The 144179-nt window shown below is 45.1% G+C and overlaps 2 protein-coding genes and 1 pseudogene across 4 annotated transcripts; 2 read left to right on the top strand and 1 right to left on the bottom strand.

Annotated features, from left to right (window-relative positions):
* Positions 1–25891: 25891 nt before the first annotated feature.
* On the bottom strand, positions 25892–78067 carry STK11IP (serine/threonine kinase 11 interacting protein). Its single transcript, XM_056851029.1, has 24 exons — positions 78004–78067; positions 76236–76438; positions 62736–62810; positions 62203–62298; positions 59458–59565; positions 59115–59186; positions 52259–52388; positions 51995–52098; positions 51644–51733; positions 49510–49551; positions 49050–49220; positions 48433–48514; positions 47998–48333; positions 42696–42886; positions 39574–39684; positions 39215–39389; positions 31927–32364; positions 28658–28770; positions 28302–28399; positions 27731–27909; positions 27148–27232; positions 26693–26784; positions 26352–26581; positions 25892–26036 (listed from the first exon to the last, which is right to left on the bottom strand). Exons 1-24 carry the CDS (start codon positions 78065–78067, stop codon positions 25896–25898), a joined length of 3426 nt encoding a protein of 1141 aa, XP_056707007.1. The 3' UTR covers positions 25892–25895.
* LOC130479827 (U1 spliceosomal RNA) lies at positions 31166–31312 on the top strand (annotated as a pseudogene).
* A 7783-nt stretch (positions 78068–85850) lies between the features above and the next one.
* On the top strand, positions 85851–143565 carry SLC4A3 (solute carrier family 4 member 3). 3 transcript variants are annotated; one of them, XM_056850770.1, is made up of 23 exons: positions 85851–86125; positions 102612–102764; positions 109545–109701; positions 113935–114254; positions 114567–114730; positions 115899–116107; positions 124840–124991; positions 125912–126092; positions 127232–127367; positions 127633–127813; positions 128788–128887; positions 129696–129880; positions 133237–133453; positions 133733–133957; positions 136242–136390; positions 137954–138148; positions 138331–138534; positions 139464–139553; positions 141484–141650; positions 141962–142215; positions 142575–142744; positions 143005–143178; positions 143488–143565. In XM_056850770.1, the coding sequence occupies exons 2-23, from the start codon at positions 102711–102713 to the stop codon at positions 143563–143565; spliced, it is 3762 nt and encodes a 1253-aa protein (XP_056706748.1). In that variant the 5' UTR covers positions 85851–86125; positions 102612–102710. The 3 variants fall into 3 exon arrangements, with proteins under 3 accessions (XP_056706748.1, XP_056706746.1, XP_056706747.1); XM_056850768.1 differs by lacking the exons at positions 85851–86125; positions 102612–102764; positions 109545–109701; ... (1 more) ...; positions 114567–114730; positions 115899–116107 and adding an exon at positions 120757–121003; XM_056850769.1 differs by lacking the exons at positions 85851–86125; positions 102612–102764; positions 109545–109701; ... (2 more) ...; positions 115899–116107; positions 138331–138534 and adding an exon at positions 120757–121003.
* Positions 143566–144179: the final 614 nt, after the last annotated feature.

Raw genomic sequence — 144179 nt, 5'->3', positions numbered from 1 at the left:
GGGCCGTTGACCACTCTTCCCTCCTTCGACCCGCCGTTCGCCCGTCCAGGAAAGGAGGAGGCCTCGTGCTGATCTCGGGGGCAGGAAGCAACACGGCAAAAGCAGGGAAGAGTTAAGCCGTCTCTGGACTCCGCGGCCAGGCTGGAAAGCCCCAGCTGCCCGCCCCGCGGGTCACCCCGATTGCAAAACCAAGCCAGGGAAAGTGGACGTGAGTCAGTGGAAGAAACGACGCATCTCTTGGCTGCAGCCATGCGTCGGAGACAGGACGCTTCCCTGCGTGGTCGCCAACAACTGGCTTCAACAGCGAGCCACATGAATCCTCTCTGCTGGACTGTCCTCCCCGCCTGCAGACCTTCCCGATGCGCGCGTGCGAGGGGAAGCGGAGGCGCCGCGCTTGCTCCAGGGGAGGGGGCCCCTAGACCCCAGCGACAAGGAGGGAAGAAGTCGACAATGGGGCCAACGCCAGGAGCTGGTGACTCAGTTTAAAGTCCTGGGCGTGTACGGAATGCATTTCTGTTACGCTGGTGGGTTGCAGGAGTTGTGCACATCAGGGAAACGATTGGAAGAAGGCACCTGGTCCCAGGGAAATGTACTGCAGGCTCCCACAAGGGGTTTCAAATGATGCGCTCCAAACAAAACAGCAGTTAAAGTGATCTTTTATTAAAAGCACGAGCTGAGAAGTTCACCTAGTAGCTACCTGAACACAAGGGAACTTCTGCTAAGTTCGTTATACATAGAACTTTTATAGTTTTAATGACATCACAGTGTTACTAGGGTAGAAAAAAATACATATCCATAAGAAAGCATTTACATATACATGCAGCTCAGAAATTCTTCTTGAAGCTATATGGGGGGGGGTTAGCCAAATTTCTACTCTGCACCCCCCCCTTATCAGCACTCAAGGAGGGATGCCTTGTCGTCTTCAGTAATTCAACTTTTTAGAAAAGCAAAGCCTGCAGAAACACTGTGGAGTACAAACTTACATTCTTAGCCAGGCAGGAACCCTGCAGCAAGTAAAGATGGCTTCTCTTATGCTAACTTAAAATTCACTCACACTGGGCACCTCTCTCTCTCTTAAGAAATTAGCAAGTGGCTGTTTTGCAAATCTCCCAGGTTCACCAGGAAAATTTCTTTCTCAAATTTCTGCAGAGAAGAAGGGGACACAGAAGGGTGAGCAGGCAAACAGAAAGGTAGTCTTCCAGGACTGGTCTTTGGTCCACAAGTAGCAGTGAGCTGCTCAACGCTAAACTCAAGTAGCAGTGAGCACTCAACCCCAAACAGTCAGGAAGTCACAATTCTGGGGTTTAAAAGAAACAGCGTGTGATTAGAGAGAAGAGCCCCAGAATCCCTTGCAGTGTAGCAGGTAACCCAAGAGTTGCAAAGAATGCAGGGGTGCTCCTTTCAGATTCAGTACGGTAGCGGCAGCCCTGTCAATGAGCCCTTATACATTCTGGGTGTGAGGTCCTCAAGGCCACGGCACTATCAAGCGATTGCCACAGGAAGGATAGTGAAATCCTTCTGCAATATTCTTTCAATGGAAGACCAACACAGAAAAGACATACTCGCATTGTGTGTGCAGTACAATCCTAAATATAGTTACTCAGAAGCAAGCCCTGTGGGTTTGCCGTTGAGTAACTCTAGAGTTCATTCTCCCAGCCCCCACAGTAGACCCATAAGAAACGGTGTTCTTTGCAACCTAGAAAGCTAAATGGTGCATTTATTTTCATTATGTTTTAACCCTCTTATTCTGAAGTCTAGGTTACTCTTGCTCACAGAAGGCATATTTCAAGTTCAAACCTTCCTGTGTACTGTCTGGCAGTTTGTAAACGTGCAAGCATTTGGCCTTGAAAAAGCAAATTGGAGAACTGCATTTTGGCATGTGGAGAAGAACCCCTTCCCTAAATCTAGCCATCAACATAGTAATGTTTAGGGTTGCTATTGCTTAGACAGGAGCAGTAGAAGCACTTGCTTATTTAATGGAGCTATAAAGCAAAAGATAGCTCCTGATTTTCTGGAATGTCTAGATCACTGGTTCCCAACCAGGGGCCCATGGACCCCCAGGGGTCCGCAAGAACTAAATTAAGGTCCGTGAAACAAAGTTATAAACCCATAATAAATTAATATTTTCAATTAAAAGCTCTCTATTATAAAATATATATTCAAATATTATTCTAAGTTTAATGTTTAACTAACAGTTATGATTAAAGTTTATTTTCAAATTCTCTGAATTTTTATTTTGAACCTTGGGGTCCCTGCACCGAACAAAAAAGTCCTAGTGATCCCTGGTCAAAAAAAGGTTGGGAACCACTGGTCTAGATTAATACACAGGGGCTACATAATCATGGGATAAGAGGACAAGTCCTCTTATGGATTGAGAGCTGGCTGAAAAATAGGAAGCAGAGAGTAGGAATCAATGGTCAGTTCTCACAATGGCGGGATGTGAGCAGTGGGGTGCCTCAGGGATCTGTGTTTGGACCGGTGCTTTTCAACCGGTTCATGGAGTTGGGGTTAAACAGTGAAGTAGCCAAGTTTGCAGATGACACCAAATTATTTAGGGTGGTTAAAACAAAATCGGACTGTGAAGAGCTCCAGAAGGATCTCTGCATACTGGAAAAATGGGCATTAAAATGGCAAATGAGATTCAATGTGAGTAAGTATAAAGTGATGCATATTGGGGCAAAAAATCCCAACTTCACATATACACTGATGGGATCTGTGATGGCAGCAACAGACCAAGAAAGGGATCTTAGGGTGGTAGTGGATAGCTCAATGAAGATGTGTGGCTGCTGTAAAAAAGGCAAATTCCATACTGGCCATAATTAGACGAGGAATAGAGAATAAAACTGCTAATATCATACTGCCCTTGTACAAATCTAGGTGAGACCACACTTGGAATACTGTGTACAGTTCTGGTCACCACACCTAAAAAAGGATATTACAGAGCTTGAGAAGGTGCAGAAAAGAGCAACGAAAATGATTAGGGGACTAGAGCAACTGTCCTATGGGGAGCGGTTAAGACGCTTAGGGCTGTTTAGCTTGGAAAGAAGGCGGCTGAGGGGAGACATCATAGAGGTCTATAAAATTATGCATGGTTTGGAGAGAGTGGACGGAGAAGTTTTTCTCCCTCTCCCATAATACTAGAACATGGGGTCATCTGCTAAAGCTGGAGGGTGAGGGATTGAAAACAGATAAAAGGAAGTATTTTTTTCACACAACGCATAGTTAAATTGTGGAACTCCCTGCCCCAGGATGTGGTGATGGCTGCCAGCTTGGAGGGCTTTAAGAGGGGAGTGGACATATTCATGGAGGAGAGGGGTATTCATGGCTATTAGTTAGAATGGATACTAGTCATGCTGCATACCTATTCTCTCTAGTATCAGAGGAGCAGGCCTATTATTTTGGGTGCGGTGAAACACAGGCAGGATGGTGCTGCTGCAGTTGTTTGTGGCTTCCTAGAGGCACCTGGTTGGCCACTGTGTGAACAGACTGCTGGACTTGATGGGCCTTGGTCTGATCCAGCAGGGCCTTTCTTATGTTCTTATGTACTGTCCCTGCAACAATCCTAAACTAGTTTACAAGGGAGTAAATCCCATTGAATTTAACAGTATTGGGTTGCCTGTGCAGAGAAGAACATTGATTTCTGTGCTTGTTTTTTCACATCAGATCTTTTCTAGAAATAGAATTTGACACCCCCAGCTACATTTCAGTGGGAGTTTCAGTTTGGCCTGGGGGTTTTATGCAAGCTTTCTAATACAACTCCAAATATATTCCTGCCATAAAAAAAAAGAGCAAGAATCCAGTAGCACCTTAAAGACTAACAAAATTTCTGGCAAGGTATGAGCTTTCATGAGTCACAGCTCACTTCTTCAGATACAGCTGGAATGTGAGTCCCTCTGTCCTTAAGTAGAGAACAGTAAATTCAGACACCAAATCGCAATAGCAGGTAAATGACAACAGCAGGCGTGGCTGGATTAGGTGCGATAAGCAGAAGTTTTACTGCCCAAAAAAACAAATCAGTGGGTTACAGATCAAATCAAGCCGGAACTGACCCTAGAAGCTAAAATGACTAAACTGAGGCTATCATACTTTGGTCATATTATGAGAAGACAGGAGTCACTGGACAAAACAATCATGCTAGGAAAAGTTGAAGGCAGAAGGAAAAAGAGAAAGACCCAACGAGAGATGGATTGACTATAAAGGAAGCCACAGCTTTCAATTTGCAAGACCTGAGCAAGACTGTTAAAGAGAGGTCATTTTGGAAGACATTCATACAGTCGCCATGAGTCGGAAGCGACTTGACAGCACAACACACAGAAACAAGCAGAGGGGTAGTAGGAGTGGAGAAATCGGCATTGTTTTCAAAGGGAGATTAGAAAGAGAGACTGCTGAATTACAGCTAATAATGAAGCTCAAGACTATGCATTCTCCATGCCTACTACCCCTCTGCTTATCACACCTAATCCAATCACGCATGCTAATTCATTTACTTGCTTTTGATATTTACATGCTATTGCCATTGGGTGTCTGAATTCTCTCTTCTCTACTTAAGGATAGATTCTAGCTGTATCTGAAGAAGTGAGCTGTGACTCATGAAAGCTCAAACCTTACCAGAAAGTTTGTTAGTCTTTAAGGTGCTACCGGACTGTTGCTCTTTTCTACTGCTACAGACAGAAAGTAGATTCCTTTGAAACGTGGTGTTGGAGGAGAGTGTTACAGATACCGTGGACTGCGAAAAAACCAAAGCAGTGGGTTATAGTCCAAATCAGGCCTGACGCTAAAATGACTAAACTGAGGCTATCGTATTTTGGTCACATTATGAGAAGACAAGAGTCACTAGAAAAGACAGTCATGCTAGGAAAAGTTGAGGGCAGCTGGAAAAGAGGAAGACCCAACAAGAGATGGGTTGACTACGGTAAATAAAGGAAGCCACAGCCCTCAATTTGCAAGACCTGAGCAGGGCTGTCAAAGATCAGACATTTTGAAGGACGTTGATTCAGAGGGTCGCCATGAGTCAGAAGCTACTTTATGATACTTAACACACACACAGAGAGAGAGAGAGACTAACAATGCTACCCATCATGATCTATTCATGCCATAGACATTTTGGTCCCTTTCACTTGAACTTGATTTCTTGTTTGTAATAATTGCTGGAATCCTCTCCTACATTTCCTTCACCTTCCCATTTTGTTTCTTGTTATTTAGATGTGAACGTTGAATATTTGCAATTATGTTTTCCCTACTGAGAGAAACTTGCAGTAAACTGATTTTTGATCTTTTAACATTTGCTGGAGTTTGTCATGGGCCTTCCTGACTAGGATCTTTAAAACCTGATTGTCCATCCTCTGTGAGATACTCTGAGCTCAACCAAGTATTTTGTAGGCGGAACAAAACAAACCTGTTGTCCCTAGAGTATTTGTAAAATCTCATTACCCATCTAAAGCATTTAGAACTGTTTTGCATTTGCTTTGTCACAGTAAGGAGGGGTGTTTTCTCACATATTGTTGAAAAATCTTGTTGCATTTCTTGCAACTATAATGCAAATGAAAACTTATCAGGTGCTAGACTGTGCAATCAATTTTAAAATGGCTCTGTTGGCATTGTGTACCTCATTTACGTGTGCATGTGCCAATCACATAGCTCAAGAAAACACTGATAACAAAGCTACATTCCTGCCCAGTAGCACCTTAGAGACAACAAGGGTGTTTTTTTGGGGGGGGGGGAGGTATAAGCTTTCTGCAGTCAGACCTGTTGCTTCAATCAGCCTAACAATTTACAGGATTGCTGTGAGAATACAGCAATCCTGTAAATTGAAAATCAAAAACTTCTATAGCAATGGTATCCATGTCAGCCAGTGGGGCATAGCGATTATGCACATTTGTATCAAAGAAATCTGTGATAACTAGTTAAACTCAGACCTGTTGCTTCAATCAGCCTAACAATTTACAGGATTGCTGTGAGAATACAGTGGGGGGAGGGGGTGGACTACATTGCCCTTAAGTACTTTGGCAAGAGGACAAGATATAAATGTGATAAATATTGTTCTGGACACCATACTGCAAAAAAGGAGACAACAGCAGTAAGGGTACAGCAGAGCTGACTGCAGTCAGAACCGGGTTGCTGGGCTGGAGAGATCACTTTTCTCACCCAGTTTAAGTCTGTCTGTCTTAATGAAGCTTTTAAAAGCCTTCCATGTTAGCATTTTAGGAACTTACCCAGATGATCAAAGACAGTATGCATTTTATGTTGTGAGGGATGTTTGCAAGGAGCTATAGCTAACACAATGAACGGTGGGAGGGAGTATCAACATGTAAGGTGGATTGATCTGCCAAGGTGTGGGAATTTTGTCTGCAATATAAAAAATTAACAATGAAAACAGGACTGAAGGGGGAGAGCACACAGCCTGCAAACAGCAATGAAAGGGTGTTCCTGAAATGGCAGAATATTGTAGTGTAATCTTATTAGAAGGCTAAATTGGTGCTCCTGATATAACAGCACGAAAACCACTAAGTTCCAAATGTGATCTGTTGCACACACAGGAAAGAAGGACTTGCATTGACTCTGTCACCCAGTGGGCCCCTCACTGCACAGTGTGACACCCATTCTACCAATTTCTAGATGACATAAAAGTGCAACTTTCTCCTTGAGAGAGAAAAATGCAGCTTTTCCTCATTGAAAGGACATGCTGGCAGCCTAGGTGTGATGGAGATAGGATGCTTGTGTCCTGCTACACACCAGATGCTCAACCTGAAGATTGACCATTGTTTCTGAAAAAGCTGTATTGGCGCTTCAAATACTGAAAACAAATATAGTTCCCACCAATATCAGACCAGCATTCCAGCAACAGGCCAGTTTCCCATTCTATTCTGTAGAAATACTCAGATTTGTACCCTCCTGAAATATTAAAGGATGTTGCACATTCATCACTGTTCATTCATTCCTGGTAGCTGTAGCATGGCACCCCCTCACTGTTGCTTGCAGCAAAAGCTAATTTCTCTAGACTGGTCATCAGCTGTTTCCAGCTGTTTCAGCTGGGAAGGAGACACTAGCCATGACCTGACTTAGTTAACAGTTTTATCTGCAAAATGCCCCAACCCAGGCTTGAAGATTTTTGGTACAAGTCTAACATGGGCTCATCTGGACGATTTCAGCAATTTAGAAATGAGATTAGACTTGAAGAGTCATAACAAGGATCCTTGCATTGCATTCTCACAAGCCCCCTGGGTATTCAGGGAACCCCTGCCTTCTTTAGCAGCATAACACAGGACAGACACAAAATAGTCCCACCGGCCACTTCATAAGCCTAGGAAAGCGTTCCCTCTCAGCTAGGGTTACCAGGTCCCTCTTCGCTATTGGTGGGAGATTTCTGGGGGCGGAGCCTAAGGAAGGTGGGGTTTGAGAGGGGAGGGACTCAATGCCATAGAGTCCAATTGCCAAAGCAACCATTTTCTCCAGGTGAACTGAGCTCTATCAGCTGGAGATCAGTTGTAATAGCAGGAGATCGTCTGCTGTTACCTGGAGGTTGGCAACCCTACTCTCAGCCTGCTCTGCTTCTGGAGAAGTGAGTGTGTTTCCCAATTGCTGTATGCAGTGCTGCGCATGGAAGAGATGGGTAAATATCTGCAACTTTGGGACTGCCTTTTCAGAATGGGGGCAAGCCCCCAGGGTCTGCAACATGATAAATTTGGTAACAGCTGTGGTCACATCCAAAGGCTGTGCGATGCTGTGACTCAATATCCTAAGGCACGTTTGTGCTGCTGACAGCTGTGCAGGCAAATTTTGAGGAAGGCAACCGTCCCGGCCCCACTGAAGAGATTGGGGGAGGAGAAGCTAGTTTTTCTGTTAGGGATGGGGGAAGGAAAACAGGAACAGAAAGCATGATAGGCCTGTCCTGACAGGAGTTTGTGCAATAAACGGTAGAAACTTGAAGTGTGTGTGTGTGTGGGGGGGGACTCCCTAAGCAGGAGGAGGTAGCAGATTCCTTACTGCCTGCAGTTCAGGAAGACAAGACCAGAAGGGCTTGCTCTCGCACGCACACACACACAGGTACTCACGCTCTATGTTAGCATGATAGTGGCTGACCTTGTATTATGTCTTTTCAGTATGGGGGCAGAGTCCGCTATTGAGGAGAGGATACCTTCCTTTCCTTTCCTTTTATCCCTTAGAAGCTCCTTGATCCATTGATCTTGAGCAGCATATATCTAGTGTTGGAGGGATATAAGGACTGAAACAAATCTTGCCACTGACAATGTAGCCTTGGGGTCCCTGTCGCTTAGTAAAAAAGGCATTATGTCAGTCACAGAGGCATTGGATTTGTATATTAAAAGGGGGGAAATATAGTGCGATCGAAGTTCCTCGTAAAAGCGGCATTCCCAAAGGGCATGGGCTAATGAGTCAATAGAGCCAGAAGAGCAAGGGCAGATCCTGTCTGAGTATGGTATATTCAGAATTCTGCCCTGCATTACCATAGAAGGGTTAGCATTCAATCTAGCCAAGCAAAAAGCTCTACAGAGACGAGGAGTTGTCAGATAATATGTATAGGCAGGCAGACCACGTGGAGGGGGTATTCCGAAGAACTGGGATGAACAGACGTGACGAGCACGAAAAGTAGTGCTGTTATAATCGAGCTCTTTAATGCGCTTTTTAATTTTGGCAAAAGCTTCAGTTTTCCCAAGATCTGATAACATATCCTGCGAGAAGCCCAGCAACGCCAGTTTCTCATCTAAGATTTTTTGCCATGAGGATTTGAAAGGGTCGTGCTTCAGAGAAGCTAGGAACCCCTCAGTGCTAAAGCACAGTTTAAGGTGGAGTTTAAAGGCGGCCAACCACGCCCTAGCTTCAAGTGACATTTGGCCAAACTCGGAACGAAAAGTAACGCCAGCAACACATCGAGGGGCATTTAGGAGTTTTCGTAAGAACTGAAGCAGTGGACGATCTATAGATTCATTGATGACTGTAATCCAGATGGCAACACCAAAGAGGATAATTGGGGTAATTTTCAGGTTAAAAACCTGAATAGCCCCTGGAATATATTTGCCACCTTTGGTGTGAAAAAAATTGACAATAGCACCAACCCCAGGTTTAATTTTGTTGGACACTGCTTTTTGATGGGGAGGAGAGGATACGGGTTATAAACAAACAAACCGAGATAGTTTTGCACAGCCGTAGGGGGTGCATGGATTTAACGCAGGAAGTGGCAGGTGGAAGACGGAGGTGATTGCTCAACCTCCTGGCCTCCTCCAAGCCCCCCCAACAGCCATGACTTCCCTGGCTGAGCGGGCTCTGAGGCTGGAAGTAGGCCCAAATAGACAGAATGCCATGGGGCAAAAGGGCTGGGGGGGGGGGACATTTTTCTCCCGCCCAGAGCTCTTCTACTTCAGCTTGGCTAATATCGTCTTCTTGACATTTTGGCAGAACTCGTGCTGTCAACCCTGTAGGGTTGCCAACTAAACCCGCCAAGTCCCCGCTGGGGTGGGACATCTCCCACAATCAGCTCCTGTTTCCCACGGCTGCTCTGGGCGGCAGCGGAAGAAATGTTTTTTTTAAATGGCCTTCAGGCATGACGTCACTTTTGGGGAAAACCATCTAAGGCTTCCTTCTCTAGGAAGCATCATTTTGCAGTATTCCAGGTTGTCCCCAGAAGTGATGTTATGCCATTGCCGATGGTACCCCCCATGTCCCTGCCCTCCTCCCCCAGCAGCTCTGTTGCCAACCCTAGCTGCCACCCTGGTAGGAGAATTTGGCATCATGCTGACATGCCCCATCATTTCCAGTGATGTCATCATGTCAGGGCAACACTCTAGGATTCACCAAGAACTCTATGGGGGAATCCCTTCCCCAGCAGCCCCCATAGCCCCTCCCCTTTTCCTATTTCCTTCTCTCCTTACCCATCCTACCTTTATCTCCATCCCTTCTTCAGTTTTTCCTCTTTCCCTTCTGCTGACAGCCTCTTGCAGCAAAACTCTGGCCAAGTTGTGTGGAGGCTGCCACTGTGGGTCCACATTAGTTGTGTGGTCATGAATTTCCAGCAAATCCTCCTTCATCAGGGTCATCACAAGGAGAGGGGTATAGGGTGTTTTGGCTTCCCAGTCCACACTTGCTCCCCTCCCAACTTTGCTTTACCAAGGCTTGGAAGGCTGGACAATGTGGTTTTCTAGCCACCCCCGATATGGCCACTAAGATGTAAAAGCATACTCTTAGTGGGCATTCTTTTCTGAAAGCTACAGGTGTTTAATGATTTTGTGGAGTTTTAATCCCCCATTTTTTGTGTATGTTTAGATTTCAGATTTGTCTGCAAACCTGAGGCTTCCTTTGGTATGTAAAGAAATCCCACCCCCAGTCTTTCCCAGGCTCCATTTTATGGATTTTTTAAATCCACATTCTATGGCCTGGTTCATAATTAGATATATGATGTTTGCAGAATGCATCCTTCAGCTACTAGAACAAAGATGCTTAGTACTGATTCGGTGTAATACAGTATTTTGAGCACCAAACAGACTCTGATCAGGACAGTCATGTTCAAATTCCCACTCGGCCCTGAAGCTTACTAGGTGACCTTGGGGCAGGTCACTTTCTCCCAGTATAACCAACCTCACAGGCTACATGTAGGGGATAACATTGTAGCTTTGTAAGATGTTTATGCTACCATTAACTCCTTTGTAGGAATGGTGGAATAAAAATCAAATCAATATAGAATTCACTCATCCTAAATGTTTTTGAAGGCTCTAGCACCATTTGGCTCCACAGAGACAGACCCCAAAGGTCCAGAATGTGCTATTTGCTAGTCACAGGAAAAGAGGGACATGTCACTGTAGTCATAACAGTTTCCCCATACATCTCACACTTGTCTGTATGAGTCTCTTCTACACTGAATCATCCAGTTACCTTTGTGGAATTTTCAGTTGTTTTCTTTGTTGGAGTTGTGTTTTCTTTGTTGGCGCTGTTCTTGAAATGGATATGGGCTTGCAAAGCTAATGCAGTAGCTCAGAGACACGTTCAGCTGAATGAAGAAGAGCAATACTATTACTTTTTATCTCTTTTGTGTTGCATAAGACAGGGCAGAGGCCCGGCAAAATGGCAGCCACTGCCTTTGTATCATCGTCATGCTACAGACTCGTGTGCAGCATCATCATCTTTGACCCCGTTCTACTCCTTGATGACTTCAACAGTAATTTGTGAATGGCAAGCAGCTCGTGAGCCCCCCACCCCCCCTAACAATTATCTTCTTTAAGTGAGTTATGAAGGGGGCTGAGCTAAGATCATTTCCATTTTGTGAACCACTGCAATTCAAGCTAGCATGAGCTGTTCAAAAGCCACACACAATTAACATTACGATTGTGGTTTATGAATCATTCCTACACTAATTTACATTTATCTTTTTTATTGCACTCCATCTGTTTTGTGTGGCTGTCTCCCAGTTTTTTTAAGCAACATGAAGGTTTTAGTCTTTAAAGGTACACACAAAAATGTATCCTCACCCCACCCCAATGAATTTGGGTTTCTTCCCCCCCCCCCAGCCTTGTCATGAAAACTTCATAGTCATCCAGGCATTTGAATTACTTAGTAATTTATTATGTACTTATATGCTCATGTACATTTCTGCATGGCCAAGTATGTTATGTTTGCCAAGGTTATGCTCCAGCTATCCTATTGACTGTTCTTTTGTTTAATGAAGTAAACTTTGCCAAACAGATGGTGGAAGCAATGGCAGCTTCAGCTCTCATTGTCCTTCCAAAATTCATCAATAATTACATTTAATATATGCAGAGAGGGGGTTGGAGACCAAAAGCAGAGGCAGGATTCCGGACTAGGTAAATTGTAGCTTTTTGCTGGGTGAAGAAGTGTTTTAGTTACCCATTTTAATGTTACACAGGTTTCTCAAGAACAAGTCATGTCAGACTAATCTTATCTCCTATTTTGAGAAAGTTTACTACCTTGCTGAATCAGGGGAATGCAGTAGACATAGTTTATCTAGATTTCAGTAAGGCTCCCCATAATATTCTTGTTGACAAATTGGGAAAATGTGGTTTAGGTCCTGTTACTGTTAGGTGGATCTGAAATTGGTTGACAGATCGCACCTAAAGAGTTCTTGTTAATGGTTCCACTTAGAGAGGAGTGACTAGTGGAGTGCCTCAGGGATCTGTCCTGGGCCCTGTGTTGTTCAGCATCTTTATAAATGATTTGGATGAAGGAATAGAGGGGAGGCTTATTAAATCTGCAGATGATACTAATTGGGAGGGGTAGCAAATATGGTAAAAGACAGAGCCAGGATATAGGATGATCTTGACAGGCTGGAGAATTGGGCTAAAACCAATAAAATGCATTCAACAGAGATAAATGTAAAGTTCTGTATTTAGGTAGGAAAAACCAAATGCATAATTATAGGATGGGGGAGACTTGTCTGAGCAGTAGTGTGTGTGAAAAGGATCTTGAGGTCTTAGTAGACCAAACACTGAATATGAGTCAGCAGTATGATGTGGTAGCTAAAAAGGCAAATGGCTGCTTCAACATAAGTATAGTGTCCAGATCATGTGAAGTGATGGTATCGCTTTACTCTGCTCTGGTTAGACCTCATCTAGAGTATTGTGTTCAGTTTGGGACACGGCAATTTAAGAAGGATGTAGACAAACTGGAACGTTTCCAGAGGAGGGCAACAAAGATGGTGAGGGGTCTGGAGACCAAGTCCTATGAGGAAAGGTTGAAAGAGCTGGGTAAGTTTAGTCTGAAGAGGAGAAGACTGAGAGGGGATATGATAACCATCTTCAAGTACTTGAAGGGCTGTCATATAGAGGATGGTGCTGAGTTGTTTTCTGTTGCCCCAGAAGGTCGGACCAGAACCAACGGGTTGAAATTAAATCAGAAGAGTCTAGACATTAGGAAGAATTTTCTAACGGTTAGAGCGGTTCCTCAGTGGAACAGGCTTCCTCGGGAGGTGGTATGCTCTCCTTCCCTGGAGGTTTTTAAGCAGAGGGTAGATGGCCATTTGTCAGCAGTGCTGATTCTATGACCTTAGGCAGATAATGAGAGGGAGGGCATCTTGGCCATCTTCTGGGGATGGAGTGTGTGGGGGGGAGGTAGTTGTGAATTTCCTGCATTGTGCAGGAGGTTGGACTAGATGACCCTGGTGGTCCCTTCCAACTCTATGATTCTATGATGGCTCAGGTGCTCAGCCTAGAGTCAGTGGAAAGTTGTTTGTGAAATGGGTTGTCTGTGGGCAGGCTCATCCCAATAATCTGTACCTCATGCCACTATGTAGGCTTAATATCAAGAGGGGTATTCTTTATTCATAGGGATGTAGTCATCAAGATAACCCTTGGTAGTGCCACCATGTCTTCAATTTCCCACATTAACTAAAGAAGGTGCAATCAAATTTGCCTTTGTCTTTTATTACAAAACTATGGAGACCTCCAATTTTTCCTCATGTTGAGGAGTCTGCTAAGTGTGCACAAAAGTTATACAGCTAAAATACAACACAAAAAAACTCCCATTCTTCTCAAACAATTCATCTGGGAATAAGGAGAGGTTATAAGCAGGCTCTAGAATAGGGTTGCTAACCTCCAGGTGGCACCAGGAGGTCTCCTGATATTACAATTGATCTCCAGATGCTCAAGATCTGTCCCCCTGGAGAAAATGACTGTTTTGGAGGGTGGTCTCCGAGATTACACCATGCTGAGTTCCCTCTCCTTCCCTCCACAGGCTCCAACCCCAAAATCTCCAGGCATTTCTCAACCCAGAGCTGGCAACCCTACTCTAGAAGTTAAAAGGAACTTGGAGTGGTTGCTGCTTAGTCTAGAACCAGGTGAAAAGTGTTAAACTTTTGTATCCCCCCAACACAGAATATTAATGATGGAGAAAGAAAAGGCACGGAGACAGTGCAATGGCAAGAAGCAACTCCAGGACTTCATGAGGCCAAAGTTATGAAACCAGCAGAGAGCCTGTGAGTTTGGTTTTTCTAAAGTTCCACATTACTACTGAATACTAATATATGTGCATTTTCATTTTTCCCCGTGAAGCCAAAACAACAACAAAGTTTCCAACATTTTCTTTCAAACAGAAGACTATGGTTATTTGTTTTTCATTTTCTATAAAAAACACTTTCTATCTAAAAATTATTTTAAAACATTTGAGGCTGTTTGCTGCTGCTTTTGTGTAACTTCTAGGAGTATCTCTGGTTTTGAAGAGAACACTATCCAGCTAGAGGCATGAAGCTAACTGGATTACTATGGGCCAGACACTTCCTCTCAGCCCAAAATGCCATACAGGTAGGGTTGCCAGGTCCCTCTTTGCCATCGGTGGGAGGTTTTTGGGGTGGAGCCTGAGGAGTGCGGAGTTTCGGGAGGGGAGGGACTTCAATGCCCTAGAGTCTAATTGCCAAAGTGGCCATTTTCTTCAGGTGAACTGATCTCTATCGGCTGGAGACTAGTTGTAACAGCAGGAGATCTCCAGCAGGAGATCTCCATCTGGAGGTTGGCAACCCTACATACAGGGTTGTGGTGCAGATAAAATGGAGCCAAGGAGGGCCATATATGCTACCCTGAGGTCCTTGGAGGAAGGATGTGATAGGGATGATGTAAATGTAATGTGGAATTACAGGAGGGTGACAAAAAGCTATTTATTTTAAAACATCCTATAATATTAAACAATGTAAACTGTACTCCAAGAATAAAAAAGAACAGCCTGTAAACAAAATAGGCAAAGCAACAGTTGTAACATTTATTCTCCAAAAAACATCTGATACTATTCATCCTTTGTGTGTAGACAGTCATGGTTATATATGGAAGATATGCAAGTGGCCCTGTTCATACAATATAGTGACCATATATAGTGGAAGCACTGCAGGTAGTGTGCTCTCCTGTTACACAAAGTTGCAGTGCAAAAACAGAGCTTGGGAAGAATCTCTGAAGATTATTTCAGCATCCAGGTAGGCTCATAAAAGCAGCGTAATCCTGCCCTAGACTGATGCTAGCTGGACTGGGGCCCCTTTGACACCAATGTCCATTAATTCTGCTGAGGAATTGCTTTTCTGCCACCGGCTGGATGTCAGAGGAGTAATTTCAAACCATATTTTAAAAGTGAAAAGGGAATGCAGTGGTTTGGCAAATAGGTTGTCTGAATTCTCCAGAACATTAAGTGCATGAACATGTCAATTCTCGTTCTGATTCCCACCCATTGCTCAAAGAGGCAGGACTAAACTCTCACTTCCTGTCTCCCTGTGTGGGGATCTCTGAGATCAGTTTACTTCCTGCCTCAGAAAGCGGAGCAGCTGGGAAAATTCTCTCTACCATTTTCCCATCTGAATATCTATTGGGCAAGGGGTTGGTCAACAACTAAAGTAATCTACCCTACAGCGCCAGGTGGCAGCCATAGCTGCTATTCTACCCCAGATAGCAGGTTTCTCTACCACCAAACACCCTCACACATCATATGCTCTCTTTTTTATTTATAATATTTTTATTCATTTTTTAATAAGGGGTACAGAAAAGAAAAAGGGAAGACAAATAGGGGAAATTTTACCATTCATAGTTTTGCCCATGCCCAAGTTAACACAAGTCTTTGCCATAACCCCCTTGTATCCACTTCTATAATAATTCCAAAATTAACTGGTTTAACTGGTATTCCAAAAGCTGTTAATAATTGCTATTTTATCTACCTGAATGAAACTTGATTAGTCAAATATTTTGAATATGAACCTTGGTTAGTTGCTAGACCTATATTTTCATTATATAGTTATATCAATTACACACCAACTACAATTCACACTGATCCACCTATATTTTTAAAGTTTTAATCATATCTGCTATCCCACATTGCATCAGTAACCCTATTCATAAACATTGTTAAATCACCCATATCTATCAAAAAATGGTTGCCACTTCTGCTTATATTCATCAATCGACTTTCTTCTGACCAGGTTTGTTAGTTTTGACATGGTAGCAAGTTCATGAAGTTTTGTAATCCATTCTTCTAATTCCAGTACTTTCTCTGCTTTCCAGTAAGTCGCGTACAAAATTATTGTGGCCGTTGTTGCATACTGAAAGAGTTCCTTGTGAATAGCTTTTATTTGAGGCGGGGTTACCCACAGCCGCATATGTTTGGGGTTTAAGTCAAAACTTGTTTGTAACATGTGTTGAATTTCTTTGTGTATTAACTTCCAAAATTTCTGAGCCTTCTTACATGTCCACCATTCATGAAAAAAGGTCCCTTCTGTGTCTGAACATTTCCAACAGTTTGCTTGGTTGGATTTGTACATTTTTTGCAGATCTTTTGGCGCAAGATATCATCTGTAGAACATCTTGTACCAGTTTTCTCTAATAGCTTGCGGTGAGGAGAATTTTATGTCGATTTCCCACAATCTTTCCCATATTTGCATGGGAATCATCTCACCGAGATTCTGCATCCATTTTATCATGCATACTTTAACTTGTTCTGGAGCAGTTTCAAGAGACAATAACAGTTGATACAATTTAGATAACAAGTGATCTTGAGATTTTGTGATAATCTTCTTGTTGGTAGTCACTTCTTAATCCGTGCACTACTTGATGGCAATTCTTACAAAGTCTTAATTTGCCCGTCTTTCTTAATTAGATCTTGATAAATTATGTAGTTGTTGTTGATCCTGGTCTGATAATCCATGTATGCTTCCGTTGGTGACATTAAACAAGGTGGGGAGGGGCTAAGTGTCCTTTTTAATTGACCCCATACCCTTAGCAAGTGAACCGCAATGTTTTCACTATTTCCTGTTTCCAGTGTTATCGGATTTTTCTTCCATAGTTGATAATGGAAGCCTCAATTCAACCCAGCCTTTTCTAATCTGATCTTTCTGCCTTCAGGATGTAATATCCAGTCTGTTAGAGCTACTAAAGATGCAGCCTGGTGGTACAGTTTCAAGTTTGGTAACACCAAACCACCTCTCTTTTTGTCATCTTGCAGGACCGTAAATCTTATTCTTGGTTTCCTCCCTTTCCAAACAAATTTGTTAATATGTTGTTGCCATTTTTTCATTGTAGCTGGACTTATATTTATTGGCAATGTCTGAAACAGAACATTCAATCTCGGTAAGACATTCATCTTAATAGTCGCGATTTGGCCCAGCCATGAAATTTGAAGTCTGTTCCATCTTTCCAAATCTTTTTCAATCTTAACCCATAGGGTTTTGTAGTTTAGGTCATAAAGTGAATCTCCTCTGGCAGGAATTTTTATTCCCAAATATTTAACGCTCTTTTTGGCAATAGAACATTGTAGAATATTTTGTATTTCTTTCATTTCTTCCTTAGATATGTTGTAAAGAATCATGTTGGTTTTTTGTTTATTCAATTTGTATCCAGAATAATAACTAAATAAGTCAATCTGTTGTTTAATCTTTTGCATTGATTTCTTCGGATTTCAGCAAATTAATACAACATCATCAGCATAGCTCCTTATTTTATATTCTTGATCTTCATATATCAATCCCTTGATACTTGAATTTACTCTTATTCTATTGGCTAACACTTCCATGGCTAAGTTGAACAATGAAGGAGAGAGAGGGCAGCCTTGTCCTGTATCTTTTTCAGTATAGAAACTGTCTGTCAGTGTTCCATTGACCAACAACCTCGCTCTTTGTGTTAACTATATGGCTTTGACAGTGGTTGCCACAGTCTGTCTGTTGCAAGATCTTATATGCTTTCTCAGAGGGATAGCGCAGACCAGTCCTCCAGTGTTCCACGTGTTTCCTTTTTGGAGACTACACGTGGTACTTTCAGCCCTCACCAAAACACCTTTTGAACCAATGAGAGAGGTTCCCCACAAATGGCTTCGCATAAAGACCATTTTCCTCAGGCCTATGACCTCGGCCAGGAGAGTTTCAGAACTAGAAGCTTTATTGGCCAGGAAAAGACTTTGTATCTTTCATAAAGACAAGGTAGTGCGGCACCTGGACCCCACCTTTATTCCTAAGGTGAACTCTCCATTTCATAGAACTCAAGAAATTCACCTTCCTTCTTTCTGTCCACAACCTAGCCATCCCCAGGAAATAGGAATGGCACACATTAGATCTTAGGAAGGCCCTCAGAATTTACCTCCATCATACAGAATTACTCAAACCCATATTTTTCTCTTCTTCCTCCTCCATCTTGATAACCATGAAACACTGAGAATGATCCCTAATTTTAATCTCATAGACAGTTTACTGAGATAAATTATAAAAAATATATATATTTATTTCAGACCTAAGGGGCAGCCATGCATTATTAACAACCAGCAGCTCATAGTAGGCTAAAGAGGCACCTTAACCCACATGCAGCCGAATCATACATTAGGCGAGAGGTTGCGTCAGTTGGGGGGGGGGGTATTGTACTGCTGAGACTTAAAGGAACTGTGTAGAATGATGCAATCTCCATCCCAAATGTCCTGCCTCCTTGTTCCTTTTTCTCACACATCCTTACAAACCTCCCACCCACCCCCCAAAAACAACAACAACCCACTATAGCTTCTTTCCTGGTTCAGTTGGGGAAGGCTGTGTCAAGTGTGATTTGTTCCTCTACTACAGTGCCCTGAAGCAGAGATCACTGCAGAATGCTGCATGACCAGTTAGCTGACCTCTCTGCACGCTATAGAACAAAGCATGCCTTGATCTACACACTAACAAGGGCTCAACGCAGATACAGTAATACTGCGAATATAGAGTTTGTGACTTCTGTGAAGGCACTGCGAGAGGACAGTTGCTGGGCATCCAGAAGTAGGTCTGCTAGAGAAACAGCCAGGAGGACAGAAGACAGAAACTCCCCCCTCCCCCGCCTTGGACACTTTCACAACAAAAACTCTGGATTTCCCAGCTCCCACTGTTAAGTAGGGACTGGGTTTTGAAACATTTAGTCCTGCAAAGAATACTGCCCCCCACTTCACACACAGTTTTATGCTGAGTCCTATCATTCCTACCATGATCTGGTTGGCAGTTCACTATGGGCAAATGGCATTCAACAACAAAAGATCATCTTCTGGATGAGTGAAGAGCAGCCTGGGCCACCTCCTCTGAAGGACCTCAGCACTTTTTGACCTCATAAGAATCCTACAGATCAAGCTTGGTTGAGAACGGCTTCCCTTAGGCTGGTTGAGTAGAGTTTAGTTGAGTTAAGATTTGAAGCTATTTCCTATCTGAACACTAATCGCTGAACTATACCAGCTGCTGCTTTCCTTATAGAAATCACTCTACATAATGCTGCTAAATTTACTTTTAACTCTTCATTTGAAAAAAAATGAACCCTTTATGCTGCTACTAACACATCACCAGTGAACTGTTTCAAAAGATGAATAGGCAGGTATCCTAGCCCACAGTCCAGCACCAGCAGCCTGATGCTGCATGCCAGGACCTGTGAATAAGGTAGTAACCCTAAATTGGCTTTAGAAGAGGTGAGCAGGATATCTCCACTTTAAAGTCAAGCATAACAGTAATGGTACAAACCCAGCCGGGGCGGGGGGGCACTAAGAAGCCACCACCAGGGGCTATTCAATTTGGCCGGGTCTTTTCTGATGGAGCAGAAAAGCATTACATACCTCAAGATCCTGCCCTTTCCAGGAAATGTAGCAGTTTCCCCAAATGTCCCATTTCCCCCATCCCTAGGATGCCCACCCCACAGTTGGAGAACCACAGCCATCATCTCATACAAGTCTTTGCCTTGTAGGTTTTTATTTTTTTGCTGCTGGGAGGTTTGCTGATGGGTAGAGTAGTGGAATACAGAGACTGTACCCAAACCTGTGAAATGTACATTAACTTGCTATGTAAGCACTTCCTACCTTGAGATACTGAGGAACCTGACAAATGACCAAGCTGGTCTTACATGCCTTGAAGTAGTAAAGGATAGAAAAGCCAGATAAGATGTGTTTGACACAAAGGAACAAATAGGGCTGATTCACATGCTATGAAGTCCATGAGGCCTTTTGATCAGACATGTTCTGGGGGCACCATGCTTCCCAGGCATATGTGGATCCAATTCAAATTAAGGCCATGGAGACAGGGGGCTTAACTTTCCCTGCACCATTTTCCCCAGCTAAAATGGATCTAAGAGTCCTTATTGCCCATGCAACCACTAGTATTTACTTCATTTACACCCCGCCTTTCTCCCCAGTGGAGACACAAAGAGGTTTTCATTGTTTTCCAATAAACAACACAGTAAGACAGATTACAGAACTGGAAAATAAAGCAAACAAAAAACCTGTTTAAGTTAAACACTGTCTAAGGCTGCTTCTTCAGCAATAAAGTTGGATCCAGAACACCCAGGCTCTTAAGAGCCAGCAGCGTCAGCTGGACCCCAGTGAAAGTGGGAAGCACAATGTCCTTCAAGACCTCATCCGCCTTGCCTAACATTACCTCTGTTTTGTCAGAATTCAGTTTCAACTTATTCAGCCTTAGTCATTTAACCCCAGCAATCAGTCAGTGGCACAGGATCTCTACAGCATCACCAAGCAATTTAGATAAAGAGATACAGAGCTGGGTGTCATCTTCATATTGAAGACAGCCTGAAGGCTTTACACGGTGATTTAATAGCATGGGGGCTAAGACCATTTTCCTCGTTTTCCCCCCCTTCTTTGTGTGGGAGGAGGGATTAAAGGAGATAATCATTCTACCAATATGTAGGAATAGACAATGCTAAGCCTCTTTTAGAAGACAAGAAAGATTTTTCCCATATAAAAACTGGGGCCTACTCTACAAAGGAGGCATGGGGTTCATCAAGGACAGGAAGTTTCCACAAATTTGACCTCTGCTCAAAGTGGTTAGCGGAACATCAGCCACAATATACTAGCCATAATTTCAGCCAAGTAATCATTTCAGTTCTCTCCGGAAGTACAAAACAGGAACATGACCTATCAGAACAGACTTTATCAAGTGTAGCAGCAAAGATGGTTTATAGCTGGAATCAATGAGGGAAATGGAGCCAAAGATGCCCAAATCAGCTCTTACAAATAGATCAGACTTGCAGTTCACAGACTGCCTATTTCCTTATGGTCTTAATTTGGGTACATTAAGAGATGCCCTGAAGTGGATGACCAGCAACTAGAAATGCTTGAACAGCAAGAATGGAAGAGGAGATAAAGCCAATGTAACACAGGAAAACATTACAATTTGTAGGGAAAGAGAAATTTCCCCCTTACAATATTAGAACTCAGATTCACCTAAAAAATTGGTAAGCAACAGATTCTAGATGTACAAAAAAATTACTGCTTCAAACAATGAAAACGTATGGGAATCCGCTGCCCCAAAATGTGGAGATATCAACAACCTTAGACAGCTTTAAAAGGAGGGCTGCGGAGCACCCCACACCGACCCACAAGCGTTGCTCAGCTTTCAGCCCACGGAGAGGTTGAGACGCTTAGCGGCTGTGCTGGGTCTCTGTCTGTTGGCGCACTGTTCTCCCTAGCTCACCTTACTCCCAGAGGGTTCCTCTAGGGTTGCCAACCTCCAGGTACTAGCTGGAGATCTCCTGCTATTACAACTGATCTCCAGCCGATAAGAGAAAATGGCCTGGAGAAAATGGCCGCTTTGGCAGTTGAACTCTATGGCATTGAAGTCCCTCTCCTCCCCAAACCCTGCCCTCCTCAGGCTCCACCCCAAAAACCTCCCATGGTGGCAAAGAGGGACCTGGCAACCCTAGGTTCCTCACTTCTCTCTGGGTATCTACACTACCCATTTCACAATTTGCTTAATCAGGGGATCTTCTGTAGAAATTTCTCAGTTCTCATCTTGAAATGAGAAATTTCTATAGACGATCCCCTTATGAAGCAAATTGCACAATGCATATGGAACTAGAAGAGCTAAATAAACTCTCACCGGTGCTCCTTGCTCCTCTTTGTCTTCTCCTGCCCAGTGGTGCAGGCTTATTTTTCTCCTATCAACACTGCCCCCCAGCTGGTAATTTAAGGGTATACCCTGCTTAGAGGGCCAGCATGCTGTCGGTCTTGCTGCTTACAGGCTCCACCTACTGCCTGCATCTCCTGTTTTCACTCCAACTCGCCTTCACAGGGAAGGTTTACCATGCTTGTGCACTCCCAGGGATCTAGTGATCTATTAACAAACCACACTCTTTCCCCAAGTCCTTTTTAGTAACAGGTTTAAGTAGGGCTTATTGTGGTTACAGAGAACAAGCTTACAGCATTCAAAAAAGGTAAAGGTGCAAGCACCAGGTCATTACTGAGCCATGGGGTGACCATCACGTTTACTATGCAGACTAGATTTATGGGGTGGTTTGCCATTGCCTTCCCCAGTCAAATTCACTTTACCCCCAGCAAGCTGGGTACTCATTTTACCGACCTCAGAAGGATGGAAGGCTGAGTCAACCTTGTACCGGCTACCTGAAATCGACTTTCATCGGGACTGAATTCAGGTCATAAGCAGAGCTTTGACTGCAGTACTGCAGCTTTCCACTCTGTGCCACAGGACAAAATAAGAACTTATTAAGAAAGTGTACTCACACATCCTCTATGAAGCAATGGATTGTGCAAAGTTACAAAGTAAAAGGTACATACACACAATCCTCTGTTTCTTGCTAAGCATGCCTAATCATTCTAGGGTAGGCTCTTCAGTCTTAAAGTTACAGCTTTCTATCATTCATCCATTACCTTGAGTCTTTGTCCAGTCTGCCTGCCCTTCTTAGCTCCACACGGTAATAGCAGCCATCAAGATAGAGCCCAGGTGTAAGAGCTCCTTCCATGTTATCCCCTGAATCCACCTTCCAAAACTGACCCTGTTCCTTTTGTCCAAAGAATGTATTAAATTGGCAGTTGAAGATTTAAATTTTATGTTTAGAGTTTTGTTGAATGCATTGATTTTATATGATATTTTGACGGATGTGAACCGCTCTGAGTCCGACCTAGGCCAGGATAAGAGTGGGGTAGAAACCTAATTAATAACAATAATCTCTCTGTCCCCCCCTTCAGCCAATTCTTCTCTTCCTGTCCTTCCCAGGAAGCGATACTATCCATCATTTGGCATCCCTGTGTGTGTGTTAAGTGCTGTCAAGTCGCTTCCGACTCATGTCGACCCTATGAATGAAAGTCCTCCAAAATGTGGTTCATTTTGGATTGTCTCATCATAGGGTTTTCAAGGTAAAGGTTGGTCAGAAGTGGTTTACCAGTGCCTTCTTCTGCGCAGTACTAACCAGGGTTAGCCGTAGTGGCACTGCTGTTGACTACGAAAGATCCTTGGTGTGGAGATCTCTTGGATGTTTTGCATTTCAAAGCGTTTACGTGTAAACACTCTAGTGTGTGCATCTTATAAAAAGGACTTCCACATGTATTGTCTCATGCTAACCTTAAGTTCCTTTAGACTTCTGTACGCGTTATCTTTGGGAATAAAGCCTTTTAAAACTCTCTGCAAACGTCTGGAGTGAAGTTGATAATTCCTGAGAGGCAACGAAGTTACCGAGTCTAACACTCTGCCAGTGTCCCCTTCCACTACTGCTGCTGCCCAGTAGCTAACCTTCAGGATTCCTCTGCCCCCATCCCCATTGGAACTGCCTGTCCCCTCCTAGGTGTCACATTCTTGCCAGAGTGTGAGAAGGCCATTTGACTGTTCTTTCCTGGTTAGAACCATTGCACAAATCAAGCCTTAAGTACCAAGGGCTTGTGAGATCCATCAACAGGCTGAGGAATGCTTTAGAGCAATTAATTTGTCTTTTCTCCTGTTTCCTGTCCTTGTACTAACAAAAACTTCTTGGAATGAATGTGGGGATTTTGTAAACCCAGAACTCTCAATAGTGTGATGGGGCCCAAAGTGAAGTACATTTCTCCATAAGGGGATTAGATAATAATATTATCCTCCGTTCATTTAAGCATGATAGCTAGGCAGGACATACAGGCACAATATCTCTGATTGTTAGTTTCTGGGGGAGAAGCAACGGATGTCTGTGAATACTGCCTTGATTCCATGTCTGAGGCTTTACTGGCAGTATCTGCCTGATCATCATGGGAAAGCAAATGCAGGGCCAGATGGACTCTGGATCTCATCTGGATAAACTTATGTTCTTTTCTGTAAAAAAATAATAATGTGTACCCCAAAATTGCTTGACCAAGACTGTAATCCTAAACACACTTAACTAGGCAGTAAATCCCACTGAAATCAACGCAACCTACTTGGAATATAAAAAGGTAAAGGTCCCCTGTGCAAGCACCGGGTCATTCCTGACCCATGGGGTGACGTCACAGCCCGACATTTACTAGGCAGACTTTGTTTACGGGGTGGTTTGCCAGTGCCTTCCCCAGTCATCTTCCCTTTACCCCCAGCAAGCTGGGTACTCATTTTACCGAACTCGGAAGGATGGAAGGCTGAGTCAACCTTGAGCCAGCTACCTGAAACCAACTTCCGTTGGGATCGAACTCAGGTCATGAGCAGAGCTTTGACTGCAGTACTGCAGCTTACCACTCTGTGCCACGAGGCTCCTATTGGAATATACAAGGCATTAAATGTCAGTTTCTAAGAAAACAATTAACCAGAGATATATTATTATTATTATTATTATTATTCAAAGCTGGGTATAGGTGGCTTAAATTAGCGAATGACTCAGTAGAACAGGCCTCCTTGAAAGACTAGGAAGCCTTCTAAACTAGTTTTTGAAAAGAATGATGAACAGACTTAAGATACAGTTCCCTATTCCAGATACCTGTAAGAGTTGAACAAAACATAACGACATGCCCGAGGTAGGAGCTTTGTAATTAAGTCCACAAACAATTAACCAGTGTTCCTATATGAAGAACATTAAGCAATGAGTTGCGGCAGACTAAATTCAGAAAGACATTTCTGATTACAAAACTGGACAAGATAAATTGAAGAAAGTGTACTTCCTTTGGAAATAAAGAGATAACCCTCATTCTATCAGGAGTGCTGGTTACTATCTAGGGAATCATAGTGCGCTGGGGGTGGGGCGGTCTGGGATTAAGTACTCAAAGGGGGAAAATGAGGATCAGCATTGGAGCCCCCCCCCCCCACTGAACCGCACTGCTTCACTTGGTTCTACACTGACTGCAAAAGACCAGCCTTTCACTCCACCCACTTCTGGCTACCTACTACTGCAACTTGTTAAGACTACCATGTTCAGACTTCTGTAGGAAATGCTTAGTGTCAGACAAGAGAAGCATCAACATCTTGCAAAATCTTAACCATACATCACACCCAAGGCAGTAGAAATTAATAAATAAAACCGTTTTTATTGAAAATAAAAAAGTCTCAGTTAAAACTTGTGTGGCTGAGGAAGATTATGGCTTCCAGTGACCCCTACACAAGTATTTTTGCACCCAGAAGCTCTTGAACACCTTGCTCCAGTAGCTAAAGGCAACACTTTAATGGTTCTGCTGATATGTGCAGTTCCTGACCAGTCTAGACAATGAGTTCTCTGTATTAAGTAGGGATGTTCGGAAACCGTTCTGAGCATCCGCCTTGAGAACACCAAGCATGCATGATCCCCCTTTAGCCAAGCCAGCACATTCAGTTCTGTGCACCATCCAGAAGTGGTCTAGCTAGTTGGCACGCCCTGTTCTAGGATCCCCAGCAACCGCTACCCAACAGAAAGTGACAAGTGCACACTACCTTGCTGTGGACAACTTAGAAAGTGACCCAAGGGTGGCACTTGGGTCTTTTAGTGCAAGAGGAAGTAGTTTGTGGGCAGACTGGTTAGCTCACCTCCTGCCAAACAGGAAGTAACCTACAAAGTCTCTTAACAGGTCTTACAGCACAAATATGAAACTTGCCAAGACTGCTGCCAAAATAATGAGATTGGTTGCAAGCTGGCCACTGGCAGTTGTCAGACGCTGTTGCTGTCTGAATTCCAGCAAAGTTTAAAATAGCTGATCACAGCAGAGATCAGGAGGCAGCCTGAGAAGTGTCCTTCCAATTCAACTGAGATAGATAACAGCAGTCAGAGTCTCTCCCTCATTCACTCCAGCACCTCAAGCACTGTCTTGTTGAGAGCAATTGAAAACATTTCTTCCCAGGGGACACGAAGCCACTCCACCAGCTCAGCCAGCAGATCTGGACACTCTGTGCGCAGGTGCCAGGCACTCTCCTCTTTTAGGACCTGCAGAGGTAGACAGCAGAGCTGAAATCAGGGAGTTGGCACACAATGTGAGCCCCCTGGCATTCTACTCATAGTGCAGTTCTCAGCATTGGGGATGTGACATCACTGGGTGTCAGACTCCGGAAGGTTCCCCAATATGTGCTCCCTGCCCAACTGGAACGGCTCTCATCCAGGGACAGCTCTTTCTGTAGCCAAGAGTGTACAGGGCACAAAGAGAGAAGCAACCCTGAAGTTGTCCCTCAAAGTGCTTGCCCAGCACCCTCCCACATAAGGGTTCAAAATTCTAAGCTGGCAGCCTTTTACACCACTCCTTACTTCATCATAAAGCTGCAGCTTCATATCACAAGGGGAGAAGCGGTAAAGTATAACACCACTGATGCTGCTGATTGGATGACTCTCCTTCAGCTGGAAGCTATTCTTTGGAAGCTTCTCAGTACCACCCTCTGCACCAGAGGAGGGTGGGACTTTCTGCCTCTGATGATCTTCTTCCACCAAGAAGAGATTGCTACGAGTGCTGAGCAATGTCACAGGAAAGGCAGCCACTCCTGGGAAGAGAATTACACAGGCTACTGGTGAACTGAGCTAGACCAAGCCACACAGTCCATTTGCAGTGAAGACAGACAACTACAGGAAAAGCAAGCCCACAGGTCCCATACCTTGGATGAGATAGGCCAAGAGGTAGAAGAAGGGCTTGGCTGAGCCACCTCCAGCTCCAGCTTCTTTTGCTAGGTCTTTGTCAAGCAATACCCTAAGATACAAGCACAATTATGTCTGAATACATAATAGTCTGAATACATAATACACAATTAGGTATTCAGACTATTTAGGACTGAGTTCCCAGAAGGATTATGTTGTAACAGCATATAGTATGTATATGAGTATATTTGCCCATTGAACTAACCATATGTATTTTTCTGGCAAGGCCGTAATAAAGTGTTTGTTTTGTTTGGGTGAGAATGCAGGACAATTCTTCTTCAGCTGCCCCCACCCAGTTCACTTTGCTCCTGCACCGCTGAACTTACCACTTAATAACTCAATCATGGCACAGCAACTGTAAGTTATACCCTGCTGGCACCTCTCATACTCACTATAAGAGCAACAGGCTTCTTACCACAGTGGATGATGCAGAGTCATTTCTGCCACAGTAACCTCTGGGATTTCTCTCCGGCTCTTGGCTGGCAATTCCTGCATGAGATCTGGATGGGGGGTTGGGGGACAACATTATATAACTGATACACATCTGCCAGGTAATTGCCAGTGTAGGGACTGTGGGTAAGCAGAAGCTATTAAGAGCAGCACTCTACGGTTCAAATAGGAAACTTCCTTCACAAAAGCCCCAGAGCAGCCTGAGGCACGCAAGAACACATTGGCTATTCAGTAGAATGTCATTCCTAAGGTTATCTGAACAAAGGCTGAAAGCCCTTGAAGGAAATTAAAACAGGAGGAATCCCATGCCTAAGCAAGACTATGTTGTGATGCTTACCTTCTGGTAAACACACCTGAGGCCAAACTAACAGCAGAGCCACCCACTAGCTCTTGGATCAATTATTTTTTCTTGCCACTCATCTCAGGGGAGCCAGACTAAAACTTCAAACCTTCTGCTCCCAACAGCTGTTAGGACATGCATCCCCACCACTACCGTCCCTGCTTAGGGAAGGACTCACACATCTTGATACGCTAATATCCCTTCTTACATGTTAAGCATTGCAGGAATCTTCTGCAGCGGCTCTGGTTGCGAAGCAGGAGAGTGTAGGAGGTGCATGGATGCTCAAACACAATGTGCAAGCTCTGGTGGAACAGCCCCACCTCCCAGGCACAGAGGTCAGCAAGATTGTGGCAGTCTCTCTTCTTCAGCCAATCTGACGGCTGCCCCCTAGGCACAGATGAGCCAAATGCGAGTCAATGGACAGAAGAGTAACACTCACAATACTCAACAGGGTAGGAAGGGAGATCAGAATACACAAAGCCCTGCCTGGCAGAGACTAGCACTGAGACAGGGGTAAGAGCATTCTTGGATCAAGAGCAGAGGTTGGGAGAAGCCACAACTCCATTGGGGAACACATACTTTGCCAACAGAAGGTAACACGTGCTGGGGAAAATCTCTGCTTAAGCCCATGGAAAGTCACTACTAGTAAATAGTAGGCAAAGTGGACAAATAGTGTGACTTGGTATGTTTAAGACCCTTAACAACTATAAGCACATCAAGGGAATGTCAAGTCAGGAAACTGAGCACAAGTAACACCACACTGGAAGACCGCTTTTCACCTGATCTCTCCCTTAACCTCCAAGAAATAGAGATGGACATCTGAAGCCACCACGAGTGCAAGGAACTCCCCAGGCTTGCCATCCTTCACCACACTGACCTAGGAAGAGCAGAGGAGAACATAAACAATTGTCCAATATTGAAACTCAAAAAGCACCACCTATTTCAGGCAAGACCTGAGCAAGGCGGTCAAAGATAGGACATTTTGGAGGACGCTGATTCATAGGGTCGCCATGAGACGGAAGCGACTTGACGGCACTTAACACACACACACACTTTTCAGGCCACAATAAGTAAAAAAAGATGGTCTCATCCAGTACAGCAGTTTGTGAATTGTGCTAAGAGCTGTTTTTCATACCTTTAGGAAACACTTGAACTCTTCTGACTTACTGAAGACTTCCATGTCCAAATAAAGCTTGAGACGATGGTCCACAGAACAGAAGTCCCGCATGGTCAACATAGTGTTTGACGCTGCAAGGCGACAAGCAACAGTCAATGAATGGCTACAGCAATAAGAACAATAAATGTAATCCTGTAACTTTATTGTCTGTATCCATATCACCTACACAGTCAATGCAGTTGCCCTGGGTCTGTTGCAGTCACACCTGAAACTTAGAGCAGGGCTTAGAATCCCTCCCAACAGAGATCCTTTGAGCCACTGGTGAGTTAGCTCAAAACCCTTCCAGCTTGCATGCCTGCCTTCCAACTTTGTGCATGTAGGAAGGAATAATGCAGCCATGAGCCTTCGTTATTCAGCAGGATGTCAAAGTGCTGCTGCCCAATCAGCTCACACAGACAACCCCCCTCCAAGAAGTTCCTTAGTATGCCAATCTGGTCATCCACTCATGCATCCTGTGATTCAGTAAGTACCATAAGATGTCTCAAAAATCTTAGATGGTATCAGGTTATAACAAGCCTCATGATAAATTAACGCTTCCACAACTGATGGGGGGGGGGGAAGGTTTTTAAAAATCTAGTATAGATGAATACTTGCTTCCATTAAACCAAGGTGCAGAACTCCAGTCACTCTGAGAACCACATATGTAGACATTCCCTCATTCGAGGGGGCTGAACTGCTATATAAGCCACAGAAAGCATTTGTCACATTTTAACAGTCTTTTCTTTTTAGACCATGCTTTTTAGACCCTTTTTCCTGCACTACATAGCAGCCATCTTCAGCCCATGAATGAAGGCTCTCTGGTGGGTTGCAGGGTCCCAGCAGCTCTTCTCCAGAGCCACCACTTGGAAGGACCACAGTTCCTGTTGTCAGGAGCGGGCCTGTTCGGCTCCTCTGCTCCTCTGAGGTGTTATGACTTTCTCGCGGCTTCTCGCAGCTGCCTCGCTTTGTTGTTTTAACAGACACTTTATCTCGTGCATTCCTCTCCCGTGGGAAACTGAGTTACTATGCCAACCTGCCATATCAGCTATGCTAATATATATTACTGATCTGCGCCAGCCAGCCATTCTTGGCTTAGTTAGTTTGCAAGCACTGTTAACCCGTTTGATTTTTCCAATAAAGTCAACTTGCCTTAGGACTACCTGTCTGGGTTGTTGCTTTTGGGGATTCTTCGGGCCAAGGGCTTACACCTGTTTCAGTTTACACACAAACCAAGAGGAATAGCAGGATAGTACAGCATGGTCACTCAATACTGGAGAAGACTCCTCCATAGTTTTGCCTCTCGGCTTGCTCCTCACTACGGTATACTTCCTGGTCTCTGCTGCCAACAGTCTTGGCCTTGTCACTGAGGACACAACTCTGGCTGTCACATGATTCTGATATCATGTGCTTGCAGCTCATTGGACCCTGGATCTGGCAAGGGCGCAGACCACAGCTCTCTAGTACCCTCCACCCAATTTTCCTACTCAATGTGCCTTTACTCCCCCCTTTTAGATAATTTATCTCTCTATATCCCATAGCACTCTTCTCTTCGACCTACTACTATCTGTACCACTGTTATTTCACAGTCCTCTTTACAATGCCATCTGTGGCCCTCTTCTTCCTTCAGTCTCTATGCTTCATTTCTCCTCCCATCGTCTGATCTCTTGTCCTCCTGGATTAGACATCAGGTGACAAAAATGTAATCCATTTATTCTTCCAGCAGTTCATAAACTGAAGGCTTTTCCATGTATGTGGCAGCAAACTGCATTTCCAATAGCAATCAATAGGGAACAGCTACGAAGCCTGACATTTGGGCGTCAGTACGATACACGTATCTGTCCCATTACATTTTTAGGTGTGCAGAGAAAAGTGTACCAGCTGGTCCTGAGGGAGTCTGAAATACCCTGCTGTGCAGCATAGCTACCTGTAAACAACAGGCAGTGGGGAGGTAGTTATCTTAGAGGGGGCCTGGGACAGCAGCACCTAGGCCACAGTGGCACAATGGTTTCAGAGGCAGAGCAAAACAAAGAAGACCCAGGTTCCAAAATACTGCCACTTCGTTTATTTCTTGAGTTAGAACTGGCCATATCTCTGAGCCCCACCTGCCTCAGAATAGCTGTGAAGAAAAAATGGAGGACAGGAGAACCATGTATGCCAATCTTAGCTCATTGAAGGACAGGTGGGATATGTAATAATGCTATGTTTTCCAGCCTAGAACGCGAGCAGATGGCGGACACCGAACATAAAGAAGACAAAAATAAGGCCAATGGTGCCAAATAGGGTAAAAAAATATTTTTTAACTTAGAATAGTATTTCCCTACGCATTTCTCCCAAGAGGCTTCTTCAGAGGAATTTGTAGTTATTACAGTAGTCCTTCAAACGAGCATAAATTCTGTACACACTACAGATTCCCCTGAAGAAGCCTATTGGGAGAAACACGTAGGCAAATTCTATTCATGGTAATAATTTTTTAAAACCTATTTTGTACCATTGGCCTTGGCAGGGGAGACATCTTGATCATGAAGGAGGTTTTCCTAGGGTGAGGCTCATCCATTGCACTTTGGGGGGGGGGGGTGCTGACCCCCAGTGATTTTCCCCAAATGCGGGAAAACTCGATTGCATACTTTTTATCTCCTGCTACTGGTGTGGCCCTTTTATTTCTCTTTGGGACACCAAACCATAATGGATGGTTTTGATGGGCTAGTGCAGGCCACAGATATTTCTACAGAGGTAGAAATGTGAGAAATGTGCCATAAACAGGTGTTGTGGAATTCTTCTGAGGGGCTGCAAGTCATCAGGGAGGGAGCCTCGTAACCTGCCTGCAGGTCTTTTTTTACACAGGCGTGAGTTAAATCAATATTCTTTTGGCTGCTGTTACCTCCCTTTGAAACATGCTGCTGCCACACAAACTCCTTTAGCAGACTTTTACACATCACCAGGAAAGTCCTTTGCCATCTTAGAAAATGGCAGTTGAAATCCCCTTTAAAAAGTGGTCAGCAGCAATAATCATTCAATGCTCTTAACCACCAGTTGCTGGTGGTCTTGCTTTACAACTCACAAAATAATATTCTTTTCATAGGAACCATAGCCTCGGCAGCCAGAAGCAGGAATGAACAGGTGTGTTCTGCGGCCCTGGGCAGAGGATGTTATTTCTCTAATGTTTCCCCATCGTGTTATGAAAGAGGCCATTTTAGCTCTCCCCACTGCCTTACAGAACACTCCAGCTATAGTTGCAAGCAGCTACTCACGGGGGCTGAGGTTCCAGTGCTCTTCATGCTCTGAGCTCAGGGAGAGCTGAGAAGGGGTGGTCCCCCGGGAAGCGCTGTAGCCATAACTCCCCATTAGGCTCCCAGCATTGGTGTCCGTGTGGCTGAGGGAAGAATAGCAGCCCTGGAAGCTCAAATTCCTCCTGGTCCCACTGTCCCCTTCAGAGCTGCGGGAACTGGACTGCACAGCACTGCCGTGGTCACTGCTCAGCTCTTGAGTCCGGGTACTGGAGCTGGTCCCAGTCTCAGAGTTCTCGTCTCCAATATAGAATTTCCCTGACACTCCTTCCTGCTGGCTTTCATCAAGACATTCCTGAGGGATCGGAGGTGTGCTGAGGCACCTCTCACAGGGCAGGATGACCACATGGTCGCTGGAGCATCTGGGACAGATCATGGGCTCACTGAAAGCAGCAGCAGCAGCTAAAGGGGGGGCAAACAAAAAAGGATCATCACAACCACAGTGGCCAAAGAAACTCAGGCACCCTGGCAGGACCTGCAGTTTAATGGAACGCTCAAATCCCATGAGTCATTTATCCATCTTCATTCAGACAATTTCTGTGCTCATATGCATGCTCTGGTCTTGAGCATTCTCATGAACAGACAACATTCAAAGTGTCTTACGAAAACCCTTATCAGCAGGTCAGCTCAGTGTTAAATTTTCAAAAAAAGAAAAGAAATGGGAAGCCACACAAATAAGCAAGACAATGACTAATGGGTGTATGGGGCTCTGGGTCATCAGCATGCTGATGAGGCAAAGCTCTATTTGTTTTTATTGTATTGGGGGGCATTTGATTGCAGATCTTGGATTAGGGATGGACTGGATGAGGATGATTTAACCTGAACTCAGCCCAAATAACAATGCTGGCGAAAGTGGGGGGCCTCAGTGGACCAGTAAGGAAAATGCCTGTTGCAGATGGGGTCAGTCTTGGGTTGTAGCTTTGGGGCATTCTCACACTGTTGCTAACCTTAGGGGTGTGCATATCAATATCCTGAAATTTTAAAAAATCCTGACAAATACCTTTGCAGTATTTTTTTGGGTTTTTTTTACCAGTATGAAAAAAGGCGGCAATAAAGAGAGCTGAAAAAGAATCTCAAATAATGCCGAATTTTGTGGGCATTATTTGGGCCGCTTCGGTCCTCTCTGCCATTCCCCCCACCCACTTACCTGTCTCTGAAAGAAATCTACACCGCCAACCTTCTCCAGACCCCGGAGAAGGGGGCAGCACAGATCTGAAAGATCCCGTTTTTCGGGTACGGTATTTTTCGTGAGAAATCTAGATTTTCAAAAAATTCTGGGTTTGATAAGCCCAAACCCAAATCCAAAAAATACCAAAAAAAATTGGTACACATCTCTAGCTGACATCTCGGTTAGTAGCTGTGGCTTGGAGTGCTTTATCAGCTTCAGTAATACACCAGATATGCCCTCTACTGGAAGACTGAGAGCTGACCAGTCATTCACGCTTTGGTGACTTCCAGATTAGGTTACTGTAATGCACTCTATACCCTGACCAGGCTAGCCCAGTCTCATCAGATCTTTGCAGTTAAGCAGGGTTGGCCATGATTAATACTTGGATGGGAGACCACCATGACAATAGCCTAGCAGCTGCATTTAGGATGAATGGGAGTTTCCAGACCATTTCCAAAGGCAGTCGCACATAACGCACATTACAGTACTCTAACCTGGATGTAATCAGAGAACGCATTCCTGCGGCCTCATCACATTTTTCAAGGAACAGCCGTAGCTGGCGTGTCAGCCAAAACCGATAGAAGGCACTCTGTGCCACAGAGGAGTTCTGAGCCTCCAGCTGTAGGTCAGGATTCAGCAGCACCCCCAAGCTACAAACCTGTTCCTCCAGGGGGAGGGCAATGCCCCCCCCAGGAAAGGTAGTCTCATGAGTATTCAGAATTCCAAAAAAACATGCAAATGCATCTTTAACGCACCCCATGAAGAAAAGGTAACTGGAAAATTCAATTAGCCTCATATTTAAAGGTTCCGAAGCCCTTGCTGTTTCAGAAAATGTTGTGATAAGTGTTGGAATTAGCAATGTCTAGTGTGAAAAGGAATGAGAAGAAGACCCTGCAGGGGACAGGCAAGTGGTCAGCTAGACAGGTCAGTAAGGTTAGGGACCTTTCCATCCTTTTAAGCATTACCTTTTGTCTGTCCTCAGAGTGATACTCTTAGGGCAATTTCCTCCCCTTCAGAAACACTTCCCTCTCCTCAAAATTAAGACCTTGATTAATCTTCAAGAAAAATTTCAAAAACTCAACTGGCTGACTTACCTACAACGGAGGTCTAACTTAAAAAAAGATTGTTTCTATCCTCAGCCATTTCGTGAACTAACAGAATTTGAGCAGATAATATCTAAAAATGATTCACATTTATTAGGAAAAATTTACAAGCTTCTTTTAAAATACGATACAGAAGAAGAACAAGTGAAAACCAATATGATAAAATGGATGCAAAATTTTGGACAAATGATTAATATGGATTTATGGGAAAAACTTTGTTCTTCCGAATTGAAATATACCGTTTCTCAAGAAGTTAAAGAAAATTGGTATAAAACTTTTTACAGATGGTACTTGACTCCTAATATGCTCTCCCAGATGACTACTCCCGGAAAAAGAGGCGCTTGTTGGAAATGTCAAGACACGGACGGTTCCTACTTTCATGTCTGGTGGACATGTCCAAAGTTACAAATATATTGGAAGAAAATTCATCAAGAACTTCAGTTGATGTTAAATACCAAGTTTACATTTGATCCTAAATTCTATCTACTCAGTATAGTGCCACCAAACTTCTCCTCGAATTCTCACGATGTTTTTAAATATGCTACTACTGCAGCCAGGACGGTTCTTGCTAGAACCTGGAAACAAACTTACATACCTGAAATAGAAGACTGGAAAGAAAAGCTACTGGAATACGCCAGTATGGCTAAGATGACTTTCGAGTTAAACCTAAAGTCTAGTGAATCTACAGAGCAATTTGCCGTTAAGTGGAAGTCATTCTATACTTATATGAACTCTAGTTAATTGAATGCAATAGGTTGGTTATGTATTATTTAATTAGCATTAAACAATTGCTGAGTAAATTTTAGACTTTTACAAAATAGAACATCAATATAAGCAGAATAACTGACTGAATGACACTTTGTATTAAATTTTTTTTAATTTTATTTTTATTGCTGTATAATGTCTTTTAATATACAATTGAGCTTATTTCATAACACTGTATTGTTTTTATATTTACAACGATTTATCCCTCCCCTTTTTTCCTGTACCCTTTCACTTATACAAATAAAATCTTATATATATATATAAAAAAAAGAAACACTTCCCTCTCCTCTTAGCCAGTTAGGTAGCTAGAGGCTGTCTCTGTGCTTTACTATCTATTAGGTAGTTCCTTTACTTTTATCTTTCATCAGGGTGAGGAACTTTGCTGCGTGACTTGCACTCTGCCATCAATAAGGAAACCCAACAACGATCAAGTCTAGCAACACATTCTGAACATCCTTCCCTGGAGGTTTTTAAAGAAGAGGTTAGATGGACATCTGTCAGCAATGCGATGACCTTAAGCAGATGATGAGGGCATCTTGGGCATCTTCTGGGCATGGAGTAGGGGTCACTGGGGGTGTGGGGGGGAGGTAGTTGTGAATTTCCTGCATCGTGCAGGGGGTTGGACTAGAATACTCTGGCGGTCCCTTCCAACTCTATGATTCTATTTGCTGGAAAAGGGAATTCAAGTGGTCAGAAACTGAAATCTTTGACAGGGGCTCTTGCACACATTCCTATCTTCCTTTCTAAAGCCATAGAGCAGGGGTGTCAAAGACATGGCCCGCAGGCTGAATCCAGTCCTTTGAACACTGTGATCCGGCCCACCAAGCCAGCCCCACTCCCCCCTTTGGGCTGCAGAGTTTTTTTCCTCTGCAGAGGAAGAAGCCTCCAGAATAATTACACGCAGTCTTTTTCCACCAGAGTTGAGATTGTGTTTTTGTGAAAGGGGACGAACTGTGCCTATGGGGCAGAGGGAGAGAGTCACATTTAGTAAAAGAAGCCTGTCCTGAAAGCCGGGAGGAGAAAAAAGGTAAGCGCCTGGGCTGCCCTCCTTCCTTCCCTGCCGGAAAGCCTTCCCACCCATCAGCTGTTTGGCAGGTTGGCTGCTGGGCAGGGTATCGGGGCTGAGCCACTTGCAAGCTCTCAAGTCCACATGGGTAAGGTGCCTGCACTGCAGCTTGCTAGACTAGAGGAAGTTTGTGCTGCTTCCCTCACCCCCTACTGTTTGGGAGAGTGATCTGAGCACCATTTGCACGCTCCTAAGCCAGGGGTCAGCAAACTCATTAGTCAAAAGGAGCCAAATATCAACAGTACAACGATTGAGATTTCTTTTGAGCCAAATTTCTTAAACTTAAACTATATAGGTAGGTACACTGTTTATTAACTTAACTTTAATTAAAGTTTTAAGTCTTAATTAAACTATAGGTACACTGAATAAAACTTGATATCATACTTAATAACGATCTTATTTATTGATAAAAATTAAATTGTAAGTAAGGTATCCATAAAATTAAATCATTTTTTAACAAATCACAGTTTAACAAATTGTTGCTGTTAGCACTATTTTAGTTTTCTGCTTTAACCCCTCATCTGCTTTGGGGGAATCAAAACTGTTTTGTGGCTGTGTTATTTGTATGGAATTCTGGTTCCCTTTTCCCCACCCCCCACGTCAAGTAGATAATGTTTTAGTAAGGGAAGAGTTCTAGTCATGTATATATGGGCATATTGTTTCAAGTCTTGAAGGGATTTGACCTGGAATGGCTGGCTTTGTGTGAATTTTCATTGGGAATGTGTCCCGAGGCCGATGCCCGGCATCGAACCTCGGGACTAAACCCCACCCCCTCCGCTGAAGCAGAACCCCACTTACCGGAATCCCCCGGAGAACGCCGAGGGGGGGGGCAGAGCGACGAGTCCGGGCGGGAGGCGCAGCGGCCGCGCCCGGCAGGTACGGGTGGAACTTGGCCGGGAGATGGGCGGGCTCGGCGCGAAGGTGACGGAGGCACGCCAGGAGCGTTCGGAGGGGGCTGACTCCAAGCCCAAGGCGGAGACGCCCCAGGCCAGTGGCCTCCCGGGGGGGGGGCTGGCATGGCCGGAACCCGCTGTTCCCCTGAAGGCGCGACTGCCCGCCACAGCGACGGGAACGGAGCAGGGCCCGGCGGGCGCCACAGTGAGCACGCGGGCGGAGGGAAACCGCCCCGCCCAACAGTTGATCGGCGGGCGGGCCCGGAGCCGGAACTGCCGCGCTCCATGCTCATCAACCTGGGCTGAGCCAAAGGCGGAGGCTTTCGCCTCCCAAAGACTTGGGGGGAACTTCCGGGAAGGGAGTTGGGGCGGGACCTCACAGCCTGGGAGGATAAGAGGGGGAGAGAGGGAAAACGCCGGGGAGGATTCGACTCTCTCTCTCTCTCTCTCTCAGGTGCGCCGGCTCCGTCGCTAAGGGAGCAAGCACAACCCGGCTGCCGGCACAAGCGAGCGCGAGAGCAGGGGCTCCAAACCAAGTGGCAGAGCCGCACTCAAGGGTCCAAAGAGCCGCATACAGCTCACGAGCCGCGGTTTGCCGACCTAAGCCCATGTGGGTAGGTTACTTGTAATGGAGAACAGCTTGTTTGTTCACTGGAATTTGTAATCCAGAGTTTCTCAGATCAAACAGAGAACAATGAAATTGTAAACCTGACCCAATTTGTCAGTAATTGTTTCTGTTCTGCAGACGTAGTGCAATCAACAAAAAACAAGAGGAAAAATCAACAAAATTGCCTCTTTATAATTTTTTTTAGACTTGTAGGTTATTATATAGTATGATGCTTTTGAAAAAACTGAAAAGAGGATTGTGGGTATCAATTGTTCAGGAATATAAAGAATAATAATGAATTGTAATATATGTTTGCAAATTTTCATTTTATCATACTGAGACAAACTCTTCCCTATGATTAATAAAGGATGCAAGCTAAATGCTTTTTAGATATTCCTATTCTTGAGCAAAATGATAGTACCTGGCATTACACTATGGTATTTATTTGTTTGTTTGATTTGGTACACATGGCCCAGCCCAACCAAGAGACATTTATGTCACATTTGGCTAGGGTTGCCAGGTCTCTCATCGCCACTGGCAGGAGGTTTTTGTGGCAGAGCCTGAGGAGGGCAGGGTTTGGGGAGGGGAGGGACTTCAAGGCCAAAGACGCCATTTTCTCCAGGTGAACTGATCTCTATCGACTGGAGATCATTTGTAATAGCAGGAGATCTCCAGCTATTACCTGGAGGTTGGCAACCCTAAATCCAGCCCTCCTAACAAATTAGTTTGATTATCCCTGCCCTAGAGCATTGAAGTAGCCGTAACTAACTAGGCCAGGATTCTCACTTTACAGTCAGGAAGCAGAGGCTAACAAGTGGAAAGGTGATGCAAAGCTTGCAATAGTTAAAAAATGAGTTTGGGTAAATAACCTGACTAGAAAAGTACCTCAGATACACCCCACCCCAAACTCAATTCCGATATCACAGAGAATATAGTATATTCCTATATCACAGAGTATATAGTATATTTCAAGCTCAACTAGAGTACTGTGTTCAGTTTTGGGCACCACAATTTAAGAAAGATGTAGACAAGCTGGAACGTGTCCAGAGAAGGGCAACAAAGATGGTGAGGGGTCTGGAGACCAAGTCCTGTGAGGAAAGGTTGAAGGAGCTGGGTATGTTTAGCCTGAAGAAGAGAAGACTGAGAGGTGATATGATAGCCATCTTCAAGTACTTGAAGGGCTGTCATATAGAGGAAGGTGCCAAGTTGTTTTCTGTTGCTCAAGACGGTCGGACCAGAACCAACGGGTTGAAATTAAATCAAAAGAGTTTCCATCTAGACATTAGGAAGAATTTTCTAACAGTTAGAGTGGTTCCTCAGTGGAATAAGCTTCCTCGGGAGGTGGTAAGCTCTCCTTCCCTGGAGGTTTTTAAGAAGAGGTTAGATGGCCATCTGTCAGCAATGCTGATTCTGTGACCTTAGGCAGATGATGAGAGGGAGGGCATCTTGGCCATCTCTGGTCACTAGGGGTGTGGAGGGGGAAGGTAGTTGTGAATTTCCTGCATTGTGCAGGGGGTTGGACTTGATGGCCCTGGTGGTCCCTTCCTACTCTATGATTCTATGAGTACCTTGCCCCAACTCTTACAAGTCACACTTTGAGTAAAAATGAAGGTACATCAGATGCAAGGTCTTTGCTGACACCATACATACCTTGATCCGAGAATGCTGGCATCTCTGTAGCAGGGCCTGGATTCTGCAGACAGAGCAAGCCTGCAGCAAACTCCCGTTTACATTTCAGGCACTGGAGCTTTGGACCCTCCTCTACCTGCTCTCTGCCCTTCTTCCCATTTTCTTCTACGGTGGGTTTCAACACTCTCAACAATTCCTGTGAAGAGCGGCAAAGAACATGCACAATGGAATTGGGGTGTGTGTGAGAGAATGCAACAGATCCAGATCTGCAGGGATTAGACTGCCAAGTAACAGCATGGTACTCCAAATAATCTTGGACAGATAAGACCCTGTATGAACACCTTCCTTGACAACGTACCCATGGGGCAAACATCCCTCACCTGGACACAAATCTCAGGATGATCATCCAGCACTACATATTGACGCTTCTGACGGTCCTTGAAGATGTAGTTGAAATGCAGCGTGAGAACAGGAAACACACGCTCCAGGTCCTGTGAAGAAAGACCTATACATTTTATGAAGATTCAGGAGTTAATGCAATTCTTTTCCTGTTAGTCACACAGAAAAGTAGCTGAAAGGGGGTATTGGAAGTTTTGTACCAAGCACTGGAAGGTGCTGCTTATCTGCTTTTCCTTTGGAGAGTATGTTCACCATTCACTGCAAACACAATTTCTAGCCCATCTTCACATTATAACGACTGGCAATTTCTTCCCACCACCAAAACCCTCTCAAGATACGGAATGTTGTGTGCCCATCTCAAGGCTCCCCCGCCTTGGTCTGAGGGATTTACTCCCGTCTTTGACCTGACCTGAGACCCTGGAATAAGCCTCTCTATGATAACATAGCCAAGTTTAGCCTGAGTTTGGCCCAGTAACTCCCAGCAACACACCTTTAAGGTAAAAGAGAATTTTATTAAGGAAGTCGAAGACAATGATTTCAAAAGCAATATAGTCCCAGTGACAGTTCCAAGTAACAGAAAACAAACTCTCTAGACAGATTTACAGGTCTTTGCAGTGTAGATGTCAACTTCTTATAGCTTTAGTAAGTCCAGTTTAACATGAGGCAAAGCAGGTAACAGGAAAAGGGTAAAGGGATTAGGATGAGGCCTAATAGCATAGACTACACATTATAGATACGAGGGCCACTTGGCCCTTGTCAACCGATCAGTGGGCTGTCTGAGGAAGATCTGAGTGAGCAGTGACCTGGATAGACCCAGGCTAGCCTGATCTCATCAGACCTCAGAAGCTAAGCCGGGTCAGCCCTGGTTAGTATTTGGATGGGCAACCTCCAAGAAACACCAGAGTGTGACGTGGAGACAGGCAATGGCAAACCACCTCCGAATGTCTCTTGCCTTGAAAACCCTAAGGGGTCGCCATAAGTCAACTGTGACTTGACAGCACACACAAAAAATGATCAAGGCCTGAGAAATGACCTTGGCTAGTAACTGTCTATCTGGAGGTGGCTGACACCTATAATTAATGAACCAGAGAAAGGAAAAACAGTGTTCAGTAGATCTCTCCTCTGAAGATGGCTTCTCTCTCGATGTGACACTTCCATGGCAGAACCCAGTCAGAGAATGCAAACTGTCTTTCTGCAGGGACACTGAGACCACAGGCAACTCACCATCATGCCCCAAAGTGTCACTATGGTATAGAGACTTTGATGGAACAGCCTCCTAGTACAGAGAACGTCAGCCAAATTATCACACGGTATAATTCCCCATAGAGAAGTAATTCATCCTGGTGCAATACTGCTGCAAAACAGTTCCCTCTTCAGTAGATTAACAGCAAATACTAGACAGAGCTAAGAATTTTATTTTCTATGTAGTGCTACTAGCATATGTCCTGAACCAAGGGCTAAGAGAAGCCATGGGTTCATTCTAGTTTCGCCCAGTTTTGCCAGGGTTTCTGGTCTCTGTACCGTCTTAGATTCTTGAAGCTTATTTTGTACTTAAACTCCTTATTAGGGACCATGTACTTAATGCAGAATTTCCCTTTATCAGGAGGAAGGACTAGTCCTTTTCTTCTAGACGAGAGTTCCCAGGGGAAATTCAGGACTCAAGGTTGGCCCTTGCCTATTCTGGAGGGGAAATTATAACTAGTCCTAAAGAAGGAGGCAGGAATCTGGGAAAACGTATAAAGTCTTCTTCTCTAACAGCTCAGTGTGCATTTTGTGGGGTTGCTCATCCAGGTAGCTGTAGAGGATGGGTTTGTTGATTAGACCTAGATTTTGCACCAAGAAAATAACAGGTGAACGAGGGATTCATTCAAGGTAGCCATGGTAAGGACCTTTTTGGTCTGGTTTCCCTTTACTTTGTTAACCAAAAGGAATAGTTTCTGGAACAAAACTTTTGTTCAATTGTTCACTTTTGAAAACTGCAAGTTCTTAACTATTTTGCACTGCTTTTCTGTTCAGTATACTCCTTTAATAGATTTTTCAAAACTCTGCCAGGTTTTTCATACCTCAGACTTGGCTGCTTATCTAGGTAGCATCCCTCTTGTACAAGGAAGTGTGGCCAAAGGAATGAGAAAGGAGAAGTAACTTGGGCCCTCACCAAGTTGCAGGAAAATCCCAAAACCAGGTTGGTGGCAACAAGTACCTCGTCTGTTCCAAGGGTTAACGTGTAGGTAAAAGGGATGAGTGAGAAAGGGGAGGTGCAGCTTTGCCTGCTACCCAAGAAAGGGGGACTCAATCAGGTCTCCTCCCCATCCAAAAGTTCCCCACTTCCCTGACAGCATGTTGGTCAGTTAGTGGTGTCCATGCTTCAGAATGAAGAATGAAAAATTACTAAGACCTAAGAGCTTTAAAAAAAAAACCTAATGCCAATGGTCATGATTTGCTGGGGAGACATAAGTAAGCTGCGCTATGTGGCAGCAGCACTTGGTAGAACCTTTCTCCCAAGCGAATTACACATTGAGAGAAGGTCTGGATTCCCAGAGACTTTGGCTGGGCCTTCCTGGAATCAAGAGTTTCAGAAGATGAGTGACAGTTTCATCTCCAGCTTCATCTCTGAACACACCAGCTGTCAAATGCTGGCTTCTGCTCAATAATCACTGAAGCAGCAGTAGTTTTGGAAAAGCCGGTGTGAGCAGCTGCTGGAGACAAACAAGCTGTGCTGTCTTTTGCTTCATCCTCACATCCGTGAAGAAGAGAAGGGCAGGAACAAGAAAGGTTACTCAGGCAAGAGACTTTAACAAGGAGCACTGTTTACTTGGCTGCTGTGGCTGGAAGAACCTATGAAAACAGTAAGAGCATGCAGATGTATGACAGCAAGTGGAGGTTAACACCTTCATTTACAGCAATGCCGCCCTACCATCTAGTGCTCTGTACTGTACATCACTCTACAGAATCAAGCGCACACACACACAACTACATGCACCAAAACCCTTTCAGGAGGACCAGGCTTAACTGGCTGAGCCAAGACCATGCTCATGGGACACTGAGCTACATGGTGGTCAGATAACCAGAAATTTTCTCCTCCCTGAGAGCCCCTTTAGCTCACCAGTCTTCTCCACAGCATCTCTGACGTCTCTATTTTCTGCAGATTTTGCACTTCTAGCCTGTGCACAATTTTGCCTGCTTTCAGTTCCACCTCCATCACATGTCGAGCAGTAACACGCAAGAAGATCCAGTCTGAATCTGGGTCACCATCACCTTCTATCTGGCTTACCAACACTGGCTGGCAGAGGTCCACTGCAAGGATAAAGATAATTAGCCATTCGCTGCAGCATTCAGAATCTAGTAACTCAAAGGAGAGGAAATGTTCCCTTTGGAATCTACCTACAGTGCTTTCAAGGCTGAAAACCCATGCTGGGATAGAAATAGTGAACGGTAAAGCACACATGAAACTACCATGTGACAGATGCAAAAAAAGAAGAAGAAGAAGCTAGGTACATCTTGCCAGAACATGAAGTTAATTCTGCCTGCACTAATGTTGAGATTAGGACATTGAGCTTTCAAGCTGACCGTTCAGGTTTGAATCCAGGTGTGTGGCTCTGCACAAGACCTTCATTTTCATCTTAAGTTAATTCTCAGGGTGGTCGTGAAGACAACGCTAAGAAGGATAAAAGGAGAACACAAGGAAGTCTTGACTCCAAGTCACTGCTTACTAAAACAGAGTTTCACATACCTGTAACTGTTGTTCATCTGGTGGATCTTCTATGCAGTAACACATTGGGACTGCGCAGGCCAGCCACGGATAAGATTTGTCAGCTTCTAGCAAAATCGAAAGTGAGAGTGCTCCCCCTCCCCTCGGGGCATGCAGCCTTCCCGCCCAGCGGTCATGACCCAGGGGGAGGGAGCACTCTCCCCTCCAGTTCTCCAACCTGCTGCCACGGAACCAATAACCACATGATTGCGGACAGGTCCCACAGCAGGGAAGAAGGGAGGGATGTGTTACTGCATAGAAGATCCACCAGATGAACAACAGTTACAGGTAAGTGAAACTCTGTTTTCATCTGCGTGGATTCTATGCAGTCCCACATTGGGAGAGTAGTGAGCTCGGTTACCCGGATGGCAGGTGTGGGACAGACACCGAAACAATGACCGCAAGACGGCACGTCCCACTGCTGCCTCTCTAGATGAATCCACGTCGGCCGCATAGTGCTTAATGAAAGTAGAAGGGGTCGACGACGACGACGCTGAGCAGATGTCTCAGAGGTCAATTTAAGAGGAAAAAACGGCGGCGGCAGAGTAAGCTCTTGCGGAGTGTGCCAAGATCATGTCCAGGCCATCCACACATGCTCTCTCATAAGACAGTTTAATGGTTGAGGTAATTCACATGAGCCTACTGGGAGGCTCGGTGACCCTTACGGTGGTCATTACAGCAATAACATATTAATGTTTTCCCTGCAAACAAGGTTCTTTGTGATAAGAAGGGAGGGCCCTCCATACATTTAAAAGTATAGAGCCCTCTCCGCATTGGAAGAAGGGGTCGGCAATAACATGGTTAAAATGATACCTTGTGTAGAAGAAAGCTCGGGTTTCAACACCACTTATCAGCGTGAAACTTAGTAAACGGTGAGGAACGACAAAGAGCACCTAAATCTCTGACATGACTGGCCGAGGTGATTGCGACCAGACAGACAGTCTCATAGGTATAGAAAAGAGAGGCCCCAGGTGGCCAAAGGCTCAAACGGTGTTTCATGAGTCGGGACAACATGAAGGGAAAGCTCCACTGAGGAACAGGTGGAGATACCCTGGGATAGAGGTTGATATGTCCCCGTAAAAAAAGTTGGCTTAGTCCGATTAGAAACGACGACCTCCAAATGCTTGTAACCATTGGAAGGGCCACCGTACCTGTCTGAGGAATGCAATGTACCCATGATGGTCGTTGTCCGAGACGTCGGAGAGGGAATGTATATTAGAACCTTAGCCAGACGGATCAATTCTACATATAATCTCACATCCCCCGAAGGGGATGAGATTTAGAATTTCCTGCAACGTCCACAGGTGAGGGTTGCGAGGTGCGGAATTCCGGGTCAGAGACCTGAGTAGCCGTTGCATCGGACTCAGAATGGACCATATCCTTTATATGTAGAAGGAGACCTTGGTTGGAAGAGTTTCCAGGGGGAGTCTTTGTCTCAGCAACGTACGGTTCCAAGAAGGCTCTCGGCGCCGAGGGTCATCGCGCTGTCGTTGGCAATGCCAAAGCCAAGGGTGATGGCGAGAGTCATCGCAGTGCCTATGTCAGAGGCAGCAAGGCGGCCGACTCTGACGATTGCGGGACCGTGTAGAGGACGAGCTGCTACGACTGGTCCCTCTACGCCGCCTGGACCCAGAGTAAGAGGTCGATGAGTGACGAACTGGATTGGTGAGAATGTCAACGCCGAGAACGTAGGCTCCGCGAGCGTAGGCTCCGATTAGGCGTGGGCACTGAGAAGGTCGCCGAGAGGCTGTGGGCGCCGGTGGGCAGTGGGCTCTGAGGGGCCGAGGGCACCGAGAAGGCGCCGAGGGGCCGTGGGCGCCGAGAAGGTCGCCGAGAGGCCGTAGGCGCCGAGAAGGTCGCCGAGAGGCCGTAGGCGCCGAGAAGGTCGCCGAGAGGCCGTAGGCGCCGAGAAGGTCGCCGAGAGGCCGTAGGCGCCGAGAGGCCGTGGGCACTGAAAGCGTAGGCTCCGGGAACGTAGGCGCCGAGACCATAGGTGTTGAGATGACGTGGACGTCTGAATCAGCGCCGACACCTCCGCCTGCAGGCTGGGAGGGTTTGGCATAATGACGCCGACAGCGACCTTCAGGCTCGGCGACAGCAAAGGCGCATCGCTGTACAGTTGCATCAGGAACTGCGTGCAGAACCGCCGGCCATCCTGGGATCCCGCCATGAATTATAACAGAAGGATATACCAGGGAATCATGAGGAGGCGAGTCCTCATGAACAATGGTTGGAGTCAGTTGTCTCAAGGAGACGTCGACGACCACCAACGAACGGCGCCGAGGTGATGACGACCCCGATCGGCACCAAGGAGACCTCGAGGAAGACCGATGCCGAGGCACTCTGCGCCGAGGGAAGTTCGACGTCCAAAGGCATCGAGGCCCTCACTGATGGAGTTTGATGGCGCTCTGCGCTGAGGGAAGTTTGACGCCCAAGGGCATCGAGGCCCTCACTGCCGAGGAGATCGAAGGCTCTCTGTGCCGAGGGAAGTTCGGCGCCCGAAGGCATCGAGGCCCTCACTGCCAAGGAGGTCGAAGGAGCTCTGCGCCGAGGGAAGTTCGATGTCGAATGACGCCGAGGCCCTCGCTGTTGAGGAGAGTTCGATTAATGGCGTCGAGGCGACTTTTACAAAGATAGACGACGGTCTGAAGGAGCCGGGGCAAGGGACTTGGCCAGTAGAATGATCGACTTGGACGTCTTGATGACCGAAGGGAGGATTTAGCACGCTTAGACGTACCTCCAGCGTTCAGCCGAGCGTCCTGAGGAGAGGTTTCTTCTCGGGCTCCGCAGAAGTCTGTCCTGCAGGGCCAAGCCTTTTTAGAAGTGCCTTCTCCGACTTCCAGATGAAGAGTTTCAGACGATCAGTACGAGCCTTCAGTGCTCTGAGGGTGGAATGAATGTGCCGTTCCCTCAGGCAAAGGAGGCAAACCTTGTGGCAATAAGTCTTCGCATTTTGATGCCACAAGAATAACATTGATTGAAAAGCGGAGCCTTCTTAGACTCCACTCAGTAATAACAACAGAAGAGAAGCTATAGACACGTTCTCTCTCCGTGGCGGCAGAAAGAGAACTGGAGGGGAGAGTGCTCCCTCCCCCTGGGTCATGTGACCGCTGGGCGGGAAGGCTGCATGCCCCGAGGGGAGGGGGAGCACTCTCACTTTCGATTTTGCTAGAAGCTGACAAATCTTATCCGTGGCTGGCCTGCGCAGTCCCAATGTGGGACTGCATAGAAGCCACACAGATGAAAATAGGGCTTATCAACATTAGCAGGATCAGTGCAAGATCAAGAGGCCTTGACAGCCATTCAATACTCAAGGCAGCATTCAGTGGAAGAAGGGGGGGGCTAGAAACTATCAATATGCCAAATAAACCCCCCAATACCTTTTCAGTATTTTCAGGGGGGGGGGTTACCAGCAAAAAAAATAAATAGGGGGGGAAGCGGACCCTGAATAATGCCGAATCTATGGCCCCACTGCTATTATTCGGGGCAGATCTGAAAAATCTGGGGATTTGGGGGGGGTTAGGTTTTTAAACCCATTAAAAAAAAATCCGGGTTTGATGAACCTGAACCCAAAAAATACTGATTTTTTTTTTTACACAACCCTACTAGAAAGTCAAACTGGTGAATTTCCAGAAACCTATTTAGTAAAAACAGAACCAGCCATAAGAGGGTGCATTCTCAAGACGAGAAGGTAAGACAGTATACACACATAACCCTTCCCCCTTAAACCATGGTTTACTGCTCTCTGAACAAGCCTGATGGACACCTGAACCAAGCCAAACTGTTTGTTCTGTAGGAGTCATTCAAGAGGCAACCAAGATCAGACAAGCAATCAGACCTCTTTCTCGACAAGTAATATAATTCTTTTTGAAGAACCTTTTGCATTCACTGTTCCAGTAAGAAGAATTCCGCTTTATGTAATCTTGTTTAAATAGTGCATCGGCCATTCAAAGAATATTATAAAGGTAAATTGAGTCCTGTACCATGATAGCCACATTTTCATGCAAGACATGTGTACAATTTGACTAAGTTCCATGTTTTGTGTAACTGATGTTATTTTAATATTTTGTATTTTAATGTAGATTGTGATGGCCTTTGGCCACAAACAGTACACTTTATCAACTGTGTAACTGGATTTGCAACATTTGTTTTGTCAGCACCAATTAAGAAAGCTGGGACTAAGGATACTTAAGTGCTCAGGAAGTATATACAGACAGGTAAACTGGACAAGAAAGGGACAGACTGCACTGCACGAAGGAGTCCAAGACAGGAATCCCCTTCCAGACTACTGTGTAAAAACTAGTAAATTTCCATTTAGGCACTGCAATTGGAGCAAATATGCTTAAATCTGTGCCAAATGATACTGGAGGTAGTAACTGCAAAGTTCTTAGGTCTGTCTACGACTGTAGTTTAGCCCTATAACAGAACTGTCTACAAGTTCAGATTATGATTTCCTCCAGCCATCAGGCCTCAACACTCACTAGCCTTTATGTGAAAATGTTATGGGTATAACTTCATGGCAGTCCCCAGTTTAGCATTAATGTCTGACAGTGCTCCAGTCACAACCAAGCAGAACCCTAGGGTTGCTGGGTAATATGTTGGTGAACTGCCTACTCTTGAAAGCACTGGTTCTAGACCTAGGAGTTGCATAGTTCACCTTCTGGTCTCTCCTCCTCATCTCTCTCTTCGGTAGATGCGGAACAATCTGTTTCCACTACCGCCGTGACACCTTCCACCACAACTTCAGCATTCGGCAGCTCCAGTTCCTTTCCTTCTGCAGCATCAGCAATCTTCTGCTCTAGCACTGTGCTCTTGATTTGTTCAGAAGCCTCAGTTGAACAGCCTAGAGAGTCTGTTGTTGGGCTGTCAGACGGTGTGCTGGGCCTTCCCTGTCCAGCTTCTAGGTGCCATCTGTACTGCAGCCAGTGCGCACCGAAACGATCCCGGAAACTGTCCATGCGCTCCATTTCTGCCTGGTGCTGTCGAACTACACCTGGGGGCAGGGGACAGACTTAGAAATTTGCAAGCAGCCTGCAGAGCCCTACATACATTCCAAACCCACACAACAGTCCCACAGTGATTCAGTTTTCACCTGCTGAGAGGGGTAGCGTTGAATGTTCATGGTCTGTATCACTGGGCTCCGAGATGCTGGCCCTGCGCACTTTGACTTTCCCCTGAAGCAGAAGATAGGTTGTAAGTAAAAGCTACAGGGGGCTCCTTTCGTGACAGTGTTAAGTTACCATATTACAATCAATTTCTTCACACCTTTTCAAGAAAAAGCCTTTTAGGAGCATTCGGCATTTTAGCCCAAGTTAATTTTCCCCACAGGAAACAGGTACACATTTATGCAATGAGGTCTGTAAAGTATATTTCTTCCGTTTAAACAGTGACAGCAGTTTTCAGGAGAAGCACAAGCTTCTTTACTATTAAAGACTCAACCCTACACCACATACATTTCATACAACCCTACACCAACCACATACACCTGGTTGGCCACTGTGTGAACATACTGCTGGACTTGATGGGCCTTGGTTTGATCCAGCAGGGCTTTTCTTATGTTCTTATGGAACCCTTTTCCTTACACAGTATTGTCAAAGTCTCACCCTACTTGCCTAGCACAAGAACACAATGCCACAGAAGCCACCACCAAGAGACAGCTTCCCTACCCCACCCCCTCCTGCCATCACAAACCCTGACCAGCAAGACCACCTTTGTTTTCTCCCGAGGTGGCGGCCCTGCAGTTCGGCTCTCTCCAGCAGATTGGCTGTCACTTTGATCTGCTGCACAAGAACTTTCCAGGGCACTGCGGTCCATCAGGGCTTTCTCTGAAGCAGGTGTGTACAGCGGATGAACAACTACCGGATCCAGTTTTGACAGATGCTGAAAGACAGAAGGAACCCAGGAGAAGTAAGATTGCCCATTCAAGGTCTCTTTCTTGCTTCCGCAAACCTCTTCTAAAGAGGAGGCTATTAAAGCAATTCTATGTACACACAGCCATCCCCTCAAGGAGGCATCAAGCATTTTCATGAGTGATCACTGGCCAGCCATTGCTCTGGAGGAGCCATCGTACACCAGGGAATACTCAGCATGAGAAGGCTCCACCAAGAGAAGGCTCTACACCCACCTCCCTGCCCATCCCCTGAAATGTTGATGTAACTCCTCCACTCACCCGCAGGTCAGAGGCAGACAGCAACTCTCCATCAAGGAGGAACTGAAACGAGAGAACCAAGTACAGTCAGGGCACCTTAACTCTTTGTCACCACTCTCAAGTAACAGCCTCATCAGAAAGTCTGCTCTCTGAGGCTAGACAATTCTCATTCTTCCAGCAACCCGACAATGGGTGAATGGGAAACCAGGTGTTTGGATGTTGAGGTCTGTCATTACAGTCCTTGGTTTATTCTTATCCTTGTGTTGGAGGCTGTAAAGGGCATATTCTGCTATAGCCTTTGACTCAGAGTGTCTGCTGAGCCCTAAAAGCTTCTATGTACCCTGCCTCACTGCTTTATTACGATAGGTAGTCATGTTAGTCTGTCAATAGCAGTAGAAAAGAGCAAGAGTCCAGTAGCACCTTAAAAAGTAACAACATTTTTTTGGCAGGGTATGAGCTTTCATGAGCCACAGCTCACTTCTTCAGATACTGCTAGAATGTGACTTCATCTATCCTTAAATAGGAAGAGTAAATTAGACACACAATGTCAACGTAAATGTCAAAAGCAAGTAAATGACATTAGCAGGAGTGATTGGATTAGGTATGATTTGCAGAGGGGTAGTAGATGTGGAGAAATTAGCACTGGTAATGATAAAGGAATCTCAGATCTTTATTCAATCCAGGAGAATGCATTGTCCTGAGCTTCATTATTAGTTGTAATCCAGCAGTCTCTCTTTCTAATCTCCCTTTGAAATCCCTTTGTTGTTCTTTGAACAGGAAACTCCAGTGGATCAAAATGCTTTTTAAAGAATCCTTATGCCTAAGAACCCTTGGGCATGTAGAATTTAGTTTCAAAGGTTTTTTTTTTTTTTTTTAAATCTCCTTTCCTGACCAACCATGTAGGCATAAAAAACCTGAATTCTGTCAGCGCTGCCCGGCAATGTCAAAGCAAGTAGTCCCTCTTAGCCAACTATTATGAATGACTCAGAAACATGCACAGATTAATCATTTGGGAAGGAGATAGTTGTTCCATATGTAGCTCTTATTTATTCTGGAGTTTTAAAATTTATTTATTGGCATGAATTATGTTGCTTCTACATGTTGGAACTGTACAGTCCTGCATTCTGAGGCCATAACAAAAAAAAAGGGTAAACTATGGAGACTGACAGGGTTTCTGGACAACACAATCATGGAACACAGCAGCTGGAGGGGAAGCTGGATGTAATGCCAGGTGACACCCAGAAATTAGTACAAGATAAACCCTGTTTGATTGATTGGAAACAGATGACAGGCTACTCAGTTTAGCATGCATACGAAAGTTGCCCCAAATGTCCTCGCACAATATATTTCAAAAGGAATTCCAAAATAGGAAGGAATTGTTCTAGAACGATGCTTGGGATCCATTTATTTGAAGCCTATATGTGTGTGTTTATCTCACAGATGAGGTCAAGAAGCTGTTAGCATGATTATCCAACATTGTCAACAAGGCAGAAAGCTTCCTTTAAAAAGTCAAAGTCTTGTCTCAATGAGGAGGAGCCTAAAAAAAAGGCAAGCAAAGAATTTGAGGAGCTTATTGTCAAAACCATTTAAGAAAAACATCAAAAGTAGGAAACCAGGCAGACAGGTGGCTGTTCAACAACAACGGTGTGAAAACACTTTGTAATTACAGAGAAAATGAATGAATTATTTGTACTGGTATCCACAGCAAAGTACACTGGGCAAATGCTCACAGAACTGTAACTTTTAGGAAGGGATGGGGGACAACTGAATCTGATAGTGGTGACAAGAATGAAAGTCGAGAGCTAATCGATAAGCTAAAACTAAAGACATCATCCAATGGGTTTTAAAATAACACAAATATGACATTGCTCATCTTCTAACAGTAATATGCAAAGTCACAAAAAATCTGCATCCTTACCAGAAGACTGAAAAGTAGGAAATCTAACAGCAAGCTTTAAAAAAAAAAAAACAAGGCAAAGAGGGAGAACAGAGGGAGCCAGCGACTGTAAATAAGCAATGAAATGCCCAGGGGGCTGGGGGGGGGGGGAGATAGCATTCCATGTTGAATATATTTAACTGGAGTTGAACGAAGTTGGGGGGGATATGCTACCTATTGTCCAACCTGTGAAACTGCAGCATAGGCATATATACTCACATCACAGGAGATGACCCTGGAAGATAAATGCAACATGGTAGCTGGCCGATGATTTTGATCAAACCATAATGGATTCCCTTCCAAGTGCAGCTGGAGGAAAAAGAAATTCGTTAACTGTATTTGAACAACAGCACAACAATACAAACTATGAAAATTTGGCCTATTTCAACTACATTTTTATAGTGCTGACCACAGTACCACGTTGCTGGGGAAATGCAAATTCATCATATTTCTAATGCCACATGTACTGCTCCATTGTGGACCACACAGACACCTACTAATGTGTGCCCAGAGGTCACCGCTACCAGGATGCCTTTCCCTGGCCTCCCCATAATCCAATCAAATGCTCACTCTTTTCAGGTTGTGCAACGAGGACAGTGGTGCCAACAAAGCATGTTGCAACAGCAAGTTATAGGCAACATCCAGGTGCTGTAGACTAGATAGCTGTTCCACACCTGTGGAAAAGGAAAACAGACTAAGGTCAGAGGAACCAGAGGCACCTTCTCCACAAACTGTCTCACTGTGGCCTCGGTTTCCAATCCTCACCCAATTTCGATACCACACAGCCTAGCTTACAGACCACCCTCATAGTCTAAAATCCCATTGGAGTCTCACCATTAATACTGTCAAGCTGGTTGTACCGCAGGATCAGGGCCACCAATTTAGCCCTGCTAAGCAGCCCAAGAGCAGGCATTTTGGGCAGGAAGTTGTAGGCAACATTTAAATATTCCAGCTCTGTCAGCACCTGTATTGAGAAGGAGGCAGATCTCAGCACTGCTAATTTATGTGCCCCAGTCTTGTATTTATATACACTCACCCTCTACTGCTATAAATGGCTGTCACCAAAAGAAGTCTCATGAGCTACCAGATAAGCTGCAGGTGGCCAATCAAAACTGCAAAATCCAGAGAATCCAGAGATTTTACCCAGGGTATTGTCAGATCATAATGTTGTTTCAATAAGAGTTAAAATAGGAGATAGGTGAAACAAGCCTTGGGTATTAAATGAATTTTTATTAAAAAATAAAAAGATAGTGGACAGACTAAAGCTAGATATACAGAATTATTTTGCTGAAAACACAGACAAGGGTACTCGGGAAGATGTAGTATGGGATGCCGGTGAAGCAGTAATTAGAGGATTGTTAATACAACAAAATACAAGACAGTTTAAAGAGAGAGAGGTACAGAAGAAAAATATTTTAGAGGAAATTAGACAAGGAGAAAGACAGCTTAGAAAATTACAAGATAAAGCATTGAAACAGGAACAGCTTAACAATTTGAAAAAATGGCAATATCAATATAAATTTTTAATATCTGAGGAAATTGAAAAGAAAATTATTTTTTTATAGACAAAGATTTTTTGAACACGCCAATAAACTGGGTAAAATGTTAGCATGGCAGCTCAAACATGAGAAAAAATTACCAATATTAAAAATTAAAAGGGAGGGTAAGATAACAAATGATAAACAAAAAATTATGGAAACATTTGTAGATTATACAAATTTATACAGGAAGAATTTAGTATCAGAGAAAGAAATGGATGTATATCTTAACCAATTTGACTGGGAAAAATTATCACAAGAAAATAGGGAATCATTTGATTCTCTAATAACTAGGGAAGAACTAAACGAGGCAATAGGGAAAAATAAATTGAACAAATCACCTGGGGCGGATGGGTTTACAGCATTTTATTATAAAACATTCCAAGAACAATTAGCTGTAACAATTAGCGGCCGCCATTTTAGAGCGCAGGGATGATCTCGCCCCTGCCCCAGGCCGCCCTCCCGCCGCCCTCCCGACCCACCCCGACCCCAGTGCCATCCAAGGGGGGGATGGGGAAGAGCCCCTGAAACACCTACTCACCGGGAGAGGCGGCGAATCGGCGGCGGAGGCCCCTTCAGGCTGCTGCCGGCCGGAGAAGCCGTGTGGTGACGGCCTGGCCTGCAGGGGCCTCCTGCCGGCCCAGGAAGGCCGCTGTCGACCGGAGGAAGGTGCGCGGGCACGGCGACAGCCTGGCCTGCAGGGGCCTCCTGCCGGCCAGGGAAAGGTGTGTTGATAAATGGAATATTATCATCACAATTTGAAATTCAAAAGGGAACGAGACAAGGTTGTCCTCTTTCCACTTTGTTGTTCATTTTAGTATTAGAAGTCCTATTACAAAAGATTAGAAAATCTACTGAATTAATTGGATTCCGAATTGGGAGAAATCACTACAAAATTAAAGCATATGCAGATGACCTTGTATGTTTTTTGACGGATCCTACTGAGCAAATTGATAATTGGAATAGAATTTTGGAGGTTTATGGAAAGCTTGCAGGTTTTAAAATAAATAAAAATAAAAATAAGCTATTAGTTAAAAATATGACTCTCTCACAACAACAAGTATTAACCAAAAAGACAGGGTTTAATATTGAACACAAAGTAAAATATTTGGGCAAATGGTTATCACCGAATAATCTTAATTTATTTCAGAATAATTATATTAAACAATGGCAACAGATAGTAACAGATCTTAAAAACTGTGGGGTTGAATTTCAGTTATTAAAACGATGGTATTGCCTAAGATGCTTTTTTAATTTCAAAACCTACCGTATATACTCGTGTATAAGCCGAGTTTTTCAGCCCCAATAAAGGGCTGAAAAAGCCGAACTCGGCTTATACGCGGGTCAATACGGTAGGGGAGGGGGGAGGGAGGAGGAGGGAACTTACTGCCGCCGCCGGGCCCACGCCGCTTCCTTCTGCCAAGAGCGGCCTGGGGCGGCCTCCTGCAGCTGCAGGGAGGCTGCCCCGGCCCTCGCCCGGCCGCGCCGCCGCTCCTCGCGGCCGAGAGCGGCCTGGGGCGGCTGCCCCGGCCCTCGCCCGGCCGCGCCGCCATTCCTCGCGGCCGAGAGCGGCCTGGGGCGGCTACCCCGGCCCTCGCCCGGCTGCCCCGGCCCTCGCCGCCGCTCCTCGCGGCAGAGGGGGGCCTGGGGAGGCTGCCCCGGCCCTCGCCCGGCCACCCCGGCCCTCGCCCGGCCGCGCCGCCGTTCCTCGCGGCCGAGAGCGGCCTGGGGCGGCTGCCCCGGCCCTCGCCCGGCCGTGCCGCCGCTCCTCGCGGCCGAGAGCGGCCTGGGGCGGCTGCCCCGGCCCTCACCCGGCCGCCCCGGCCCTCGCCCGGCCGCGACGCCGCTCCTCGCGGCCGAGGGCGGCCTGGGGCGGCTGCCCCGGCCCTCGCCCTGGCGCCCCGGCCCTCGCCCGGCCGCACCGCCGCTCCTCGCGGCCTGGGGCGGCCTTCTGCAGCTGCAGGGAGGATGCCCCGGCCCTCGCCCGGTCGTGATGCCGCCGCTGCCAGGCCCGCGCTGCTTGCTGCCGGGAGCCCAGGTAAGCCTGTGGGGGGGGGGGAGGGGTTATAAGCCGACCCTCGGCTTATACACGGGTGCCTAATTTTTCCCCATTTTGGGGGAGAAATTAGGCACCTCGGCTTATACGCAGGTATATAAGGTACCAATTTTGAAAGGAACACAGATATTCAAAAGTTGGAAGAAAGATATTTTAAATTTTTTATGGGGTACGGAAAGACATAGGATAGCATATAATAATGTAGTTGAGCTAAAAGAAACAGGAGGCCTGGGTTATTAGATTTGAGGATGTACTATCAAGCAGCTTGCTTCACCTGGCTAAAAAACTGGATCCTATTAGAGAATCCTAAAATATTAGAATTAGAGGGGTTTAATTTACGCATTGGGTGGCACGCATATGAAAAGGAGAAGGTAAACAAAGAATTTAATTCCCATATTATTAGAAGTGGCTTACTTCAAACTTGGAAGAAATACAAAGGATTTTTGGAATGTAAAACCCCTGGCTGGATTAACCCTGTAGAAGCTTTTATGAAGAGAGGTGTACAACTAAATCTGGATATCGATATTTACAGAGAAATTATGGAATATAAAGAAGGGGTCTGGATATTGAAGAGTAGAGAGCTAAAAATTAATGACTGGTTTATGTATTATAAATTAAGGGATATATTTAATAAAGATAATCTGAGGGGATTTAATCAAAATAAATCTAAACTAGAAATTATATTAACTAAGGGAAATAAAGGACTGATAGGAACAATTTATAAGTTATTAATTGAAGTGAATTTAGAACAAGAAAGGATAAAACCAGTGATGGTGAAATGGATGAAGGAGTTAGGTTATAATATTGATTTGGAAATACGGGAAAACTTGTGGAAGAGGGAATACAAATTTACAATTACTAATGAAATAAGAAAAAACTTATATAAGATGTTTTATAGATGGTATATAACCCCGCCTGTGCTTTCTTAATCTTCACAATAAACTACTGCAATGATCCCTAAGAACAGTTGCCCTCAAAATCATTTGGAAGGTGCAGCTAGAGAAGAATGCAGCTTCTCTTCTTCGGACAGGAAGATCACATTCAGACAACTCTGAAAAAACTGTACTGGCTGCCTAGTAGCCAAGATCTATTTAGACCTAAATAGATCATCACCACAGTTGACAACTTCCCAAGGAATATGTTTGCCCATTTTTGAGGGTAGCTTGTATGGTGCCAAATAAGATCTCAACCTTTCAAATTAACAACACTGCCTCCAGAAAGCAGACCCAGGATCTCTACTAACCTTCAGCATAAGGTGTAAAATGTTATTTGGGCAGAAATTCTACATTTTAAAAATCTGCTTTATAATTGCATTTTTATTTTTTTGTGTCTTTGGTTAGTCAAATTTTGTTTATTTCAGCCTCCTAAAGTTTAAGTAATCTGTAGGGGTTTTTTGAATAAATGGAAAACACTACTCTAATTGTAACGGAAGTGTGAGGTTATACAAACACATCAGAAGATCAGACAATCAGGATGTATTTTTTAAAGGCACAACTACCTCCCTGACTGGTTTCAGGTATAAAGTTAAAAGGTCTGCAAATAGTTCAAACCTCTGCCCAATTTTCCTGTACACATTCTGGATGCTGTAAGCTTTAAAACAAATTTTCTTTCCCCTTCAGTTCTATCATTCCTTCTAGGCAGAGTTTATTTCTACCAGTAACATTTACAAACCTAAATGCAGTTTGTTTAATTTTGTTGTAAAGTCACAGCCAACTTAGAATCATAGAGTTGGGACCACCAGGGTCATCTAGTCCAACCCCATGCACAATGCAGGAAATTAACAACTACCTCCCCCACACATCCCCAGTGACCCCAACCCTCGCCCCGCAATGCAGGATCCCACAATCAAAGCACTCCCGACAGATGGCCATCCAACCTCTGCTTAAAGACCTCCAAAGACGGGGACTCCACCTCCCTCTGAGGCAGTGCATTCCACCATCGAACAGCCCTCACCGTCAGAAAGTTCTTCCTAATGTTTAGGTGGAATCGCTTTTCTATTACTTTAAATCCATTACTCCATGTCCTAGTCTCTGGAGCAAAAGAGAACAAGCTAGTTCCCTCATCAACATGACATCCCTTCAAATATTTAAACATGGATATCATGTCTCCCCTCAACCTTCTCTTCTCCAAACTAAACAAACCCAACTCCCTAAGTCTCTCCTCATAGGGCATGGATTCCAGACCTTTGACCATTCTGGTCGCCCTCCTCTGGACACACTCCAACTTGTCAACATCCTTCTTAAATTGTGGAGCCCAAAACTGGACACAGTATTCCAAGTGACGTCTGACCAATGCAGAATACAGTGGTAGTATTACTTCCCTTGATCTAGATACTCCTTTTGATGCAGCCCAGAATTGCATTGGCCTTCTTAGCCGCCATATCACACTGTTGACTCATGTTCAGTTTGTGGTCCACTAAGATTCCCAGATCTCTTTCATATGTACTGTTGTCAAGCCAACTCTCTCCCATCCTGTACCTGTGCCTTATGTTGTTTCTGCCTAGGTGAAGTACCTTACACTTCTCCCTATTGAAATCCATTTTATTACTTATGGCCAAGCTCTCCAGTCTATCAAGGTCATTCTGAACTCTGACCCTATCCTCCGGGGTATTAACTACCCCTCCTAACTTGGTGTCATCTGCAAATTTGATTAGCATGTTTTCTATTCCATCATCCAAGTCATTTATAAAAATATAAAATAGTACCAGTCCCAGGACAGACCCCTGTGGTACCCCACTAGTCACTCCTCTCCAGGATGAAGTTGTGCCATTAATGAGCACCCTTTGGGTTCAGTTGGTCAACCAATTACCAATCCACCTAACAGTAGCAGTGTCCAGCCCACATTTTACTAGCTTTGTTTCAAGAAGATCATGGGGGACTTTATCAAAGGCTTTACTGAAATCAAGGTACACTACATCTACAGCATTCCCTTCATCTACCATACTTGTCACTCTTTCAAAAAAAGATATGAGATTAGTTTGGCATGACCTGTTTTTGAGAAACCCATGTTGACTGTCATGACCTGTTTTTGAGAAACCCGTGTTGACTGTCAACTTATAGCAACCCAGTAGGGTTTTCAAGGCAAGAGACATTCAGAGGTGGTTTTGCTACTGCCTGCCTCTGCCTAGTACCCTGGGCTCCGTTGATCGTCTCCCATCCAAATGCTAACCAAGGCTGACCCTGCTTAGCTTCTGAGACCTGGATAGACCAGGCTAGCCCAATCAGGGCAAAATTCAATGCTGAACCTTATTTTGGAACACAGACCTACACATAACTGAACTATGATTCAGCAAGAGAGAGAGAAAGACCTGAAATATTTATAGTGGCTTATTTGGGGGGTGGATCCAGGAATTGTACTTGAACATTTTGTTTTTCACTTTAAAAGAAAAGAGGCAGGTCTGAAGTAAGTTTAAACGGCAGAAGGCTTAAGTTATTTGGGTACCTCCTGGAGAAATGCTAACCTTGTTTCCAATTTCCCAGCAAAGAATTACCTTTAATACATGCTTGTTTTTTCATACCACTGACGTACATTTTAACTGAAACTGACAGGGGAAGGAACAGAAGAAAAAAATGAGATCAGATTCTCCAAAGAGAGAATACAGAGCAGAGCAAACAAGGAATAGAGTGCTAAATGGGTGCAAGATACCTACGGCTGAGTTGGAAAGGGTGTTCAGTTTTGGTAAAAACTGCAAGGATGTAAAAGATGAGCTGCATTTTATTACTTGGCCTAGGATAGAAACTGCAGATTACCACTCCACGCTAGGCGCCTCCCAGAAGGAGAATGCCCATAACTCAAGCCAGGAACCGCCTTCATCAAGCTCTTTCTCAACCTTCCTGAACTGTACTGATTCCATAGAACTGAGCGCACAGTGAAAACAAAAATAAAGTATACTCCAGTGAAAGCAATTCTCATGCAATCACTATCCTATGGGATAGGTGGGAAATGCTATATGCTACAAAGCTGATACAAGGACAAGGAGCTGGGTCAGTCACAGCAGAGGAGGAAGGCCAATATTTCTACAGACCATTAAGTGTCCTTTGTAAGCAACAACAAAAGGGTAGACTTACTGGATTTGAGTTTCCTGCCGAATACTTACTGTCAAGTAGTGCTCACAGTCCTTTAGGAGATTGTGACTAAGATCCAAAGCCTTCAGGGCATTCAATAATTGCTTGGATGGGAAAAAGAAGTTGCTGATTATCACTGGAACCAACCCATGGAAAAAGTAGTCCCACAGCTAAAATGTTAATTATGGCACACAAGTCACCCAAAGCCCTATGCCACCTGCTCAAAATCACAGATGCAACAAGTGGGCTGTCAAATACCAACATAACCCAAGGTTGCAGGAAAACAGGGTTATAGATAACCTATGCCAGTCGCCAATTAAAGAATTCTCACCACTTACTACACCCCACCCACCACCCCAGCTGCCCCAAACACACCAGTGAGTCATCCAAGTTAGCGATGGAGTTATAGCTGAAGTTGACCGTCTGCAGTTCCAGCCAAGGCAGGGCAGAACTAAGGTCTCCTCCACATGCTGAAATTATCTCCTGCAGGAGGAAAAGCAAAGTGAAGGAGGGGAGAGAGAGAAGAAACATTATCTAGACTTACCTCCTTAGTCTCTCAGCAACCCTGGTTTGATGGCTGGCCAGCTTTTCAACTGGCTCGGCAGCTGGACCTTTAATAGCCATCTTAGCTAAAGCAGCTAGCTTGATAAGCTTCTGGTACAAACACAGGACAGTTAACAACCCTATTTCAAAATATTTTGGAAAACTTACAACTATGGCTGTTACCGCACTAGGTATTCCCAGCGATGTATTAAGAGTTTGAAAATGTTATAAAAAACATCGCTTTAAAAGGGTTTTGGGATGCCACGGCTAAAAAATGGTTGGAAGATGTTTTCACAGCTAAAGGGGCCAAACAAAGTGCGAACAGTATTTTTTATAACAGTTTCAAACTCTTAATACATCGCTGGGAATACCTAGTGCAGTAACAGCCATATGTTAGGTAAACCACTCTTAGTTTGAGACTGCAAACAACTTGTGCTTGCTCCCAGGCATTCTTTGAAGAAAAAAGACAGGCTGATCCACCTCTAGCTTATGCCTCAGGACAGACACACTTTAATTCAGACAGCCTCTCAAACTGTCTTCCTTGCAGGATCTTATATCTGGCTTGCCTCCACGCTGTGAAGTCAGTGAAATACCCTATTTTCATGATTAACACATATCATAGAATCATAGAGTTAGAAGGGACCACCAGGGTCATCTAGTCCAACCCCCTGCACAATGTAGGAAATTCCAAACTACCTCCCCCACACACACACACAGACACACCAGTGACCCATACTCCATGCCCAGAAGATGGCCAAGATGCCCTCCCTCCCATGAACTGCCTAAGGTCATAAAATCAGCATTGCTGACAGATGGCCAGCTAACCACTGCTTAAAAATCTCCAGAGAAGGAGAGCTTACCACCTCCCGAGGAAGCCTGTTCCACGGAGGAACCGCTCGAACTGTTAGAAAATTCTTCCTAATGTCTAGACAGAAACTCTTTCGATTCAATTTTAACCCGCTGGTTCTGGTCTGACCTTCTGGAGCAACAGAAAACAACTCGGCACCTTCCTCTATATGACAGCCCTTCAAGTATTTGAAGATGATTATCATATCACCTCTCAGTCTTCTCTTCTTCAGGCTGAACATACCCAACTCCTTCAACCTTTCCTCATAGGACTTGGTTTCCAGACCCCTCGCCATCTTTGTTGCCCTCCTCTGGACATCTTCCAGCTTGTCTACATCTTTCTTAAATTGCGGTGCCCAAAACGGAACACAATATTCTAGGTGAGGTCTAACCTGAGCAGAGTAAAGCGATACCATCACTTCACATGATCTGGACACTATACTTCTATTGATACAGCCCAAGATCCCATTTGCCTTTTTAGCTACTGCATCACACTGCTGACTCATGTTCAGTATTTGGTCTACTAAGACCCCAAGATTCTTTTCAACCCACTACTGCTCAGACTCCCCCATCCTATAATTGGGCATTTGTTTTTTCCTACCTAAATGCAGAACTTTACATATATCTTTGTTGAAGTGCATTTTCAATCAATCAGTCTTTATTAAAAACAGTCACAGACCAGCACAATTTACCGAAGTGCATTTTATTAGTTTTAGCTAAATTCTCCAGCCTGTCAAGATCATCATGTATCCTGGCTCTGTCTTCTATCATTTTTGCTACCTCTCCCAATTTACTATCTGCAAATGTAATAAGCATCCCCTCTATTCCTTCATCCAAATTATTTATAAAGATGTTGAACAACACAGGGCCCAGGACTGATCCCTGAGTCACTCCTCTCCAAGTGGATGAGGAACCATTAACAAGCACTCTTTGGGTGCAATTTATCAACCAGTTACAGATCCACCTAACAGAAATAGGATCTAAACCACATTTTCCCAATTTGTGAACAAGAATATTATATTTGTAGTGTTGCACATTACAGTTGCATTTTATGATATGTTTAGATAGAAATGTTAAGCTCCTAAGGAAGAATCCTACAGGATCTCGGAATAGGTTCACCACGCTTCCACGCTGGTCAATTCCACTCAAGCCTGGACGTGACTGATGAAGATTTATATGAAAAGGGACTTTATGTACCAGACTCCCTTTTCACATTCCAGTGCTGAGGATTTATGACACTGTCAGTTAAGGAGTAAGATCACTCCTTATGTCAAAGTAATTAGGTGATATTGCTATTTTTTGGTACTTACCTTTATGTTATATCGCTGGGATTTGCAGACTGTGCATATATTTGTTATCTGTGCACACATGTATTATTATAGTTTCTTGTTACAGTAGTACTATTGGCCATCGTGCTTTTGTTCTTTATTTGCATAACTCCTAGTGATGGCAGATACTGCTCTGATGAGAAAATAAGCTGGCAGAAGGGGGTTTATAAAGATTCTATAGCATCCAAATCGTTTAGCAAGGGGGGGAAAAACACTCTTCAATCAAAACAACAACTCTAAATAGTTTGGAATGCAAAACTGTCAAACAGCAGACACTATCTCATTGAACGTAACAGCAGTTTCTCCAGAATGGAGACAATGGCAGTTTCTCCAGATTACAACTCTAGAACCCATCATTCCTTCTCTGAAGGAAAAAGATCTAATAATTTCTGCCCCAACTCACCTGCAATGAGTTCACACACTTGGAACAGGTCAGAGCCTCCAGCTGGGAATAGATAAGTCGTAGACCCCTCAAACAGTGCAGAGGGATACACTTCAGCTAAGCCAAGGAAGGAAAAGAAAGAAAGGACAACTTAGAATATTCACACAAGGAGTTCTAGAGCTCTTCTACAGACAAGGATTCACACTCTAGGATTTTGCACCATCCAACAGAAGCTACCCCTCTACATTTCTTCTTTTACTTCCCCTTACCTTCCTCCTGCTACCTTTCAGCAGTGTGGTTAAGATTCCTATGAGATTCCCCAGAATCCTCCTTGGAATTAGAAAAATCACTGCTCCCCTCCCCCAATTTATGCTAAAATAAAAAGTTTCATTTTAGACTGCAGGAAAATAAAATTGATTAGCTATCATGAGAAATCCTTCACTACAGAATTTTTACTGCAGCCTTATCCACCATTCTCTGCGTGCTATGAAAGGCACAACTTTTCACACCACAAGCACTACTAAGAATGGGCCAGCCACCTTCAGATGACTCACCTCTAAACGACGCAAAGATTTGAAGGGGGAGATCTTCACAACAGCTGGCAGAGGACAATCAGGAACATGAATAAGCTATAAGGAACAAGAGAAGGATATTGCTCGTGAGCAACAGACTTCAGTGCAAAAAATCCATTCCACCTCAAATATATCCCACCCACCACCAGCCATAAAGCTTGTTCTACCAGCTGTAAATACTACACACCTAAAATTAAGCTAGCTACTATACAAAAGCTCTACATACAGCACAAAACTGTCTAGTACCAGAGGTTTAGCATGTTCTGTTATAGTTTTGCCTCCAAAAACACGGCTGAGAGCATGGTGCAGTGGTTAAGAGCGCCGGACTCTTTATCTAGAGAACCAGGTTTGATTCCCTGCTCCTCCACATGAAGCCTGCTGGGTGACCTTGGGCTAGTTACAGTTCTCTCAGAACTCTCCCAGTCCCACCTACCTCACAAGCTACCTGTTGTGGGGGTGGCAATTGTTGGCTGCTTTGAGACTCCTTATGGTAGAGAAAAGTGGGGTATGAAAACCAACTCTTCTCCTATTGAAGTTCTGATATTAAGTGACCTAACCACATTACAATGTACCTGCAGACTACTGACTACATTTGACATGGGGATTAAGCTATGAACTGATGCTATCTTAGGGTTGCCAGGTGGGTGGTTTGGGTGGGCAATTGCCTGCCAATCCACCAAGCAGCTCAAGAGCGGGGATTGCACACGTGCGCAGCCACATGTGACACAATCACATCACTTTCAGGTTTCCCCCCAGAAGCGCCGCATCACTGCGGCCACTTTGGCACTCAACCCCAAAGTGGCCACGGCAATGCAGTGCTTCCAGGGGTAAACCTGGAAGTGATGTGATGGCGTCACACACACACGCAATCGTCCGAGCCCCACCCCCAAAAAACCTCCTGTCGATGGAGAGGGGGACCTGGCAACCCTATGCTATCTGGAGTTGTGGGTAACAAAGAGAAGGCAACTGGGCCTTTGCTGTACTCATACCACTAGACTGATACAGCTCACTTACCTTTAACTAGCATTAAGGGGCATCAGTTCTCCCCATGGCCTTGCTATATGATCCCATGAAACTCAGAAACAATGGTTTATAGAGGACATTGTACTTACACAGTAAAGCATTTCACTTCTTGACTTTGTATGCTAGAAAGATCATCTCAGGCCCCCAAAATCCATGAATATGGCCAATTAATATTTGTCTATATTTTACCATGCATTTCTAACACACACACACACACTGTTGCCACTTCCTACCACAAATCAGAACAAAGGCCTGTCATTTCCTGCAGCATAGACAAGAAATAAGTTTCTCTGATTGCTGTTCCAGGGGCTTGATAGATAGCATACTCCTGTCAGTTAACTGCCAGTAAAGCCAAATACAGGGTAATCTTTGCACTAAAGTGGCAATGTGGATAAAGCCCCCAACTTAAGACCCAGCGTTAAGATTCCCCTGAGCTATGAAGTGACCTTGGATTGTTGCTTCCCCCTCACCCCCAGCCTAACCTACTTCACATAAGAGAACGTACTCCTTGGAAGAAAGGTGGGATAACAGTGCTTTAAAAACAGCATTAGCCTAGTCAAAATCACACACACTGGCTCACTAAGCAGCTACCCCTCAGCTTATTTACTCTTCATGTGCTCCTGCTAAAGTATTAAAAGTAAACCAAATGCAACTCCACTTAATTTTACATGGCACGAAATCTTGAATTTAACAGCTAACTATTAATTTGGGTTTGTTTGTATTTTGCTTCGGCCAAGGATTATTAGCCCACATAAACAGCAAAGTGGAACAAAGAATTCCCAAAAATACCAGTCACATTAGCAGAGTATTTTATTATTGTGGCAGGTGCAAAAGATATTTTCAAACTTATTTCAGCTTTCCTTACAAGCCTAAGATGGCTCAGATCCTAACTATGAAGCACAATAAAGTCCATCATCATAAAAACAGAAATGTCAGTAACTACTTGACCAACAAAATACAAATTCAAAAGCCAGAGTCAGAATCAATACCCAAAAGAGAATAGAAACCAAACTCTACACACCACTACTTTAAGAAAAAGCCTGTCAACGTAATATCATTCTGACTGTCCTACTAGCCAGTGATATATGAGCTTTTCGAGAAAATTTGAATGGTCAAATGTTAGCAAAAGAAGGCAAATATACCATGTCAGAGCCTGGCTCATGTACAAGCACTGCAATTTGTCCATGCTTCATATCCCATATCTAGTCCATCTAACAAGATTGATCTGCAGCACAACAGCTCTGACAACTATAGATAAACAGACTATATTTACATACGGGGAACAGAATTTTTCCATGGAAAAATACAGCACCAGAAGTTTTTCCATTTTGGAACATTTTTCATCCCACATCACTGGCACTAGCTAGCTGTTGCTTCTGAGTTCTTTTCAAGGACAGAACAAAAAGCACGTCACAGAGGTCCAGCCCAGAGGTTTCAGAATTATGGATCAAAGCAGCAAAGCCAGCCAGGGCAAGTATTAACAGTTAACAAATCTGGTGCAGATAGAAAAGGGCATTCTTGGCTAACAATCCCACCAGTCTCCCTGGCAACAGAGCCGGGCCCAGAAGAACCCCTGGACTCTTGCCATGATCCAACAGGAATAGTCTCAAAGATAAGACTCTCCAAATAAAGATAGCAGCCATGAGGCATAAGGGCACAGATTCACACCGAAGTTTAAAAAAAAAAAAAAGACACAACTTGGTGCAAGGAAGAGTGAAATATGTCCTTCAAAATACAGAGCAGAGGTAGTATATAACCAATCTAAAGCAGCAGACCATATTACTCTAAAATTTCATTTACATTGACAGTTATGTAAAACAAAAGTAATCAGAGTGAATATGCTATCTGCACAGGCTGTTATTTGGTTACCGTATTTTTCGCTCCATAAGACGCACTTTTTTCCTCCTCAAAAGTGAGGGGAAATGTCTGTGCGTCTTATGGAGCGAATGTGTGTGAATCCGACCCCCGGGGAGAAGGGCAAAGCTGCCGAGAGACCCTGGGAGCCACGGCCAACCCCCGGCTGCGGCAGCCCGGCGCAGAGCCGGCGCACCCCGGGAGCCGGCTAGGAAGCCGCCAGCGAGCTGGAGGCCCCTCCCAGCAGCTGCCCAGCGCAGCGGGAGCACAGCGTGGAGCCCACGCGCCCCGGGAGCCGGCTTTAAAGCCGCCAGCCAACTGGGGGACGGGAGGTCCCTCCCAGCCGCCCAGCGCAGCGGCAGCGGGGCGCGGAGCCAGGCCTCCCCGGGAGCCAGCTGGGACACCACCAGCCAGCTGGGGGGCGGGACACCACCAGCCAGCTGGGGGGCGGGACACCCCTTCCAGCCACCCAGCGCAGCGGCAGCGGGGCGCGGAGCCGGGCCACCCCGGGAGCTGGCTGGGACACCGCCAGCCAGCTGGGGGGCAGGAGGCCCCTCCCAGCAGCCACCCAGCGTAGCGGGAGCTGGGCGCGGAGCCCATGCAACCCGGGAGCCGGCTTTAAAGCCGTCAGCCAGCTGGGGGGGGAGGCCCCTCCCAGCAGCCACCCAGTACAGCGGGAGCCAGGCGCGGAGCCCACGAGCTCCGGGAGCTGGCTTTAAAGCCGCCAGCCAGCTGGGGGGCGGGAGGCCCCTACCCACCACTGCCGGGGAGCCCGGCGCGGAGCCCACGCGCCCCGGGAGCCGGCTAGGAAGCCGCCAGCCAGCAGGGGGGTAGGAGGCCCCTCCCAGCCGCCCAGTGCAGCGGCAGCGGGGCACAGAGAGCCATTTGCATGCTCGGGTATTCAGGGCGCTTCCCCAGGGGTAATGTTCCCCCCCCCCCGTGCAGACGGGGCATTCAGGCACCAGCCGCCACACAAGTCCCCAGGGCGCGTCTCCATCGGTGCCCCTCTTGGGGGGCAGGGAGTCCGGCCAACCCCTTTCAGACCCCAGGGTCCCAAGCTGCTTCCCAGGGCAGAAATGCAGGAGCACTACACCATTTGATTCAGAATATATTTTTTCTTGTTTTCCTCCTCTAAAAACTAGGTGCGTCTTATGGCCAGGTGCGTTTTATGGAGCGAAAAATACGGTACAAGCACATGGGTCTATACTAGAATAGGGCAAGGAGGCTTCTACTACCACATTGAGAGATGGACGCTGCAACTGGCACGAAGGTTTCAGATACTGTTTTCATTGGGGGCAGCTTCTGTGGATAGGGTATACAAGAAATGGTGCTGCTGAAACCAACAAAGTGGGTTTGACTTCTCTCCAACCCCCCAACCCCCAAGTATAACTTCTTTAGACAGCATTTCTGGCTAATACAGCTTCACCTCAAGTCGCAGCATTCCAGGCAGCTTACACTACCTGGATAATGCTCTTCTATCGGGAGATGGTTTGCACCTCTCAAAGATGGGTAAAAATGTGTTTGGCCACAGCCTTGCAAGCCTGATAAGGAGGGCTTTAAACTAAATCTTCCAGGGGAGCGAGACGTAAACTTAAAGCCTCAAGTGAGGACAATAACTGCAAATATAGATATGAACGGTTTGCAGAGAGTCGCACATACACAAGGAAAGACAGTTCAAAAACGTAACAATGGGAGGGAGACGATCTTAAATAAGCTGCCAAGAAGAATGACTTGAGGTCTAAGGTGTCTCTACACTAATGCACAGAGCATGGGAAATAAGCAAGATGAACTAGAACTTTTAATAGCAAAAAGCAAATATAATAGGCATTACGGAAACCTGGTGGGACTAATCTCATGATTGAAATGTATTAATTGAAGGGTATAACCTATTTCAGAGAAATAGACCAAATCGGGGGAGGGGTAGCATTATACGTTAGGGATAATTACACCTGCAAGGAGATCCAGGACTTGAACACTGGAACCCAGCTTGAAACCATATGGGAGAGAGAGGGAGAGAAAAATAGTGATGTCATTGTGGGGGTATATTATAGACCCCCAAGCCAAACTGAAGAGTTAGATGATGCTTTCCTGGAACAGATGTCAAAACATTCAAAAAAGAAAGACGTAGTAGTAATGGGAGGTTTCAATTATCCTGACATCTGTTGGAAGGCTAACTCTGCCAAAACAACTAGGTCCGACAAATTCCTCACTTCCCTTGCAGACAACTGCATAGTCGAAAAAGTGGAAGAAGCGACAAGGGGAACAGCCATTTTGGATCTGATCTTAACCAATAATGATGACTTGGTTTATGGGGTAGGAGGAGTGGGATCTTTAGGTGGGCGTGACCATGTTCTCCTGGAGTTTGTTATACAGCAGAAACGAGAAGTAAGAAATGGTCAAACATGTACTCTAGATATTGTCGAAGGCTTTCACCGTCAGAGTTCATTGGTTCTCGTAGGTTATCCGGGCTGTGTAACCGTGGTCTTGGTATTTTCTTTCCTAACGTTTCGCCAGCAGCTGTGGCCGGCATCTTCAGAGGAGTAACACTGAAGGACAGTGTCTCTCAGTGTCAAGTGTGTAGGAAGAGTAATATATAGTCAGAACCTACAAACAGTGTTTAAACCCACCAAGAAAATACAACAAATGCTACGATCAGCAAAAGACAAAAGAGACCCCCTCACCTCTGCAGGAGTATATCGTATACCTTGCAGCTGTGGACAAGTTTACATCGGGACAACAAAACGCAGCATACAAACAAGGATAAAAGAACATGAAAGATACTGCAGACTGGGCCAACCTGAGAAATCAGCAGTGGCTGAACATGGACTGACACAAACAGGACACAGGGTCTTATTCCAAGACACTGAAAGACTGGACAATTCTACCAACTATTTTGTCAGATTGCACAGAGAAGCCATTGAAATTCATAAACATCAGCACAACTTTAACAGAAAAGAAGAGAGTTTAAGAATGAATAAGGCTTGGCTTCCTGTCTTGAAAACCTCCAGACTAACAAAGACTACAGTCAACAATAGCCATGCAGATTAGCTTTGGATTTCACACAATAACAGATCACTTCAGGATACAATGGTTCCATATTAACATACCACACCCTCATTAGCACATTATCTTGATACTTACAGGACAATGGTTAGCACATTACCTTTGTTACTTTTTGCAGGACAATGATTCAGCTCAAACCCAACCCCTTTCTGACTATATATTACTCTTCCTACACACTTGACACAGAGACACTGTCCTTCAGTGTTACTCCTCTGAAGATGCCGGCCACAGCTGCTGGCGAAACGTCAGGAAAGAAAATACCAAGACCACGGTTATACAGCCCGGATAACCTACGAGAACCAATGTACTCTAGACTTTAAAAAAGCTAATTTCAATAAATTTGGGGAACTACTGGGTGTGATCTTGTGGGTGAGAATATTGAATGAGAAGGGAGTACATGAAGGATGGAAAATTCTTAAAAAGGAGATATTGAAGGCGCAATTTCAATCAATTCCCACGAGGAGAAAAAAAGGTAGAGGTTTGAAGAAACCAGGGTGGAAGACTAAAGAACTTTTGGTTAAGATAGGATTTAAGAAGGGCATGTACAAGAAATGGAAAAAGGGAGAAATCAACAAAGAGGAATTCAAACAAGTAGCCAGCACATGTAGGGAGAAAGTCAGGAAAGCTAAAGTGCAGAATGAGCTCCGGCTAGCCAGGGAAGTTAAAAACAACAAAAAAGGGTTTTTTGGTTATGTCCATAACAAAAGGAAGATCAAGGTAACAATCAGGTCATTGCGTGGAGAGGATGGTGAGTTATTAACAGGAGAGGCAGAATTGGCAGAATTACTTCTCCTTTTTTGTATCAGTCTTCTCCCAAAAGGGGACTAGTGCTCAACCTGGGAATAATGGAGCAGAGAATGCAATAGGGGAATAACAGCATAGTATAGACACTGAGATAGTACAGGAATACCTGGCTACTCTTAATGAATTCAAGTCTCTGGGGCCAGATGAACTGCATCCAAGGGTGTTAAAAGAACTGGCTGAAGTGATTTCAGAACCACTGGCAATAATCTTTGAGAATTCATGGAGAACAGAAGTTCCAGCAGACTGGAGGAGGGCAAATGTGGTTCCCATCTTTAAAAAGGGGGGGGGAGAGAAATCCCAAACAATTATTGCCCAGTCAGCCTAACATCAATACCAGGTAAAATTAGAGCAGATAATTAAACAGATGGTCTGTAAGCACTTAGAAAGAAATGCCAGGATCACTGATAGTCCATTCCATAAACCTTTAATGGCATAGACATTATGACAAATATTACAAACAGAAAACATACATCTTAAAATCGGTACGATAAGGTCAAAACTGAGAACCATAAGTATCAAAGATTTTAAGGTTTTGGACTTTCATCACTTCAACCAAAAACTTGGCTACATCCACAGTGATCTCTGGAGTTACATCATTCATTAAGAATTGGCATTTTATTTTATTAGGCAAGTGAGACTTGGCATGTAGCCTATTTCCTAACCATTTATCACGTGGTGATACATATAAAGAGCAGTCAAGTAATATGTGATCAAGCGTATCCAGGGAGTTAGAGTCACATGGGCAAATTCGATCCTGAATTGGAATTTGGTGAAACCTTCCATACAAAATTTGAGATGGGAAGGCACTAACCCTGGCAAGAGAAAATGCTCTCCGAAGGGAAGGAGTATCCAAATTATAAAAATATTGGGGGATACTTTCAGTTTTAGTCGAGAGACCCAGCATTGCTGACGAACAGACAAAAGGTTGAGTGGGATGTAACCACTGAAATTCCATATCCAAAAGACGTTGTTTGATAGTTTTAAAGATGTGGGCCTCAGAAAATGGGTCTAGATGGTCAAGAGAGACTCCAATCAATCTTATTTTGGTCAGAATCACATTGTCCCAGGAAGTGTTGTGGAGTTCCTTTAACAGTAAAGACAAAAGGGAGCCCTGCTCCGTTCTAAAATGTAATTTGATCCAGTAGCGAATAATTGATAACCAACCCTTGGTTTCGCAGACTTTGGCCAAGTTCAGAGGTGGTTGCAAAATAAGACACACAGCAAGGAAAACCCAAAATTTGTCTAAAAAAATTAACTTGGAGCGCTTCTAGATCGCGATTAAAGGCATTTATCCAAATAGGGATGCCGTACAGAATCTGGGGTAAAATTTTAGAGTTAAAAACATTAGTTGCGGCAGGGACGTATTGGTTGCCCTTACAGAAAAAAAAAGGACTTCAGTTGGCTTAAAGATATTTTCCCAAGTTTGATGATTCTAATTCTATGCACCACCCATCTAAGGTTATAGTTAAAGGTCATACCCAGGTATTTGAAACTTTTTACTTGTTGGATTTTGGCCTTTCCAATACGCCAGCTAGAGGGCGACCACTTCTTTGAGAAAACAAGAACATTGGACTTTGAGTAATTTATTTTGAGAAGCTTCAGCTGACAGTATTTCTCAAATGCTATTAAATAGCGCTTAAGTCCAATTTTAGAGTAGGATAAGATGACAGTGTCATCGGCATATAATAGGATGGGAACTGGTTTACCACCTAATTTTGGAGGGTGTCCGTTGATAGAGTTTAAGGAACTGGCCAAGTCTGACAAAAACAGGTTAAAAAGAAGGGGAGCGAGAATGCAACCTTGCTTCACACCTTTGTTCAATGTAATTTTATCGGTGAGGCCTCCACATGAAGAAAATCTAACTTGGCTCGTTGTAGAAGAGTGCAATTTCTTTAGAAGGAATAGGAGGCGCGGATCGATACCTAGTTTAGATAGTTTGGTCCAAAGAATGTCTCTACAGATCAAGTCAAATGCAGACTTTAAGTCAATGAATGCGACGTATAGTTTCTTGCTCCCCAATTTCATGTACTTTTCTGCAAGAGTGGCGAGTACTAAACAGATCACTGATAGTCAACATGGGTTTCTCAAAAACAAGTCATGCCAAATTAATCTCATATCTTTTTTTGAAAGAGTGACAAGTATAGTAGATGAAGGGAATGCTGTAGATGTAGTGTACCTTGATTTCAGTAAAGCCTTTGATAAAGTCCCCCATGATCTTCTTGAAACAAAACTAGTAAAATGTGGGCTGGACACTGCTACTGTTAGGTGGATTGGTAATTGGTTGACCAACCGAACCCAAAGGGTGCTCATTAATGGCCCAACTTCATCCTGGAGAGGAGTGACCAGTGGGGTACCACAGGGGTCTGTCCTGGGACCGGTACTATTTAATATTTTTATAAATGACTTGGATGATGGAATAGAGAGCATGCTAATCAAATTTGCAGATGACACCAAGTTAGGAGGGGTAGTTAATACCCCAGAGGATAGGGTGAGAGTTCAGAATGACCTCGATAGACTGGAGAGCTTGGCCATAAGTAATAAAATGGATTTCAATGAAAGAAGTGAAATTGATTTAAACTAATAGAAAAGCAATTCCACCTAAACATTAGGAGGAACTTTCTGACGGTGAGGGTGGTTCGACGGAGGAATGTGCTGCCTCGGAGGGTGATGGAGTCCCCGTCTTTGGAGGTCTTTAAGCAGAGGCTAGATGGCCATCAGTTGGGAGTGCTTTGATTATGGGATCCTGCATGGTGGGGGGAGGGTTGGGGTCACTGGTGGGGAAGGTAGTTGTTAATTTCCTGCATTGTGCAGGGGGTTGGACTAGATGACCCTGGTGGTCCCTTTCAACTCTATGATTCTATATGCAGGCTTTGTATACTCTCAGTCTGGTGAGAATGTGGCTGCACTAAAGCTTTTTCACAAAGGCTGCCAGGAACTCTTATTTCAGTTAAAGGCTAGCAAGGTACTTCACTTCCGTCTTCAACACACAAACATCCCTCTCAAAATAACTTGAACTAATTCTAGAAAATACAAAAAAAGCCTACAGCAATCATAGCATGAGCAACTAAATTGCTCTGTGTTACCTATCCTTGCTGAATAGATAAACATCTCACTGTCAGGCCTAGCCTGTACAGGAAATGCCAGGCAAGGTCTGACTGAGGATGTTATGCTTACTGCAGGTGCTAGCCAAGGTCAGCTGTAGCAACTGACAACTAGTGTTTTGACTCTGTGTGAATCTTGCCTCAAGGGGAGGGGGGTTCTCATGGCATCCAATGCTTTTGATTTCATATATACCCTGTACCATGCTCTTAATTCTCATTAGTGCCATCTTGCTTCTAGCTGCTGTAAACCTATGGATCTTCCAACAAATCAACTCTTTTGGACTACTTGTCTATGGGATTGTCATGGAACAAGTGCTTACACTCGTTTCCAACACAGTAAATGCGTCTAAAGCAGAAGCCCTGTACTTAAAGAACACAAAAATGGTGGCCTGCCTTCCCAGCACATTGTACAACAGTTACTGAGTAGCACAAACCTTCTTTCGAATGCAGGAAAAAAATCTACATAATATTTACTGTCCTTTCAAAGTTATCAGCTCCTATGATTCACACAATTTGTCAGCTTCTTTTGTCTTCCGTCTAATACCTTGCCTTCTTCCCCATCTCAAATATATGAGTAGATTGCTTGGACAGGGACTAAGCTCCTAGATGTTAACGAACGTGTGTAAACTGGTATGCCTGCCTAGCAACTTGCAACAAAATTAGTACTAGAACAATTACATTTCAGGGAATGAGGACAATCACTGCTGGTTGGGCTGCTACGAATTTATTGCCTCTATGCCAGTATTGCTGCTTCAATTTATCCTGGTTTTTGCATCTTTAGTTTTGGCTTTTTTGTTGTTATTTCCCCCCGTTTTTCTCTGGTTCTTTTGAGACGACTTTTACCCCAATCTTTTTTCTGGAAGCCATTTTAGAGTCACCTTTTTCCTCATGTGTAACATTCGTTGGTTTTCTTTGTCCTGCCCACTTCTCACCCACTTTTCAGTGATGGGACTGTTATCATCAAACCACTCTCTCTCCTCCCCTGAAGATTAGTGGTTTCTTTGTTTTATAAAAAGGCATAAAATATTGATATATCATTGTAATGATAGATCAAGCAGGTTCTCTGAAGCTCCATTTGTCATTTAAAGAAGTAAACCTCTGGTTCCTTCCCTTGCAGAGATACCTTCTTCCTTATATCTCTGCAAGGGATAAGGCTTTCAACTTTAAAAAAGGAAGCTGGGAATTCAGAGAACCTGCTTGACCTAACATTACAATGATATATCAATAATTTAGTACCTTTTAAAAAAGATGTAGCCATCATATCACAATATCAACATGTGCAAAATATAAGAAAGTGGATGCTGTGACACCACCAATGACAACAGCACCATCTTTTGAACATCTTGATTTAAGGCACATGAAGAAAATAAACAGACTCCACAATGGAACAATGCAGAGGGAGGGCAGGTGTGCAGAACAAGCGCACTCAAATAGATTCCAGTGCTTGCGGATCAACTGCCAAGAAAATCAGGAGTAAATCAAGCATACAGAAAAGCACTATCAGTTTCCCTGTAAGTTCTGAATACGATGGCTTGGAAGTTCCCAATAAGCATTTGTACCCTCTTATACGACAGTCCCAGCCTCTTGCTTAGTAGCAACTCAAAAAGCACAGCACAACTGCAGATCCCACAAAATGCAGACGAGTAAATATTTAAGATTCTCTTCTAATACCAAAAAATAACACTTTTCAGCTCCCATAGTTGTGAAGAAAACTCCAGATACAGAGGCAACTCTTGCAAAAGTGTAGAAATAAGACTTCAACTTTACGTTAGTACTTTAACCGATGGGATTTTGTCCCTTACCCCTGAACCATCTCCATACAAAAAAAACTGGAGGAAAACGACAACACTAGGTTGTCATAATATTCTGCACATTAGATATCTATGTTAAATGCCCAATATAAACAATTCATTCTGATAGAACTTAAATTTGTAGTACAAAAGTTCAGACTCCCCACTTGACTTCCACTTTCTTGCTACTCTTCCAAGAATCAACTAGATTATGCTTTACCTTTTCATTGTCTAACCTTATAATTAAATTTCAGTTCAGTTATTTTAAGACAATTACTAAGCATTCATGAACAGCAACCCCAGCACATTCCAGGTCCTTCAATCTGTTTCTGTCTGCTTAAACAGATGGAACAAATATACATTTACGGCTAAGAGGAAGCGAGTTCCTTTGCCAACCTTACACTACCCCCTCAGCCTTATGCCAGTCAGCCCTGGCTAAATCTGCTGTTGTCCACACCATAGACATCAGACATGGGGTGAAGAACACTGAGCTATTTTATGATTTAACACCACTATCTCCCATACGTAAAAATATCAAATTGCTGCCAAGTTCTTCAGGCAAGTAGTTGTAAACAATTATAAATAATACTAAAAGTACCTGCTGCAACTACCCCAAAATCATACAGCTGTCTAAATAGAGGACCTTTAAGAAGGTAGATTGTGACCATATTTGCAATTTCTCAATTATTGCCTGTGTTTTAATGGCTGTGTTTTAATTGCTGTTTTTATACAAGTTTTTTTTATTTTAACTTTTATGATGTATTTTATAATGTTTTTAATTGTCAGTTGCCTTGGTGGCTCTGTTTGGTCTGAAAGGCAGGATATACATTTTGTAAATAATTAACCTTCCACATAAGACATTAGCTTTGTAATCATACAGACTACGAACAGTTTCCAGAGTTCTGCACACCAGCAAGAAGAGCCCAAAGCTATGCGGAAGAAACTCTGTGGAAGAGAGGCATGGCTGAAGTGTGAAGTTCAAACTGGAGACTGCTGCTGCACTCAGTTCCTTCTGGAGCTCCTGGAGATTCATGTAGACAGGATCTGGGGCTTATTTTGTGTGTGGCTGAGGCCTCCAGCACCAGCCAGCTCACCTAGCTGGATTTTTCAGCAAACAGCCCCACCACCTCAGGAGGGGTATGTTGGAAACATCCATAACTGTCAATATCTCTTGCTGACAGAATTATAAGAGCCAAGTCAGTATCTGCAAAGTGTTACCTGGGCTTTTCCTCACCCTTTGTTGGGCATTTCAAATTATACCCATTTTGTCAAGACAGTAAAAAATGAATAGTCACTGAACAAACCTAACCCTTCTAGGATGTGATTACAACCTAGCATTTCAGCTATGGAGATTCTAAGGATGATCACCAGTATAATTCCAAAGCTAAGAGTCATGCTATATCCTTCATGATTTTTTGGTTGGTCCTAATAAAATCAGAGGGCAAGTTTCATGGTCTCTACTACTCTTACGCTAAATGTTCAGAACCAAAGAGAGGGAAAAAGCAAACACCTGACTCTGCAACTATGCCTTGAAACAACTTTCTTTCTCTTCCCTCTTCCTTTGCTTTTTTTGTACTGAACATCCAGGTGGAAGAAGAGTTCTAAATAATCCAAAAGCTTGCACAACATTTTCTGGTACCTTGACTGATCCTAACAAAACATATTATGCGGCTGCTTTTTAAAAAAATTGTCTGCAGCTCGATGCAGCTATTTGTCATTTATTTCACCAGCATACTACAGCTATACCACCATGAGCTCAATAACCACAGGCACAATGACCACCCCCAATGCACAGACCCATGACTTTCAACCTCCCACTTCAGTACACCTCCCACTTCAGTACACACCTTCAAAGACAATGTCTTCTGCAAGACATCAAAGAGGAATTGGGCTTGAAGGATGGCAGAAGTTTCAGTAGGGTGCGATGAGAGCGCAATAAAGCCGTGATTCTGGTTTCGTGGTATTAGGTGCTGCTCAAATATTTGTGTGAGATAGTGCAGTGTGGAGGTGAATAAGGTCAAGGTACTAGTACCATCAAGAATCAGGTCTCCTAAGGGAAAGGGAAGACCATTAACATTAAACCCATATTTACTTAATGCTCATTCATACCCTTGAAGATATTGTCTTATCTTATCACAGGCTGCATTCAGATAGTGTACAAACTCCAGTTACTTATACCAATATGGCTCCAAATTGTGTATTTTGTCACACATACACATGTTCCTTTCTCTCCTGTGATTATTCACCACTTTCTTGCACACATAGGATGACAAAGTTCAGTGAAGTAATACCAACAGAGTTGTCTACTAGGTTTTTTCCCTCCTTTCAGTAACTTGGAAAACCAGAAACACATTGCACCCATACACTGGATGAAATACCAATAAAGAGAAAGGCATTTCTCTTAAGCATGATACCGAAGAAGAGCTGGAGTCACATTCAGTTTTGGTGGTAATCCTACTAATCCTAGTAAGAATGGGTGGCTTACTCTTTAGATCCTCTCAAAGAATTGGAACTGATGATCATTAGAGGCAAATGTTTATCAAAATGTGCCTACAATGGTGCAACACCAATGGACATTCAACATATGTATGTGTGTATCTAAAAGATATTGAGATATCCAGGTATCTATCTTGGGCTTGGCAAACCCCATGCACCAGGGTGCCACACAGCCTAGGAATGTTAATGTAGCCACCTAATACTTCCAGAGGAAATACAAGGTGGCTGAAGCCAACCAGTGTTTCCACTGGTAAAAAGAGGAAGGGGTCCCTCCTGACTATGTTTGGGATCATGGGACCTGTGTGGACAAAAGCCATGTAGAATAGAATAAAGGTTGGAAATTGACGGAAACTGAGCAAAAGAGCTGACCGGATTCAACCCATAGCTTGCTTATCATTTTGCATCAGAATGCTTTGTTGTATAACATTTTTTTAAATGTGCATGAAGTTCTCTTCATTGTTTGTTTGTATGTGAATTCAATGGGGCTGAATTCATTTCTTAATGAGCTGTCTTAATTACTGGGCTTTTGAAAGAAATAATGGAATTATGTGACATTGATGAGAAATTAGACTATAAGGAAATTTAGCTTTTTATCGTGGCAATGACAACTAGGGTTACCCCTATATTTATATATACACTAAAATACTTGTCTCAACTTTAATAAAGTTACAAGAAACTACAAAAACATAATTAGGTTTTGTGGTAGCAACTTATAAAATATGGTCATTAAAATGCAAAATCCTGAAGACTGAAAAATTAGTCTGGTTCTAAAATTTTTGAGCTAGCTCGTAAAGCCAAGAAAAAGTTTCAAGGCCTGTCATATGCACCATAGTCTGTGGACGGGTTTCTGTTACTCACAAGTATGTGCAGTGGGAACACATACTTCGTCACATAAGATGCTACATTTTTTACACGTTGTACAAATACCGGTAGCAATTTTCTTTTCCTAAAAGCACCATTATTATCGCAGCTTGTTCTACACAGTTTCAGCGTTAATCCTTTACTACCACCCTCTGGCCTCAAACCCAATATACCACCATGCTCCCTGTCCACCAGAGCAGAGCTTAAAAAACAGCCTCCCCAGCACATTTCAGAAGAGAGAGGACAACAGAACCTCACCGGAATCCTGTAGTAATTGTGCCAAACTCTGGAGCATCATTGCCTTTTGGGTAGCAGGGGCCATCTGTAAAAACCAAGACAGTCAAGAATAAGAACACCAGAAGCAAGGAGAACAAGTCGCATTTGAATACCTGAAGAGAAACGGCCCTGAAATAACTGCAAGTCACATATCGCAGCAGTGACTAGTCAACCACAACCCCTGTCTGAGAAAAGACAGCGCCTCAGAGCACAGAGACTTTCTTCCAGCCACCCCAAAGCAAAGATACCACCCCCAACCACAAGCTATACTCTAGAGTCAAGCTGGGGCAAACACCAAAGCAAAGCACCTCACGTGTTAAGCCTGTTGCAACGCCCACACAGTCACGTGACTATCACAAGCCCTGTCCGGCGTCCCTCGTCTCAGAGCGGCCTCCTTCGCCTCCGGGACTCGCTCCCGGAGCCCCGCCAGGCGAGAAAGGGCAGCCCGACGCCCCCCCGCCCACGGGTGTCCCACACAGCCCCTTCTGCCCTCCCCACGGGAAAGAGGCGACTGGGGCGAGGGAGAGGGCGGCGGCCACAGGATGCGCGGAGGGCCAGGCCGGAGGAAGTCGCCATGGCAACGCCAGCGCAGCCTCCCAGGCCCCGCGGCCGGGGGGGGGGGGACCCGAGCCGCTCTGGGAAGCGGAATCGCGACCACAGACGCAAGCTCAACCGCCTGGCTCGTCTACTTACTTCCGTGTTACCATAGAGCACTGCAACGACAGGATAGAGAGTCCTCGGCGGGCTTTAAAGAGCCCAGAGCCCGGCCCGCCCAACCTTGCGCGCTCCGTAGCTCCGCCCTTTCTTTCATAATATAAAATATCTCCCTTTTTGGGGGGGGGGGGCTGGCTGGCGTCCAAAGTAGCCGGTGGCCGCACCTTCCACGTGTGGACCCGCATGTCCTCCTCCCAATGTTTGCATAGGAACACAAACAAAGTAGCGCAGGCAAAAGAGGTAGACGCTTCATATTACACACTGGCAGACCGGTTCACGCGTTACAAAGTCCACGTGGACTGTCAACACTAGTCGCTCTAGTCTTTCCGGGACACTCGAATATAGAGCGACTTTCCACCCACACAAAGTCACGGTCCAACACAATTCGCTCATAATTTTGTCTCCTCCAATACGAGAGACCCAGAGACTGAAAGTACAGACCCGTGTGTCACGCAAACAGCCCCGACACCTGGTAAGCAAGACTTCATTGGAACTGGATCTTGGTCTTCAGATCGGCATGTACCAAAACGAATGACAAGGCAGCCCATTGGAAGCAATGGGAGAGGCTGCACAGCCCATTGAAGATAATGGGAGAGGGGAATGTCGGTTGACTTGCATTGACTCCGTTGAAAGACATTAGAGCACAAAAACGGTTGCAAAAAAAACGCGGAATGGATTTCCCAGTAAGGTTTCTAAACCGTCCTGATTTGGGGATGACAGACCCCCAAGGGGATTGAAAGCCCCTGGGACCCCCGGAAGTATTCTTAGGTGGTGATGACAGATCCCCAAGGGGAGTGAAAGCCTCTGGGACCCCCAGACGTGTTCCAGGGTGGGGATGACAGCCCCTGGGACCCCCAGAAGTGGTCTGAGGTGTTGATGACAGATCCCCAAGGGAAGTGAAAGCCTCTGGGACCCCTAGAAGTGTTCTAGGGTGGGAATGACAGCCCCTGCGACCCCTAGAAGTCTTCTTAGGTGGTGATGACAGATCCCCAAGGGGAGTGAAAGCCTCTGGGACCCCTAGAAGTGTTCTAGGGTGGGGATGACAGCCCCTGGGACCCCCAGAAGTGGTCTGAGGTGGTGATGACAGATCCCCTAGGGGAGTGAAAGCCTCTGGGACCCCCAGAGGTGTTGGGGACAACAGCCCCTGGGACCCCAGACGTCATCTGAGGTGGTGATGACACATCCCCAAGGGGAGTGAAAGCCTCTGGGACCCCAGGAAGTGTTCTAGGGTGGGGATGACAGCTCCTGGGACTCCCAGAAGTGGTCTGAGGTAGTGATGACACATCTCCAAGGGACATTTCTGGGGGTCCCAGGGGCTGTCATCCCCACCCTAGAACACTTCTGGGGGTCCCAGAGGCTTTCACTTCCCTTGGGGAATCTGTCATCACAACCTAAGAAAACGTCTGGGGGTCCCAGGTGCTGTCATCCCCACCCTATAACACTTCTGGGGGTCCCAGAGGCTTTCACTCCCCTTGGGGATCTGTCATTGTTAAGTCCGCGGCCCCTTGTAGCAGCCCAGCGGGCCCTTCCATACGTCCTCGAACTCCGCCCAAACGTCGTCGAGGGCGGCCTGGCTGATGTGGTGGATGCCGCCGATGTGAAGGCCGAGCTCAGGAAACCAGTCGAGCCCCAGGAGGCTCGCGCGAGGCCCCTCGACCACGATGAGGCGGAGGCGCCCGGAACGGTCCCGGAATCGAACGGGCACGCGGGCCTCCCCCCGGACCGGCACCCGGCGCCGCTGATAGTCCCAAATGGTGACGCGGGATGGTCGCAGCTCGGGGAGGGAGGCAGTGCGACGGCCCAGGTCGCGGTACGAGTCCATCGATATAATGGAGAGAGCCGACCCGGAGTCCACTTCCATCTCGCAAGGTGCACCGCCGATCTTGACGACGATGGTGACCTTGTCTGCCCCGTGCACCTTGTGGAGGGAGACGCTGTGCAGCTCGGTATCGCGGTGACCCCGGCGGCCGCTGGTGGGCTCGTCGGCGTCCAAGTCGTGGATGGGGCGCGGGGCGCCGTCTTTCCTGGCTGGGCGCGAGGACCGACCCTTCGGCGTCGAGCGACAGACTTTGGCAATGTGGCTGACCCTGCCGCAAGCCCGGCAAGAGGCGTTGCGGAACCGGCAGGAGCGGCGGTCGTGTCGCTCGCCACAGCTCGGGCACGGGCGTTCTGTGGTGCCCCGAGCCTGGCGCCCCCGAGAGGCCCCGCGGTCGCTCAGTTTGTGAGCCTCGTCCTCGTCGCCGGAGGCTGCATCGCTGGCGCTCTCGTGGTGGACTGGAACCGGATCGCGGGGAATCGGTGTGGCCCGGTCACCCAGACGTCCGGGCCGGGCGGAGGATTTGGCCGCGGTGGCTTCCTCGATGGCTGCGGTCAGCGCGAGGTCCTTCTTGGCGAGGAGCCGGCGCCGCAACTTGTCGCTCAGCAGGCCAAACACGAAGCGGTCGCACAGCCGGTCGTTGAGGTCTGGGAACTCGCAGGAACGGGCAGCTATGCGTAGAGTGGCGATGTATGCAGCTGCAGATTCCCCTGGTCCCTGGTCCTGCAGGTGGAACGCCAAGCGGCGGGTGGCCCGAGTTGGCTGGGGGTTGAAATGGCTCCCCAGCGCCGCCATGATTGCAGGAAATGGCGTTGCCTCCAGTTCGGCGGGAGCCAGCAGGGACTGAGCGAGGTCGAAGGTCTGGGCCCCGCACACGCTGAGGAAGGCGGAGCGCTTCTTCCCGACATCGGTGATGTCGTTGGCGTCGAGGTAGAAGGCCAGCCGGCTCACGTAGCTCTTCCAGGCGCCCGGTTTGGTGGGGTCGAATTCTTCCAGAGACCCCCGGGTAGCCATGTCAGCGAAGTGTTGCATCTCTGGTGTGTTGAAGTGAATTCAGCAAGGGCAAGCCGGACTGCCTACCGGGCACCGTGAAGTCGTGGAGACTCGCAGGAGATTTCAGCGAGAGTGATTTCGGTAGCAAGCCGGACCGCCCACCAGCCTTCGTCGCCACTGTTAAGTCCGCGTGGGGAGGACACACGAGGTCAAGACGGAGTTCCAACAACAACACAGCTTTATTGATTTCAGCAATAACAGACGGAACTGGGGAACTATACAACCTGGCCCTGCTTATATGCTCCCCTGGCCCCAGGTGGCCGCTCCCCCCCTGATCCGTGATAGGGGGAAAACAACCCCCAGGTCACCAATGGCATGACCTGGCTTAGGGCCAATAGGATGTGTTGACTGTAGCCAATCATGCGAGCAGGGCTTAGGATCCTTCGCCCAGGACTCACGCTCCTGGGCTTCCTTCGCTATGGTCTTAACTGATGCCCATACATTACAGTCATCACCACCTCAGACCACTTCTGGGGGTCCCAGGGGCTGTCATCCCCACCCTGTAACACTTCTGGTGGTCCCAGAGGCTTTCACTCCCCTTGGGGATCTGTCATCACCACCTCAGAACATTTCTGGGGGTCCCAGGGGCTGTCATCCCCACCCTAGAACACTTCCTGGGGTCCCAGAGGCTTTCACTCCCCTTGGGGATGTGTCATCACCACCTCAGACCACTTCTGGGGGTCCCAGAGGCTGTCATCCCCACCCTGTAGAAGACCACCTAAGAAGACTTCTAGGGGTCGCAGGGGCTGTCATGCCCACCCTGTAACACTTCTGGGGGTCCCAGAGGCTTTCACGCCCCTTGGGGATCTGTCACCACCACCTCAGAACACTTCTGGGGGTCCCAGGGGCTGTCATCCCCACCCTAGAACACGTCTGGTGGTCCCAGAGGCTTTCACTCCCCTTGGGCATCTGTCATCACCACCTCAGAACACTTCTGGGGGTCCCAGGGGCTGTTATCCCCAACACTTCTGGGGGTCCCAGGGGCTGTCATCCCCACCCTAGAACATGTCTGGGGGTCCCAGGGGCTTTCAATCCCCTTGGGGGTCTGTCATCCCCACCTCAGGACCGTTTAGAAACCTTACTGGGAAATCCATTCCACGTTTTCTTTGCAACAGTTTTTGTGCTGTAATGTCTTTCAATGGAGCCAATGCAAGTCAACCCACACTCTCTTCTCCCATTATCTTCAATGGGCTGTGCAGCCTCTCCCGTTGCTTCCAATGGGCTGACTTGTCATTCGTTCTGTTTTCAGTGGCTCAGCAGAAGCAGATGTGAAGGATCATGACTCAGAGTACATGCAGAGTGCCCTTCCCTCTCCACTGATTAACCAGCTCTGTTGCCTTCTCCCATGCTGCCAGCCCGATTGTTACTGCCACAGTTTCTGCAGTTGCTAACTAAAGAAGTAGCCCTGTAGTAACACAGTGTTCATTATGAGCACAATAATCTGACGTGCATGTCAGGAGTTCCCTCTCTGATCCCTGGCCTAGTCCTGAATTTCAGATGACTAACAGGACATTCCTAATACAAGTCTGTGAACTGCTTCAAATGACAACTAAGCCCCACACTGACATACCACGCAGGCATAGGGGACAAAATGGGTGGTGCCACAGGATGAGCAGGGGTTTAGACAGCATCTTAAAGTCCTTTCAGTCCTTGACCTGCCACAGCAGGCAGTGCCAGTGTAATGCTAAGGCAGCAGAAATATTGGCATAAATCTAAACAGTCCCAGTAGACTCAAAAGGAGTGAAAAACAAATCCCCCCTCCTGCCTTCCTCCCACCAAGCCTACATAGCTATGGTGCAGCTTTAGGATACCAAATAAATCTGCAGCTGTCCTAAACACTGTATAACTCCCAGCTAGGACACCTGTATCTCAGATTATAGTGTTTTGGCTATACCTTCATGGCCTTATTTGTGTACATGGAGAATGCAAGTACGCGCACACACAACTTTGGTGATGTTTTGTACAGGGTACATATGCACAGTCCGAAAACGGATATCTGCTTTGGAAATAAATTGGGAGGGAGGATATCACCACAATAGTGCCATTTCATGCCAGTGTAACCCCACCTGCAAGGAAGCCATGCTGGCATCACCATGGGATCTTCCATGTATAGTGGATAAGGGGGTGTCATGACCATATCATTCCTTGATTTATGGGTGTGGACTATGTTGCTGTGACCTTCAGTATGATAGCTGTGCTCTCAGTTCCTTTTTGGAGTTTCTTTTCTCTGCTGAGAGCGCAATGGGTATTGACTTGCTATGCCAAGGAGCTGTCCCCAGAATCCTACAGCATCTTGCTAATGAGATTCTCTGAACTTTGTTAGCTCTACACCTTCTCACTACCTTGTGCTGTATCCCTTGAGAGATTGCTTATATAGAGACTGATACTAATTGAGGTGTGAAACAGGGTTTGTACTGGCCCCCTATCTTTTCAATCTTTTTTATAAACGACCGTGCACCAACTTCACCAGAAGTTGAGTACCTTTCTTAGATATCAAAAGGCAAACTTTATTTTCTCTAGTGAACAGACGCTGTTCTCCCATGTTTCATGGCGTTGTCCCGGATTATGGCACTGTAGCTGCTTGCCTACTTCACTTGGAACCACCTGATGTATGCTGAGCATTTATGCTTGCCAAGATTAACATTCTCCCATCAGCCATTCCATATGGTAGATATAAAAGAATTCCCTTTAGTGATAGGTGTTGTCCATGTGAGGTTGGGGTAACTGAACACGTAATCCACATGTTATTGCACTATGAATGTTATCTGAGACTGAGGAATGGTTTTTATTAGACCTCTGCTGTCTACTGCTCAGACCAGCAGTTGGTGTTGTTTCTTTTATCAGATAGAAATACTTTTATTACTCAACAGGTAGCCATTGCTAATGTTATTTTAATGTTTTATAGACTGTTTGGTTTCTGTAGCCCTGTTTTATAATTATGGTGTGTTAAATGCCTAATAAAGGTGATGACGATGATGAGTCATTCACTGTATAGTATGGGGCAACTGTAAATCAGCAGCCAGGGAAACTGCAATCATCCATAAACATGTTAAAAATACTCAATTACATGGGAGTTAATGGAGTTTATAGCTGCAATCCTAAAGACCCTTTCCTGGGAGCAAGCCCCATTGAATAACATGGGACTTACTTCTGAGTAGACAAGTGCTGTATCCTAAGTAGTTTGGGAATTGAACCCAATAAATGCACCCACTAACCTATACCATCTGGATTATGATACACAACAGGCAGAGAAAAGCAGGGGCTAGAATTCCCAATGTAAGAGGAATAGAACATATTAAGATGGTGAGACAAATTAGTTGTGATACAAGCTATAAGAAAAGGGCAAGAAGAGAAAGGAATAGAATCATAGAGTTGGAAGGAACCACCAGGGCCATCAAGTCCAACCCCCTGCACAATGCAGGAAATTCACAACTACCTCCCCCCTCCACCCCTAGTGATCAGAAGATGGCCAAGATATTAAGTGATATTAAACAAATTAGACATGAGGAAAAACTTGATCTTGGTCCCCATACCATATTACATCTGGAGTATGGATCTATTCCTCAGTTTCCTCTGTTCCCTTCTCTCTAGAAGACATGTTCTCAGTTTCCCTGCCCAAGCTTTCCTTGATGAGTTATTATAGGACAACAACAGATGCTCCTGTCATTCATATTAAAACACTTTTGAGACAAATGTCTGAAGGTCATATAAACAAATCTAATTTGGGAGGTGAGAACAGGACTGTTATCTATGTCCATTAGGGCACAAAGATTTTTTAATGAGTACTTTGTTCATGGCACACTGTAAGCAAACATAGATTTTAAACAAGAAACAAAATCCAAACTATAATGTACAACTGTTAAGACTGGTTCCTATACTGATAACCCAAAACACCTCTGATTCTTCTTTGCAGTCTTTCTTCAGGAATAATGCTTGCTGCAATAAAACCACTACTCAGTTTGTACAAGAATACAGCACAAGGTAGTGTGTGATGAGACAATGGACAGCTGTGTGCAGGTGTAAATGTGCTTGTGCCTGCACCAGTTCATTGCCTGGTTGCAAGGAGGTGCTGGCAGGGTAAATTCCCTTGCGGTGGGTGCGGAGATGCTAGGAAAGCTGTACTAAGAGAGGCTACTTGCTTCCTCACAGCCTAAGTCCCAGAATAGCCACCTGCTCAGTTGCTGCTTGTTCCAGCAAAAGGCAGTAAGTGACTCACAGCCTCACTGATCGCCACACAGAATTTTAAATAAGGGAGCGAGGCCAGCCAATGTGCAGCTTGCCTCTGAGCAGAGCCAGTAGCACTGGATGGCTGCCTGCAGGAGGAGCAGGAAGCTGCTGCACTGAAGAGGAGGAGGAGGAGGTGTCTGATACAGTCGCCTTACCTGAGCCGCTAGCAGAGAAATGGACACATGTTGAGTGATCGCCAGCTGCAGGAAAGAGGGCAAGAGGCAAGTGGCAGCAGCGGGCACCCCGTGGACCCCTGGCTGGAGGCAAGCAGCTGTCCCTCTCAGCAGCTGCGAGGTACAGTATAAGCTCCTTCCCCACCCCCACTCCCGCTTTCATCCTAGGCTAGTCCAGCATCTGCACATTGCTGACATTGGAAGGTGAGATGCAGAGGCACTCCCAAGGGAGCAGAGCCATGCATCTTATTGCAGGACCTCTTTCGATGGGCTTTCCTGCTCTTCTTTCGTGTGGCGTAGGAGTTTTTAGAGCTTTTAGTCAGCAGAGTGTTAAATCTTTCCTGCAAGAAAGGGCACCCCCAGGCATCTGTCAGGGCAGCGGAGGAGACTGCAGGATATCTGCATGCTTTGTGAGTCATTTGGTAAGCATGAGAGAGAACAAAATGACCACTTCAGGACAGGCCACTGTGTGTAAATGTGTGTGAGTGTGCATTCCCCACCCCCCAACACCATATGTTCCCGTATACTTGGCATGCCCACAAGAAATGCCACTAGTGTCTCAAACATGAAATATGCAGCTCTTGAGTTTGTCAGATACCATCAATCCCACCTTGTACAAATCCCTGGACACAGAATCAGCACCCTATTGGGGCTCATAAGGGTTCCATTTCCCCTCACATTCAGCCCTGAACTCTGTTTTCAGTGGCAGCTCCAGAACAGGTAAAGTAATACTGAAGAGGGTGTTTCTGAGCACACCTAGAGTACTTTCCCCTCACCACTGAGTAGATCCCACACATCTGGGATTAGAAACTGGCATTTGCAGGTGGGTGTGAGAAATAATACTGCTCATAGAAGTTAACGAAAGATGCCACAGCACCCCTGGTGTAGAAGGTCTCAAGTTTGTGTGTGCTTTTATGTACAAGCCATGCCTCCAGTTCTGTCTCACATATCCATTTCTTGGTGCTACATTTTGCCCCATGGTAACTACCTTAATAGGGATCTGGCCTTTGGGCATGCACCGTAGGCAGTCACAGTTGAGGATTTGGAGTCCTCATCTCCTGCCCACACCAGACACAGCATTCAGTCCCTGTCTCCTGGTCTTCCTTTGGCGCCAACAGCCTATCATTTGGGAATGACGTTTGTCTCTAATCAAATTTGCCTCCTCTTCTTCCTCTTGCTTTCCCTTGTTTATAGCAATAGGACCAACAAGCTTCAGATATGAGCCATATCAGTATGACTCTCGGCAGTGTATAAATATAGAACAAAAAGACAATATGGGGCCCCAAAGTTCCCACTGCCTGAATATAAAACAGGGCAAACAGCACAAATGAACAGTAAAAGGCTGGCTCGTGAGAAAGATGTCTGCATGACTATAAAAGGTCAAAAGAAATGCTTTACTCATTGGGCCGGTGGTCCACCTGACCTGACCCATTAACAGCAGCCAGTTGCTTTAGGCTTAAGAGGAAGCATTCATAACTCAGGGCTGTAACAGATTACTGTCCGGTCAATCACTCCCACTGATTTTTAACAGCTGCATGAGAAGCAGACATTCAGCAGGTGAAGCTGTTTATTGAAGATGCCTCACCTGAACAATTTCTGTATATTAAGGGACTGATAAAAATGTAATTCTGTCTGAAAACCCATGGCACTTTGCTCCCAGCTTCTAGTAAAAAGAAGGCAGGGGATGGCTGAAGTTCATAAGCCTATGGCATTATACAAACTCTTCAAATGGCTAATACATCTGCCATATTTGGTACAATACTGGACCCTTCCCTAACTCATTGCCTCGTCTCTGCTGTTTCTGGTTAGGTAGCTGCCCCCTCCCCTGCTCCACTCTGGGCCACAATCCAGGGGAGCCGCCTGCACCTTGGCTCTTACTTCTTCTAGACATCTCCTTCTGAGCTCTCTCAGTCCCAGGCCCAGCATGTTGCCTGAAGAGAGGGTACAGAGGTGATGATGTCCTTTCTCCAATCCCTGCACTTGATTTGCAACCATTTGATGAGGCAAGGCCTAAACTAAGGTTTTGAGGTATCCTTGGTAAGACAATGTATGATACATTAACCCTTTGAGATAGCAGCAGTTGAAATTTGTCCAGTCAGTTATCCATACTCTACTCTAAAATAGGCCAGTGATTCATCTTCTAGTGTAGTTTTCATAAGCCCTGTCACAGTACATACGTACATACAAAATCTATACGTATTGAAAAAAACTTTTTTTGTATTTCTAATGATTGAACCCATGGGTAGACAGGTAGGATTAAAAATGATAGTTCCCCTGTCATGTCTAGTGTGACCCTTTGTAGTAAGGTAGCAAGCGTTTAGCACACATTGAGAGGTATTATGAACCCTGGCGCTGGAAATAAATTTCAGGGTCGGGTTTTGACTCACAGGGGTGGCCACACTTCAGTGGCAGCATATATGCTTTGGATGTAGAACTTCCCAGGTTCGGTCCTCAGAATTTGCAGTTAAAAGTTCTCAAGTAGCTGGACTGGAAAAGAACTCTACTTACAGTCCACACAGGGCAATTTGCAATGTATGAACTGTCCAACTCCCCCTTTTAAAAGGGAAATAGCAGGTGGCTTTGATTCAGATTGGGGCCATGGTTCACAGAGAGGGGATTTTATCCTTCCCCCTTGTAGTTGCACTGCCCCACAGCAGTTACTAGCCCTGGTAGAGGACAAAAATACAAGTAACCTCTCTTTGCCTGTTTCACTCCCTCTCCCCTTCCAGGACATAATAACAATGTGTGTCAGCAGGGGGTGGTCAAATCTCTTCTCCCTATACTATACCCTTGATTCAAATTGGGCTCCTGCAGAGTGGCTTTTAAAATGGTGGAGAAATCCATATTCACAAACCTTTCAGCATCCCACATAATTTGACACTGAGACCTTAGAGACCTTGCTCCCACACAGTGCTGTTCTAGAAGGACCAAAGTTTTGACTTGTTATAAGGTGGCTTTGTGTGTTCATATAAGATAGGCTTCCCGTTGCCTGCAGAATCCCTAAGTTTTATTTATCCCACCAGGTTTGTTGGTATTAAGTTCAAGGGCAGATGAGAATCTCTAGAGTCTGACCAACCTGCCTGAGCAAAATATCCAAATCTCAAAGCTTGCTGCCTCAGCATATGGGATGGACAGTACAGTGTCAGGAAATATGTGCATGCGCCTATGGAGATAGACAGATATACCTGCATCCACCAATGTTTATAACTGTGATGCTGGAGGTATATGAGAGGTTAAGTGTTATGCCCAGAATACGATAGGAAACAACAGTTTACTTTTAAAAAATCCAATATGACACAATTTCAGAAGCGGAAACTTGTAAAAAAAATTAGAAGATTAATCTAAAAGAAGTTGAAAGGAAGAGTGAAGAGGGTCTTGAAGAAGCTTGGAGATTATTTAAATAAATTGAAGCTCAGCTATGTACCACAAATCAAGTTTGGTTCACACATGCAGGAGAATGAGATGGTAGTATGGAGTGCATTTAAAAAGTAGAAGTCTTAACCCAAATAAGAAGAACATGGAGGAGCACAGGCTCCGGCAAAACAAATGCCATTTAGCAGACTGCTAAAAACATTGAGACAAACACGTAAAAAAATTAAGTACATCAGAAACAGGAAACCAACCATGGAGGCAGCTGGGCTGTGAGGTGACAAAGGAGTCAAAGGATTGCTGAAGGAAGGCCGCAGAGAAACTGAATGGACGCTTTTTGTCGGTCTTCACTGTGGAAGATGCAGAGTCATTACCCACACTGGAACTGCTAATTTTGTGAAAGGTGTCTGAAGAACTGAGTCAAACAGAGGTGACAAGAGATGAAATTCTAGGGCCGATTGACCAGTAAAAAACTAACCGGTCAGCAGTTTGGAGTCTGTAGATGTGAAGATTCTTAAAGAACTCAAGCATGAAAATGCTGATTCCCTAACAGTGCCAATTGTCTTCATCTGTTCTGTGGTAGTGTTTTATCTAGAACACTGGTTCCCAACCGGGGGTCCGTGGACCCCCAGGGGTCCGCGAGAACTAAATTAAGGCCCACGAAACAAAGTTATAAACCCATAATAAATTAATATTTTCAATTAAAAGTTCTCTATTATAAAAATAGATATTCAAATATTATTCTAAGTTTATTGTTTAACTAACAGTTATGATTAAAGTTTATTTTCAAATTCTTGGAATTTTTATTTTGAACCTTGGGGTCCCTGCACCGAACAAAAAAGTCCTAGTGGTCCCTGGTCAAAAAAAGGTTGGGAACCACTGCTCTAGAATTAGATGTTTACATTTTGTTAATTCTGCCTTTCACATTTCATATGGGTCTTGGCTTTGCCCTTGTTTCGTTGTGATTTCCCCAGTGACGTTTATTTCATTGTGTGTGTATTTACTTGACATGCAACCTGTCACTTGCAGCTCCTTCCTGAGCTTTGCAGTGGCCAGGGACGAGGCGGCACCAGGGTGCCTCCAAAGAGGTTGCCCAGCTGCCACAAGTCTCCAAAAACCCTTTTTTAAAGTTTTTAAAGGAAAATGGGCCTTTTTTCTCCATAGCAAACAGCAGTGCGGCACCAGGTAAAACCTGGCACAGCAACGCTGTTGCTGGAGGGGGTGTTCCCAGGCTGGAGGGGCTTTGGAAGCTGACTACCATCAGCTCCGACCCAAGAACGCCCCGGGAACGCCCCTACCCCCCACGCCGTCGCCACATGCTGTATCTCTTCTGGGATTTAGGTCCCAGAGAGACTGCAGCATTGGAGCGGCGGGAACTGCCCCGCTGCCAGCGTCAGTGCCTCTTATTCCGTGATAAGAGGCCACTGACTCTGGTGACGGGGTCATGCCGCCTCCAGAGAACTTTCGGCCACCCACCGCAGGAATGCACTGTTAAACTGCCCCCGCTGTCAGCATCAGTGCCTCTTATTCCGTGATAAGATGCCAGTTACGCTGGTGACGAGGTCATGCCGCCTTAGGGTTGCCAGGTCCATCTTCACCACCAGCGGGAGGTTTTTGGGACAGACCCTGAGGAGGGCGGGGTTTGGGGAGGGGCTTCAATGCCATATACTCCAATTGCCAAAGCAGCCATTTTCTCCAGGTGAACTGATCTCTGTTGGCTGGAGATCAGTTGTAATAGCAGGAGATCTCCAGCTACTACCGGGAGGTTGGCAACCCTACACTGCCTCCAGAGAACTTTCAGCCACCCACCTCAGGAATGCACTATTAAACTAGACTCTTTATCAGGGAATTGAAAATGTATTATCATTTTTCTAAAGTACCTAGAGAGATTGTGGAAATTACAGGCCAGTGTTTGTTCTGGGCAACTTGGTGGAAACTGCTATTAAAGCAAAAATTAAAGCATATAGAGGAACAAGACCCATGGAGGAAGAATAATCATAGCTTTTGGCAGTATGATGTGGCTGCAATAAATAGCAAATGTGATTTTAGGTTGCGTTAACTGAAACATAGGCTTGGATCATGCCTAGAATTTCCACAGGCAAGGAGGAACAATTTTTGCTGATCCTCCACTTCCATGGGAGACCTAAAATTCACCCTCCAAGCTATGGTATTCCTGATGGTCCCTTACCTCTGGGGAAAAGGCATTTCAGGGGCCTTTTGGGACTACTGTGGGAGGTTGTTGGGGAGGGGGTTGTTGTTGCAAAAATCATCACTCCTCCTTGTGTGGGCAGAAATTTTAGGTGGAATCCCAGCTGTAGTTTATACTCAGAAGATGTAGTAGTGCCGTACTGTTCTGTGCTAGTCAGGCCTTATCTCTGGTGTATTTTGTCCAGGTCTGAGTATCACAGTTTAAAATTGTCAAGTTGAAACAGGTTCAGATAAAGATGATTGATGGTCTGGAAAACAAGTCCTAGGAGGAAAGGTTGAAGGAACTAGGTATGTTTAGCCTGGAAAAGAGAAAACTGAGAGGAGATGTGATTGTGCACTTCAAATATCTGCAGGGCTTTAATGGAAGAGGGCAAAGACTTCTTTGCTGATCCAGAAGGTAAGATAGATATAAGGGTCTTAATTTATAGGAGGGTAAGTTTCAGTTGAAGATCAGGAGGAACTTCCTAAAGATAAGAGAGGCTTGACAATAGCATAAAATATCTGGGAGTGGAGTCCCTCCCTGGAAGTCTTTAAACAGAGGCAAAATAGTCATCTCTCAAGGATGTTCTAGTTGTGGGCTTCCTGCACTGAACAGGAGCTTGGACTAAATGGCCCTCCCAACTCTAAGACACTTTAAGAAATTTCCTGTCCCACTGACCTTCTGCAGTACTGTCATGTTAACAAACGTGGAAAATGGTGGTTGGATAGACATTGTATACTGTAATTTCCAAAAAGTTTTTTTACAGAGTTGTTCACCAAAAAACCCTGAGAAAACTAAGCAGTAATGGGATTAGGTTTGTCTCATGGATTAATAGTTGGTTAAACAACAGGAAACAAAAGGGTAGAACTAAATGGACAGCTCTCACAGAATTAAATAGGGGTATTCCCCATGGACTGACATTAGGATTGCGGATATTCCATTTGTTTATGAATGGTCAGGAAATAGGACTGAAAAGGCCAAGACTGCAGATGACACCAGATTGCTCAGAATACTGAAGACCCACACAGATTGTTGAGCTCTCCAAATAGGGTTGCCAACTGCCAGGTAGTAGCAGGAGATCTCCTGCTAATTCAACTGATCTCCAGCCGATAGAGATCAGTTTGCCTGGAGAAAATGGCCGCTTTGGCAATTGGACTCTATGGCATCGAAGTCCCTCCCCTCCCCAAACCCCGCCCTCCTCAGGCTCCACCCCCAAAATCTCCCGCCGGTGGGGATGAGAGACCTGGCAACCCTATCTCCAAACTAGGGGAGGGGGCAATAATATGACACTTAAATTCACTTAAGTAAATGTAAAGTATCTACACTGGGGGAAATAAATACATAAATAAAATGGCCAGTATTCGAATATCCATGAATAGATATATAGTGCAGCTACATTTGGAATACTGTGTACATTTTGGGTCATCACATTTTGAGAAAGATATTGTGGAGCTGAAAAAGGTTATAAAAAGCCAGCCAAAATTATCAGTTTTCCACGTGGGAAAAGCCTAACGAGGCTGAAGTCTTTCAGTTAAAAGAAAAAAAATGATTAAGGAGGAACATGATAGATGTTTATAAAGTCATGCGGTATGCTGGGACAGATAGTTCCGGTCGAACTGAGAGCAGCGTTGCGACTGAGCTCTGCAGAGCGTTTACTCTACTTTTATTTTAGCCCTTTGCCTTTGTTTAGACTATTATTATATTGTTTTAGTGCCCAGCCAGCTGGCTGGTGCCTATAAATCTTTTCCCCCCCCTCGCCCCTGCAGGTAGGGTTGCCAATCTCCAGGTAGTTCAGGAATCTCTGGCACAAGTAGCTAACAACACTGACAATACTAGTGCACTAGTATTGTCAGTGTTGTTAGTGCAGGAATCTCTGGCACAAGTAGCTAACAACACTGACAATACTAGTGCACTAGTATTGTCAGTGTTGTTAGTGCAGGAATCTCTGGCACATGTAGCTAACAACACTGACAATACTAGTGCACTAGTATTGTCAGTGTTGTTAGTGCAGGAATCTCTGGCACAAGTAGCTAACAACACTGACAATACTAGTGCACTAGTATTGTCAGTGTTGTTAGTGCAGGAATCTCTGGCACAAGTAGCTAACAACACTGACAATACTAGTGCAGGAATCTCTGGCACAAGTAGCTAACAACACTGACAATACTAGTGCACTAGTATTGTCAGTGTTGTTAGCTATTTGTGCCAGAGATTCCTGCACTATCTTCCTTACCTATGGTATTTGTGCAGAGGTGTTTATTTGCGTTACTCAACCTCCAGGTAGTAGCTGGAGATCTCTTGCTATTACAACTGATCCCCAGCTGATAGAGATCAGTTCACCTGGATAAAATGGCCACTTTGGCCATTGGACTCTATGGCATTGAAGTCCCTCCCCTCCCCAAACCCCGCCCTCCCCAGGCTCCGCCCCCAAAATCTCCCGCCGGTGGTGAAGGGGGACCTGGCAACCCTAACTGCAGGCTTGATGAGCTTGATGCTGAGCTTGATGCCAAGGCCGAAGCTGGGCAATGCCTATGTAGCCGGTGGGGTGGAGGTTGAGCTGAGAACCGTCTGCGACTCTGTGGATTTGCTTCAGTTTCTTTGCCCCTGTTAAGCTTTTACTTTGTTTTGCTCTGGCGTTGACTCGGCCCTTGGCTGCCCGCACTCTTGGGGATTTGGTCTGTCCTCCTGAAAGTCTTTCTTGCCTCATGAAATCTATGGGGTGGGGTGGGAAATAAGTAGGGTTGCCAGGTCCCTCTTCTCAACCGGCAGGAGATTTGGGGGGCGGAGCCTGAGGAGGGCGGGGTTTGGGGAGGGGAGGGGCTTCAATGCCGTAGAGTTCAACTGCCAAAGCGGCCATTTTTCTCCAGGTGATCTGATCTCTTATCGGCTGGAGATCAGTTGAATTAGCAGGAGATCTCCTGCCACTACCTGGTGTTTATATGTGATCTTGGTTTATTTGTTACAGAGGTCGTTGTACCCGCTTACAAGTTTGATAACCCCACTGGGGTAAGAATATCTGGACATTTACAACTGATGAAGCAATCATAATTGCGAAACGCCTACTTATCCGGAAGTGACGTTTTGTATCTCTCAGTTTCGATTCTTTGGACTTTGCACTTGGAAGTTACATATTTCAGTTGACTTTATGGACGCTGTTGAATCACCGTTTTTCTTTTGCATTATATTCTGACCAAGAACTTGTCAAGGGTGAAGCAACCGTGTATTTTGTTATACTTTTGTGGTTTTGATTTAATCTCAATAATATTATTTAATGATGCACAATCATTAGTGGCATTTCATGGTTATTGTTAATTAATAGAGCTGGTGCTGTGGTTTCATTAACTACCTGGCAGTTGGCAACCCTAGAAATAAGTGAGGGGTAAAACTAGAACTTTATTGTAGAAACCCACTCCTTACCCCATACCTCCTTAGGGGGACAAAAGGAGAAGGGAGGGGGATTCCTGCCAATATTTACTAAACCATTTTGAGGAAGTAGGATTTTATTGACTTTGTCTTCCTTTTGTTTTAGCTGTCTTTCCCCCACTTTTGCTCTTATCTTCTTTGTTTACTTACTTTATATATTTAAGCCTTGGCAGGCTGCTACATGGCTAAATTAGCCATGCTAATTGAAAGAAGTGCTATTTTAGACAAGGATTATTTTATTCTATTCTATTCGATTCTATTTTTGCTTTTAAACAGCCTCACCCTTATTTTAAACCAGCTATATCTAGTTATTTTTAGTAATTTCTAATTACCCTTACTATTCCTATTTTTATCTTTATCCCTATATAAATCTCCTTAATTTCTTTTGGTATTATTTTAGCTTTTTTCAGCTTTTTCTAGCCATTTAAATAGTTTTATATATCCCTATATTTCTATATTTTATATTTATACCCATATCAGATATACATTTAAAATACAGTCCACTTATTTATCCATTTATTTATTTCTACTTTTATGAGCTCTGGTTTTATTGTTTTATTGTTGTAAATTTTGAAATTTGAGATTTGTGTGTGTGTGTGTATGCTTTATTTTAATTTAATTTTGTTTCTTTTTATTAGTATAGATTTTATTATTAATTTTATTAATAATATTGGCACCCATGTCCTCTAAAATGGGTCAAAAAAGAGGATTCCCCTTTGATTCTGATATTGAAAACCTCCCTTCTAGCAAGCAAAGTAAGATGGACGATTTTTTACGCCTACTAACACCAGTAATAGGTTTAATGTGCTTTAAGATTTGCCTACTGAGCTGTCTACTGACCCCATTGCCCCTGATGTTCAGGAGAGTACACCATTTAGCCCAAGTTTTGCTTTTACCCCTAAAATACCCTCAATTGTTGACAAGCCCCAGGCTTGCATAGAGGAGGAGAAAGGAAACACTGACCAGTATGACACTTTATTAGCCTCTCGGTCATTCCTTATCTCCGAAACCCTCCAGAAGATTTATGACAAATTGGATATTTTGGCAATACAACTCTCACGCTTAAACTCTTCTGACCTTGTACCAAAACGTTTTCACCAGGAAAACAATTTCCCTGGACCTATGAATAGAACCCACTCTCTCGAAGGTATAGAGCACAAAGGGCCAACTATCATAATCACTCTATTCTTATTCCTGATAGCTTTAGGAACTATTTAAGCATACATTCCTATCAAAGGCGTGTTATAAACTGGCATGGGAAATGGCAAATTAAAGAGCACTTAGCATTCTTATTGCACTGCCATCCAAGGGATACTGACCTGAAAAACTTTGATAGACTCCCAGGCTTATTAAGAGAACATCGTCTGTCCCTTACTTTCTACTCCTCCCGGATCCCAGCGTTGAGTCTTGAAAACCAGGACCGATTAATGGCATTTGGCATTTCCCCCAAATAATCTTTTCGCACAACAACAATAGCACCTTTGCTCTCATCTAAGATCCCTCCTAAGCCCCTCTTTAAAAATTCAGCTAACTTTGCTCCCCAAAACCAGGCTGAGTCTCACAAGATTGATAAGCCTCTAATAGATTTGTCTCCAGCTAGTTCAGAGAATGCCATCTCAGCTAGGGTTGCCAGGTGCCTGGTGGTGGCGGGCAAACCCCCGGCCATTGACCCCTTTGCCCGCCGACCAGCTGAGGGTCGGCGGGCAAACGTGCACGCCTCAGCACGGACCTTGGGCGGGGCGAACGAAGTGCAAGAGGATGGCGCAGGTGCAGGAGAGCCCTGCCCCAGCCCCAGTACAGGTTGGGTACCATTATGCGGCGCTGCGGGGAAGGATAGGTGCCGCAGCAGCTTTGCTACCTGCCAGCCCCAGGATGCTCCCGCCACCGCACCCAGCCGCCCCAACGCTCAGCTGGCCGGCCCAGTCCCGCTCCCCACACGGGCCACCAAATTGGCTCTCCAATGAGTGAAGAAGATCCGCACTTCTGGTTGTAAACTGGAAGTAGTGCGCGCGCATCAGTGCATGCGCGCAACCCCCAAGCTCTGCCCCCAAAGCTTCCCGCCGGAGGAGAGGGGGAACCTGGCAACCCTAATCTCAGCTGAATCTAATCTAGACTTCATGAACTGTAAATCAAGCTTTCCACTAGACTCTAGATGCTCTCCGCTCCAGCCATATAACCCGGTGGATGATATATTTGAAAAGGAGGATGCAAAGTTAATTAATTCTTTTCGCATTCTCCCGGCAAAGGAACAAAACAGTATAATAATGAGGCTAGGGAACCTTAAAGACAACCTAAGTCGGCACAGGCCCATACACTTCCACCTAAATTAAGGGTACCTACCCTTTCTACTAAAATTAAGCATCAACCAAATTCCAAACACATGGTTGATATAACTCCTTACTTAGTAAAGAAGCAAACTCAAGACCCCGACTTACCTCAAGGTAATGCCCCAATCCCTCTGGAACCATCCATAATAGTGTGTCTTCCTTCAGCAAATCCTAACTTGCTTGTGGAGATGTCTCCTATAGCTCTTCCTGATAAAGATTGACTCTCATTTTGCTGCAAATTTCTTAGCTGGAATGTTGCTGGATAGTCAGCCAAAATTACTGATTCTGGTATACTTCCTTTCCTTTTCCTTTTATCCCTTAGAAGCTCCTTGATCAATTGATCTTGAGCAGCATATATCTAGTGTTGGAGGGATATAAGGACTGAAACAAATCTTGCCACTGACAATGTAGCCTTGGGGTCCCTATCGCTTAGTAAAAAAGGCATTATGTCAGTCACAGAGGCATTGGATTTGTATATTAAAAGGGGGGAAATATAGTGCGATGATTCTGGTATACTGTCATTTCTTTTGACCTTTGATATCATCCTTGTACAGGAAACCTGGGCCACAAATGAGATCTTTCTTCCAGGCTTCTCCTCTTTTACTCAAAAAGCAACCAAAGGATCTGTGGGCCACCCCCGTGCAGGACTAGCTTGCTTTATATCTACTTCTTTAAGCATAAGCTCAATTGACCTCCTTGTGGCTGATGAGTTGGCGCTAGCAGTTAAACCTGACTTCTTTCCCGCTGATTTTATTCTGTTTATATTCCTCCTGCTAGATCAAGTAACACTGCACGAAACTGGGCCCGTCTAGGAGAATTATTTGATGACATTAAAAACAACCATCCAACTATCCTAATTCTTATGGCTGGTGACTTTAACGCACGAATAGGCCCGGATGATAATACTCTCTTTCAAAATCTTATAGGGAATTTTGATGAATCCTTCCTGAGCTCCCTATGGTACACGAGAACTTCTAGGGACTTGGTAATTAACTCTGACGGCTTAAGCCTGGCCCAATTTGCTATCCAGAGAAACCTAATAATAGTAAATGGGCGGTCGCGGGTCGACCCTAATGGAGACTTTACTTTTTTTAGTCAAAATGGTGCCAGTGTTATTGATTATTTTCTGGTTTCACTAGATCTCCTACCGTTAATCAGTAATATGGAAGCCTGTGATTACATGGGCAGTGACCATCTCCCTATTTCTCTTTCAGCCAACCTAACATGTGTTCAACATCTGACATCGTCCCACCATCAAACACTGCATCAATCCCAAAAAGCCCTAGCAAGTGTTTACTGGAGTCCTGAGCTTGACTCCTCGGTGCGTTGCAGAATGCAGCTTTTGGAGGTCACTTCGTTGAGAGCTGCCCTCCTTGGGCAAGAGTCTGCAGCTACTGTCCTAAATGTTTTCATTAGATTAATTGATTTATTTAAACCTTTATTTACTAACGAAACCCACATGCCTTACCCAAACAAAATTCTTGGTTTAACCATGTGTGCAGACTCCTCAAACAAGCAATATCCAGGAAACACAGAGAATTCAAAAGGAGCAATACTATTTCAGTATTGAAGGAGCTGCTAACCATTAAAAAGAACTACAAGGATCTGGTAAATCGGAGGGGAAAAGAGGCCTTATATAAAAATTGGAAGAGCTTGATAAACAACAATGATAATTCAACCTTCTGGCGGACTGTGAATTCTCTAAGTAATGGCTATGCCAGAGTCCCCGCGTGTATCCCGTCATCGGTCTGGGTAGCTTACTTCAAGAGCCTTTTCTCTGATTCTCTGGACAACCAAGGACTTATACCTGAGCACCTCCTATTTTGCTGAATTCCTGGCCAGATGTGTCTCCTAATGAAATTAAACCGCTCATTGACCGCTTACGCTCAGGGAAAGCCCCAGGTCCTGATCTAATCCCCTACGAACTCTTTAAAGTGAATAGTAGATGGTGGGCCGACATTCTTGCTCCTGTATTTACACAAATTAATGCATCAGGAGCCATTCCAAAATCTTGGAGACATACTATAATTGTTCCAATCTTCAAAAAGTGTCAGCGCTCTGACCCAAGCTGTTATCACCCAATCGGCCTTCTGTCTTGCTTAGGCAAACTGTATTCCTCCCTCTTATTAAAGAGGCTGTTGGATTGGGTTGAGAGTAATGACATCCTTGGCTGGGAACAGATTGGCTTCAGAAGGGGTTGGTCTGTTACGGACCATTGTTTAGTGCTCTCTCACTTAGCCGAGAAATATTCCTCCCCCCAAAATGGCACCTTTTATGCTGGTTTTATGGATCTTAAGGGAGCCTTTGATGCCATCCCAAGGGAGAGGCTATGATTGAAACTATCAAATTCTAACACGGATAGGAGGTTACTATGGCTCATTCAACAATTTCATACTGACCTTACAGCTTAGGTTTGCTGTGGCGATCAAGGAGAACTAACTGAGCCCTTTGAACTGGCCAAGGGAATTAGACAAGGTTGCCTCCTTGCTCCTCTCTTGTTTAATCTATATCTGAATGATATGGCAACCAAATTCTCGGAGTCTTGTCATCCCCCAAAGCTTGCAAGTCGTCCCATCCCGATTCTACTCTATGCCGACGATGCAGTTCTCCTGTCCCGCACAAGAATTGGTTTGAAAAGATCCCTACAAACCTTTTCTGAGTACTGCTCTTGGGAAGATCTTAAAATAAACTATCACAAATCTAAGATTATGATTTTCTCTAAGAGGAGAAAAATGCCTCCTTTTCGCTCGGTATTAGACAGCTTTGAGGTTGACCAAGTCAAGGAGTTTGTTTATCTTGGCATTCTTTTTTCTCATAACCTAAATTGGAATGCCCATCAAAAAACAGTGTCCAACAAAATTAAACCCGGGGCTGGAGCTATTGTCAATTTTTTCCATACCAAAGGCGGCAAATATATCCCAGGGGCTATTCAGGTTTTCAACGTAAAAATCATTCCAATTGTTCTTTTTGGTGTTGCCATTTGGATAACTGTTGTCAATGAATCTATAGATCGTCCATTGCTTCAGTTTTTATTAAAACTCTTAAATGCCCCTCAATGTGTTGCTGGCGTTACCCTTCGCTCCGAGTTTGGCCAAATGTTGCTTGAAGCTAGGGCATGGTTGGCCGCCTTTAAGTTACAATTTATGCTGCGCTTTAGCACTGAGGGGCTCCTAGCTTCTCTGAAGCACGACCCTTTTACATCCTCATGGCAAAAAATCTTAGAAGATAAATTGTCATTGTTGGGCTTTTCGCAGGATATGTTATTAGATCTTGGGAAAACTGAAGCTTTCACCAAAATTAAAAAGCGCATTAAAGAGCTTGATTATAACAGCAGTACTTTTCGTGCTTGCCGCGTTTGTTCATTTCAGTTTTTCGGAATACCACCACCATGCGGTTTGCCTGCTTATATTTATTATTTGAGAACTCATCTTTCTAGAGCCTTCTGTTTAGCTAGACTGAATGCTAACCCCTCTATGGTTATGCAGGGCAGAATTTTGAATATACCATACCCAGACAGGATCTGTCCTTGCTCTTTGACTCTATTGATTCATTAGCTCATGCCCTCTTGGAATGCCGCTTTTATGAGGAACACATATCTCTCCCCCTTTAACATATAAATCTAATACCTATGTGTCTGGCATAATGCCTTTTTTATTAAGCAACAGGGATCCCAAGACTACATTGTCAGTGGCAAGATTTATTTCAGTCCTTATATCCCTCAAACATTAGATTCATGCTGCTCAAGATCAATAGATCAAGGAGCTTCTAAGGTGAACTTACCTCTGTTGGCTGGAGATCAGTTGTAATAACAGGAGATCTTCTGCTATTACCTGGAGGTTGGTAACCCTAGGAGAGCTGCTACCAGTATCAGTAGATGATACTGGCCTTGAGGGACCAATGGTCTGATTTGTGTAAGTCAGTTTAACGTGTTTAAGTAGCCGCATGAATTTGCCTTAAACTGAATCAAGCTTTTGGTCTCTCAAGGTCATTGTTATCTCATGTGACTGGCATCTGCTCTCTAGTGTGTCATAGGTAAAGGTATTTCATATCACCTACTAACTGATCCTTTAAACTGGCAATGCTGGTGGTTGAACCCAGGGCCTAAATTAAATCAGTTTTATTTGTTCTTCATATTAAACTTCTTTTAAGCCATTCCTCATTCTGGTAGGGGACCCATTACAGCCGGGGTCTGTGTCTGTTTTGACAGCTGCAGTACACCGATGTTTTCAGGGGAGCTTTTCATAAGGCATTTTTGGGAATTCTCAGTGCTTTTCTGAGTTGGGTCAGCGATTTGAAAACCTAAAGCTGCACAGGTATATTCGGAATTATTTATTAGCTGCTATTATTTCTTCACTTTGTACATGAACCTACAGTTTGTTCAATGTGCCATTTTGTTATTGAAAACCCCCCACTGCTTTAGGGGACTTTTGTCACCTGCTCCTATTCAGTTCCTGCCTCTCCCAGAGAAAACAGCCTTCCTTCTCTAATTTGCATACTCTGTTCTAACAACACAGATGTCAACTAAAAACTGACCAGCTCCTAATTCTGTAGCTGGGATTAAAAATAAATTAAAACTAACTAGGTGGGACACAAAATATCCCTCATGATTTACAATCAGCAAGGAAGCAATTTTATCCTCTGCCTACGTTGTTCAGCTATTTTGAAAAGAAGGTAGAAAATCCCAATAGGGCTACTAGGAGACATATTGCTTCTCAGTGAGAACCAGTGGCTGTGTAGGATTACGCAGATAGAGGGATTACTCAGACTCACTTCCATGATTAGCTCTAAATTACTGCCTTTTAACCCTTGTGTTTCTTTGCCTTCCATTCCCTGATCGTTATTTGCAAACATCTGTTGTGTCCTATTACTTTGCTCTGCTCCCAAAGGCATCCCTCTAGCCAATCATTCCCCACAGCGCCTTCTGCTTAGCATTTTATCCAATGGGCATTCAGTCCTGATTCCCCCTTTCCCTGTTTCTTGATGAAACTGGTGACTGGGGAGGCACATGTCTCTTAGCAGTGGGCATTATCAGATGGTCATTCTTATTATGCTATGCCCCATTCCTTTTTCATCCTAATACTTTGCTGTATGCAATCGGAGCCAAGTTGTTGAGCTGTCCACAGAAATATCCAGGTCACTTTCCTGAGTGCTTATAATTAATTTAGAGCTGTGTCCTGCATAAGGGTGTTGCATGATTCTGAACAGTGGCTATTTATTGCTGGCCATTAGCTCTCATTCATCGCAACTGTAGCGACACTTTCCTGTTCCCAATGCCAATATATCCTATTCTTTCTCCACAGGTTATGCCACGCCTCAGACTTACTGGGTGCCTGCTAATGAAAGAAAAGGGTTGATATTTACCCAAATATTGCATGACGGACCATAGGTCATAAGACAAGATGGCAGCTGGAAATACGGCTCCCTCAGGAGGCATCTTCAATACAGCACAGCAGGTGATTTTAAAATTTCTGATTTGATGGGGGAAATGGGAGACTGGAAAGTTTGGATTATGTACACATTACTAAAGTTACAGTATTTGATAACTGGAAATGCTGCTCAGATCTAGGGTGGCCAACTGGGTTGGGAAATTCCTAGGGGTGGGCAGTGGAGTGATAATGCTATAGAATCCATCTTCCAATGCGGGTTTTTTCTGGGGTACTGATCGCTACATTCTGGAAATCAGTTGTAATTCCAGGAGATCTCCAGGGCTCCACCTGGAGGCTGGCAAGATTATTTAAACCTGTGTGGTTTCAGGCATTGTGTGAAAAGATCAGGTTATGGTTTGAAGAGAGGAAAAAGCATCCCTATCAGTGTTCATTCTCTGATGCTTGGTGCTTCAGAAGAGTCTGATGGGTAAAAACTCCCCCCATCACATTCAAAAGTGAGTTTTAAAGACCTCCTGCCCATTCCAAATGCTGGGGTGCATGGCCATAGCTGGGAGCAGTAGATATGTCATGCCATGTCACCTGTAGCACCAGTTCCCACCACCTATGAATGTTTTAAAAACATTACAGCATGCTTCTAAAGAATGAGAACTTACTTCTGTAACAGGAAAATAAATGGTCAAAACAGAAGAGTGGAAGCTGGCACCCTCCCAGAATGATTGAAACCCCATTGACCTGTCTTGCTTAGCTTCCCTTGGCACTTTGACCTAACGTATCTCACAAGGCTGTTGTGAGACACGCAGCCCAATCCTGAGGGCTGCAGCAGCACAGGCAACTGATCGCTGGTGCAACAGAGGCACCGCTGGTCCTTGGCTTATGGACACTCCACAACCTTTCCCTTTCACAAGGCACAGATGGCATAGCAAGTGTGCTGAAGTCCACAGCAACCGTGGCAATACCAACCTATCAGTAGCTTTGCCAGGGGGGGTGATTTTGGTGAGCAATCACCCGCCAATCCACCCTGCTGCTCCAGAGCAGCGGCTGCGTGCATTCTGGTTTTGCTTCCAGAAGTGCTGCATCACCATGGCTGCTTTAGCCATGTAGGGCTTCCAGAAGTAAAACTGGAAGTGATGTCATCACATCTGTGTGGCCGCCCCAGTCCCGCCCCCTAAAATCTCCTGCCAACTGGGAGGGGGGACCTGGCAATCCTACCTATCAGGTAGTGGCGCCCCTCTGAGTGGCAACACAGGCACAGAAAATCACCCCCTGCTGATCTGGTCACTGACCCTTGACACCATGGAGAGGCAGCAGACAGGAAGGAAAGATCCAGCAACAGTGCAACCCCCAGAGAGCCATGTGGCCAGAGAGCCCGCACCAGCCCATAGGGAAGTCATTTGTGCAGCAGACGGGATACTCATCAAAACAGCATCCTAGCCACTGGTCCAAGAAAGCAGGTGCAAAGCAGGCATGTCATCAGGCATTAGGCACTCCACTGCAGCCCTGACATCACCACCAGCCATCTGGAGCTAGGCAAAGGACATTGCAAAGACAGGCATGGTTCAGTGGAAAGGCACTGGGGCAGCATGGCCAAGGTTCCATCCCCACGTGGGGAGAGGCTAGTGGCAGCTGATGTTTTGGTCCCAGCTGGTGGACTGCCTGAACAAGTCTCATCCATTCAAAAACAGACAGGGGCAGAGTTGTAGAACATCCCAGACTTAATTGATAAGGTTCAATGAATACAGTTGCCAACTTCCTCTGTGTGGAATGGCTCCTGTGCCTTTGTGAGCCATTCCCAGGAGCTATGGAGAGTCAGGCAGAGCTGGCCTCAGAGCAGCATGCAAGTGGGAAAGATTTGCCAGATGAGAGGCTGTTCAAGGCAGGATGTGCTGGGAGCCAGGATAGAACTGACAATGGAGCGGACTGGCAGGAACTGCATCAGTGATGCCCTGAGGTTCCCCTGTTGAAGCACCACTTGCAGAGATGCCAAACAGAAACAGAGATGCCAATTGCCAGGGGATCCCCAGAGGCACATGCAGTAGCCATCCAAACTAAACTTCTAATTCCGTGAGGAAATCCCTCTGCAACTTCGCCATCTGCTGCTGCTGCTCTAATTCTATAAGAGAATGGGTTCCATGGATGCTTGACCAGCTGACCCACAGAGCATAGTGGTCAGCTTCCAGGCAACCCAACCCATAGTTGTGCCCTGTCCGCCACGTGGGAGGTGGAGGTGCCCTGGCAAGGGGGAGGCTTAATTCCCCCACTCCCTGCACACCTTGGTCCCGGTCAGAATTTGGCCCCTGCACACTTGGGAATTTAGTTCTGAAACGGAACTCTGAATGTAAATGTGGCCGACAGGACTTAGGCACAAGAACAATGTAATATGTAGCTAGGCTCTTAAGTGAAGAAAAAGGGGACTGTATGCCACTATGAGCTACTTGGCTGATAAAAATGTACTAGTTTATCCTGCTTCTTGTCTTGAAAAAGTTATTTCTCGCAAATAACATTATAAGTATGATGAGATTCTTAAAAGGAACTTAAGTTTTTATTTATTTAAGAAAGTGTTTGTTGAAAGTAGACAGATTGTTTGGAATATTAAAAATACTTTCTTTATCCAGCTAGCATACATAGGCACTAAATTCACATAGATACATGTGCTTGACAACAGGGTTACAGAAGTATCTGTTATTAGGTAACCCCTGATTTATCCAATCAGGTCTTTAAAGCCCTGCATAGAAATGTGGAAACCCAACGAGCAAGAAGTGTGTTCCTAGTGATTAGGGTTGTGCTTATCGATAAACCCGAACCAAAAATGAACCCGAAAAAGGCCTTTTGGGCTTCTTTCGGATTTGATTGCAACTTTCAGGATAGCTTCAAGGGACTTTCTTTGCATGAACCCTAAGGTTTGGTGAAGATTGGGTCAGGGGGTCCAATTTTATGGGGCCCTGAAGGGGTTGCCCCCCTCCTCCATAGAGAAGCATTGTACTGTACAATGTTTCTTTATGGAGGAGGGTGCCGACCCTTTCAGGACCCCATAAAATTGGAACCCCTGCCCCAAACTTTACCAAACTTTAGGGCTCATGCAAGGAGAGTCCCTTGCATCTACGCTGTGAATTTGGTGACTCTACCTCGAAAAATGTTCCCGTGGAGAATTTTAAAAGTACTTACTTTTCAGTCTGTAATGGCTGCATCCGTACCCAAGAGTTGTGGGAAATTCAGTTTCCCATGAATGCTTGCAGTGGGCCTGTGCAAAGCTATTGCTATCCATAGCTTTGTGTGGGCCCACTGCAAACATTCATGGGAAACTGAGTTTTCCCACAACTCTTGGGTAAGGATGCAGCCATTAAAGACTGTGAAAAGTAAGTACTTTTAAAATTATTCCGAGGGGACAGGGGGTCCAAATTTATGGGGTCCCGAAGGGGTTGGTATGGGGTCCTGAAGGGGGGCAACCCCTTCAGGATCCCATAAAATTGGACCCCCTGACCCAATCTTCACCAAACTTCGGGGTTCATGCAAGGAGAGTCCCTTGAAGCTCCTCTGAAAATTTGGGAACTCTACCTCTAAAAATGCCCCCACAGGAGCTTTGAAATTTTTTCCAAAAACTAAATTGGGCCTGAATTTTTTCAGTAAACCTGGAAATAAATCTGAATACCCTTTTACAGGTATGGGTATTCAGCTTATTTAAGGTTTACCAAAAAAAAAAAAAAAACCCGGGCCCAATAAACCCCTAACCTGAAATTTACCCATTTTTCTTTGCACACCCCTACTAGTGATGGTCCAGAGGACAGCAGGCCTCTTTCTTTCTTAGATGCCTACATTTCAGAGACTCTTGCAAGATCTTCTGGAAAGTGTGGTGCAAAGCAATCTTTAATTTCTAAACTGACACACGTAGCGGGCTCAAACTTGTCTAACTTTGACCTTAAAATCTCTTTCCCAGTATGGGCAGGATGGACTAGACTATGATTGCTCATTGGTGAGGGATGTGTTCTTCACATGCTCAGAGGCACTCTTACAATTGCTTTACATATGATAGCAATGAGTCCTGTCACTGAAAACAGATTCCTGGCTCATATTGAGCTCTGTTGAAGAGGCTTCTATGAGGAGTGCTAAAGATTCATGAACACACTTGTCCATCTGAACAAACAGGTGTCTGCCTGTAGCACAGAGACCTTAGTTTCTCCAGGCTGTTATTTATAGGTGGGGGCCAAGGGACCAGTGTTTAGCTTGAGGCCCATTTCCCTTCTTATTCTGGTTCAGCACAGACAGACCTGTCACTGCTGGGCCTACTGTGCTGCCATGGTAACTGAAGAGCCTACAACAGCTTGGCACCAGCATTTCAGGCTAAATTGACAGGAAATTTTTTTACCAGTGGCTGGAGCTGAGGATTTGAAAGGGATAAAACTGAAAAAGCTCACAGCTGCGGAATTACACCTTGGTGCTTAGAAAAGGCTCAGAGGCACTCTTACAGTTACTTTACATATGACAGCAAGGAAACAGATTCCTGGTTCATATTAAGCTCTGTTGAAAGAGGTTGGATTAGACCTTGAAAGAAACTGCTGGTATCACAACACTCTAAAGTGAAGAGGCTGTGATGGACATCCTGAAGTAGGGGTCAGAGACTTGCATGGAGGCTCACAATATGATAAGGCAAGATGGGGCATAAAGACGAGGGTGCCTCAGCTCAGAGACAGAGAAATTGAATTTAACAGATTTGAGCAACCAATAAATAATATCAAAATTTTTGGCTGTACCCTTCCTTCTCCCTCCCTCAATACATTGCAGGTCATAACACCTCCTGAACATCAGAAGAGGAGAGTGGAGGGAATAATTTAAATATCAGTTTATGAAACATTTATATCCTGGAAGGGAGTGGGGTGGTAGTGGTTGGGACAGAATAGATTGATCTGGATACAGTCTCTTTCCTCATTCATCTTTTGAATATACAAAGTCAGCTAGAACTGTGTAATAACAAACCTTATTGCAGTCTCAGTCAGGGACATGGCTAGGAAGGAGGCAATGAGGAAAATTTCTCTAGGCCCCCACTATGCTAACAGCCTTCAGCAGTTTGGTCCCTGTATCTATTTGTATGCCACCTCTCCATGGAACTGCTCAAAGTGGCTCACAAAGTAAAAGCAATACAGCAATGAAATTGTAAGAATTATCAATATTAAAACCAGCCATAAAACAAGTCAAGCATCCACCAGCTGCATAAAACAGCATAAAACAATATTCAGTATTCTAGAAGGGTATCCATAAAACAGCCCCCAGGCCAGGAACTTAATATAAAATAGCTTTGAAAGATGGATCCCTTCAGTAAAAAGAAATGTTGTGGCCTACTGCCAAAATAAAGGTGTTACCCTAATCAGGCAGTCTCCAGTTAAGTTGGGGGAATTAGCTGGAGGCAGAGAGAACGAGAGGGGGTAACTGGGACTGATAACCTATATATACCAGGGTCATCCAGGTGAGAACTCTTAAATGAGCAGGCGGTTGTATAATTGAAACACGTTTATTAAAGGATAAAAACAATAAAAACAAGAAATACATTTTAGGCAATGGACATACACATGCAAAGCATACAAGAGCTGACTCAGAGAAGAAGTAGGAAGTTGGATAGTGTTTTATTGAAGGGTCTTGAAGGGTCATCCAGGGAAAGCAGCACTGAAGAGAAAAACGACCAGTGTTTCCAGGAGCAAAGAAGAAGGAAGCCCCCCCCCCCCACACACACACCATGAATGGCCAAAAACCAATATATATACTCCAAAATTGGTCCTGAGGCAGTATGAGGTAAGCTGGCAGGAAAGTCAGAGACAAAGAATTGATCACTTTTCCAGATTTCTGAAAAAGGACAGGAGAGGCTTGATGGGTGGTCAGGACCCAGGAGAATGCCTAAGCTATTCTCTTGAATACTGATTGATTACTGGAATGGGTGTACATAGGGTATTTAAGGTCTGCTCTGAGCACTGATTAAATCACCTTAGGGTGACACAGTGGAGATTAGCTAGCCCCATTGTCTAGCCAGGCACACCTTAAGGGTCAGAGGGAAAGTTAGGGTTGCCAGACACCTCTTCGCCATTTAACCACAGCAGTCAGGCAGGCTTAAGACTTCTACAGCATCACCAGGCAATTTGGATAAAGAAATATAGAGCTAGGTGTCATCAGCACATTGATAACAGCCAGATTCGAAATTGTGAAGGATTTCTTCTAAGGGCTTTACACTAAGATTGAATAGCATGGGTATAGGACAAATTGCACACTGATGAGAACTGGTCTCCAACAGTGAAGAGGTAGCCATGTTAGTTTGTCATAGTAAAATAAAACGAAAGTCCAGTGACACCCTGAAGACTAACAACATTTATTTCAAATATTCAATATGAGTTCTTGTGAGTCACAGCCCACTTTGTCACATAGATTCGTGAAGGGAAATCCAACAGCAATTGTTGGAGTCCAATCCATAAGCAACAATTTAAACCGTCCAAAGCAGATCCCCTGATACATACTTTTACCACCAAGCAGTGAGATGGTGTGGTCCACAGTATCAAAAGCTGCTAATAATTCCAGTGGGAGCAAAAAAGAGGCATGGGCCTTGTCTACATTCAGAGGATACTATCAAAGCCACCAGAGCCATCTCTGTTCCATAGCTTGACCTGAAACCAGATTGGAAAATGGTTCAAAGCAGATGAGTCAACCAGGAAGGCTTGGAGTTGTTCTGCAACTGCTCTCTCCATCATCTTGCCAAGATTAGAGACTGGGTGATAATTGGCCACAGCATAGTCAATAATATAATTAACATAGAGTTTGTTGAGGCACTGTATAATTATCTGTTCTCCTCATTAACTGTGGGTTGGTCTGCAGTGTGGTGAGGATGCTGAGACAGCCTTTCCTGGTGTAGAGGATGAGGAAGATTTGGACAAGACCTTGTCTGTAGAACGGTTTGGAGACCTGATCAGCAAATCTATACTAAGAGACCAGGAGAAGCAAGGCCGCAGCTACAGTGAGAGGGACTTTGAATGTACGTATGTATTTTCTTTATTATTTATATTGTTTGTTAAGTACATTTTAAATCTCACCCTTCCTCCAAAGAACTCAGGCCATTGTACATTGTTCTCTCTTCCTCCTTTTTCTACTTGCAACAATCCTGTGAGGTAGTTTCGGCTGAGAGATAGTGACTGCCCCAAGTCACCCTGCAAGCGTCATAGTAGAGTGAGGATTTGAACTTGGTCTCCTAGACCTTGATGGGCCAGGCTAACCCAATCTTATCAGATCTCAGAACCTAAGCAAGGTTGGCCCTGGTTAATATTTGGGTGGGAGACCACCAAGGAAGTCCAGGTTTGCTATGCGGTGGCAATGGCAAACCTCCTCTGAACGTCTATTGCCTTGAAAACCCTGGGGTCACCATAAGTTGGTTGTGACTTGACAGCACTTTCCACCACCACCTCCTAGATCCTAGTTTATCTTTGTACCTACCATTAAAGAAAATTGGGTCGAGGTAATGGGTTTGCTTTTCGGAGTTGTGTGTACCAAATATTTACCACTAATTTGTCATGAGAGGGAAATCAGGAGATATATCTCTTTATCCTCCTGTAGAAGATGAGGTGAAAATATATATTTATGTATTTCAATTAAAAAGATTTTATGCCTACCCCATGAACATTCAAGGCAGCCCACAATTACAAAAACCCTAAGCAATAAAGTCTATAAAACATGAATAACAATTAATAGTAACCATTGAATCAGCATTGCAGCATTTTAAAACACCATTCTAAAGGCAGCACAGTTTACATAAAACTAGAAAGCTGGTCACTAGAGAAAAAGGAAAAAAATTAATCCACCACATCTTAAGTAAACAGGACTTTGCCCAGCATCTAAAAGATGACAAAGATGGAGACAGAGCCTCAGCCAGATGAACATACCCTGGCAGGGAATTCCATGAGCACTTCAGTAGACACTCAACTCACTTCCAAATATAGGAATACCTGAAGTTGGGACTCTGGTGATTATAACTGACAGGAATATTGGAATGGGAAAAAACAGTCCTTCAGGTATATGTAACATTTTTCAGAGCAGTGAGGCTCATCTGGAAGAACCTTCAGTGCCAACAAATCCCAATTTCTTTTTCGTGGCTGAGCACTGAAAAGCGTGATTTCTGCAAGTCTGAAGCAAAGGCCAAATATATTTCTAGGATAATATAAATGTAAAGTGGTTGGAAGATGTGATAAGAAACTCTAGCAGTACTCTAGCTTCCTACTTGTCTAAATTTCATTGAGTAAAGACTCAGACACAATAGTTTATTGGTGCAGAAGAAAGGCAGTGACTCCTCTAATTTGGAAGTGAAACAATTTGGAGAGGGCTATTATAATTGGTAAAAAACAACTGGCAAGAAAAGGGTTTAGCACCTTTTATTCTTTATATTACTCCTTTGGTCATATTTGCAGCCCCCAAGGCTGCTTTTCATTTTAAAAAACTATTTTTTCATTATATGCCTTTGCATGTAAAATGTAGTTTGTTCCTTAGGGAATGTTAACATCCTAGAGAAAGTACTGGGAGACAGTGTGGTGTAGTGGTTAAGAGCAGCAGACTCTAATCTGGAGAACCCGGGTTTGATTCCCCACTCCTCCACATGAGGCCTGCTGAGTGACCTTGGTCCAGTTACAGTTCTAGGGTTGCCAGGTCCCCCCTTGGCCACCGGTGGGAGATGGGGGTGGGGTTGGTTTGCCAGATCCATGTTGGAAACTCCTGGAGATTTGCGGATGGAGCCTGGGGAGGATGGGGACCTCAGTAAGGTAAAATGCCATAGAGTCTACCCACCAAATGATCAATTTTCTGCAATGGAACTGATTTCAGTAGTCTGGAGATGAGCTATAATTCTGGGGTAACCCCAGGTCCCACTTGGAGGCTGCTGGCATCCCTACAAAGATCTCTCAGAACTCTCTCAGCCCACGCAGAAGCAGACAACAGCAAACCACCTCTGAATGTCTCTTCTCTTGAAAACCCTATGGGGTTGCCATAAGTCAGCTGTCAATTGATAGCAAAATCACACATACAAAGTATTAAGTCTGCCTTTCCCGCCGTTCCTAAACTGAATCCTAGCACTCATGGATTTCTCACTCATCCTTAGGGCTGCCAGGTCCCCCCCTCTCCTCCGGCAGGAGGCTTTGGGGCAGAGCTGAGGGGATCACGTGCGCACAGCTGTGCCAACACGCATGCGCGGAACTTCCGGGTGTACACGCATTGCAAGGGGCCTTTTACCACTCAAACTGGGAGTTTGAGTGGTATAAGGCCCCTCGTGATGCGGCACTTCCAGTTGTAAACTGGAAGTGACATGTGGCGGTGTGTGCGCGCATGCATGTTTGCCTGCTGACTCTCAGCTGGTTGACGGGCAGGGAGGTGGATTGCCGGGGATTTGCCCACCACCACCGGGCACCTGGCAACCCTCATCCTGCTTAGTATTGATGGATCTTGCATGTCACCCCCATAGTTGAGCTAGGTTCCTTATGGCCCCTCTGTTAGTGCATCTCCAGTAAACCTCAGTTCACAGGCTTGCTGTTGTCTCTCATTCATTCAGTTCTCCTGCTTGGCTACACATTTCTTTTCCTGTCTTTTCCTATTCCTGGTAGACGTCTGTTTCTCTTGATACATCCTGCCTGAAATGCTTGAACTTGATTGCCACCTACAGTCACATAATAGTATGGCTGACCCTGATACTCTCTCTGTTCATTATTCCTGCCTCAGGACTCTGTGGTTAGGCAGCTGTTTTAGGACTGACCCAGTAAATCTGCAGGATAATTAATGGTTGAAGAACAGCTTTAGAGTTTAGCAGGCTAATGTTATCTTTTTTGGTTGGTGTTGGAGGGGAATTCAGGTAGGCAGAGAAGGCTTGTATGCCTGTTTCAATTTCCAATCACTTTCTATATTGAAGAATGGGGGAGAGGGGCTATGAGGACTAATAATTCACAGGATTGTTTAAGAAAAAAATCCTTATCCGACACCCTCCCGCCCCCCAGTACAAGAGAAAGGTGCAAGCATTATATCTTAGAGGCAACGAGAGTTGAATATTGGGTTCCAGGCAGATATCTGGTGAAATGTGCAGGTTTGAGGTATTTCTGGATTGTTTCATGAGTTTATTTATTTAAAATATTTTTAGGCTGCCTTTCCACCCAATCAGGATCCACAAGGTGGCAAACATAAAAACTTTATCTGAAGAAGTGAGCTGTGACTCACAAAAGCTCATACACTGCCAGAAATTTTGTTAGTCTTTAAGGTGCTACTAGACTCCTGCTCTTTTCTTCTGATAAAAACATTAAAATATGGGCAGTCCATTCCTGAAGGGCAGGCCAAAAATCCTTAGGAGCAAGCATGACCCTGCGCCGGCATAGGTGCCACTTTATCAAGGGGGCAAACACGGCGGCATCCGGGAGCCACCCGACCCCCATCTCCGCCATGCCGGCAGGGATTTCCCAGAAGGAAAAGCCCATGCCAGTGCGGGGAGTGTTTCCAGGGGTGGAGCTGCCTAGGCCGCTTCCTAATTCTGTTCACCCTGGGAATGCCCCCTCAAGCTGTGGCATGGCTATGCCCACTTTTTTGGTGGCCTTGCTTTGTGCAATGGGACATTTTCCCCTTTGGGTGTTTAAATTTTTTTAATTCTTTTTTTTGCCTCCACAGCCACCACGGATCTACCCCCCTTCAGGAATGGGCTCTTAAACACTTAAAATACAGTTAAAATATAAAATGCAATTAATACACAGAAATAGCACTAGAAGGAGGGCCAGAAAACATTATTGGGGGTATGACAAACAAAACCAAAAATTCTCCAGTTCTGACAAAAGACACCAATAGACAGAGACAGATTAACCTCCCTGGGGAGGGAGTTCCACAGTTTTGGTGCCATGACAGAAAAGGCCCTTTCTCAGGTCACCACATGTCTAACCTCAGATGGCAGGGGCAACCAAAGCAGGGCCTCTGAGGATGACTCATCTCAGAAACTTTAAATCCATATGCAGCAGATAATGCAGCTTCTTCTGTACTGTGGCTGAGAAGAAGAAGACTAGTATGTTGTTGGAGGGAGCTTCTGGACTGCTGCAGGGAGAATCCTAGCATGGGCAAGAAAAACTTCATTGCTGCTCAGCTGGGGAAGTGGGTATCTCCTGCCCCTTCCTTCTCTCCTGTCCCTGTTTATCATGCTCTGAAGACAACTTTCCTGCTCTGTGACATAATTCTTCCCTCCCTCTGTCCTTTTCTTCAACAGTCCATCGCCAAACATCCCACCACATCCATCATCCCCTCTCTACCCACCTGCCTCCCCCTCACAAGTCCAAGAAGAGGCTTCCCCACTCTGAGAGGAAGAAGAAGAAAAAGAGAAAACCCAAAAAAACCTCTGTACCTCCCTCCAATGTCACCCCCACCATCCAGGAGGTGGAAGAAGAGGAAGAAGAGGAGGAGGAAGCAGAATCTGAAGGAGAGGACGTTCTAGAAAAGGAAGCCTCTGCAGAGTCTGAGCATGAAGCCTCTCCCAAAGGGGAGTCTCATAGCATACCAAAAACAGTGCTGTCTGAAGGAAACATTGAGGTGGGAGACTTTCCAGCCTCCTAAGCAGCAGGGTCCATGGGCTTTGAGGTGCATGCATGAGAATCAGGCACAGGGTGGAGGGGACTGTCATTATACCAGGGGAAGACGAAGGGCTCCTGTACCCTTGTGTAATGTAAAAGGAATGGATGCCAGTTTCCCCAGCAGCCAAGGCTTATACTGTTTATAGTTTTTGTCAGCCAGGGCAGCTTATACTATTTATTTTTGTCAGCATTAGCTAAGGCAACTGAAGTGGTAATTCCCAGGAATCTTGAATGCTCTAACTGGATGAATCTTTACTTTGGTTATCTGCAGTTCACTATTGGGAGCGGTAAGGAGGAGGAGGAGGAGGAAGAAGAGGAGGCCTGTGGCAGCCCATGCACTTTGTCATTTCATGTGGCAGAGGAATGCAGTCACCTCTCCTCACTTCCATGTCTTTCTGATCTGCTGCCAGAGAAAGGACTGACATCTCCCAGGGGGTGAGACTGAACATAAGAACACAAGAGGTGCCATGCTGGATCAGACCAGTGGTTAATCCAATCCATCATGCTTGTCTCAAACTATCGGGGATGGGGAAACAAACAGGGCATAGAGACCAACAACCTCTCCTGATGTTGTCTCCTTGCAATGGTATATAAAAATCTTGGAACCTCTGGTGCTGTGCACCCCCTTTTTTCCTTCATTGTTCTGAGGTTTCTCCCCCTCCCCTTTTTGTTTTTTCCTTGGCAATGATATTCAACAGTTTGCCTTTTTTGTGGCTCATGCCTTAGTTGAGATGTTGCCTGCTCCATTGCCCTTAGATAGAAAAAAACAAGATGCCTGAATGTTCCCATGTGTAGAACAGGAGATTCCTTGAGGGGCACAAGGACAGACTGTGGGGTGGATGCATAATCTTAGTCCCAAATCATCCAGGCTTAGAGCTAGAACATATTTTCATTATCAGAGTTTGGTCCCTGAACAATTAAGAAGAGCACACCTTTCATTTACCGCTGAGAAATCGGTGTGATATGTCCAGAGTGGTTTTATATATAGAGTGTTGGACTTGGCTTGTTCAAACTCTCACTCAGCTGAGAAGCACCGTGGGTGACCTTGGGACTGTCATTATCTCTGCCTGACTGATCTTACAGGGTTGTTGTGGGAATAAAATGAGATAACATCACCGATCATACTATGTATACCACCCTGATATCTTTGAAGGATGAGGTACCAGCATGATTAATAATAGCCACCTGCAGCCACCACATACCTGGGATAATAGATCAGATTTCTACAACAGAAGTCTTGTTTTCTAGGCAACCTTAAGCCCTGAGCTTCTGTCAGTTTAGAAGCAGAACTCTGAAAGAAGTACATATGCAGGGACATTACAGCTGCCAGCTTCTAACCAGGGGGATGTTCCACCCATAGCAGGGTGACTGATAAGTAACTGATTTTATTCATTCAGCAAGGAAAGGGCCTGCTTCCCCTAAGGCTATTCATCTATTAGTTCCAGGACCTTTTAGGTCTGAAGGAGAGGCCAAAACATCTGTAGCCAGTCTTGTTCCCATCCCCTAAGCATGACACTGCACACCTCCTTGCCAGGGGTAGCTTAGTTCTCCTCATTGCCACTCATGTGCCATCACTGCCTTCTCCTGTAACTTATTTCCACAGCTTCTCTGGGTGCAGGGATACACCTCGAGGATGGGAGAAGCGCAAACCTTGGAGTCAGGTGCCAAGTGGGCAGCGGGCAAACTACGATCTGAAGGAGAGGGTGTGTATCGGCAGCATGACCGCCCTGGAAAGTGCCACATACCAGCGAATCCCCACGGATGAGGCCGAGGCTCAAATGCTGGCTTCTGCTGACCTGGATGACATGAAAAGTGAGAGTCGGATGGGGTACAGATCTAATCGAAAGGGGCTTTGTGTTGGGAGTCATCCTCAGCGCAGCACTCCAAGGGAATATGGGAACTTAATAAAAACATAACAATTGCTGTGCAGCTCCAAAACAATAGTACTTTGTACTTGAAGTGGGCAACTAGATGGCTGAGTTGTTTCATAAGGAAGATACACTAATCCTCCCCAGACAGCTTGTTAATTCCCCCTAGGATAGTGTATTAATTAGAGAGATGCTGTCTTTGAAAATAGATCATGTGATTTTTGTTTAACACAGTATATAGCTGTTGGTAGACCTATTTTCTATGCAGATATCTGTGAGGCTCCTCCCTTACCAGTGCCACCCCCTTTTCCCCCACCATCACGTCCCACCTCTTTGGGGCTCCCTAAGCCTCAGAACAGGGGTGAAGGGGATAGGAGCAAGGTTTACAGCTCCCAAGTCCGCCCTCTTCTTTCCCATGAGGTTGTTCCCTTAGCTAAGGCAAACACCTCCTCTTACTTACCTGGCCTGGCATTGGGGCCTCCCTAAATGCATCCTCCTAATCCTTCAATTAGCCCCAGCCCCCTGGCCTTGCCCTCACTGCCTGTGCTACCACCTGGGCAAGGGACTGGAGGTACCACCCCTTTAAATTGCCTTCTCCAACCTGGCTGGCCCTCTTCCTTGCACCCCTGGTCTCCTCCCTGTAGGAACCTCTGCTGGGCCATTGCTTCCTGGCCTCCTTGGTGCTCTGCTGGGCTGGGGCTCTTGGCCTTGGCTGTCCCTGCCGGGCAATAGTTGGCGGTAGCGAGGGCTGCTGCACTGACAGCTGGCCTAAGTTGAGGCTTCTTCCTCCTCCTGCCTGGTGCCTGCTGCATCTTCCTCTCTGGCCAGAATCTGTGCTGGGTGAGTGGGGAGGAGGGAGGGCTCATGCAGTGCTGGACCTAGCAGCAGTGGCATCCTGCTCAGCTGTAAGGCTGTTGGGCAGAGCATGGAAGCTGCAGGGAGGAAGGGAGAGGCCAGGTTGGGTGTTGCCAACCCCGGACAATATCAAACCAGTTTATGTTACCGGCCACATCTTGTGTCAGTGTCTTCCATAAGTTACAAACTGTATGAAGAACTGGTTCTGTTTTGGTCAATAACCCTGACAAGGGCTGCTTTCACACCAGGGTGATTTTCCATAGTAGTCTGGTTGCTGATGCGATTCTGTGTGAAATTGCCCTTGCAACAGAGATTTCAGACAGCCCAGGGTAACCTATTTTCTCTCCATTTTTAGGGATGGTTTCCCTTTCACACCTGAAGCCCCACCCTACTGTGTGATCACATGAAACTCGGAACTCTCCACCCACCCTATTTTTATTTTTTTTTATTTTGAGGAATATGGGTAGTGCCCATATTGATACCTTTTAAAAAAAAATTTTTTAAACTCCATATATTTGCAGACACCTCCAACAATACCCTCCTTCCCGAGCGGTTTTAAAAAACAAGCATGAGTAATACTGGATAGGAATAATGCAGTACCTTTAGCAACTTAAAAAAAAACTCCACGTATTAGCAGACACCTCTGAGGAGCCCCTTTCCCTCTGTCTAAAAGACAGGCAATTCTCTCCCTTTATGGACACTGTTGCCAGGGACTGGCCCCTTGCAGTCATCAACAATGAAAAGAGTAATTGACAAGTAACTGAGTAGCTCTTCACTTCTGTTTTCACTTCAGAACAAGAAACTGCTCTTGCCCATAGCATCCTGTCCAGGAAATACCTTTTTAAAAAACAGGTATAAAATAAGTCAGGTTTTTTTTGCGAAAAGAATGGGCTGTTAATGGTCTGTGTGCAAACAAAGGATGGCATCATGTGGAAACACGAGGAAAAAACTGTACCAGCAGGGTGGCTGAACTGGGGGAAATCCTTGGTGTGGAAGAAGCCAAGTTACACTTTGGGACACTTATGACCCAGTCTTATGCATATTTATTCAGAAAGAAGTCCCCTTGAGTTCAGTGGAAACTAACTCTTAAGTGAATGTGCATATGATTGTAGACAGATGATAATTTCCCCCTATGTTCTCTGTCTGCTCATGCCTCCTGCAGTCATGTCTTGCTAATGCCTTGGACTTTTCTTCTTCTTCCAAGCTGATCCCTGTGCTCTCTAAAATTAGCTCGAACAAAACCCACTTGCAGTTATGGTGGCGACAGAATACTGACTCTCAGCCACTGTAAGCAGTTCCTCCTGAGTTATCTGTCACCAGCCCAGCCTCCATTTAAGCAACAAGCAAAGTCTGAGCCCCAGGCCCTCCAAGATCTATCAGAATTATTCTTGATTCGTTTAACTCACTAGATAAGCTCCATTCAATAATTTTTAAATCATATCCTGATTAAAGGTTAATACTGATGGAAGCATAAGAGGTGTGTGCATGCATGCATGTGTGGTTGTCCGTGGTAAATGGGGGTTAGATAGAATAAGGCAGAGGTACGATAAAAGGGTTCTCTAGAAATAAAAGTATAAAATGCAGATCCCACCTCATATTTATATACTAGAAGGTGCTGTTACTGGAATGCAATGTGTTTTCTTCTGTCTCATATCTAGAATTCATATGAATGTGACACTAAGGCCAGGAAGTATGAGGACTGGGTCTGAAATATGCTTTTGACAGGTTGCTCAGATATTGAGAGCCAAACTAGATGCTATGAATGAAAACAGAGCTCCCACCTCACACAGGGGAAGGGAAATTTGCCGGAGCGAATGGGAAAGCAGGAACAACTTGTTTAACTATTACCCTATCCACCAATTCTCTTCTAGAAATTCCAGCCCTCTGGGCAGTTTTTAATTTTTTCCATAGCCAAACTCCAACATTGGAATGAGCCTGGGGGGAAATGGCCTGGAGGACAATTTGAAAAGAGAATCAGTAGAGGAGTTACTCTTCCCTCCCATCTGCTGTTTCTTCCCTGTAAGTGTCATCCCTCCTCCCCATTCCTGTTATCTCTGCAAATGCAAGTTAGGATTTCACATTTGCTTCCTTGTCCTTAAGGCAGCAAAAAAGCAGACTGAAATATATTGTGTGAGTGAGGAGACTAAGGTAACATGAGCTGCTTGACTTGATACTATCTGTGGTTACCAGTGAGATGAACCTAGTTTTTACACAGGTGGTACCTAGTGCCAAGATCCTAATCTTTGACCCCTCAAGATTTTGTGATTTTAAAGTCTCCCCCCTTCTCCCCCCTGTATGACCCATGGGTTTTGTGTTGCACTGATGTAAATAATTTCCTACACAAACCCAAGTTCCTTTGTAGCTATGATTTGCAAACTTGCTTCAAACCATGGTTTGTGGTTTCTGCAGAACCATGCATTATGAATTAACCATGGCTTGTATCTATGCTTATGTAGTGCAAAATCATGGTTAACACTAAAAGGAGGAGCTAGATTGCTCTAGACAGGGAGGAAGTGTGCGTTCTTGAGTCTGGCTTGTGATTTGCAAACCATGGTTAGCAGAGAACTAGTGTGACATCTGTACTCTGCCAGTGCTAGCTAACAATTCTCAGTCATTTCCATGGAAAATTCACCAAAACCCATAAGAGGAAATCACCTTTCAGGCTGTGATTCCTGCCTAACAGGATGAGGTGGCTAGCGGCATGAGGAAGTAATTATGTAACATGTGCTGTGTCCTCTAACTGAGGCAAGTACTTGCTGAGTTATTTCTCTTTCTTAAGGAAGGACCACCATAACAATTTGTGCCCAGGTAATGAGGATGCAAGCTGAACAATGAGGTGGGGCCTTATGCCTTGTTATTCGTTTCTGCTTACATCTACACCCTTAATTTCCACATTGTAGTAGTGTACTGAAAACCCACTCCAGCGAGTATTGACTACCCAGGCCTCAATTTGCAGAGAGAAAATTCTCAAATATTTACCTCATTTTCCAGCTTTATCCAGTGACAGTTCAAGTATGTTGCCCGCATCTCATTTCTGTTTTACTCCTTTTTATGCATTCCCAATGGACTGGAAGGAATTCAATTCTGAGTTGTCCAGCAGGCCCTAGATCTTCCCTGATTTGACTCCAGTGCTTTCCCCCTATCCTCATGACCTTCTAGTTCAAGGTTATCAACTCCTCTTTCCATTGTTATCTTCTGGAGGGAATAGCCATGTAAGATCCAGATTCTTACTCAGAGGCCTGTTGTAACTGCTATAGGTGAAAAGTTGTACGAAGCACCTGGAACTCAGTTTATGCATATGCCTAGGTGGCTGAGCTTTGCACTCACCCACCCCCTCCTGTCTTTTGAGAGCACAGAAGAGACGTCATGGAAATGCCAGCTCTGAGCCCCAGGTCATAGAGAGAAGTCAATAGACTGCTTTCCAGGCTTCGGTGGGTGGAGACAACAAAGGCGTTAAGGCAGCACCAGCAAGTTGTGCCATAAGCAGATGATACTTTTCAGCAGTACATGTATTGGATGTCCTCCAGAAAACTCCCTGATGAGCGGTGGCAGTGTCAGGAATATGCTCGTGCTCCCCTGGAGCCCAAGCAAGCAGGGGCAGTCTCTGCAGTCGTCTCTTCCCTAGATGGATGTACCCTGGTGCATTTTCTCAAGTCCTTTCAAAAGATACAGGATTTGGCAGCTTCTTGGATTTTGTGCTACCTGGAGGGAGCCATCCCCTAAGTTCTTCTCCCTGTTGATGCCCTGATTGTCACATGTCCCTTGACTTCTGACCTTCCTAAGGACATAACAATGGCTGTTCCAGACAAAGAGGAGGCAATGAAGGAGACGGGGGTAAGAGACAGCTCAGAAGTGGGGATAGCCTTCTGTGTCCCTCATTCATTTGGCCATGAGGACTTAGAGGAGTTTGCCCTCAACTTTGAAGATTATGATCTGTGGGAGGCTATCCAGAACCATTTGAGTTACCCCAGCTTGGAGACAACCTGTAAGTACCTACTGGTGTGCTGGGACTCAAATATGCAAATATGCACATTCTCACACATTCCTATTGTCAGATTTTGTCCAGAAAGGATTTTTTCCTGTTATGTGACCAGATGCAAAGGAAGACAGGACTCCAGTGCATTTAGTAACTGCACGAAAAAGGAAATTTCAATGCATACAAACTATTGCTCTTGTGATTTCTCTCTTTGACACCTTTGTAATAATCTTCTCTGGGACTGGGGCTTTTAGCTACAGTATACACAGGTGTAATTCATGTATTTATTACAGGTGTAATTCATGTGTATACATGTAATTCATGTATATTCATGCACAAACAAAATATAAAATGTAATCTGATCATCTTATGGAAGACACATTTTGATCAAACATGCATTTTTTCTGTCAAAAGCTTCACATGTGCCAGAACACTGGAAAATCTGATTTCAGTGCATCATCTGGACATTGCTGCTATGGAGGTTGGGCAGACCCATGCGGGGATGTGTGGCTTCTTCCCAAGGCTGCAATACAGGGATTGGGGGATGGCAGTGTATGCTTGTCCAAAGGTTTTGTCTTGTGTCCTGCAGTTTCCCATTTCAACATCCACCATAATCCAATAAGTAGTTCATCTTTGCTGATTTTGGGAGCTATATGTAGAACGTGCTCTGCTGCCCACTGGGGTACTAGCTGATTTTGAGCTGATTGCTGAGCCACCAAACTCAGACCTCATTTTGCTGAACGGAGATAACTTCATGTGTCACCTTCTCCAGAAAGATGTCAGGCAAGATTGCTCTAGGGAAAGGGGCCACAGGTGCCTTGGGAATAGCCAGAATCTCTCTTCATGGTCCTAAGATAATTCACACTGGGTAGCCGTGTTAGTCTGTCTGCAGTAGTAGAAAAGGGCAAGAGTCCAGTAGCACCTTATGTTAGTCTTTAAGGTGCTACTGGACTCTTGCCCTTTTCTACTACTTCATGGTCCTAGTAATTCTACTCACATGTACACTTGCACCACTTACTGTATACATGCATGTGAGTTATATGTGCATAACACAGAGATTCCTGCCCTCAAATATAATTCATGTGTGGGGCTCCAGTGGAAAAGCTAGCAGAAGGAGCTGGCTAATCAGCTCCTGATTTACCCCATGTCACTATAGCACCTTGTACTATGATGCATTTTATATTGTGAGGATGTTCCAATTTGTAATTGGAACTTTCAGAACAAACTATTTGAAGAAGGGGAAAGATCCACTCTGCCAAACTCCTCCTGTGAGCTTTTCCATTGAATCTTACCCATATTGACAAATCACCTCCATAATATGCAGGTAAAATTTGTCAAACTTCACACAGAAATGCCCATGCAGCATCTCTCTACAGCAGCTCCAGCAACTTGAGTGCATTAGTATTGGTAAGCAGATATTGGTTTTTGTTCGCTTTGTGCAACAGAAAGTGGGATGTGGCACGAATCAGCTGTCAACAGGCTTCACATCAGAGACGCAGCCACTGTGGGTGAAAACCCTGTGGCTCAGTAGAGATTTGGTTTATATTTAATTTAGTGACCCAGATTCCCAAAGAGTAAGATTCTGATGGCAGCTTAGGATCTAAAATGTTCCTTCCAAGGGAACAGGTAGTGGAAGAGGAGAGAAACTCCCTTCTTAAACATAATTATGACATTTCATATTCCACAGTGTGTTGAATGAAGATGAGAAATAGAGGGATAGAATAGCCCAGGCTAGATCTTGTCAGATCACAAAAGCTAAGCAGGGTCTACCCTGGCAAGTATTTGGCTGGAAGACATCCGAGGAATACCAAGGCCGTGATGCAGAGGCAGGCAATGGCAAATTGACATCTCTTGCCTTGAAAACCCCACCAGGGGTCACCACAAGTCAGATGTGACTTTATGGGGGGGGGGGGAATGGCATAGCTGGACCATCTTCAGAATTCTCAGCACTAAACAAGACAGAAGTTCTATCTTTCTCATATTTGTATGCTACTTTCCACTTTCTGGCCCAGAGAAAATCAAAGCAGCATTTCTCAGTGGTCACCTTTGATTTGACTCACACTCTCGATCAGAACCTCTGATTTGTTTTCTCTGGGGAGATAATGCTGTTCTCATTGTGGCCCACATCTCTTCATCTTGGTATTGTGGCATTAGAGGCTACTGCATGGGAATTAATAGTAGAGGATGGAATAAGATGCTGACACCTGTCTGCTTTCAAAACAAAATACACTTGTTAGACTGATACCTTTGGTGATTTATTTTGTTATGTAGAGGACCAACAAAACAAAACATACGTTTACTCAAAAAGCTCCTTGAAAACTATATATCAAAAACTTTTTAGTTATGCAAATGTGAATTCTCATGTCACCAGGCATGCCATCAGTCTAAGCAACAGTATGCAAATAGCACTCCCATTTATATGAATATTGGCTTCTCCAAGGATTTTGGACGCAGCACTTTTCCCACAAGCTCGTAAGCCACACTGATCAGAGCATTCTGAGAATTTCAGCTTTCATTTTAACAGTCCCAGGATTCCAGCCCTTATGAATGAAATCAGGTTTTAAAATGTGTGAATGCACAGTGAAAAATCAGGAGCACGATGAGAGCTGAGCAGTGTAGCATATAAATAAGGGCATGGCAATCCACAGCCAAAATTTTTGCTGTTCAGTAAGGGTTGTGCATGTATGTTGTGATATAGTGGTTGCCCTTTCTTGTGTATTTAGTAGGCATGCTACCAAATTTTGGAAGTCTAAAGTTTCACCTAAAACATCCTGTTTTCTCTTCTCTGTACAAATCAGTTATGAATGTTTAGTTTTGAATAATTCTGTTTCATCACACTTTTTTACATTTTGTGTCAGTTATGTATAAATGACATATCAAATAGTATGCAACATATAAATGGCATCTAACATATAAATAGCACAAAAATGATGTAAAACTGGTATTAAAATAGTGTAAATATGTCATAAAATAATTGAGAATGCCACCAACTAAAATCGATCAACCGAACAGTCTCACAATGACAACAGAAGTGATGAAAATGGTACCCCCTTACTCCTCTGACAACATACAAAAATAAATAAAGGGAAAGAGGCATATTTGTACATCCCTAACTCTCAGGAAGACCCAACAAGAGATGGATTGACTCAATAAAGGAAGCCACAGCCCTCAATTCACAAGATCTGAGTAAAGCTGTCAAAGATAGGACATTTTGAAGGACTTTGATTCATAGGGTCGCCATGAGTCGGAAGTGACTTGACGGCACTTAACACACACACAACTCTCAGTAAGGTTTTAAAACCCCACCTCCCAACAACCACAACTGTGGTATGATATTGAACCCCCCCAGTGTTGTTAGTTAAAGAACTTAACTATTGGGGGCAGTATTGGGGGTATAAGGACCAGTGGTTTGTATATTTGTATATATTTGCATTTGTATATATGCTTTTCTTAAACATATTCTATTCTGAGGTTACACAAATTTTTCACCAAGAAAAGAATTCTATGAGTTGTATACATGAAGCAAGCCAGAATGAATCTGCAATTTTTTTACAATGTATTCTACTTTTTCTAGTCAAACGGAGCAACGAATCAATACAAGATTCTGAAACCACTGGAAATACTATTTCTGCCTCCTGAAATTTCATCATGTAGTCTCATACATTTAAAAACCAGTCATTCATAATGGCTAGAAACCTGATAAGTTTAAAATGTAGCCATTACCAAATTCTGACCTTGTATGTTGCACTCATGGGAAATGTATGGCTTTGGCCAAAGTGCACATTCTAATAGTGCATTTTCATTAATCTTATCATTTGCCCTCTTTCCTGCTTTGTCTATTCTAGGCCATCGTTTTGAAGACAACCCAGGAGTAAGGAGACATCTGGTTAAGAAACCATCCCGAAACCAGACTACCAAAACCAGTAAAAAGTCTTTGTCCTCGCACTCAGTCAAGAGAAAGAAGAAAAAGAAAAAGCTTGACCGGAAGCCTCATGAGGTACCATAATGGCTCTGCCTTCTCAAGACCACATTATGTATGAGCCACATTGGCAACTGTAAGCATGTGCTGGTAGGGATGCCAGCCTCCAAGCAGGACCTGGGGATCCCCCGGAATTACAGCTCATCTCCAGACTACAGAGATCAGTTCGCCTGGAGAAAATGGATACTTTGGAGGGTGGACTCTATGATATTGTACCCCACTAACGTCCCTGTCCTGCCTAGGCTCCATCCCCAAATCTCCAGGAATTTCCCAACCTGGATCTGGCAACCCTTCCCCCATCCCCCCTCCAGGGGCTGGGGGGAGGGCTGGTAACCCTGTGTGCTGGTCATGTTTCATGTTGCCTAATTGCTTCTCTCAGAGGTAGTGGCAATAGTCACAGATAGGAGTACTGAATGCCCAAAAAGCAGAGTAGATACTGGCAGCCAAGTTCATAGCACTGAGGTGTAGGCAAAATCTGTCAGCATAATCTGTGTTCCCTGGCCCTTGGTCCAAATTATTTTGGTCCAATATATATTTTTTATGGGAAGAACTGCTAACCTGTATGTATTTTCTGAAGCATGAGAGCAAACCTGAAAGACCCTTTGGGATGCTCTGAATCTCAGTCTAGACCTCCATGGGCTCTGTGTGTTCTTCATATATTCAATCCACATCCTGCACCCTGGTCCACATAGCAAGAGGAAGGCAGGCTCTCATTTCTTTTGGAGCCAGCAGCTCCTGAACATTCTGTCTTTGGCAGGACTGCTAAGGCTAGGCAGGCTACACTATGGGTACCGCGTCATCCCTGTGGCATCCCTGTGTTGGTAAAAGGATTTTGGTGTAAACATATTAAGGAGGAACATCCTCAGAGAAGTAGCAAAGGACAGGTGAATGTACTTGTAATTCACGTGCCAGGTTTGTCCCTTTCCCTGCTCTGGCAGATATTTGTGGAGCTGAACGAACTAGTGGTGGATAAGAACCAGGACATGCACTGGAAGGAGACAGCTCGCTGGATCAAATTTGAGGAAGATGTGGAAGAGGACACAGCACGCTGGGGGAAGCCTCATGTGGCCTCACTCTCTTTTCGTAGTCTTTTGGAGCTTAGGAAGACTATTGCCCATGGTGAGTAACCAAGACTGGACCACAACTTGACCTGAGATCTGTGCTGTGAAGGCTATATTCAGACCCATGAACAAAGACAACTTAGCAAGATTTCTCAAGGCTCAAGGTGTTCAAGGAAAGGGAAAGAGAGGGCCAACATAGGGTTGCCAACCTCCAGGTGGTGGCTGGAGATCTCCCACTATTACAACTGATCTCCAGACGATAAAAATCAGTCCCCCTGGAGAAAATGGCCCTCTTATGCAATTAAACTCTATGGCATTGAAGTTTCCCCCCCTCTCCAAACCCTGCCCTCCTCAGACTCCACCCCCAAAATCTCCAGGTCTTTCCCAGCCGGGAACTGGTAACCCTAGGGCAACATGATCTAACTGCCAGATTCCTTTTTCTTCATGTAGGTCCAAAGGGTTGCAGACTGAAGTTTGTTTCACTGTTTCTTTTTCTTATAAGAAACACAGGCCCAAACGAAGATGCAGAGTTCCCTCAAAAGCTCAACAGTGGAATCCTAAACAGAGTTACACTCTTCTAAGCTCATTAACTTTGCTTTGAATTGCACTGTAAATGGCTGAAATCCTATGCGGTGTGTGTGTGTGTTAAGTGCCGTCAAGTCGCTTCCGACTCATGGCGACCCTATCAATGAAAGTCCTCCAAAATGTCCTATCTTTGACAGCCTTGCTCAGATCTTGCAAATTGAATGCTGTGGCTTCCTTTATTGAGTCAATCCATCTCTTGTTGGGTCTTCCTCTTTTCCTGCTGCCCTCAACTTTTCCTAGCATGACTGTCTTTTCCAGTGACTCTTGTCGTCTCATGACATGACCAAAATACGACAGCCTCAGTTTAGTCATTTTAGCTTCTAGGGTCAGTTCAGGCTTGATTTGATCTAGAACCCACTGATTTGTTTTTTTGTCAGTCCACGGAATCCGTAACACTCTCCTATGCGGTAGGGTGCACATATATATTTGTGCGCTAGCACCATTCTCCAAACTGTGGAATAGCCTGGAATTATCCCAGTAGACAGATATTTCTAAAGCTGACAAAGCATGAGATAAATATTCCTTTGAACAGGGGAAGAGTCAGCAGGCAAGAATGGGTCTGGGAGACTTCTTAGTTCACCCTCTTGATCTTAAACCTGTTCCTGATTCCAGGAGCTGTTCTGCTAGACTTGGAGCAAACGACATTACCAGGCATTGCTCACCTGGTGGTAGAGACCATGATAATCTCAGACCAGATCAAGGCTGAAGACAGAGCCAATGTGCTGCGGGCCCTACTACTTAAGCACAGGTGGGTGCTTGGAAAAGAGGAGTCGAAAGGAGAGGGGTGAGAGGGGTGGGGCACTGGGGAAACGGGAGTGGGGGCTGATGAGCTGGCAGATAGACGAGAAAGGATTTAATGCTGTGGGTATGATAGGGATAAATCCTGTGGGAAAGGCATGTTTTCTTCACCCTGGTCCTGCTCCAGGCAACTGCAGAGCTGCAACCACCCCATAGCCAGAGAAAGCAGACTGAGACCCTAAAGCCTGTTTAAGAGTTGCGTTTTGCTTCCTCAGCCACCCCAACGATGAGAAGGAGGGATTCTTTCCTCGGAACCAGTCAGAGGCTAGCATGAACTCTGTGATAGCAAACCACCACCACAACCATAACTACACAGTTGATACTTGCATGCCGTTGATGGGCGAAGACTGCATTGAGATGACAGAGCCCACAATCCATGACCCTGACTACAAAGAGGTAAGTGAGGAAAGAGATAGGGGCTTTGTTTTTAAATAAGCAGATTTAAAGATATGTGAAGAAAAGAAAACCATTAGTACCTTCACTATTACCAGGGCTTTGTGCGCTAAAGGAAAAAAAATTAAGATTCCAATGATCTGTGCCCCCCTCAAAAAGCAGGATATGATTTATGTAAATTATGAGGCAAAACTGAACATATTTCAACACAATTGATTCTTCTTCTGCTAATCAGAACAGAGAGATCAGAGAAATGGCATTGAACAGGAAGTGGGACAAAAAGATATAGGTGTCATCAGTATAAAAACATTTCTGAAACCCTGAGAACAAATGCATGAGGGCCAAACAAGACATGACCCAGGAGATCCGTGGTGAGAATTTTCCATAGCTTTTGAAAAGGGTAAAAGAAGCTGGGGGCTTGAGGGCTTTTAACCCCTTCCCCTGCATCTTTTTTCCTGATGCAGGTTTCCTTTTTGAAGTGCTGTTTGCTCCACAGGAAAATATGTATGTATACTCATATGTTTTCTGTATATTTATTCCTGTGGACTAAACAGCAGCTTAAGGGAAGCAGAGGGGTGCTGGGATTTTAAAATGGCATGGACAGGTTTACCTCCCTTCCCCAATATCATTGCTCAATCCAAATCCACTCCTCCCTTTTGGAAAACCATGGGAGATCCAAATTAAAGATCTCCTACGTGGTATCTGGTGTGGCCCTGACTATTTCAGGATAAATTGTTGTTATGTTGTATGCTGAAACAACCAACCCATAAACTTGTGTTGATATGAATGAGTGTGTGGAGATGGAAAGAATTGGTAGAGGCATTAAAGGCTGCTCTGCTGGAGTTCAGCGACCAGAAGGAGCCTCTGTCTTTTATGGCCCATTCATCTACCAAAGCCAAGGGTCTCTCCAGCAGTATGGAATGTAAATAGCCTAGAGAGGGAGTCCTGTCTAATGACAATCTTTGTTGCTGAGACAGAAAAACATGCACATTCACAACTCTGAGGGACATCGTGGCAAATACCTCAAGCTGATGGAGAAAATTCCCAGTGATGCTGAGGCTACCGTGGTGCTTGTTGGTAAGGAATACCTTTCCTAACCTAAAGTCTTATACAGAACCAACGGGCAGGGCCCAAAGGAGCTGTATCACTCTGATATTCAGAGGGTATGCACACCATGATTGTTTTAATGAGTTTTTTCCCTTACAGATTGCATAGGTTTGCCCCGGCAGGAGTAAAAGAAGCTTGGGTAGTGATTTTTGGCAAGAAAGGGGAGTAAGGGGGAAAGACTTAAGTACCCCTCACTCCCCTCATGCCAGAATTGCAGAATTGTGTCTACAATCTGTTAGAAAGAAATCATCAGAAAAAAGGATCTTGGAATAGCATGTAATGTCCTCAGTTGCCCCTTCTTTTTGTGGCTTTTGTCTCATGAGAAGATCAAGTATGTTCCTTAAACCTGTTTCCTTTCCAAGCCTTCCTGCTAGGTCTTTGGTGCCTTAAGCTAGAAGCAGGTTGTCAAAACAATTACAAGTTCAAACCCTTAGTTAAAAAGCCTGTGCAAAGTCCACTTTGTCTGGACTGAGCCCTCATTTATACCATTAATTTTTCCAGACATTCAGGACTTCCACAGTCCCACCTGATTCTGCTGTTAAGGAGAAATAGATTTGGGTGTCCTTTGTGTGCTGCCTCATTCCAAATCCCCTGATGATCTTTCTTAGTGGTTTCATGTAGACGTTAACACAGCATGGGGGACAAGATGGAGCCCTGCAGGACGCCATAGTATAAATGCTGCGAGGTCGAGCTGCAGCCCCCTAGCACTACTTTCTGTTATCATAGGTTTGTAGCATCCAGACCTATTTACATGGTTTCATTCTTACTTTCTTGGTAGGTTGTGTTCAGTTCCTTGAACAGCCAACCATGGCTTTTGTCCGTTTAAATGAGGCTGTTTTTCTGGAGTCAGTTCTGGAGGTTCCAATTCCTGTCCGTTTCATCTTTGTCTTATTGGGGCCAAGCCAGTCCAACATGGATTATCATGAGATTGGGAGATCCATCTCCACACTCATGTCAGACAAGGTGAGTAGCTGGAGCTAGTTCTGGCTGGAACCTGGCTACTGGTAGCAAAATGGATGCTGAGCAAGGATGGATTGCCATTACGGCCACTGGGGAAAGGCCTGGAGGGGCTGCCTCTCCGGAGGCCCCTGCCTGTTTGCAGCAGGCTGGGAGGAAGGTATACTGGCTCCAGCTGAGCACGAGCTGCCCCCCAGGTGAGTTGTGCTGCCACCTGACCCAGATGAGTTGTGCAGCCACCGCTGGCAGGCCCTGGTGGCAACTGCGACTTTGCTTGCCCAGCCAGCAGAGCCAGAATCAGCATTCCCTGAGGTGGGGCAGCTGCTGGGGCCCAAGATTTCTGGTGGGGCTCCTTGCCACTGATCCCTCTACCCACCTGCCCTTCCCTAGCCCATTCACTTGGGAGTGTTCCCCCACCCACGCTTCTGGAAGCACACGCTGCCTAACAACTCTGGAGAAAATGTAGATGATGCGCAGGAGCGGTGTTTCTGGTGGCCATGGTGGTGGTACTCTCAGCTGCACACGCTGCCCAACCCTATCGGGAAAGAGCATGCAGTTAACTGTACATGGAGGGGAAGGAAGGGCTTGTGATCAGATGGAAGAAGGATAGATAGGCTGGTGGAGGAATGTGAGTGGTGGGCCTGTAGCCTTTTTTGTTATGAAGATAAATCTTTCCCTTCATAGCTCTACAGGGAAAATGGTTAGAAAAAAGAAAGCTGGAAATTCAGAGGAACTAATAGACTATGGCAGTAGATCATTGTAACACTGTAATGCAATACTACAATAGCAATTACTGATTTTTAAATAAGACCCCTAGTGCTGTGGGGGAGGGAATGATGACTGGTGGAGGAAAGTGAGCCTTTGCATTTGCAGTAGCAAAGTCCGGGAAACCAAGAATCCTTGCCATGTCGATCCAGCCCAAAATCATAATTTTTGGACAGTATGATGATACCTACCGTCTAGAGCAGTTTATTGTTCAGTACAGCAGCTAATTTCAAATGTCATCTAGCAAACTGTGAAATATTTAATACTATTTTAATCTGAACATTGTTAAGGTCTGTGACTAAAACATTAATAAAAATTGATTGATTTAATACTGAACTATTAAGCAACTTTTAGATGGTGGGTGGGTGGTGGTATCCTGGAAAATTGTTCAGGTTTTCTATGTGATTCCTTCTGGCTTGATTCATTAGTCTAGTTGGCATCCTTCCCAGATTTTCCTAGATACCCATTTTTGGCTATTCTGCTCCTCATCTCACAACTGAGGTGCTAAGTACTGTTGGAAGGCAGAAGTGTGTGTGTGGGGGGGATATTCTTAGCTTCACACAATCTTTCAGTTAGCTCAGTCTTTGACTCATCTGCACAGCTGAAACTTTGTGGAAGTTGATGGAGATTCACTTTCATGGCCTTTTTATAAGAATGGACGGAATTATATAAGGACGGAATCATATAACTATAGAAATGTGCTAACAATATGGTAGCATAACAATATGAAACTAAATGAATTATCAGGTTTCCATGGACCCCCATTCACCATGCTATGAAACATAAAACTTGTTAGGAGAACCAGATCTCCAACATGGGGCTTTTATTAGCCCAATAAGCCACACAAGGGCACTCAGCAACAGAGGCACTAGGTGTCCTGTCAGAACCTTAGTGGCAGGATCGGTCAGTTGCATAAGCCGAGCCTTGAGCCAGCTGCGGTCAGGCTCTTGACCCAGTGTTCCTAACGTGAGCTCTCATCCCTCTGCCTCTAGCCATTTTCCTCTGGTAATGATTTCTGTTTGGCCTACACTTGTCCTCCCCTAGCAGATGCAGGGATTTATTTATAGAAAATATATTTATGCCACACTTTCATTCAATGGGATCTCCAGCGTTACACTTCTCATACATGTGTAGAACAAAAGAAAGAGAGTTGTGGACATGTCCTTACAAAAGCCTAGAACAGCTCAAGAGCCCAGCTGTTTTACTCCCTCCAGCATGTCACAGATGACAAAAGGAACAGCCACCGTGCACTTGTTACATCCTGGCTTTCGTTACAAGTCTGAGTATGTTCTCTCCACTGCTATGCATTCCTGATGACTCTTCCTTCTAAACAGTTTGTTTATTTACTTCTGACGTAGGTGTTCTAGTAACCTGATCATAGCAATTTTCTTTTTCTTTCTTAAAAAGGGATGTCTGTTAGAATATTTAATCTCACAGTAGATCCAGTTGTACTTATAGAATAAGTCAATCCAAACACATTCAGCAACATTTAGGTAGTTATTAGTGGGACAGAAAGGAAGCAGTGCACGGGCAATTGGTTTTTAGATAACTGAAGGGGGGAAGTCACTTGGATTAAAACAAAGAGGGTATTCTTTTTGCTAAAGATATACCAGAAAAATATAATACATCGTACGTTTCAAAAAGGATCCTCATCAGCTGCAGCCTGTGAAATATCAGGCTGTACACTAGATGGTGTCAGATCGTATGTACAGCTATGCGCATATGAAATGGAGTCAAAATTATCAGATCTTACTTCCAGAGGCTCTTGAAGACTGAAAGAAGGGCAACTGCAGTAGACAAATGCTGGCAGTAATAAACTTTTAAGTGGCTGTCCTCAAAATCTCCCAGAAAGGCATAACTGAGATAGTGATTTACCAGGGACAGGGGACAGACGAAGCTACTGTCTTACTGACAAGGCTAACATCATCAGGCCCAGGATGTCTGGCAGGGCCCCACTGCTGCTGCCTCCCACTCACTCGCTTGCAACCCCTCCCGCAACCCACACTCTTGGCCACCTGCTCTACTCAGTACCACAGGGGGGAGGGAGTGTGTTTGGTTGGGAGCTCAGATGGTGAAAGGGCTTGTGAGCAAGTTGGGGGAGGGATGTACAGGTGGGTGGTGGCGGGGAAGGAGCACACAGGGAGGTGGATGGGAAGGAGGTATGAATGGGCAATGTAACAGTGGGCAGGCAGGGGAGGGGGGCGTAGGCACTCTCCAGGGCCCCCAAAACCTAGAACTATCCCTGCTCACTGACCAGCGTGGTATAGTGGTTAAGAGCGGTGGTTTGGTGCGGTGGAGTCTGATCTGGAGAACTGGGTTTGATTGCCCACTCCTCCACATGAGCAGCAGAGGCTAATCTGGTGAACTGGATTTGTTTCCCCACTCCTACACACAAGGCTAGCTGGGTGACCTTGGGAAAGTCATGCTCTCTCAGCCTCACCCACCTCACAGGGTGTCTGTTGTGGGGAAGGGGAGGGAAGGTGATTGTAAGCCGGTTTGACTCTGCCTTAAGTGGTAGAGAAAGTTGGCATATAAAAACCAACTCTTCTTCTCCTTCTCCTCCTCCTCCTCCTCCCCCCCCCCTCATTGGCTGACAGCATTTCCATAAAGCTGCTTACATGGCAGATGACCGCCAGGACCTGCTCAATGCCATCAACGAGTTCCTTGACTGTAGTATCGTCATCCCCCCCTCAGAGATGGAGGGAAAGGGTTTGCTGAAGTCAATCGCCACATTCCAGAAGGAGCTACTGCGAAAGAGGAAAGAGCGAGACCAGCAGAAGACTACCAAAGAAGGTCAAGTCCAGGAAGCCAAAGGTCTCTTCTTTCCCTGCCTTTTGCACTCAGAGTTCCTAGTTCATGCCCTGGGTAGGGTGGGTAAGGGTTTATGAAAACTATGTGTTATCCCTGCCTTAGCTCAAAAAAGACACAGTGCAGGTTGAGTGGGACTTTCGGAAAGGTGCTGTAGGTAAGTCAGAGGAACTGAGATATGGCCACCTGACTGGTTGAACTGGTCTTCTGTGTAAAAGATGCTGATTTCTACTTCCTTCTTTCTCCCTCCCCTGTTCCACTGCCATGCTGTTCATGTCTTTCCAGAGTTGTGTGAGGTTAAGGCTGAGGAGGAAGAAGAGGGTGAGGAGGAGGATGATCCTCTCGAACGCACTGGCATTTTCTTTGGCGGTTTGGTGCGGGACATAAAGCGCAGGTACCCCAAGTATCTGAGTGACATCAGAGATGCCCTGCACAGCCAGTGCCTCGCAGCCGTGCTGTTCATCTACTTTGCTGCTCTCTCTCCTGCCATCACCTTTGGGGGACTGCTAGGTAACAAGTACCCCTCCTCCTCCCCCCTCCCCATTCTCTGCTCAAGTGGGTTCCTTCCTGCCTACGCTGGCCGGGTAGGTGGGTGGAGTTAGTTCAGTTTCTGCCTGTGCCTGTGCTAGCTTAGTAGCTGAGACTGGTTCATCTGTGCCTGTGCCCACGCTGGCCAAGTGGCCGGGCTGAGTTTGGCTCTTGCTGTGTCCAGATGAGTTTGGCTGCATCCCATCCCATTTTGCCTGGCTCTGAGGCTTTCCATTCTGTGCATGTGGGAAGAATGGCTGTCACGGGCCTTTTCTCTATGGCAGTGAGTTGAGTGGATCTAGGGTTCCCAACCTCTGGGTGGGGTTCAGAGATGTCCGAATTATAACTGATCTCTGTAGATCAGTTCCCCTGGAGAAAATGGCTGCTTTGGAGAATGGACTGTATAGTATTAGACCCTGTTGAGGTCCCTCCTCTCCCCAAATCCTGCCCTTCACAGGATTCACCCTCAAATCTCCAGGAATTTCCCAGTCTGGAGTTGGCAACCCTGAGTGGATCCTGCCCCCCCCCATCCTTCCACTCCATCAAGAAAAGTTCGAAGCCTTCCTCCAACAGAAGAGCCGAGTTAGAGAGACTTTCCTTGGAGGATGACTGGACCCACCCTGATAGGAGCACTTTATTGTTATTGTTGTTAACAGCAACTCCCTATATTGCTAAAATGGAATATCTCCAAGCAGACAACCCAGGAGCCTTAAATGTGGTACAACCACTGAGTAGGGGAGCATCTCTGTGCTGTTTTATTCCAGACCTCCCCCCTCCTTTCTGGGGCTGACAGCTTTGCATGAGCAGCACTGCTCACATGCTGGCAGGGAATAGCCTTGGTAGCAGAAACCAGTGCATAGTGCTAACTGTTCCTTGGCCAACAGGGGCTGGGAGAAGGATTTTTTTTAGCAGTGAGGGAAACTAGGAGCCAGTGTGGTGTAGTGGTTAAGAGCGGTGGTTTGGAGCGGTGGAGTCTGATCTGGAGAACCGGGTTTGATTCCCCACTCCTCCACATGAGCGGCGGAGGCTAATCTGGTGAACTGGGTTGGTTTCCCCACTCCTACACACGAAGCCTTGGGCAAGTTACAGCTCTGTTGGAGCTCTCCCAGCCCACCCACCTCACAGGGTGTCTCTTGTAGGGAGGGGAAGGGAAGGTGATTGTAAGCCGGTTTGAGTCTCCCTTAAGTGGTAGAGAAAGTCGGCATATAAAAACCAACTCTTCTTCTTAAAGATTGGGTGTGGGTAATTGGGTGTGGAAATCACGTATGTGTTCCTTGAACTTGATCCCCTGCTCCCTAAGGATCCTTTGGGTGGCAAAATGAACTGTAATGCTGAAAGAGAGAGTGGAATTCACCTTGGAGAACATTCTTTTTTTAGGTACAGTTGGCCCCACAATTCCCCTGTGAATGTTTTGGGGTATTTAGTACTTTTTAAGCATCCTCCAAGCACAAGGAGCTGGTCAACGCAAAACATAAACAGCAAGCTTCTGTTCTTCTGTCTGATACTGTGGTGGCCTACCAAGAGCTAGGGAAGTGCTGCACAAAAGGCATTTGCCATTTCCTGTGGCATGCTTCCTGCAGCAAGTTCAGTCATGCTGCCCTCTTTCAGGGCTGGGACAGGGGCAGATTGAAGCTAATCCCAGGTCAGAAAATCTACAGGCATTGATGCTTCTAGTCCCTATGGGTAGAGCAGCCAAGAAGAGCCCTAATTCTTCTGCTTGGCATGACAGTACTTAAATCATCAGAGAATTCACTGCAGCTAGGAGATATCTCCCATCACTTGCTGGGGACTGTAATGGAGTGTATGGGGTCTGTGCAGAAATTTATTCTGTGGATATATGCTAGAGATTCCCCAGCATTAAAGTGTCTCTCTCCTCAAAGAAGTTCAATAGTCTGTCTGCCCATCATCAGGAAATTGTTTTGATTTTAGTTGCCTGGGCAAGGAGAAACTCCTTCTCAGTAGATGTCTGGGGGCTGCACGCGTGCTACACTGACTGGCTCAGTGTGTGTCTACCCTATGCCGACAGGTGCAGGTAACCCGTTGAACCCCATTCGTGATGGGGATCGGGTATTGCAATTATTCTCCATGAACGAGGAATTCCAAGTAAGTGTGGTTCATAAGCTCGCATTGATTAAATCCCTACCCTTTGTACAAGAGAGATGATCTGTTCCCTCTGGCGAGCCTCATTCATCAGGAACAGTGGTGTCTGTGTGTTTCTGTCTGCCACTTTGCAGGGTGTCCCAGAGACATTGCTCTTTCTCTGCAGGTGAGAAGACAGAGGGTCTCATGGGCGTCTCGGAGTTGATTATCTCTACTTCAATACTGGGCATGCTCTTTTCTCTGCTGAGCGCTCAGCCTCTCCTTGTCATTGGCTTCTCAGGGCCCCTGCTGGTCTTTGAGGAGGCTTTTTACAAGGTATGGTACCTGTAAACTAGTATTCTGCTTTGTTCTACATGGTCCCTTCCCTGTGAACAGGTCCCACCAGTTGTTCCACATTGTTGCTGAAGTGTCCCTATGGCGTTGCCCAGTGTTTGCTTGCTTGTTTGTTTGTTTGGTTTAAAAAATGCCAGGACTCATGTAAAAGGTTATATTGATATCCACCAGTTCCCTTTCAGGACTTGGAAACCCTCCCCCTCAGTACTCAGTACTGGTGAGTACCACCGCACACAAAAAACCCCTGCACCTATATTTTTGTCCACCTTGAGGTTAGCCTAATTCAGACATTACTTGAGTGTGGTGGTTGCTGTCATAATCAGCATGGAAGTAGAACAATGTGAGAAGCTGTTTGTGTGAAGTGGCTCTCACCTGCATTGAAGTGATTTCAACTGTGTCAGTGGCAAATGAGAGGTTCATGCTCCAAGCCACATGGGAGCACTTCATACAAATGGTTTACCATTCTGTTCTACACCCATGCTGTTCTTGCAGGCTAACAAATTGCTCAAGTAACTAAAATTGGCATCGTTATTTTATTTAAAATATTTATATGCAGTTGTTCAGTTGAAATAAGAATGCTCAAGGTGGCTTACAAGTAAAATCACAATCTTTGAGGTTTAATGTGCTCCAGAATGTGAGGAGGTTATTTACTCCTTCGTTATATCATCACCAATCCCAGGTAAGCCAGGTCTCTGCTGCAACATGCAAGGATAAGAATATTTGGCTAATTGGTAAGTGTCATGATCTTGTGTTATATGCACAGACCAGAAAGGGCCACTAAATTTGTTGGGAACGTTGCTCTCTCTTTAATAATGGATGCTGCATGCATGACTTTGATCAAGGAGACACCATCTGCCTCATACTGTGATGGTGGAGAGAAGGAATTGTCCTTGGCCAACCCTGCTCCTTTCTGCTGCTTGTTATCTCTATACTTGATACCTCTGCTGGCATGGGCACAGAGTGTCACTTAAGGACCTCAAAGTGATCTTGGTAGCTGAAGTGGGGAATGCATGATTTACTAGTGTATTCATGCCATGTTAGAATACAACATATAGGAAAGCGGGGTGGGTGGATAATATACAAATGCACCAAAACGTAATATGGACAAGCATTTCACTGCACAGGGGATGTAGCCTGATGAAACTCCTTTCTTGTTGGGCTGTGTGGTGCCTCCAACACCTACAAACCATGGAGCTGATAATGGCTCTGACCCACCAAGCCAAAAGCACCTCACCAGCCATGTATGGCAACCTACTAGGTCTTTATAAACTATCTGTTTTTTATTTATACTGTGGATTGTCAAAATAGATGACTTGCTAAATACCTGGCAGGCAACAATATAGGTTTAATGAGTTATGTTCCTCTTGTTGGGTTGTGCAGGTTTACCAGCAGTGCAGTCCTAAGCAGTTACAACCTTCTAAGTCCATGGTAGTCAATAGTCTTAGAAGGGTGTAACTCTGCTTAGGATTTCACTGTAAATGGGCTAAAAAGCTGATATGAAAGAGGAGAAAGGATGCTCAATACCCTTATGTCTTTTACCCTCAGTTCTGCCATAGCCAGGGCATCGAATATCTGACAGGCCGGGTGTGGATTGGTCTGTGGCTCATTGTCTTCATTGTCACCATTGTGGCTGCTGAAGGGAGTTTCCTTGTGCGCTACATCTCCCCCTTCACCCAGGAGATCTTTGCCTTCCTCATCTCCCTTATCTTCATCTATGAAACATTCTACAAGCTCTACAAGGTGAGCCTTCTCAGCAATACAGGTCTGACTGTTTGCCTACTTCTGCTATCGGGTAAATTGTGGGTTTGTGGCTCTTGGCCAGTTATTGCTTCCTCCTTCTCCCTTGCTACCTCTGAATAGGATTGATTATAAATCCCTTTGCCTCAGCTGGATGGGTGTGTCTTTTTTGCACTATTTCCCAGATATTTACAGAGCACCCACTGCTGAGGTCCTACCCACCAAATCAGAGTATTCTGAATGCCAGCATGTTATCTGCTGATTCCACATCCCTCGACACCCAGATGCAACCAAATACTGCCCTCCTGTCCCTCATCCTCATGTTGGGAACCTTCTTCATCGCCTTCTTCATGCGCAAGTTTAAGAACAGCCGTTTCCTGGGAGGAAAAGTGAGTCTGAGGTCTGGCCCCAAATAACCCTTTTGGCTGGGAGTGTCTGCCATCTCTGTTCTAAACATCCAGTTAAATGGTGTGTTCTTCTTGTATCGTGTATGTAGGTTAGGAAGTGGGGTTACATTTCTGATGCACTCTTTCCTCTATAGCAGGGGTCCCCAAACTTTTCTGAGCCTGTGGGCACCATTGGAATTCTGATATAGAGTGGTGAGTGCAGTCGTAAAAAATGGCTGCTGCGGGAGGGGACTGAGCCAGTCACAAAAGGGCTGCTGCAGCTTACCTTCAGTGACAAGAGAAGGCTGTGGAGTTGTGGTGGCAGCTACTGCTAAAGCTACATTAAAAAAAAAAATCTGCATAGCCAATAAGAAGCCCTGCTAGGTAAAAGCCCCACCTGGCCCTGCCTACTTTCTAAAAGCACTTGGTATGTGTTGATTGGCACCATGGTGCCCATGGGCACCACATTGGGGACCCCTGCCCTATAGCTTGTTGAACAGGTAGTTTAGCCGGAGACAAACTTGGGATGCTCACGTCCCACCTGTCATTATAAGTAATTTGAGGCTCAAGTGCCACTACAGGCTACGTTCTGCTCAAAGGTTCTTCAGGAGCCTCAGATCCTTTTAAATCTGGCCTGTCATCTCCATATGATGTGACCTATGAGGTAAGCAGGAGAGTTTCAGAGTTTGGCGGTACAGTGGTAGAAAAATGAGCCAGAAACCTTTCCATAATCTGAAACACCTGGTGTTGCTGCACTGTCCCCCTGACAAGGAGTTTTATGGGAGAGTCACCCTTTCTTTACCATGATAAGCCATTCTTCGAGGAATGGAAGGGAGCTGGGGTGTAGCCCAGGTGGGGCTGAGGCTGAGCCCTGCAGCAGCATCTCCAGCTAGTCCAGTGGCTCACTTTCCTCTCCCACGGTTGCCTTGCAGGCAAGGCGAATCATTGGTGATTTTGGGATCCCTATCTCCATCCTTGTTATGGTTCTGGTAGACTACACCATTACTGATACATATACACAGGTAGGTGCTGCATGTCCCATACCTGTACTGTGTCAATGAGAGCTGGGAGACAGCCACAGTTTTTCAGGGTGCTTGAACTTTAAGCCTGTCATTGTGCATGTGGATGCCTGCACTCCTGCCTTCTCAGTTAATATCAAGTTTAGAATAAAGCAAGGCAGCCAAGCAGGAAATAAACCAGGTCCAGGCCCTGCTGTGAGGCATGGTGTTGGGCTGGGCTCTGTTACCCTTCTCTTTGGGATGAGCAATCACTCGGGGGCATCTGTTTGCATGGTGAGAGAGTCAGAGTGGTGAAATGGTTAGAGTGTCAGACTAGGATCTGGGAGACCCAAGTTCAAATCCTGATTTCTGGGAAATTTCCAACTCGGAATTGGCAACCCTATGGGATGGGCTGCCAAGTGATTTGAGGGCTGTACTGTCCCTAATTCAGAAAGAAATGCAAAGCAGAGCTATGTAGGAGGGCCTTTGGCTAAATGTGGTTTTATTTTGGCCTTAGTCATTTTAAGATGTTGGTTTTAAGTTAATTATTTTTCTTCTTCTTTCTTCTTTGTTATTTTTATTTCTTTTTCTCTATTTTTCTTATTGTTTCAACTTAATTATTGTGTAGCAGATTTTGAATATGGAAACCTCTTTGAGTTTATTCAGGAAAAGCTGTAAATCAACATGTTAAATAAATAGACAGATAACTTGCAGGCAAACATGCACACAGGACCAGGCTGCACATGAGCTCTGATTAAATACTGACCCACAGTAAACTGTTAATGTAGTCAATTCTTTCATCTGCTTATGCAAGACGTTCTGTTTTGTGCCTTTGTTTTCTGAATGTACGGTTTCCCACATTCATTTATAACATCCAAAGACACATTACCAGTGGGTCACCTTTTACATAAGCAAATACAGCAGCAGCCTTAGCAACGGTGTGCATGCAGATAGAACCCACTGTTGCTGATGGGAGAAAAGGAACCTGTGCCCTTACCCTTGGGCATTTCAAGGCAGTAACAGTGGTGGGGCTTTATTCAGCACTGCTTATTGCCTAGTTAATTACTCTGGCTGACATCAACAGCCCATTCTTGTGCTGGGGGCTGCTAGCCAGTCATCAGGTGCACACCGGCATAATGCTGACCAAGCCAGACCACTGTTCCCTAAGGTAAAGGTAAAGGTCCCCTGTGCAAGCACCGGGTCATTCCTGACCCATGGGATGACGTCACATTCCAACATTTACTAGGCAGACTTTTGTTTACGGGGTGGTTTGACAGTGCCTTCCCTATTCACTGCTCCCTACTCACTCCCAATGCCTGCCAACAAGGCTCTTCTTCCTCCAGGTGACCCCTCTGTGGTGGCAGGCTTGCTCCACCCAATGCACCTTCACACCAACTGCTACTGACTGAACAGGTGTTTGTCTCAGCCCCTTTGGCCATTTGCATGTTGTAATAATTTCCTACTCTGACACTTTTCTTTGCTATGGTGTATTCATGCAACCACTGTATTTATTGAATCAGTCACAAAGATTTATATATACTTGGGCCCAAAAGCATCGCACAAAGTTGTTGAGGAATGGGTTAGATACCTGTGGACATTCCTATATCACCTGAGATACCAATTAATGTCAAGATCAGTACAGCAAGCCTACTGGGCAGTGTTAGACTGGGAGATGCATCATCTAACATGATATAAGGTTCTTAAAATACCAGAACTTTGATTTGGGTAAAGGCTCCCCCACGCCAAGTCCCTCCATGTGATGCCTAGTGGCTAACCTTGGATTATATTCCAAGAACGTTCCAGCCTTACTGGGGAGGCATATAAACAATGTACAGTTTGGTATTAAGGGTGTGTATATGTGTACAGTACATCTGTTGCACCAATAAAACAAAGATTTGGTTTCCCTCCCTGTACATTTTGTGCTCTCCCTGTACATTTTGTGCTCTCACCACAGAAGCTGAATGTTCCTTCAGTACTGTCAGTCACAGCCCCGGACAAGCGTGGTTGGTTCATCCATCCCTTAGGCAGCAAGCAGACATTCCCTGTCTGGATGATGTTGGCCTCTGCCGTTCCGGCTCTGCTGGTCTTTATTCTTATTTTCATGGAGACCCAGATTACCACGTAAGTGCCAGACCTCCATTCTGTGGAGCAGCTAATTCTGCATCTGTCACAGAGCACATGTTAAAGAGTTGCTGAAACTGTCATTGGGAAAAGCAGATGGGACTGGAAGACAAAATCGAGGGGCTGGATTCTTCCAGCCTATGTAGTCTTCTAGGCTCTTAATTTCACTTGTGCCTGCTGTCCGTAATGCAAATGAGGGTTCCCAGCTGTTTCCTGTGCAGTGTTCTCTGTTCCCTTTACTGCCCACATACCCCAAAGAAGAGCTACTGCAAACATACACAAAATGTGACTACCCTGTATTTTTTTTACAGCCTGATTGTCAGCAAGAAGGAACGGAGGCTGCTGAAGGGATCAGGCTTCCACCTGGACCTGCTGCTCATTGGTACAATGGGAGGGCTCTGTGCCCTTTTTGGGCTGCCTTGGCTTACAGCTGCCACTGTCCGGTCCATCACCCATGTCAATGCCCTCACTGTCATGAGCAAGGCGATTGCGCCCGGTGAGAAGCCAAAGATTGAAGAAGTGAAGGAGCAGCGCGTGACAGGAGCGCTCATCGCTGGCCTTGTTGGTGAGGTCCATACTGAAAAGCTTGTTCCTTTAGGTGGATGAGTGTGTCTTAGCTATTTTTGCTTGAGTTCTCTAGATTCATTCACTCTTTAGGCATTTACTCTTTGTTTAGTGTACCAGCTCCCTCTGTTTGTGGTTTGAACAGTGTAGGAATCAGGACTCATGCTCCTACAAAGGGCAGTGGGCTAGCAGAATGTTTTGTCCCTTCAAACATGATGATATCATACAAGCGCCAGGCTGATGTATGCACAATGGTACAGATAGATGGCATTGGCGAGCATAGTTCCAGGTTATCATCATGAGGTATGGGTACATTTGAATGTGAGAAAGAGAACGTAAGACTGTGTTCCACTCTTGCAGGGCTGTCGATAGTGATGGGGAATGTGTTGCGTCAGATCCCACTGGCTGTGCTGTTTGGGATTTTTCTGTATATGGGTGTGACGTCGTTGACTGGCATCCAGCTCTATGAGCGGCTCCTTCTCATCTTCATGCCATCCAAGCACCACCCTGATCATGTCTATGTTGTCAAGGTAAGGAGAGTGGTAGAGGTGGCCAGAAGTGGCTGAATGTAGAGAGAATGGGTGGAGGTGGTGGTGGGTGAGACCACTTAATGACTTGCTGAGCTGGCACAGGATGGAAAAGACGACTTTGTGGTAGCCATGCTACACTGGTTTATGAGTGACAGTGCTTCCTGGAAGAGAAAGGGACATTGTTTTCAGGGGCTGGTACAGTGTTTACAAGATGACCTGTCAAAAAGGAGGGTGCGTCACTTGGCTGGCTTGTCTCCTAGGTGAAAACATGGCGGATGAACCTCTTCACGTGCACCCAGTTAGCCTGCATAGTGCTGCTGTGGGTGGTGAAGTCTACTGTAGCATCACTGGCTTTCCCATTTGTCCTAATCATGACAGTCCCACTGCGCAGGTTCCTGCTGCCTCGCTTCTTCGACGAGAGAGAACTCAAAGCGGTAAGCAAATCTCACTGCATGATAGCTGTAGCTGTGCTAGGAGCCCCAGTCTTGACTCAGCCATTACCCTAAAACTTTGCTGTATGGGGCTGATAGGAGTGCATGTCTGATTTGGTCAAGTGAGCACCATTACAATATTGGGACTTTTAATGACATAGTTATGGGATCTTGCAAGTCACCTGCCTGGACAGTAGCAGTCAGCGAGTTTTCCCAGAAATACCCAAACCTTCACTACGTCAAAGACCTCTTCTGAGGTCTGATGGCTGCTTTTTCCTCTCCCTGTTTCCCCACCCCCTCTCCAAACTGCAGCTGGACTCCGAGGATGCAGAACCAAACTTTGATGAAGATGGTCGAGATGAGTACAATGAGCTCCACATGCCTGTGTGAACAAGCTGGTGTGGGGTCCACTAGCCTTGGTTCTCCCCTGCACCCACGGGACAGACACCCTCCTTGTTCATGCTGCCTCTGAACAATAGCAACCACCAATCAGAAGTGGCTTTGGACTGATCAGGGTTTGGACTACTAGCAGCTGCATCACAGCCCTTCAGGAAATCCTACCCCACAAGGGAAACTTGGGCCAAGGAGAGCAAGGGATGAAGCTACCTTCTTCTGAATAGACACAGAATATGGGGCCAGCTCACAGATTTCTCCTACCTACACCTTTACCAGTGTTTGCTCTGTAGGTGAGAGTATGTATCTTAGCTAGCTCTCACTAGCCTCCTTCTTCAGAAGGTAGGCAGCTCCCACTGCTTTGCTAAGGACAAAAACAGCAACAGGCCAGCATAGAAAAGGGCGACTAGAAGCAGTGCCAAGACTGATGAATTCAAGCAGAGCTAGCAGATGCCTGGGCCAGGAGAGATTCACATACTCTTGCAGATATGTTAAGGCTTTGCCATTCAGTCCCAGGGACATCCAGTGGTTAATCCGCTATTCCACATTGCCCTAAGTTGAGATTTCCAGTCCATAGGGGACGGATCTGTTTACAGAATAGCAGTGGGTAA

This window comes from Euleptes europaea, chromosome 6, assembly GCF_029931775.1.
Source record: "Euleptes europaea isolate rEulEur1 chromosome 6, rEulEur1.hap1, whole genome shotgun sequence".
NCBI classification, from domain to species: Eukaryota; Metazoa; Chordata; class Lepidosauria; order Squamata; family Sphaerodactylidae; genus Euleptes; species Euleptes europaea.
This window is presented reverse-complemented; position numbering and strand designations above follow the sequence as displayed.

What these genes read in the sequence shown, in the direction of transcription:
- STK11IP (XM_056851029.1), bottom strand. Translation starts at nt 78,067, where the DNA reads ATGGCCCCTGCTACCCAAAAGGCAATGATGCTCCAGAGTTTGGCACAA. An exon ending in GCACTGGAACCTCAGCCCCC is followed by an intron (nt 28,771 to 31,926) that starts GTGAGTAGCTGC and finishes GTCGCCTTGCAG; the next exon opens with CGTCAAACACTATGTTGACC. An exon ending in ACTCTGCATCATCCACTGTG is followed by an intron (nt 26,785 to 27,147) that starts GTAAGAAGCCTG and finishes CTTGTATCTTAG; the next exon opens with GGTATTGCTTGACAAAGACC.
- SLC4A3 (XM_056850770.1), top strand. Translation starts at nt 102,711, where the DNA reads ATGGCAGCTGGAAATACGGCTCCCTCAGGAGGCATCTTCAATACAGCA. An exon ending in TGACCTGGATGACATGAAAA is followed by an intron (nt 116,108 to 124,839) that starts GTGAGAGTCGGA and finishes TGTCTATTCTAG; the next exon opens with GCCATCGTTTTGAAGACAAC. An exon ending in ATGGAGACCCAGATTACCAC is followed by an intron (nt 141,651 to 141,961) that starts GTAAGTGCCAGA and finishes TTTTTTTTACAG; the next exon opens with CCTGATTGTCAGCAAGAAGG.